This window comes from Tiliqua scincoides, chromosome 2, assembly GCF_035046505.1.
Source record: "Tiliqua scincoides isolate rTilSci1 chromosome 2, rTilSci1.hap2, whole genome shotgun sequence".
Taxonomy (NCBI): Eukaryota; Metazoa; Chordata; class Lepidosauria; order Squamata; family Scincidae; genus Tiliqua; species Tiliqua scincoides.
The window spans coordinates 213,990,347-214,134,525 of record NC_089822.1 but is presented as its reverse complement, the minus strand read 5'-3'; the positions used below and the strand labels follow the sequence as shown (position 1 = coordinate 214,134,525).

Sequence of the window (144,179 nt, the reverse complement as noted above, 5' to 3'; positions counted from 1 at the left end):
GTGGAGCTCTGCTGCGCAGGATCCAAGGCACTCGCGTAGGGCTGCGCGCTCTACACGAGTGCCTTTACCTAAAGTGAGCAAAGTGAGTAGCCCCATTGCGGGGCGGCTTAACTTACTCGGGGGAAGGGGATGAAAGCCCCCTTCTCCCAAGACACCTCTCGCGGTAGCTCAGGAGGTGCAGGATCCAGTGGCAGCCCTTCTCGGTGCCACCGAGCCTGGGTGCCCCGGGCAGCTCAGGATTGGGCTGCCCTGTTATGTTAGGTTGAGACCGATTTAGTTTCCACAAGTTGTAGTGTATTGAATATGTGTCTGGACTCAGTAATGGAACGAATGTCAATAAGCTGAACTTAGTTCTGACAACATGGAGGTGCTACAGGTGACTGATTCATCTACTCAAGGAAATGGTGTTGTACTGGCCCTGAGGAGGCAGCGGTGTGATCCCCAGGATCCCCAGTAGTTCACAGGGATGTTGTGATCCCCAGGATTGTGCCGCTCAGGGGGGCTGCAGGGGCTTGGGTACACTTGCCCAAGCCTCCTGCAGCCTCCTGGGGGGTCAGGGACCTTCTGCAGGGCTCCCCAGGTCAGGGAAAGCGAGAGTGGGGTGATCGCGCCTTGCCTCCGCTAAACTGGAAGCAGAGCACAATTGTTCCACTTTCCCTTCTGACGGGGCTGCAGGGACTGGGGAGTACTCACCAGTCCCTGCAGCATTTGTCCTGGGTGCAGGGAGCCGTGCGCGAGCACCTGCAGGGCTCCCCAGGTCAGGGAGAGTGAGAGTGGAGAGACTGCGCTCCGCTTTTGGTTTTGCCGAGGCAGAGCAGCATCTCTCCACCCTCACTTTCCCTGACCTGGGGAGCCCTGCAGCGGCTTGCGCATGGTTCCCCGCACCCAGGGACAGCTGCTGCAGGGACTGGAGGGTGCAGCCCCCTGAGTGATGCTATCCTGGGGACTGCATCGAAGCCTTCCCCCTGCCGCCTCCCCCCTCCCCCGCAAAGACTTACTGTGGGTTTCAAACTCCCTGAGAGTTTGAAAACCGCAGCTCTGGGGGAAGAGAAGGGGGTGTGGTGGCTGGGTCAAAAAGCCACAGCTGCCTCCTCCTTCATGGTGCTCAGCGAGAACCCGAAAGTGATCTTGTGATGTTACGGCATCACCATCCCTGGAACTGCAGGATTTGGCAATGCCGCTGCTCCAGTCTCCCTTGCTCTACCTGGTTCACTGTTATTGAGAATATTTATATACCACTTTTCAACAAAAAGTAGTTCAACAATAAAGCAGTTCACATAGCAAAATAAATAATGGTCTCCCAGTCTTATTTCTTGGCCTTCTCTGCCTCTCCCCCCCCCCCCGCTAATTTATCTCTCACCCCATCATTATTTTTCCCCTTTCCCCCATGGAGTATGGCTTAGCTCAGCTACCAAAGCCTGTTCTTCTTCTTAAACTCAGCAATAATGTAATCACTGGTTTTGCCACAGCCAGAAGACATGCAGCCTCACAGTATTTCAATCCATATTGGACTGCCATGACAACAGAGGGCTCGATGCACTTTCAGTTTTGTCCTCTGTTGACAAAGATGGCATGGCCACAGTCAACCATGCTCTGGTGACCTTAAGGACCAAATACTGTCATGCACTGTATGTGGCTCTGCTGTGAAGTCCGTTTCGAACAACATTATGTTCAGAATATACAATTGTTATCATATTCTACCAGTAGTTTAAGTGCTGCCCTTGCTACTGGTCCATTTTTCAGCTCAGTGCAAAGTGCTGGTGCTTACCTTTAAAACCTAATATAGTTGAAACTTGCATACTTAATTGCCATACGTCCCTGCTTTTGTACTAAGATCTCCTTTAGCGACACTTCTTCGGGTGCCCCTGCCATCCAAGATGAGGGACCGCGGGGAAGACCTTCTTGGTGGTGACACCCAGATTGCAGAATTTTTTTTACAGAGGTGCTCACCTGGCATCTGCATTATTGTTTTTTAGGTTTCAGACAAAGACATTCTACTCTATGAAAAGACATTTCTATATAAACTGCTCAAAACAATAAAGGGAACACTTAAACAACACATCCGAGATCTGAATGAACAAAATATTCCTATTAAATACTTTGTTCCTGACATAGTTGAATGTGCTGACAACAAAATCACACAACAATCATCAATGGAAATCACATTTATTAACCCATGGAAGTCTGGGTTTGGTGTCATACTCAAAATTGAAGTGGAAAAACACACTACAGGCTGATCCAACTTCGATGTAATATCCATAAAGCAAGTCAAAATGAGGCTCAGTAGTGTGTGTGGCCTCCACGTGCCTGTATGACCTCCCTACAACGCCTGGGCATGCTCCTGATGAGGTGACGGATAGTCTCCTGAGGAATCGCCTCCCAGACCTGGACTAAAGCATCCGCCAACTCCTGGACAGTCTGTGGTGCAACATGGCGCTGGTGGATGGAGCGAGACATGATGTCCCAGATGTGCTCAATTGGATTCAGGTCTGGGGAACGGGCGGGCCAGTCCATAGCATCAATGCCTTCATCTTGCAGGAACTGCTGACACACTCCAGCCACATGAGGTCTAGCATTGTCCTGCATTAGGAGGAACCCAGGGCCAACTGCGCCAGCATATGGTCTCACAAGGGGTCTGAGGATCTCATCTCGGTACCTAATGGCAGTCAGGCTACCTCTGGCAAGCACATGGAGGGCTGTGCAGCCCCCCAAAGAAATGCCACCCCACACCATTACTGACCCACTGCCAAACCGGTCATGCTGGAGGATGTTGCAGGCAGCAGAACGTTCTTCCTGGCGTCTCCAGACTCTGTCACATGTGCTCAGCGTGAACCTGCTTTCATCTGTGAAGAGCACAGGGCGCCAGTGGCGAGGTTGCCAATCTTGGTGTTCTCTGGCAAATGCCAAACGTCCTGCACGGTGTCGGGCTGTCAGCACAACCCCCACCTGTGGACGTCGGGCCCTCACGCCACCCTCATGGAGCCTGTTTCTGACCGTTTGAGCAGACACATGCACATTTGCGGCCTGCTGGAGGTCATTTTGCAGGGCTCTGACAGTGCTCCTCCTGTTCCTCCCGGTACGAAGGCGGAGGTAGCGGTTCTGATGCTGGGTTGTTGCCCTCCTACGGCCTCCTCCACGTCTCCTGGTGTACTGGCCTGTCTCCTGGTAGCGCCTCCATGCTCTGGACACCACACTGACAGACACAGCAAACCTTCTTGCCACAACTCGCATTGATGTGCCATCCTGGATGAGCTGCACAACCTGAGCCACTTGGGTTGCAGACTTTGCCTCATGCTACCACTAGAGTGACAGCACTGCCAGCATTCAAAGGTCACCCAAACATCAGCCAGAAAGCATAGGGACTGCGAAGTGGTCTGTGGTCACCACCTGCAGAACCACTCCTTTACTGGGGTGTCTTGTTACTTGCCTATGATTTCCACCTGTTGTCTACTCCATTTGTGCAACAGCATGTGAACTTGATTGTTAATCGGTGTGGCTTCCTTGGTGGACAGTTTGATTTCACAGAAGTGTGATTGACTTGGAGTGACATTGTGTTGTTTAAGTGTTCCCTTTATTGTTTTGAGCAGTGTATTTATGTTATGCTCCAATTTTAGCATTGTCTTAATACTTGCTCTGCTTTCAACATGATTTTTTAAAAAATGGTTACTATTGTAGTCTGCTTTGTGTATTAAAATTATTTTTCAATATTATTTTTGAATAGAAATGTAAGCAAAAAATATTCTAAGTTATACAGGTTTGGCTTCCCTTATCCAAAGTGCTTGGGACTGGAAGTATTTTGGATATCGAATTCTTCTATATTTCAGAATACCTGCATATACATAATGAGAGATCTTAAGGATGGGGCCCCAAGTCTAAACACAAAATTCATTTATGTATCATGTACCTCTTATACACATCACCTGAAGGTAATTTTATACAATATTTTAAATAATTTTGTGCCTGAAACAAGGTTTGCGCATGAAACACAGCTTGTGATTTTATTTCTTGAGATATATTGGTGCTCAAAAAAGTTCCATATTTTGGAATACTCTGTATTTTGGAATTCTGGATAAGGGATGCCCAACCTGTACAAAAATGTGGCTTCATGCTCAAGTTATCATACCTGCTGGCTTCTGTTGTACACTGGATTCTTCTGCTATTCTTTTTGTGTAACTGGCTTTGGGCTCATTGCGTTCTAAGAAGTCTCTTATGTTCATAACCATGCATTTTACCATACCTTGTGGGAAGAAACAAAAGACACATTCAAGGTGAATGGTTTTTTCTGCACATAACATGTTATGTCCTAGCTTGAGGTGATCATCATAGGGTAAGTCTTGCCTCACGAACCTTATAGAATTCTTTGAAAAGGTCAACAGGCATGTGGATGTAGGAGAACCCGTAGACATTATATAGCTGGACTTTCAGAAGGCATTCGACACGGTCCCTCACCAAAGGTTACTAAAAAAACTCCAGAGTCAGGAAATTAGAGGACAGGTCCTCTCATGGATTGAGAACTGGTTGAAGATCAGGAAACAGAGAGTGGGTGTCAATGGGCAATTTTCACAATGGAGAGAAGTGAAAAGCAGTGTGCCCCAAGGATCTGTCCTGGGACCGGTGCTTTTCAACCTCTTCATAAATGACCTGGAGACAGGGTTGAGCAGTAAGGTGGCAAAGTTTGCAGACACCAAACTTTTCCGAGTGGTAAAGACCAGAAGTGATTGTGAGGAGCTCCAGAAGGATCTCTCCAGACTGGCAGAATGGGCAGCAAAATGGCAGATGCGCTTCAATGTCAGTAAGTGTAAGGTCATGCACATTGGGGCAAAAAATCAAAACTTTACATATAGGCTGATGGGTTCTGAGATGTCTGTGACAGATCAGGAGAGAGATCTTGGGGGTGGTGGTGGACAGGTCGATGAAAGTGTTGACCCAATGTGCGGCGGCAGTGAAGAAGGCCAATTCTATGCTTGGGATCATTAGAAAAGGTATTGAGAACAAAACGGCTAATATTATAATGCCGTTGTACAAATCGATGGTAAGGACATACCTGGAGTACTGTGTCCAGTTCTGGTCGCCACATCTCAAAAAAGACATAGTGGAAATGGAAAAGGTGCAAAAGAGAGCAACTAAGATGATTACAGGGCTGGGGCACCTTCCTTATGAGGAAAGGCTACGGCGTTTGGGCCTCTTCAGCCTAGAAAAGAGGAGCTTCAGGGGGAACATGATTGAGACATACAAAATTATGCAGGGGATGGACAGAGTGGAAAGAGAGATGCTCTTTACACTCTCACATAACACCAGAACCAGGGGACCTCCACTCAAATGAGTGTTGCGAGAGTTAGGACAAAAGAAAATATTTCTTTACTCAGCGTGTGGTTGGTCTGTGGAACTCCTTGCCACAGGATGTGGTGATGGCGTCTGGCCTGGACACCTTTAAAAGGGGATTGGACAAGTTTCTGGAGGAAAAATCCATTACGGGTTACAAGCCATGATGTGTATGCGCCACCTCCTGATTTTAGAAATGGGCTACGTCAGAATGCCAGATGCAAGGGAGGGCACCAGGATGAGGTATCTTGTTATCTGGTGTGCTCCCTGGAGCATTTGGTGGGCCGCTGTGAGATACAGGAAGCTGGACTAGATGGGCCTATGGCCTGATTCAGTGGAGCTCTTCTTATGAGAGATTTGTCATTTGTCATTGGCAAAGCACTTAAAGCTTTGTCTCTATAGTATATTTTCTCCTTAACCCCAGTTCTTTGAGTTCACAACATACAATGAGACTGAGGTTGTCATAATCTACAATATGTGTCTTAAATAAGTACAGTACTCCGGAGCAGCGGAAGTAACATTTTTTGCTGCAAAAAAAATGCTTTAAGACCAGCAAAGCCTTAAGAGATCCCTGCCTGGGGCTTACATGAAAGGCAAGCATCTTAGGAGCAATTGAGTATATGAGATAGAACAACCCAACTGCAAATTAATCTTTACTGGATTCAAATGTAGATGATGAACTTTACTCACTTCTTTCCCATTGGGTTCTACATATTAATTTAATGTTAATTTTAAACAAGTCTATCACTGCTCGGGGTGGGAAGAGATTAGGCTCCCTAAAATGGTATATAAGAATGCTGTCCAGCTGAATTAAAAAAGCAAGATGTAAGAGCAAGCTGGGGAAGGGGTGATAACATGACCTTCTCCACATTTCTGGTGGCAACCTATTGGATCATCACAATTTTGACATTATCTCAGGATGCAGAAAAGTGCCACACTCCCAGAGGCAATATAGGTGGCTCAAGTCCACGTGCGCATTCTGCCAGTGCTAGTCAGGGACAAGATTGGGCCATTAGACACCCAGTGAGCCTAATAAGACATATGGTTACTTAAGTTTTAGATATTCAACTTACATTCAGTGTCTCCTGATTCCGAACGTGGTAAGGTAACCTTTGCTTTACCAAACCTGGCTTTTGAGCAGACCTTCTCCTTGGTATCCCATAATCTCAACTGTATTTTGTGATCTCTTAGTTTTATTAGGAAGTCGTTGGTAACGTTAATTTCAATACTATGATTCCATGACACCCATATTTGGTCATTTTCAAGCCATGTTTTCACAACCTATTTTTAAAAATGCAATACAGATAGATGTTTAATTAAATCAGAGAAACAGAAATAGTAAAGTCCTTAAGTAGAGGCTGCAATCATCATTGTTTCTCATAGACTTGAAGAAAACAATTAATAGCGCACAAGACGATTAGACAGAATGGAACAAGGAATCAAAAAGCTCTTTCTGCACCTCTGACCACCAGCTCTAAAGACATAAAGCAGGAGATTTCTTAAAATTATCCTTTAAAAAATGTATTTATCACATTTTTATACGGCCCTTCCTCCAAAGAGCTCAGGGTGGTGTGCATGGCTGTTCCCTTTTTTCCTCACAACAACCCTGTGAGGTAGGTGAGGCTGAGAGAAAGTGACTGGCCCAAGGTCACCCAGGGTGCTTCATGGCTGAGGGGGGATTTGAACCTGGATCTTCCAGGTCTACCTCCCAAACCACTACACCACCCTGGCTCTTGAGACAGTATGATAAAATGAGACAGTGACCAAAGTTTCACAGATTCTATTCAAAATGTTATTGATCTGATCTTACTACAGTCTTCACAGTGATTAATTCATTGTGTGAAATACATGATGGGTTGCTACAAAAAATTCCCTTGCCCAACAAGCACAGATTCAGTAAATACTGACCTTTCTAAAACAAAGACTGTGAGGCAAGCAGGGAGTCTGAGATTCAGAGTGCTGTTTCTGATTTGTATGTGCCTGTATGCACACTCCAGAGGGGCAGAGATAAGCAACAGCCAAGTCCAAATTTCAATTGTATATTGGCTACCACTGCTGCTGGCTCAAGAGAATCCCAACTGTCAGTGGATAAAGGAGGGGCTAAACCTAGATTTCAAAGATTATACATACTGTGCATCTTAAAATCATTTCTGCTTTCTTGCAATTGCTTTGTGCACTTACATTTTGTTAGCATGGTAATGAAAAAGTGGAATGAAAATAAAGTACAATTGTTGGAAATATTCAAATAAGGACTGCCCTGTCATTCATTGCTATGAATTCATAGCACCTTGCTATGTGTTCATTTTTCCCCCAAAAAATATTCCTTAATTTACAAGGCCTCCAATAATGCTTACTTCTTGATATGTGAATCACACTTGAAAGTTAACTAACAGACCAATCCTATCCCCTGCCACTCCATAGTATGCAGCCACGCCAACAGGGTGTGTATTGGGTGCTATGGTTGGATACCAGAAAGCCAATGAAAGCTAAGTAATAACTTGTTTCTTATCTTTCTGTAGGCCACACCAGCTATTTTGCTGGCATAATTCTGAAGACAGAAAAAGGGTGGCTCCAGAAAAAGACAGAAAAGGGTGGATCCAGGCCAGGTAAGAGGGATAGAATCTGGCACACGTGACTGCCGAGATCCTCCCATGTCAGGATCATGGGAACCCTGGAACCACCCATGACCTGCCCCCACCACCACTTTATATGTCCAAGTGCAGCCTGGGTGGGCCCTTGGCATATAGAGGAAGCCACTGACCATTTCAGCTGGAAGCTCCTGTCTGCTCTGCAGTGGCATACCATTTACAGCAGCACCATGCCAATTATGGAGACAGAATGTGAGTCCCACTGTTGTAAATGCAGATGGATTGGGCCATAACTTTTGTACAGCTACATCTGACTACACTTTCAACTCTTTTACTGCACAATGAATATGCAGGTCAGTCTGTTCATTTTATGTTTTATAACTGATAGCCCAATCCTAACATGCACTGGCACAGCTAGGCCAACCAGCCTATGTTGTATCCAGCGAAGGTAGGAGCAGGCTGGAGGTCTCCTCAGGGTAAGGGGATATTTTTCCCCTTATTCTGAATAAAGTTCCAGCCTGCCCAACAGGGAACCAGCTAAGGGCCCAATCCGATCCAATTTTCCAGTACTGGTGCAACTGTACTAATGGGGTATGCACTGCATCTTGTAGTGGGGCAGCAGTCACAGAGGCCTCCCTAAGGTATGGGAACATTTGTTCCCTTACCATGGGGCTGCATTGTGGTTGCACTGGGGCTGGAAAATTGGATAGGACTGGGCCCTAAATTGCTCAGGGCAATCCATGTGGTATTCAGGCCTGAGAGGCCTTCTGCCGCAGATCCTGCCCCCCTCCTGGCCTGATCAGCCCCCATTCCACCTTTCCCCTACCCAGAAATGCCCTTTCCCTGCTTCCATTCCAGCCTCCCTCTGCCCTACCCCATCCCTCGACTGCTTGGCAGAATAGTCACTTTGTCCATCAGCCAGGATGCAGTGCCGGCAGGTTGCTTTCTGCCAATGCTGCTGGCTTTCAAGTAATCGCAAACTGATTAATGGCATGTTTGCAAAACTCTAGGCCAGCAAAACTGCCACTGCGCCAGCGAAGCCTTGGAACAGATTTGTGCTGTCAGTTGAATAACCCAAATATATTGGACAGCATCAAGACTTTTGATGCAGGCAGCAAGCTGTCATCAGAAACTTGTTCTGTGAATGGAAGGAAAGTTTTGCTCACACAAGGGGTTCTTGAGAGAGCAGAATTCTTCCATTCATGAAAGGAGATTGACAACAGGGCACCACTGCACTGATCTAGAAGCCACCAAAAGGTTTTTTAGACCTCCTATCTCTCTCCAATCTACACGTAACATGCTACTTGGGGTTACTTGTGATGACTGTATAAAGCTTTCATCTGGCACGAAATGGAACCACCCATGTCCTAATATAATTGGGAGTACACTATAGTTGTGTTTCAGAATCTACATGTGCTTCCTGTTGTCTTCCAGACATAATTCAAGATATTAACTTTGACTCCCAAGGCCCTTTGGAAGATTGGACCTTATAATGTACCTAAGATATGTGTTGTCTTTAAACACCCACAGCAATAACCTAAAAACACTTTTTCACAGAGTTGGCAAAACAAGCAAATACAAAAAGAGACTTTCATTGGTTGCTCTACTGCTTTAGAACTCCTTTCCCTAGAGAGCTGACAAAAAATAAACCTGATACATTTTTAAACCTGAAATTTTATGAAAGTAGTCTGAGCCAGGGTTAAATCCATAAGGGTGGACTTTTTATTATTACTAAGAATATTTATATATTGCTTTTCAACGACAGAAGTTCAAACTGCTTTACACAAAGAAATAAATTTTTAAAAGGATCTCACAATCTACAAAAGATGTAGAACATCAGGAAATAGCCACTAGAAAAGATGCTATGCTCAGGTGAATAAGACAGTTGCTCTCCCCCTGCTAAATATAAACAGGACACCACCAAAGGTAGCTTCTCTGTCCAGTTAGTAGGGGTTGGTGTATTGAAATTTAATTGGCTATTTGCTTTAATTTGTTATCTGCCTGGAGCCACTGAAATCAGGCTCCATTCCTACTGTTGTATACGAGGTCATCAAAAATATACAATGGAAAGCAAACCATGCTAATTACCATAGTAAATTATGATGCTCTCTGATCTTCCCACCATCATATCTCCAGACAGGAATGAAAACTGTTGTCAGCATGTTTTTCCAGTCCAACTCTGGTGTTCACAGATGGCATTATGAAAACAAGGCCACTACACTACAGCATAGCTCCTCACCAACCAGAAATCCTCAGCTTGGCAGTAGACATGGGCAGTATGTATGTTACAAGCCATGAGGACAGGCTAACAAAGTCGCAGAGGCCTTCTTTGCCTAGCCCAGGTTTAGAAGGCATGCCATTGATCTCTACTACCGCCTTGACTTACAATCTTTTCTTCACTCACTGTCACAGCTCTAGTACTGCCACTCACATCTCTACTACTGTCTTACGATCTTTTCTCCACTCACTGAAGTATGCAGTGTGGACTGTCTTTTCAATTTGAGTAGCTCAATCTCCTTTGCAGTTTCTGACTGACAGGGAACAAGAAAAAAAAGCAAGAGAAGAAAAAAGAAAAGAAAAAAGAAGCAAGATTAAAACAAAAGACAAAGAAAATGGAAAGATGGAAAAAAGGTAAACAGTATCTCAGTTAGGATTGTGCCATATATGTGAAAACTAAAATAAAACTTAGCACCAGGTCAGCTGGCCTTCCAGCTCTCCCCAGGGACATGGAAAAACATTATCAAACATTATCACATTATCAAACACCTGCGCAATAACTTCTTTCCTTAGGTTTAGAGTACATTGTGCATTGCTGGTCTTAGGAGATGCAGGGCACCATTGGAAACATTTTTTCGGGGGCCCTGGTTCACAGTCAAGGTCTATGAAATCTTAAATATATAAAGTTTATTATAGATCTTACATTTCTATAGCAGGGTTGCCTCTAAAATTTTATTTTTCATTTCCCTGACCAACATTTGTCAATTTCCCTGACCACCATTCAAATATAACCACAAGTTTAAAAATGGTTGTGTTGCATTAATGCAAGGCTTAATGAAATGTTCCGCTCTACAACTACACAAGTCTCAACTGCAAAAATATTTGTCAAAGTAAGAGATTTAATATCAACTTCTTTCAACATTAACTGCAGCAACATCTGTTTTGCAATTGCACCAAAAATTACACCAAGATACAAACGTATTGCGATGAACTGTTGATTTAATTTTCAGATTCTTCTGATGTAATGGTCCTTGGGCATGAGACTCCACAGCTCTAATTCCCATATTACTTAGTTCAAAGGTTTTGTAGCACACTTTACAATAACCTTTGCATTTGTCTCCAGCCATGGAACGAAGTCAGGATGAAGTTTGAAATCCAACCACTGAATATTAAAAACTGTCCTCTTGGAAGCCATCTTCAAAATGTGGTTTCAGATACAGCTGTACACAAAACCACCTGCCTGACACCAAGATGTTAGCAGATTTGTTTTCTGGCAAGTAGGAACTTTCCAAAGCTGGGAAAGTTTCACTTTCTGATTCCAGAAAGTGTAATGAGCAGATCAGCAGCAAGAAAGGAGGTGGAGTTTCTGCAATCTAGAGAAGCAGACAACCCTCATTTGCAACCTTTATGCAGGGGAGAAGTCAGGAAAGAGGATGAGAGAGCTGGTACTCTGTAAACTCCAGCATGAACAAGCACATTTGCAAAATTTACTTTGCATGGTGCAGAGTAGAAAGTGCTAGTTGTCTGTGAAATCCAACAGCAGCAAAACTCATTTGCAACTCTGTGCTGGGTTTAGGAGGAGACAAAATGTCCATACCATACACAAGCATGACCCAAAAACATGCTTATCTTTATATGTAAGTTAAATGCCCAATTGGGAGCAATTCATCCAACTGGCTTAAATTCGGCCCTGATTTTGTATTGATTAGACTGTAGTAGATAAAAATCATGAATTCATCTCACCTTGGGTTCACTTTCCAGATACAGCTTAGCCACTGGACCAAACAACACCAAATCTAATTTTCGAGGCTCAGTATCATCTGGTAGAAGAATATACTCCATATGATAAAATCGATGCATTTTTGGAATAAATCCTTCTTTTGTTTTAGATGCTGTTCGTTGAATTTCTTGCCTAGAGGACATCCAAGGCTTTTGGGCTACAAAAGTGTTGCATGACAATATAAAAACATACCCTTCAGATATTAAAAAGAATCATTTTTCAAATTTTTTTAACTAAATATTTCCAGGGAGATCAATTTTTTATAAGGTGATGTCTTATCATCCATGGATTTTCATCCATGAATCTGACTCAATGTGGGAACAGAGCTCCAGTCATGTCCAAGGGGTGTTCTGAGGGCCTAAAATAGTCCCAGTTTTCAGTCAAAACCCAGAAGCAACAATTTCAGTCCTCAGAAGGCATTCTGACGGCTGGAGAGGCCGAGCACAGCTTCCCTGATCCTCAGAACACCCTGTAGATGTGACTGGAGAATAGCTCCACTTACATTCAGAGGGTTGGGTGCCAAGACCTGTGGATTTGATTATCCGTGGTTTTGGCATCCGTGGGGGTTCCGGGAAGATAAACCCCTGCAAATGCTGAGGCATGACTGTATTAGACACACAGACTCTACAGCAAGAAGATTTAGCATATCACACATTGTTTCAGATGGATTCTATATCAGTGTTCTTCACCCTTGGAGTTGGGGTCATGAAGCCTCAGTTGTGGGGTCACGGCAATTTGCAGGAATGACAAAAGTGGAAGACCACTGAACTAGCACATCACCAGGTAAAGCGAGAGGCATTTGGTGTACCCCTTCAGGTGCCAGGAAATTGTGTCCCAATCCTAATGATCTTAGCAACTGGGTTGAAATTGCTTTCACTAGTGCCAGGTTTCATGGTAACTTTTTCTGCTCTCTCCAATAAAAATATTTGGTTACAGCAAACAGTGCTAGCAGAGCATAATGGGCAAGGGAGTGCAGCAATGGGAACAGGAAGTGGGCGGATAGGGTCCCAGGAAGGGGGCAGGACCAGCAGTGGGTCCCCAGTCTTATAATTTATTTATTTGGGGTCATGGCATGAAAAAGGTTGAAGACCACTGCTCTATATGATATTATCTCTATATGAACTGGTGTACTCAAGAATGCCACTCATATGCAGGAAACATTCAAATGCTATTTCCCAGTTGGAATCAGTATGGATGAGGCATAATCATGCAAATTGTTACCGCAAAACAGTAATTGTGGATAATCTCATCTTAATTATTACCTCCTCCACTTGGTTGCTCCACAAACCACATTGAAATATCTCTATTCTACCAAAGGTTATAGCCAAAATTCAGCAGGGATGAGGAAATGATGCATCACCACACCTCCTGCCCAGGGTGTTGCCCCACCCCTACATGGGAGGAGGATGATCATGGGCGTGGTGCTGGCCTCCCACACTGGGTGAAGCAAACCCTTGTGACACCACTGCCTACACTGCTGACTGAAATGAGACTAATGGCCCAGTCCTATCCCAGAACATCCTGCAGGATGCAGGGCCGCTGGCACAGCGTCCATTGTATCCTGCATGCCAGTGAAGGACGAGACCAACCACGAAAGGTAAGAAATGAAAAACTTTACTGACCTCTCTGCCTGCTGCATGGTCCCTAATGGGAATCCTCAGATCTATGCCAATTTTTATGCTGGCATAGCTCTGACGAGGCTACTGCGGTTGTTAGGCCTAGGATGAGATTTTGGATACAGCAGATTCCATTATTGCCATGATCCGCCCCAACCTGATATTTGCCCCTTTCTAGGCTCTGTCAGAATTATTATTATTATTATTATTATTATTATTATTAATATCATTATTATTATTAACAGTATTTATATACTGCTTTTCAACTAAAAGTTCACAAAGCGGTTTACAGAGAAAAATCAAATAACTAAATGGCTCCCTGTCCCAAAAGGGCTCACAATCTAAAAAGATGCAAAATGAATACCAGCAGACAGCCACTAGAACAGACAGTGCTGGGGGTGAGGTGGGCCAGTTACTCTCCCCCTGCTAAAAAAAGGAGCACCCACTTGAAAAAGTGCCTCTTACCCAATTAGCAGGGGTTAACCCAATTAGAATTGGGTTGGTGGCTATCTGTGCTACACTACCAAAAGAATGCAGCTTTCCAGATGCTGCACTGGCAGTCATGTAACAACTGCCAACAGAGAAGCTACCAGGAAGGCAACAGCATGCATTGGTATACCTAGTGATATGCTGATACATCCAGGGGATAGCATTGGGCTTTTAATTTGAATTGTACCTACGAGGGTCGCCCAGAAAGTAATGCACATTTTTTTTCTTCAACAATTATTTATTGAACACAATGAAACTTAGACACAAGAAAGAATGATGTTTCTTCTACACCCTATTTTTCCACGTAATCTCCGTCCAGTTCTATGGCCTTCCTCCAGCGAGACACAAGGGCATGTATGCCCTGTCGGTACCACTCCTTGTTCTGGTCACGAAGCCATTTCTGCACTGTGCGAATCACCTCTTCGTCATCCTCAAAATGTCTTCCGCGAATGGCATCCTTTAATGGCCCAAACAAGTGGAAGTCTGAGGGAGCTAGGTTAGGGCTGTAGGGTGGATGTGGTAACACAGTCCAACCCTGTTTAGTGATGTGTTCCGAAGTCCTCAAACTTGTGTGAGGCTGAGCGTTATCATGTTGAATCAAACATTCACCTGGGTTGTTATGGCGCCGAAGTAACTGGAAGCGCTTCTTGAGTTTGGTTAATGTCTTCACATAAGCTTCAGAATTAATGGTGCTGCCTCTTGGCATCACATCAATGAGTATGACGCCCTCACAGTCCCAAAACACAGTGATCATGACCTTACCGGCGGAAGCAGTTGCTTTGAATTTTTTCTTCTGTGGAGATTGAGGATGACGCCATTCCAAACGATGACTGTCGTTTTGTTTCGGGCTCAAAATGGTGAACCCAGGTTTCATCACCTGTCACAATCCTGGACAAGAACGCTTCCCCCTCATCTTCAAAACGTTTCAGCAACTCAGAAGAAATGTTTTTTCTGAGAGATTTGTGGTCCACCGTAAGACAGTGCAGAACCCATTGTGCACACACTTTTGAGTAATCAAGAGCACGGATGATTGCATCCACACTTCCTTTGCTGATTGACAGCTTCAGCGCCAACTGCCTAGTCGTTATGCGTCAGTCCTCGCGAATGAGCACATCAGCAAGCTGCGTCTTGTCAGGTGTGACAGCCGTGGATGGCCGCCCCGAACGCTGCAAATCTTGGAGCTCTGCCGAACCGCCTTCTAATGGCCTCACCCTCTGTGCCCAGCGACTAACCGTACTTCTGTCAACTGCAGATTCTCCATAAACTGTACACAAACGTTTGTGAATGTTCCCAACAGTTTCTTTCTCCACAGTGAGAAATTCAATGATGACACTCTGCTTGTAACGTACATCACTTACAGACGCCATTTTGAAACACTGCTGCAGCTACGCTATCTGTCTGAAAAAACCAAAAATTTGTGTGCGCACTCCTGAAAATTCAAATAATGTATATCTAAAGTTTCGCATTCATACCATTACTGTAGGCTGAGAAAAAAAATGTGGTGCATTACTTTCTGGGCGACCCTCGTATGAAGTTGAACCACTCCCTGCACCGTCTGGGAGCTTTAGATTTTATCACATTTGTTTTATGACTGCTTATTGGCTACTTTTATTACGTGCTGCTCTGTTTTTTAACACCAGTCATAGGGCCCAATCCTATCCAACTTTCTAGAGCCGATACAGCTGCAATGCAGCCCCAAAGTAAGGGAACATTTGTTCCCTTGCCTTGAGAAGGCCTCCATGACTGCTTCTCTACCACAGAATACAGCACACACCCCACTGGCACAGCTGCATCAGTGCTGGAAAGATGGATAGGACTGGGCCCTTATGATGCTAGGAATTAATGATTTATTATGCTGTTTTGTCTGTGGGTTTTATAAGCTATGAGTTATTTGGACTAAGCACTGATGTTTTGTCTTTTTTAGTGTTTTTACCTGTACATTTTATTGTTGCAGCTTTCTATTTTTTTGTTGTTTTTTTAAAAATTGTTTGATTGTCTTAAGTGCCATTAGGGAAAAGTTAAGATATAAACAAACAAAATCATAGCAGAATGAGGCACATAAATATGCTAGGTCTGGGAAAGCTGCCTACCCCAGCATCAGAACATAGGTAAATACTATGACAAGCTGTACAGTCACATATAACTATTCCCAGGTCCAGTCTACACTTCCCCATTGTATTTTTAGCAAACCTGTATGAAAAGTTCCAAAACAAAGAGAAAGAATTAAGTGACTTTTACTTACTTGGAGGAATAACTGGGACAGCCAGAGCAACTGAGAACGTGCAGTGAACATGGTGAGCACCATCATCTCGACTTTTCATTGAGAAGGAGCATGTCCTGCTTTGATCTTCAGGAGTGGGGTGAGCACCACCCAAGGCCTCTGGGCTTTCAGTTCCATAAGTGCTGTCTGATGGCTGTGTGTTGAAATCCGCATCATTTGCCTCTTCTTCCTCTCCCTCCTCCTCCTCCTGTTTCTCAGCTTTATCCTCTGATGTTTTACCTGTCATCCTGAGATAGAATTTTAGTGCTTTTGGGTGCAATCCTAGCCCCTTATGTCAGTGCTTTCCAGTACTGGCATACCGTGCCAATGGGACATGTGCTGCATCCTGTAGTTGGGTGTCACTCATGGAGGCCTCCTCAAAGTAAGGGAATGTTTGTTCCCCTACCTCTGAGCTGCATTGCCCTTATGTCAGTGTTGGAAAGCACTGACATAAGGGGTTAGGATTGCGCCCTCTGAGTCCCAATTTCTTCTGCTCTACATATATGCTTCTCTTTCATCTTTTAGCAAGTCTAATAATTACTATGTTCTACCCACAATTCTTCACCACTCAGACAGTATGCAAGAACATTTCACCAGTATTCTCCTAGGATTTTTTTTATCAGTATACCACTTTCTAGCTAACGTATAACCTCAGCAAACTTGCATGGATTCTTTGACCATGCCTGGCTAGTTTCATTTTGAGACTGAACTGCACACTGCAGTCACGGTGAGCAAACAACTGAGGTGCTCTTAACAAGCATGTGAAATTCCTAAACTCTTTCTATTGCTATCAGAGGGCAAGTTCACATATGCATATGAGGTGTGTCATAATGAGAATGAAGGTCCTATGCTTGAGAAGGGCTCTGTGAAGGGAGAAGCTGGCCAAGGTCACTTGGGGTGGGGCGCCAGGTATATTAGAATAGGGGTGGCAAAACCCCAGCCCGGAGGCCACTTGCAGCCCTCAGGGACTCCCAATCCGGCCTGCGGGGAGCCCCCAGTCTCCAATAAGCCTCTGGCCCTCCAGAGACTTGCTGGAGCCTGCACTGGTAACTGTTCTCAGGGTGAGGGCGACTGTTCGACCTCTCATGTGAGCTGGGGGATGAGGGCTCCCTCCACTACTTGCTGTTTCATGTCTGTGATGCAGCATGGCAGCAAAGAAAAGGCTAGCCTTGCTTTGTGCAAGGCTTTTTAGAGGCCTTGAGCTACTGCAAGACCTTAATTCATTCATTCAGAACTTATATGAATAAGTTTATCTCTAATATATTCATTTATGTAAATTTATTCGAATTTTAAATGTAAATTAATTCCTTTTTTCCCTGCCCCGACACAGTGTGGAGAGATGATGTGGCCCTCCTGCCAAAATGTTTGGACACCCCTGCGTTAGAACACTGATCAGTTGCATTCCAGCCCTGTCAGTCAAGACATTCTTTTTTGAGACACCCTGTTCAAGTGCCTCGTATTAAGAAAAATGCAAGCGAGTTTGGAACAGCGGTACACAATAAAATTTTGTGTGAAATTGGGTAAAAGTGCATCGGAAACTTTGGAAATGGTGAGGGAAGCTTATAGAGAAGCTGAGCTATCATCTGCACAAGTTCTTGGTTGCTTGAGACAAAGATTTTTGTGTGCGTCCTGAGATCGGCTCAACTTGGATCCTTCATCATGACGACACACGAGTTAAAGTGCTTTGGCTGTCAGAGAGTTTTTGGCTGAAAAACACATCACAGTGCTTCCCCATCCACCCTACAGCCCCGACTTGGCTCCTTGCGACCTTTTCATATTCCCATAGTTGAAGAATGGTTTGAAAGAACACAATTTTGGTAGCGTGGATAACGTCCAAAGAGCCACTACACAGGCTCTGAGCGCCACCCCACTTGAAGACTTCCAGGGATGCTATAAAGAATGGAAAAATCACTGGGAGTGTTGTGTACACTCACAAGGTGCATACTTTGAAGGACACAATGTTCAATTGTAAAATTTTTCAATAAAGCATTTTTTAAAATATCATTCTTATTACTATCTGGACACACCTTTTATTCCTTTCTTAATGACCACATCAAGTGATGACTTGCACATGTGAAATAGCCATCACAAATCAAGCACATACCACTGACGAAGCTTTCCATTCCGTCTCAGTCATAATGCTTCTCAGCTGAGGAAGTTTACGCATCAGCTGAAACTCAACCAGTTATAACTGGCTGAGCAATGAGAAAATCAAATAATGTGTGGATCAAGTCTCAGTAAACTTTAAAACAATGTTAACAGGCTGATGAACAGCCATGTACAGCCCAATCCTATCCACACTTTCCTGGGAGTAAGCCCCATTGACTGCCTACATGGTAACTTCTGTCTACTGGCAAGCAAGAACTGCCAACTGGCCATAAAAAAAGGGAATCATTTGTAAATTGGGAGAGTCTTTCCTCCAGAAAGGAAGTCAATGCACCACGAATGGTTAGTTTAAGAATGTGTGAGTGGACAGGTGACTAGCAAAAGTTTTTGTGGGCTAGTAATTCTTGTGCACTTACTTACAAACTGAGGTAATTTAAGTTAGTACTAGCTCCATAGGGTCCAGAACATGCTCATGATGCACAACTGAAGTGAAGTAGGTCACTACCTGGAGGAGAGACTGCTTAGAAACCACAGGCATACAGCTTTGAGTTCCAAAGAAGAAAAATGGGGTATAGGTACAATGATAAATACATACAATATTATAGGTATTTATAGGTCTGATAGAGAGTAGCTTACTCTCATATGTGCTATCTCCTTTAAAAAGTTCTAAAAATTCAGCTAGAACAGTGTTTCTCAATGTTTGTCCCCCACTATATCACTTCACATAGTCCACCTATTGTAACCAGTGATTATGTCATTTGTTTCTGATCATTCTGGCACGGAGGCCTCCTCAAGGTAAGGGTATGCTTGTTCCCTTACCTCGGTGCTGGAAAGTGGGTTAGGATTGTGGCTTACAGTCCAAGTCAATGCATGTCTACTCAGAAGTAAGGTCAATGGACCTATAGCCCAATCCTATGCATGTCTACTCAAAAGGAAAGCCCATCAGAGTCAGTGGGGCTTACTGCCAGCTAACAGCCCAATCCTATGCATGTAGGAAGTAAGTCCCATTAGAGTCAATGGGGCTTACTCCCAGGAAAGTATGGATAGGATTGGGTTATAAGACTGGATAGGATTGCAGCACAAGCCTCACTGAAGTGCACCACGAATAAAGATGGGGGGGGGGAGAACTTCGCCTCCCAGCAAAGCCAAAGCAAGTAGTTCACTGGATCCCTCCAGGATGAGGGGTTCAGCCCCCTGGCAGAGAGCGCCCCAAGGTTTACCTGCCCCTGAGCAGCAAGGAGAAGCGCAGCGGCAGCCACAACCCACCAGCAGCGCCTTCTCTGCCTGGCAGGCGCGTGGCAACACCCACACAGCAGGCTCGTCCTCGCGTTCCATCTCCATCCGCCTTCCTAAGGAGTCCAGCGCCTTCGCCTTTCTTTCAGTGCCGCGGAAAAGTCCTGCGGCCAACCTGCTGACCGCACAACACTGCGATTGTCTTCGGCGGAAGGTTCCGCAGAAACAGAAGTTGCCAAGGGAGGGCTTGGCTCTCAGCAGGGGACGCTTTTGCAAGAGCCCGCTGGACGGCACCCTGGGCGGGGTTGCGCCGTCGCCTGCCAAGGGTCGCAGCCGAAGTGGGTCCGGAGGAGCGCCAAGCAAGAGAGGACGCTCCAGGGCGGCCACTAGTAAAACTCTCTACCCTCACCATCAGTGTGCAGTGCTCTTCCTCCTCGCTCCACTCTCAGGCTGCAATCCTATGCACACTTTCCTGGGAGTAAGCCCCACTGAACTCAGTGGGGCTTACTTCTGAGTAGACACGCACAGGACCGGGCTGTTAGTGCCCAAGCCTATACAGGTCTCCTCAGAAGTAAGCCCCATAATAGTCAGGGGGCACAAGGTCTACTCAGAAGTAAGTCCTATTTTGTTCAGTGGGCTTACTCTCAGGAAAGTGTGGTTAGGATTGCGCCCAAAGGAGCTTACCCTCACAGGAAAGTGAGGGTAGGATTGCAGCCTTACTTCTGAATAGACATGCCTAGGATTGCACTGTCAGAGTGGAGTACAGAGTTCCAATCCCATGTGCAGCAGGTAGGTACCGAGGTAGGTAGAGGACCTACCTGTTCAATTCTGGACTGTTCTGCTATAGACTGCAGGTGGGGAGTCATATTTTGGAAATCTCTCTCATGCAATAAAAGCACTTTTTGTACATAGTAACCAGCAAACCAGGGAGAGGTCTGTCCAGTTTTTTTTCCTATAGCGTGGTCATTTGCTAGCATGCCCTGAGCTTTTTGCATGGGGAAGCATTCTCAAAGATGATCCCATTCCACACCTGCAGTCTGAGGTGGAACACTCCAGAATTCAACCCCTCACTCTGGATAGTGTGTGTGGATAGTGTGGTCCTGTTCAGATGTTGCTTTTGTGCCTTTAGCTGAGCTCAGGGCCTGCCAGAGAGTTCTGCCTGTACCTCCACATATGCACCAAAACAGCAAGCACCGCCACCCATTTAAGTGGTGGCAGAAGCAGCACCCTAAATTCCCCCCTTTTTCCCCTCACACACACCCCCTACCACCACTTTTGCCCCCACCTTTAAGGAAGCAGCCAGGCTTGCAAGTAGAGGGAATAGTGGTTATTCTCATGTTCACTTCTGCCTCCTCCTGTCGTTACTCAGCTGCATTCAAACAAACAGGCTGGGCTAAGGTGGCTCATCCATTAGGGGAGGTGATGCAGGCTGCATCAGTGAGGGTGGCAGATTTGGGGTGCACTTCACCCTGAACCTGCCACCACCACTGCCTCCCTCCAGCCTGTTGTGGATGCAACCCATGATCCGCTCTTCTCCCACTAAAAGCAAGCAGAAAGTGGATCACTCGCTTCCTTACCTTGCCCTACACACAGTTTCTTCAGATGCTGAAGTGCAGAGCTTCCAGTTTGATTTACAGGCTCTGCATGAACAAAGGAGTTCCTTCAACAAATCAGAAGTCCTGCACTGCACAGAAGTTCTGCAGCTGAAGAAATTATGTGAGGAGTGTGGCAAGTGACTGCTGGAGGGAACTACAGAGATGGTGGCACTGGTAGTGTTCCAGCTTATACTGCATTGGTTTGAGCAGAGCATGATGGGAGTGGAGTTCCCTTCCACTCTCAGCCATCTCTGCCCAGCTTGTTTGTTTGAATGCAGCCAGGTGGAAGCAAGGAGGAGGCAGCAGAAGTAAAAGTCAGAAGAAGGCAAGAACGGCTTCTGGCTGCTCCATTCTGCTCAGATCTGCATCTCTTTGTCAGGTGGCGCAGATCCGAGTAGACCTATTGGGGCCGCTGCAGCTCTCTGTGGGGTAAGAGGAAAAGTTTCCCCTTGCCTCTGTCTGAGCCACAGTTGGCCCGAAACTTGTGCTAGATACAGCACAGGCCCATTCGCTTGCCTGTTCCAGCGCAAGTTAGGATTGCGCTGTAAATGTCTGAAGAAGGATTAGGTTATGCTGTACCCAAACACAAAATATCTGTTCCTAAGTACAACTATCTGCCTCCCTCCAGCCTGCAATTTCCCATGTCTGTTCTGGTGTTCATTATAACAGATCAACCATCTATTTGCAGTGTGTACAGTTTTGCCTTTATTGCATGGAGTGTGTGATTAACTGTACCCAGGTGCACATGAAGAGCCCAATCCTATCCAACTTTCCAGCGCTGATGTAGCCATGCCAACAAGGGTGTGCACTGCATCCTGAGATGGAAAGCAGAGTAATGGGGGCCCCCTCAAGGTAAGGAACATTTGTTTCCTTACCTCATGATTGCATTATGACTGTATCAGCACTGGAAAGTTGGGTAGAATTAGGCCCTAACAGTGGTTGTACCTGACTACAGAGATGTATGCAGGTACAGTTTAACTTATGAATATAAGAACTTCGGTTCTTATATTCAGGTAAAAAACAACTGGAATGTGTACAGAACCTTTCAAACATGCAACCTTATATCATATATCTGTGCAAAAGTATTTATTTCTGGGGTTGTGGAGAAATCCCCTGGGGGCTGGGGATAAGAATAGGCCCTCAGTTTGGCTGTACTTGTCATAAGAGGCGACTAAACAGCCACCAGGTAGATGGGACTCGTCAGCCTGGGAAGGCAGCTCATCTGAGAGAAGGAAAACTCTGATCCCAAACCTCCACTGCCTTGTGGCTACATCCGGTTATGGAAAAGGCTTCAGGAGTCAACCTCAAGGCAAAGTCCCTGAGGCAGTTCATGGCTGAACACAGTCACGTTCTGGCAACTCGTGCGACGCCGCTGGAACCAACCATACTGGCTTCTGCCTTTCCATTGGACCATTTCAGCGATGTGGAGAGGGGGGATTTGCTGCATGGGAAACAGTCTATCCTCCATATCTGCTTTACCCAGGCTTCGCACACTCGAGAGTCCACTCTGTTCCAGAACCACCATTCAGAGCGCGATACCATAGTCTTCCAAGATTGAAGGATGCCAACAATTTTGTGGAGAAATGTGGATGTTTTATTTTTATTCCATCAATCATCCTCTTCCCCAATTCACTGTGATCATATTCTCATACCATTCCCCCCCATTCTTCAATTATACCCATTCCTGCCTATTAAACAGAGAAAGAACAATAACTGAAAATTAAGAAAGGGAAAACGAAGAGGGGGGGAGAGGGAGTGAGAGAAAGAGAGAGACAGAGAGGCTAAAATTGCCAATGTGGTTAGGCTTCTATTCCACCCACCCCATGCAGCCCATTCTTTGGCCAGCATAACACATTAAAATGTTATATTTAAAACAAAAACCAAAAAAATCCTTGTCTATGTGCCCAAAATAATACTTGTAGTCTCTGCAATACTACGTAATATGTGTGCAATGTGTTGGTAGAGATAGGAGTCGGTGGTGTTGAAGAGGTGTATGAAAGAGAGAGGTGCTCACTTGTTGGAAATGCATATTTAAGAGCCAGTACTCTTTCTCTGCTTTTGAGCTGAGATACCCATCCAGGTTTGGAGAAGGGGACACTCCTCTAGTTGAGAGGAGGGGCTAGAGAGACAGAAAGAAGCAGTTTGCAGTGAAAGCAGGAGAGAAGCTGTTCCTGGCTGCAATAAGCTGGAGCCAAGATCAGTCCAAGATCTCCAGGGATCTGAGGCAGCACCCCAAATTCTGCCACCATTCTGGTGACATGCTAGCCTGGAAAAGCAAGGAGCAGAATAGGAAATGTGGAGGAGGGTGGAGGATGAGAATATCAGGGGTGCTCTAACTCACTGCTCTTCACTTTTTCTTTTCTGCTGCTTTCTCTTCTGCTACGGCCCCTCTTCTTTTTCCAATTCAGGGAAGGGGAGGAAGAGCAGTGGAGGCTAATGGGTGGGCAAAGATGGGCATCCCCTACCAAACAACTGCCTCAGGTGACTGCCTCAAGGTACAATCCTAACCCCTTATGTCAGCGCTTTCCAGCACTGGCATAGCGGTGCCACTGGGACATGTGCTGCATCCTGCAGCTGAATGGCACTCACGGAGGCCTCTTCAAAGTAAGGGAATATTTGTTCCCTTACCTCAGAGCTGCATTTCCCTTATGCTGGAAAGCACTGACATAAGGAGTTAGGATTGCGCACTCAGTCATTCAACTGGATGAGCTGGCTCTAGCCAGAATGGGAGTCACAGCCTTTAGGGAGCAGCATGGGTTGCTCTCTTGTGAGGCATGATGAAAATGTGCCTATTTGGTTCCAATATGCTCTGTTTGTATATTTGTACTGCATACCCTGTTTCTAAGGCTCTTGCATCCAAAGGAATCTGTAGCACTCCTGCCTCACCCCCAGCCGTTTCTCACTGCACAGAACTGGGAGGATATCACCTCTTAATAAACAACAAGTTAGCATTCCTATATATCATGTCTCAACCGTTTCTTAGCCTGATACTTTCTTTTCCTTCCAGTTCTTCATCAGAACGAGGCTTGCTGCCATAATTAAGCTCTGTTGTAGCTCACTGAATTGAGCATTTATTTTCAACCACTTTCTCATCTTGCAGTGTGGTCCTGGCTAGAAGTTAGAAATGAGTCTCTGCATTGAGTTAGAGAGAACATTCAGCTCCCATCATCTGCACCTCTTTTGATTCTCCAAGTATTTCCTATCCAGTTACAAAATTTGGCCAACTCTACATAAGGGCTTATTAAGAGGCAGGAGAAAAATCATGGCTGTTAGTGATATGGAAACTAGATCTACGTTCTGGTAACTAATGAACAGAAAGGAAATACCCAACAAGAATGCTTGAGTTTATACCACCCCAAGCAAGGGATGCTGATTAAGGCTGCAATCCTAACCACACTTTCCAGAGAGTAAGCCCCATTGAACAAAATAGGACTTACTTCTGAGTAGATCTGGTTAGGATTGTGCCCTTAGACTAAAAGCCAAATCCTACCTAAACATTTTCCAGTACTTAAGGCAGTGATTTTCAACCTTTTTCATCTCACAGCACACTAGCACAGCAATAAAATGTTCAAAGCACATCAGCAGTTTTTTGACAATGCACACTATGCTGTCATCCTCCAAAGGTCCTACTAATAAAGGACACTCTCCCAAATTCCCACGGCACATCTGGGGACCACTTGTGGCATACCAGTGTGCCACGGCACAGTGGTTGAAAATGACTGACTTAAGGCATATAGGCAACTTGCAAGTGTTAAGCAAACATCCCTCCATCCACTTTATTCATCCCATACATAACTATGCATCTGAATTATGTCCCCCCTCAGGCTCCTTCTTTCTAATCTGAAGAGCCCAAAATGTTGTAGCCTTTCCTCATAAGGGAGGTGCCACAGCCTACTAATCATTTCGGTTGCTTTCCTCTGCACCTTTTCTAATTCCACTATGTCTTTTTTGAGATGTATGTCTTTTTTGAGAATTGAACACAATATTCCAGATGTAGGCTTATCACTGAGATATATAATGGCATAATATTGACAGTTTTATTCTCAATCACTTTTTAATTATCCCAAGCAGGGCCTAGCAGAGGGGGGTAAAGGGGGTAGTTTGTACCCAGGTCCAGGGTCAGAAAGGGGGCCCAGGAGCCAAAGGAGGGGGCCCAGAAATTTCCTGGGATCTTACATTTTCCACATAGATTGGTAGACCTGGGTTCCAAAGACTTTTCCAGCTGTCTTCACCCTCCCCCATCCTGTTTCCCCACCACCACCATTCTGCTTGCCCATCACCACCCTCCCCCACTCTGTTTCACATCCCTCCCCCTTTCAAAGGGACCCAAAAGAAGCTTTGTACCCCCTTATAAAATTCCTCTCAGAGTTCCTGATCCCAAGCATAGAATTGCCCTCCTTGCCACACACTGCTTTGACATTCTCATTAAACTATCCAATTCCACCCCCAAGATCTCTCTCCTTATTCATCACTCACAACTCAGAATCTGTCTTTTTTCAATTTCAATTATCCCACCTTGAATATAAAAGCTTCTCATTCTCAGGGTCACAAAAATAAGATCAAATATGTGACATAGTTTATCAGTGCCTGATAAAATTATCATTGTTTGTAAAATTATAATTATGTAAATAGAGAAGGGATTCAGATGTTTTTGATATCTAACAAACATTTGTGTCTGAAAAATTAAGAATCTTATTAACCTCCTTTTCTGCAGCATTTTGGTTGGATTAAAGGAAAATTAGAGGGAGTTGTAAAAGTAGTAAATTGGACTGGCCCTTCTTATGTGGCTCCGACATAATCCAAGCACTGGCAAGCAAGTAATTTTATAAATTGTGTTGTTCAAAGGACTTGAAAGAAATGAGGTTGGCCAAGCAGACCTCTAATAGAGACAACATGGTGGCAGGTTCTGAGAGACTGATTGACACTATTGGATAATGAGAGGCAGCTCTGGCTTATGGCTACTCATGTAAACAAGGTTCTGATCCTTGATGCTGACAGTCAGATCTATGACTTGACTCCAGACAGGAGACAGATGTCATTGAGTTACACAGTGTCTCATGGAATTGGCAAGAGGATAAATAAACTTCATAGGCAAATCAAGATGTTCAAAGTCTCCTTATTTGCCCTTTGTGAATTGTGGGGGGGGGGGGGTCTCAGATGAGGTTGATCACTGTGGACCAAGGATATTGCAGAGAATCAGAAGCAACACTGCCTATTAAATGAATAAAGTTATACAGAACGTTTTTCTCTGACCCTGGGTCCAGCACAAACAATGTGGAGAATATTACTGGTGAAGTAGAATTCTGAAATCCATACTTTTTTTGATATGCTTCTCACTTTAATTTTTTCACTTAAATATGAAAGCCTAATCTGTACAATTAAAACACTGTGTCAAGTAGTATGTTCAGAAAACAACTGTTGTACAAAGGAAAAAGCATTTCCTGCTTAGAGGAGCAATCCAATCAAAATTATTCTTGTTAAATGTATCTCATTAAAAAATTGCATTTGACCCATGGTTTAGTTAAAGGAGACTCTTTAAAAGGAGAGCAGCAGAGGCAGTGACAGTAGCCTGAACATCTAAGGGCAGGGAGGATTTTGGATATCTAGACCCCCTGCTTCCCATTACTGCCAGAGGGGAATCAATGAGCCAGCAGAAGGAGTTGAATGGAACCTAAAGATATATTTGGCCTGGAAGAGGAGAGCCCTCTCTTTAGACTGTAACATCCAGCTGTGGGGGTTCTGACCCCTTGCAACCATACCTGGAGGGACAGGATTCCCCCTGGTCCAATGTGAGTAGAAGGGCAAGATCAAAGTGGATTGTCCCTTTAGTGTTGCCACTGTGATAAAGAGGGAGTCACATAATTTTCACACTGTTGGAGGAGACACATGGAGAAGTTAGTTGTGAGAGTTTTTGTTGTTTGCCCCAGGGGAATGTTGGAAGGCCAATTGCCCTGGAGCTAAATTTTACTGATTTTACTTTTCACATTTATACATCACCCTTCCTCCCAGAAGCAGAAGGTGGTGTACATGGCTCCTCCGAGTCCTCCCTCTTTCCCTATCCTCACAACAACCCTGTGATGTAGGTCACAGGGTTTCATGGCTCAGAGATGTGAACTTGGGTCTCCATGTCCAAGTCCAACATTCTAATCACTACAACATACATGTCTCAGAAAGGGCCACCAACCAGAATGTTCCAATACAAGAAAATTCCCCCTTAAGGAATCTGAATAGTTATGCAGATTTTGTCTCTTTCAGTCAACAGTTCAGTTATTTGTTCTATGACTATTTCCTACTTGTTTTACTATGTTCTGCTTTGCTATTTTAGTATATTTGGTTTGTGCCTTCTCCATTTTGTAATTATCTTGCTGCTAAATCAATCTATTTTTACATGGTTTTTGGCACAGTGCACTTTATATACAGTATTTTGTTGCTGCTGTTACAAGTGCTGCTATAATTATTTAATTGGTTTATTGTGATTTATAGCAGTGAGTTATTTTGGATATGTTTGGATTAGTATTTATTTTTGGGACTGTGCAGTTATTATGAGCATGTTAATGTCTAACTGCTGATATTTTGTTAACTGAGATAACAGTCATTTATATTCATAAATGTCAGTTGTATTCATATTAGATATGTCATATTTAGTCATATAAATATAACAATATTACAAGCTAAAACAGTTATTGGCTTGTTTGATATTATTGATTTTAATAGTGTTCATTGATATATTTTTTCATCTACTGCTTGTTATTTCAATATCATTTTTGCTTTGATTATTGTCTTGATACCTTGAGTGATAAATGCTCTGTCCTCCCACCCCAGGTTTCTTAAGATCAAGGATACTTTGGGTGTGTTTTTCCCAGTGTGTTGTGGGAGCCAGCTGCTGGGCCACGGGAGGCACACCCACTTACTCTTCGGTAAGTGCAGAAGGTAAAGATTCCTGGGACAACATAAGTAGCTAGGAATAGGGCCTGTTTCTAGCTAGAGACTGCCTGTAAATGTCATGCAATGCAAAAACGGTTTTGTGGGCCTTTCTCTTAAAAGGTTCTCCAACTCCCTCTGCTGAGCCTTAATAGCGACTGCATCCAGTGTTGTCAAGCTATCCCTTTATGAGCATCTAGCCAAGTCCAGGCATTTTCCACCAGACTGTTTGTTGTACTTCCCCCCCCATCCCATTTGAATTTAATTCCTTTATCCTTTGGGTTTTTCATAAACTTGATATTTTGGCTCCTTGCTTACCTACCTACCGCTAATTCAGTGGGTTGTTACATCTGATTGGTTTTCGATGCTACTGCAATTTGATTTTTAAAACCCTGGGTTATCTGCCTTCCTGGGTTTTTCTCAGATGATCCCCTCTGCCTGACTTTCTCAGCCTGGGATGGTGGCAGTAGATAGATCTACCAGTTCCTCCCACCTTCAGCCACCGACCCAATAAATTGAAGGATTAGACAGCATTAAGAAGTGTGATGAGTGCTAACCACCAAGCACTATTCCTCTTGGTCAGCCTCCAAGCTTTCCTATGTATTAATTGCTTGTTGTTATCTGCTTTGGGTTTCCTTTTCAAAAGAATAGCAGAATACAATCAATAAATCAGATTAAATCAAGACACATTGTTTTTAGAGAAATATGCCAGGAATGGCTGGTGGCATTTGTGCTAAATCCCACATGGTGTCCATATTTAGTAGTTTTCTATTTTGGGGTTGGTTGTGGAAACACAGAGTTTCTTGTTTAAAAGATATTTGCTTTCCCCCATGCTATTCTTCAAGATGCTTGAATACAGGCAGGGAGGATGGAGGTTTGGAGGGAAAGAGGCAGCCTTTCTTCTCTGCCTATCTCTGCCCATGATGAAAAACAGCAGCCTGTGACTTGCTAGTGGAGAATGCAGAGCAACTTGGTCTATGGAGACAGAGGAAACTTGTCTTCTTGCTTGTCTTCAAGCTTGTCTTCTCAGGCATCTCTGCTTGCAAAAAGGGGCTGAAGACCCTCCCCAGCTTCTTCCTACCTAGCCAGCAGATCCACTTGTGGGCAAGCATTAGTATCTGCTCTGCAAAGCAACATGAGTTCCACCTTGTTCACTAGTGGAACTGCTTGTCAGAATGTGCATTACTCTGAAAGTCCATGGTACAATTAAACAAATTTCTTCCTGGCAGATTCAGTTGTGTGTCCCCCAAGTGCCTTACGTGGGCAACTGAAGGGCAGAATATGTATTACCAGGTGGTGTGTTACCAACTAGAACAGTATTGTTCCTGCTGCTGACCCACCATGACTGAAAATGCCCACCTCTGTAGCAAGAAACTTCTATGTCCATCGTGCCCAGATAGGAAGGGATCCACCAGAAGTCACCTTGCTGACAGTCCTCTGGATCCAGCCTGCTTATTGGTATCATTGTAGTTTGGCTAATGTCATCTGGGAAGTTTATAGATATTATAAGTTCTGGATTTTGCACTTCCACTCATACTACTGATGCTCAGAATTAAGAATAAACATATTGGGCCAGTGCAGAGGATGCAGAGGACAGGGCTGTATTCTAGTGATGGAACGAATGGCCCAATCCTATTGTTTCGGTGGCATAAGGCACTTTCTGGCTGTTGCAAAAGGTGACATGCCAAAGCTTGTGGCCAGGTCACAACTGCAAGCAGCAAGCAGCTGGCTCCACATGCCAGCTGACAATGGACACCCACCAGCACTGGTGAGTATGCATAGGGGGTGAGGAAGAGGCGAGAGTAGGCTAAATGGGGTGGCAACAAAGGCAGGGAGGACAGTGTACTGGGACTGTGAAAGGGGCTGTTTTGGTGGCAAAGGCACATGCTGAAATTTAACCCCCCTTCCCAGACTCAATCTGCCTTCCTGAGTCCACACGGATTTGCACCAGCACTGGCTCGGATCCGTATTGACCTGGCAGGCCTGCACAGGCTTACCCTGGAACAAGGGAACAAATGTTCCCTTACCCTGAGGAGGTCTCCAGAAGCCGACCTCTCCCCCCCCCAGTGGGATGCAGTGAGCACCACGTTGGCATTGCTGCATTGCCCTGCAGAGACTTACAGTGGATTGGGCTGTCCAAGTGGATTATGTCCTGCGCTGTGAATTACAGTGGATTGCATCCTGCACTGGTGTGGGAGCCTAGGGCCCTTTACATCAACCCGTTACAATGCTTTTCTGAATGTGGGGCAGAAACTCTGAAAAACTAACCTAGCTACTAAGAGTTCTGATCCCTGCAACCAGCCTATTCAATAATGCCAAGATACAGAACGACAGCTTTCTGTCTCACAACACTTCATTTTCATCTATTTCCATAACAACGTTCAAAGTTTGTTTTGTTCACTTTGCAGCTGCTCTTACAACATTCTAATATCCTCACATTATTTGGCACCAGCTGTCATGCTGTAATAATTCTTGCAAAACATTTGCATGCCAGGGAAACCACACTCTCATTAGCAATAATGGTGGTTATCATACCAGCAAAACAGTGTTGGCAAATGGATGGCATTTTACCATTGTGTTGTTCAGTCCTGCTGTCCAGCAGACTTGTATTGGGCATCAACAGAATGCCATCTATCCAAGCCACCTCTCCACAAGATGGATAATTTATAGCTCAATGAAGGCTCAAATATTCTCTGAGGTTATTAGCTATTTAGCCTTGTGTAAATTTATGTAGTGAATTTGTCCTCACTTACCTCAGAAAAGGGAGTGGATAATGTGTGTATCATAGCAATGCAGAAATCACTGTTTTCTGAAAGTGTCAATATTGGACCAGGATACTTATATATAAACTTTTTTTTATCAGGTCTTAGATGGTATAGTACACAATCAGAATGTAAACTTCAAAGAGGAACTCAGTGCGCACCATTACATGCAGAGAACTGTTTGTATGAAGTGGTTTCCCCATGGGCTAGCTAGCACATTAGCCCTCTTTTTTCAGATGATTATGTTGGCCTAATTAAAATCAACTAAACTGCATGGGGTCTGGAGACCAGCTCTGCACCAATGGCTCCTCACAGGGAGGAACAGAACCCTTACAGTTTCCTCTTCACGTGTCTACCATTGCACTACTGTAACACATTGTGACATGATACTTAAATAAAAACATCAAGTGGTGGTTTGCCATCTGTTATGTTAATGTAGCAGGCATCCAAAAACCACCATTAATTATGAAGCCATAACTTGTAATTATTAAGCCAAATTACAAAATTTGAAGTGTGATATTCAGGTTTGATTTGAAACAACAAAAGCTTATGCTATACACATCCATTTATGTGGAATAAGGTGGATGCCATAAATGGAAGTAGCCTTTGGTTGTAATCAGTTTAAATAACTGCAGACCAATTATACCACTAGCTTGCCTCTCATCTTTCAGCAATTGCCTGTATCTTGTTGGTTGATAACAGAAGTATCCTCCGTTCAAGTCACAGTTCCCAATATCAAAAAGGAAACAGTTTTGTCCAGTACAAATAGGGATCTGAAGAAAACATAGTGTGATGTGGGCTCCATTATATTAAATTCTTTTAGTTACATAAGAATCTGACAATAGAAAATGATTCAATGTTCCAGTTATAGGGCAAAGAAGTATCAGGTATATTTATACCTCAAATGCCACATCAATTTATTTCATTATTTCAGCTGATTTGAACATTAATTCAATATGTTTACTAGCACATTGTTGAATGAAAAGTCAGAGATTTACCTTACCAATTATTCATCCTCCATTCTTTTAAGTCAAAAGAGCAGATGGGCAGTTAGCAGTCCAACAAAGGCCCAGTGTCCTTCAGCACCATTTTAGGGCCTTTATTCCAGTGGGAGAAATGATGAGGAAACTCAGTAATCATTCATCTGGAAACTGCAGGTGTGGTAAAATTTATGCTGACACATTTATAGTCTGGTAAAGATTTTGTTAGTCTTTAAATCAATTATCTCCACTTGGGGACATTTAACTATTGGAAATAGCTGGGAAAAATCAAATGTAATTGTTTCAACATCTGCCCTCTCAGATCCTTCTGCCTTTATTCTTGCCCGAGATCTATTCTGTTAAATGTGCAGCTAACAGATGTGGCCTTATGCAATATTTGGTGGAAAAATAAGAATATAGCCTTTCTACTTATTTTCCCTTCATACTTGATATAGAATACGTTACTTTAAACCTAGAAATTGTTGTTTGCATTAAGAAAATCTTACATGGAGTGATCCGAATTTGATTGCTACTGTGGCATGGGCTACCCAAGGCTACTGCTTCAGTTGACCTAGCTCTGATCTGTCTATCCTGTGAGAAGAGCTGGGTGTGTGTGTGGTGATTGTATTCCACCACTGTAATCACAGGGGTTATGTGAGCTTTCACAATTTATTCTGTTGCCTGCTTAGTGACATTCAGGTGGACTTCTCCAGTTGTCATGTCTGTCTGACACCTTAGCAAGACCTGAGCCACAGCATTCACATTTTCCTTGTCTACCTGAATATTTAACAAGGCTTGAGAATCACAGTAAGCTTTGCATCTAGTAAGCACACCTGGTAGATAAGGCAAGACCCAGAAGGAGTGGGGAACCAGTCAGCATGAGAAAAAAGATGCTTCAAGACATTTTGTATTAGAGGCAGAACTTTAGCAGCTTCTAATCACTTGAAGCAACTTCTCTGAGAGTGGGTATATAATTCCAGAAATGCCAACACCTTTTTAATTTCACCAGTTGATAGGGAACTGTGCAAAATTTGCCCCATTGTGAATAGATGCTCTCTCTTGTTTCTGCATATCAACATGTTTTACTCTTTCTAACATTTACTGTGCTCTGACTCTATTGGCTACCCCTTTGAACTTGAGAAAAACGGATTCTGACATGGATTTCTCCTTCCTTACTTCTGGTGTCCTGAAGCAGAGGACCTACATGGTTCTGAGAAGAACACAAGTGTCAATATGCTCTATTAGTTGTAGATTTCCATGGCTGTTTTGCTCTCTTTCATCAAAGTTCACATTATCAGTTTCTTCCCTGTTTCTCCTAGTTCTCAGTCATGGGAGCAGAGTGATGTCCCATTTTGCACATCTCAAGAAGATATGATCAAATCATCCTGGGCATGATTCAAAATTGGATCAAATAAATTGCACCTAGAATATTAAAGGGAAGCCTTCCAAACCTTCAGATCTCCCTCTCCTTTGCCACCATTGCTACGACCCTTGTCACTGTAGTATCCAGTGGCTAGATAAGCAGGAGAAAGGCAACAGCCAGAGAGAAAGAGAGAGAGAGAGAGAGAGAGAGAGAGAGAGAGAGTGTGTGTTCTTCTCTGTCCTTTGTAGGTCAACATTGTGTAATGCCTGCACTATGATAAAATGATGCTGCCACAAAGCCACTATACTGGCATAATGTTTTGTTCCACTGTTGTAAGAGGAGCAATCTTTATCCCCTGCAACAGAGTGTAACTTGAGGATGAGATCTCACAGCAAGTGATAAACTAGAACAATGTTGTTACAGTTGCCTTCAGATGCATGATTATGGCCTTGAGGCCATTGAAACAAAGGCCATAACTGTACCATACTCAGTGTGCATGGGAACACAAGACATTCATCTTGTCATTTTGAATTGTAGGGGAGCTAAACAGCAAAAACACAAGAGGGGCGCTTTATGTTAATAACATGCTCATTTCATCATATGAATGCTCAGAAATCTGAGTTTTATTAAAAGAGACAGGTCAATGGGGTCTTTTGTTCCTCACAAATAGTTTGCCTTGTTCAGTCACAGTTAGATGAAATTAAGTAACTATTCTCAATTTGCTGTGAAAGATGAACTGTAATACTAGTCATCAAATATTACACCATAAGCTGCCTGTCCTAATTGGGTCAGGAATTCCACTCAATGTTTTGCAACTACTCATGTGAAAAAGAAGGTGCTTTGGAAATATGCATAAGTATGGCAACAATTTGAACTGCTTTATGCCTTGCCAAACATGTTTAAGGTTAAGGGGCAGATGATTACTTCATCAGTGAAATATCTCGGCCTTCCCAGCTTTTTAAAATATCACTGATTTGAAGCAAGATTCTGTAAATTATATGTTGTGAAGCAAATGAACATACTTTAAGTGAACATACTTCAGCAAATCAAGAAAGATGAGCATTTTTGCCCCACATCCATAGATTTGCAGAGTAGTACAACAGAACTATAGCAACATGGAGCAGTAGTTTTGAATCGATCAAGTTACCATTAAGCACACAGCTGTCTTAAGAGTTGCATTGCCTTCTGTGCATCTAGTCATCTCATTGAGGTTCAACATGTACTTAACTGACTGGAAAAAATGAGGCCTTCAACATTTCTGAATGAAGTTAGAAATGAACACCACACCAAGAACAAGTCCTCAAAAATATCACGTATTTGTTGACAAAGCCCAGCAAAGCTTAACTCTGATAGGTGCGTTAGCGTCGTATACTTTGATCCTTCAGCAAAAACACTGTCCCAGTATTACTGGGACTTTGGAGAGATGCTGTTATAATAAAAAGTCTGTAAGCATTCAAATTCTGAATTCCTTTTTCTGCAGATTAATTTCTCTGAACAAAATTGCTTCATAATGATGACAAGTAGGAATTTCTCAAATGAAAAGGATATTTTTCAAGTTCAAGAAGACTGGGACTTGTCAGTTTCAAGTGCATTTAAAACATTAAGCTAATTAGTATGTTATTACTGTGTAAGGTATTTCTGATGTTGTAGAAGTAACACACACACACACACACACACACACACACACAGAACTAAGATACTGGAATACTAATTAAAACTTTTGAACTTTACAGTGGTTTTTCAGTTGTGTTCTGTAATGGTGGACAAGGTTCTCTGAAAGAAAGTTTATCTTCCACCACTTCCCTGTCCTTGCAATGTACAGCTTAGAGTAGCAGTACGTGAGTTTTGGTCACACTGTCAATTCATGCAGGAAGGTGGTGAAGTCCAGCAGGACTGGTGATGCACCTCATGGATAAGAGTTTGGGCATCTTCAGTGCCATCTGTAACAGACAGGGTTTCAGTGGCATATGTACCTATGTGTCAGGGTTCCTCTGCAGGCAAGTCAGTGGGGAAAGAGTTCCATGAAGGTGTGTGTTTGACCAACAGTAGCACTGGTCTTCTCACACAATCTTTCCCTATGCATTAGTTGTTCCTCATGGATGGACATAGGAGCCAGATGCCTGCCTTGAAGGCAGTGTTTCTGTGGTGCAATGTTAAGTCTTCTGGGTATTCAAAATGCTGTAGCTAAGAAAGTGCCAGTCTTTCCTCTGGCAGTACAGCAGTTCTCTTATGATGGCTGGGTAGAAGTGATCATGTGCCAATGGCACCTATTAGAAATTGTTCCTGATGTCAGCTGGGATATGTGACCCAACTATTTATTGTGCTGTATTATTTTTAAATACTTTAGAGACAGGCAGCCCAATTCTACACTGCCCTAGCATTGGTGCTGCAGCACTGGTGCTAGGTGTAACAAAGGTTCTCCTCTGCCTGCTTCTCCTGTCTTCTGGTTCAGAATCTGGAAGCAATTGGCAGAGATCATGTCGCCACTAATTCTTCCCATTTGCATCCTCAGGTGAGGCTAGCATACTGTGGCCCCTTAGTAGTAAAAGTTGGACCCACATTAGGCTAAAGCATACCTAACCGCATTGGATTGGACAGTGAAGAAAAACTGTCCTGTTGGAAGAAAAAATACTCAAAACATTGCACTTGAACTTATTCAAGAATATACAGCCTAGTCAATGTAGGTATTCCACTGCAAGCACAGATCAAATGGTACTATTCAGGCGGGGTATGCACTGGTCAAAAACCCAACACCTGTCTGTCCTCTGAACCGGACAGAGGGCCAACCTCTGAACCGTCAGCACAGGTGGTAGCACCCTATGTACCTTCAGGGGAATGCCATGGAAGATGCCACTGCAGGACTTTGTCCCAGAGCCCCCAACAAACTGGCGACAACACCAGATGTTGAAATACCCATGACTGATTTAAGCATCCAGGGCCAATACTGCCTCCATTGTCCTTAGCCTGAATGGAATGCCAATGCTTGGATATTTTGAGTTTTACTGTGAAATCCTGGTTGCTTTGAATAATCACAGGCACATTTGGTGGGAAAGAAGCTGATAGTCCAATCCTATGCCTATCTATTCAGAAGGTAGTCCCATTATAAGTCAATAGGACTTACTCCCGGGTAAGTGTGGATAGGATTGCAGCCTGAGTCAAAGTTGAAAGGATTTGCTTTCCTGTAGTGGGCTAACAGCCCAATCCTATGCATGTCTATTCAGAAGTAAGTCCCATTATGTACAATGGGGCTTGCTCCCAGGAAAGTGTGCATAGGATTGCAGCCTAAGAGCCCAATCCTACACCTGTCTACTCAGAAGTAAGTCCCATTATAAGTCAATAGGATTTACTCCCTAGTAAGTGTGGATCGAATTGCCGCCTGGGACAAATTTGGAAGGACTCGCTTTCCTGTAGTAGGGTTGCAGCCCAAACCTAAGCGGGTCTACTCAGAAGTAAGTCCCATTATGTTCAATGGGGTTTGCTCCCAGCCCAGGAAAGTGTGCATAGCCTATCCACACGTTCCTGGGAGTAAGCCCCATTGACTAGAATGGGACTTACTTCTGAGTAGACATGCCTAGGCTTGGGCTGTGAAGCGGGAGAGGAGGGAGCGTGGCGCGTGCGCGGGGCCCCGGCCGCGGAGCAGGGGCGTGTCCGGGCGGCCTGCCCGCCTATCCGCAGCCGGAGTGGGACTGGGTTGGGACGGGGAGGAAGCATGGTCGGAGAGCGCCGCGGGCAGAGCTGCGAGGAGGCGGCAGGATGGCTGCGCTCGACGCCCGGGACCCCTACAGCCGCCCGGCGCGCAGGACGCAGTGGCTGGTGAGCGCCCTGGCGTTCCACTACGGGCTGGACGGCGGCGTGGAGAACGAGATCGTGGTGCTGGCCACGGGCCTGGACCAGTACCTGCAGGAGGTCTTCCACCACCTGGACTGCCGGGGCGAGGGCAGGATCCCCGGCGAGGACTTCCGCACGCTCTGCCGGGTGCTGGGGCTGCAGGAGCAGGAGCAGGAGGCGGCCGCCGACCCGGAGGAGTGCGCCGGCCTCTGCGAGGACCTCCCGGCGGAGCTGCCCTTCCGCCAGTTCCATGCCAGGCTGTGCGGCTACTTCAGCACCAGGGCCGGCTGCCAGGGCCGGCAGGGCTGCGCGGGGGTGGCCAGGCTGCCGGTGGGCCAGGAGAGCGAGCACATCGAGACCCAGATCCGGCTGCGCAGCCCGCTCCGCCGCCGCAAGGGGAAGGCGCAGGCGGCCGGGAAGGGGGGCGGCGGCGCCGGGGGCCCTTCCTCCGCCTCGCCCCCGCCTCCCGCTTCTTCCGGAGGGTCCTCGGGGCGCAGGCCGCCTCCGCTACCCCCGCCGGGCTCCTCGTGCTCTAGGGAGTGCTACGAGGAGATCGTGGCGCTGGAGCAGGCGGAGGACCGCATCGTCAAGCTGGAGGACGAGAACGCCAGTCTGCGCGAGCTGGTGGAGGACATGAGGGCGGCCCTGCAGAGCAGCGACGCCCGGTGCCTGGCGCTGCAGGTGAGCGGGCTGGGGGGGCGGGCGCCGCTTCCGTGGGCGAGCGGGGGAAGAGAGTGCCCCGGAGCACGTGCAGACGGTCTGTTCCTCTTCGTTCCGCATCTGGGATGCAGAAGAAGGGTTTGCAGGCTTTCTTGAGTCCTGGCAGACCCTCACTGAGCACTGCTTACACATAGGGCGGTGATGGTGTCGATGTAACAGCCCAATCCTATGCATGTCTACTACGAAGTAAGTCCCATTGTGGTCCACGAGGCTTACTCCTAGGTAAGCATAGATAGGATTGCAGCCTGAGAGCCCAAACCTGTGCATGCCTACTCAGAAGTAAGTCCCATTGTAGTCAGTGGGGCTTACTCCCAGGTAAGTGTGAATAGGATTGCAGCTATCCACACTTTCCTGGGAGTAAGCCCCATTGACTCTAATGGGACTTACTTCTGAGTAGGCATGCATAGGATGGGCTGTGAGGCTACAATTCTGTGCACAATTTCTTGAGAGTAAGCCCTACTGAAGACAGGGTGACCAGATGTCATAACCACAAAACAGGACCAGGCACACCAGAATGTAGGACATCCAAGAAAAATGTAGGACATGACAAAATAAAAGGTAGAAACACTTGTATATGGATTTCATGTGGTTGATTTAAACACTATATTATTATTAAACTTAACTATATTATGTATTTTTTTTACATGTAACTTTAAAAAACCACCTTGGGTGCCTTTGGGGAGAAAGGTGGAAAACAAATTAAATAAATAAATAAAATTTTTTCATTCCAAGAAGGGTATGCGCTGCCTGCTTACAGGGAAAAGGAGGGCATTTAAGTTATTTTCCAGGACAGGCTTAAAAAAGAAGACATGTCCTGGAAGAAGAGGACATCTGGTCACCCTGACTGAAGGTAATGGAACTGACTTCTGAGTAGACAAGCATAGAATTGTGCTCTGAGTATGTCTGATCATGTGCAGGGGGTCTTTGCACTGCTCTGCACTTCTGGGGCTAACTGCCAAGAATTCCGTATCAGGAAGCCTGCAGGCCTCCTGAAGTGTCTTGGGCCCCTTTATTCTTGCTCACCCCTGCCCCACCTTGAAAAAACAAGCAAACTTCACCTTCTCTGTTCAGAACTGTGAGGTTTCCCTGTAATTTTGAAAAATTGCTGCTTTTGCTGCTGCTTCTAGTAGCAGGTGGAAAAGACTGTGGCTGAAAGTGTCTCCAAACTTTGAAATGCAAGTAGCATGGAACCTAAGCATGAAGAACTGTTGCACGGGCTGGAGAGGTTGCTTGGTTTATTTAGCTTGTAAGCAGTAACAAAGTGAAGAACAAATGGAGAAAGCACTTCTTTGCTCATAAGTGAGTGCACAAATATATGCACAAACGTGATGCAATGACTCCTAAACAACTCTAATCTGAAAGCAGACTGTCTATGATGGTGCATTGTTTTGAGACATGAATTCTGATATATCAAGATAGCATTGTCAATATATCTGGGAAAAGAAAGCAAGTGACTTGGGTTTTCCTTCCTAGAAAAGCAGATCTAGTTTCTATAGTGAGCATCTGCTTTCAAGTTTGACTTAGTACTTCTGTTCATTCCCTGAAACTTCTTATGGTGTATGAGACTGAAAAGTCACTGGAGTTAGTATTGCTTAAGACAAGTACTTGAAAAGGTTCCTCCTCCCCAGAATCAAGACAAGCATGTTACTATTTAATTTGAGCTCTGCCTGAAGTCTTTTGGTCTGATGTCTGTCTATTATATTTTAGTTCTTTCAGAGTTTGTTTTAGCAAAAATCTGCACAAATGTGATGAACAACCAATCCTGTCCATATTGCTTCCAAGTAAATATATTTAAGGGCGCAATCCTAACCCCTTATGTCAGTGCTTTCCAGCACTGGCATAGTGGTGCCAGTGGGACACGTGCTGCTTCCTGCAGTTCGGTGTCACGCACCGAGATCTCCTCAAAGTAAGGGAATGTTTGTTCCCTTACCTCAGAGCAGCATTGCCCTTATGTGAGTGCTGGAAAGCACTGACATAAGGGGTTAGGACTGCGCCCTCAGTCAGTCCGCCAGTTAGCTAGTCTATCAGCCAGTCCTTTCTCCTTCCTCCAGCCTTTCCTCCTCCTGCTACCCACCAAACCCTTCCTCCTTCAGGTATTGCTTTTATTCCTGAGGGCCTTGTTGCCTCCAAGTGGCTGCAGCTGTGCAGCACACTCACAGCAATCTAAGCCCCTGGTGTTAACCCCATGCTCTCCAGACCTGCCAGAGCAGGAGGTCACTGTTGACACCATGCCCTGCTTCCTCGAGGGATTTTGCACGTTTCCATTACCGTGTGTACATTGAGTGGTTTATCTATAGAACTTACTTCCAAATAAAGTCAGGTAGGATCCAGATGGAAAAGTTGCAAAGAGAACCAGGGCCCAATCCTATGACGCCACTGCATGATACAGTGGTGTCTAAACAGCTGCCACTGTATCCTGTGGAGCCAGAGAAGCAGCCAGAGCTCTCCTTGTGATAAGGGAGGATGGGTCCTGGTGGCCCCGATGGGCCTGCTTGGAGATGCACCAGCTAATTAGCTGGTGCAGAACCGAGAAGACCCATATCAGGCTCCAAGGCTGAGGGGGATAGGTTTGGCAGCAGCCTCTGCCATCATCCCTGCCCCCTTCATGGACCTAAGCCTCCTCCGGTCTGTGCCCAGTTTTGCCCCCTCCCCTCTTTCCCCTGCCCTGAAATGCTTTCCCACCGCTTGGCAGGTGATTTACCATGGCACGCTCCTCCTGCTTCTACCACCAGCACGGAAACCCAACACCAACTGGCACTGGCCTCCCCATCAGCGCCTCTTCTTGCCTGACCACCTCAGTGTATCTTGTGGCACGTTTGTGACGGCCGATTCTAGGGCACTGTGAAGTTAACTCTCTCTTTCTGGCCAGTCTTGTCTTATTCCTGTCTTGTGTTCCTTCTCCTCTTAGTCTCCCTGTGTCCCTCCTGATTCAGTTCCCCTGTAGGCCTCTTGGCCCAGGCTCTTCTGTATCTGTACTCCTCTCTCTCATGTCCTTTCTTACCTTGCCCCTGATCCTCTCACTTCCTTTGCCTCTACCTCCTGTTTCCCCTCATCCCTTACCCTGAATCTGATTGCCCCATTTCTTCTTCCTCTGCTCTCTCTTCTACTCTCCTGCTCCTTGTCCATTCATTCCCTGCGTTTCTGCTGCTCTTAAACCTCCCGCTTCATTGCTCTTTTCCCTCATCTCTTGCCCCGCTGCCCTTCCCTCTGCTCCTTCACTTCCACCCTGTCCTTCTCTTGTCCCTAGCTTAAATCCTCCTGGTTCACCTTGGTTCCACCTCCCCAGTGAATCCCAATCTCAGTCTTGTAGCCTCTTGCACAGTTTGGTGCACCACCCCAAAAGGCAATGTCCCACTGCAAATCTTGGGAGACTTATAGCTTTATTCTTTCTGGATGCCCTTGATCCACCAGAGAAGTCAGAAGCAGTGGGAGCTATGCCATGGACTGATGGCTTGTGGACAGGCATTGGTCTGCAGACCATACTTTGAGAAGTACTAGTCTATGTTATGGAACTCTCATTTCAAGATCATCACCCTTCTTCCTATCTGTTAGAACTAGGGTCTCCAAACCCTGGCTGTGGGCCAAATCTGTCCCATAGCAAACTTCTGTCTGCCCCCCCCCCCAGAGAGCCTCCAGTCCTCCTCCTTGCCACAGGATGTGGTGATGGCATTTGGCCTGGATGCCTTTAAAAGGGGATTGAACAAGTTTCTGGAGGAAAAAATCCATTATGGGTTACAAGCCATGATGCGTATGCGCAACCTCCTGATTTTAGAAATGGGCTATGTCAGAATGCCAGATGCAAGGGAGGGCACCAGGAGGCAGGTCTCTTGTTATCTGGTATGTTCCCTGGTGCATTTGGTGGGCCGCTGTGAGATACAGGAAGTTGGACTAGATGGGCCTATGGCCTGATCCAGTGGGGCTGCTGTTCTTATGTTCTTAGATGCTTCTAGCCTTCCTGTCAGGGCCCTATAATCCTCCAGAGGCAATGGGGGGATGGGGAAGCCCTTCAGAAACATCCAAAGGCCTTTTAATGCCTTAAAACAGTGGTTCTCGCGCCTCTCCTGATCTTTGTAGCCATTGGCCACGGCTCCCCATTACAACACCTCACCTCAGTTACCCCCAAAATGGGGACGAAGGTGTTATAATTATACACTAGAAACAAGGCTGCCAGCACTCTAAGGCTGCAATCCTAACCACACTTACCTGAGAGTAAGCCCCATTGAACAAAATAGGACTTACTTCTGAGTAGACCTGGTTAGGATTGTGACCTGAGTTTGTTAGCAGCACACCTGGAGGGTTTTGGAAAGGGGGGGAAGTGATGAATTTGCAGGAGGGGAAGACTTTGTTTTGTATCTGCTAATTGCAAACTGATGCAAATTGAGACCTAGAGACTGTTTGGCTGGAATCCTAACCCCACTTTCCTGGGAGTAAGTTCCATTGAACACAATAGGACGTAGACCTAACTAGGACTGTGTCTTTTGTCTTACAATAGCAGCCCCCCCCAAAGTACCCCCCCAAAGGAGGCAGGAGAAAAAAGGGGAATGGCTAAAAAGGAATGGGGATTTTTCTTTTTAATCAATTTTTGGAGACAAAGCCATCAAGAGTGGCTTTTTTTCTGTTTTGAAGGGGGGAAGAAAAAGGTGAAGATCCTGGGTTAAGCTGACACAGAGCCCAAGCCTATGTAGGTCTACTCAGAAGTAAGCCCCATTTGAGTCAATGGGGCTTACTCCCAGGAAAGTGTGGAAAGGATTGCAGTCACATATAGCAAGATTACAACTCACCCCAAAGTAGATAGGGGGCTGCTCACACACATACACCCAGCATGCAGATGCCACCCCGTTCCCCCAGGCAAGACAGAGGGATGCAGGCTGGGGCATTTGGCCCCCCCCCACTAGGAGCAGAGGAAAGTGCTGCACTGCCTGTACTTACTCTTCCCTCCCAGTTTGAAACCTGTCAGGAGCGCCCCTGTGCTGATGAGATGCAGCACCTCCGCACTCTTCTCTCCACCAGCCTTGACCATTCCCAGGATGCCCAGGGCGAGGGGCACACTGGGAAATGTAGTCCTTGGGGCAAGGTTGCACATGGAGAGAGCTCCATGATGAGATGCGGCACCTCTGCCTGCCCAGCCAGCCTTCTCTCCCATTTCCCCCCACCATGTTTCACACTGCTTCACCCACTTCGTTCTCAGCTTTGGAAAAGAAGCAAGTCAGGAGGCAGCCAGTGCAGCTGAGCTTGGCAGCAGAGCAGCTGCTGGCCATCTCTCTCCCCCTGAGATGCCTGGTGATGCCCCTGGAGGCTAACCACGCCTCACTAGTGAGGCAGGGTACACAGATTGAATACCTCAGCGTTAAAATGTCACTTCCAGGTTCTGGCATCCCAGAGGCCTTAGAAGGCATTCTGAAGGCCCGGGAGGCTGGGAGCAGCCTCCCCATCCATCAGAACACCCTCCAGGGGCTTGGGGAGCAGAGTTCCTCTCACCTCTAGGCTCTCCAGATGTCAGAGGCTCAGATAAATCCTGGAACCTTGAACCGTAAGGCATGTCTGTGACCATTATTACAGGCCCAGTGCTGGAGCTAGTCCAGCACAAGCCATCGTTGGGCCAGCTCTGGCACTGGGCCCGTGGTCCGCTGCCCAGCAGCTCACCTGTACTGCTGGGCAGTGGAGAGGTGAATAGGGGCATGGCAGGATGTGTTCTGGGTGGACAGAGGGCAGGGAGAAGGCATGGCGGGGAAGGGAGGGGGCGGGACCTGAACCTTGCCGAATCTGGAGCCCCGCTGAATCTGCGTGGCCTGACATGGGACACCTTGATTCTGCGGCAGCTTAAGAGCTGCCGCAGAATTGAGTTGCCCCGTTATGGGGCTACTTCCTTTACCCAAGGGAAGGAGACAAAAGTTCCCTTCCCCTGGGGAGCTGCTGTGGGCTGCCCGGTTACGCGTTGGATGCCATGGCAGTGTCATGTGCTGGGCAGCTCAGGATTGGGCTGTCATTCATTTATTCATTCATCTAAGTTCCATCTCTAATGTATTTTTGTATATAAATTTATTTCAATTTATTTTCCCAGCTCTCAACACCATGCCAGTCATATGATGCGGCCCTCCAGCCAAAAAGTTTGGAGACCCCTGTATTAGAAGATGGAGGGCACCAGGATGCAGGTCTCTTGTTATCTGGTGTGCTCCCTGGGAATTTGGTGGGCCACTGTGAGATACAGGAAGCTGGACTAGATGGGCCTATGGCCTGATCCAGTGAGGCTGTTCCTAATGTTCTTATCAAAATGGTTCAGTTTCAGACAGAGGATGAGCCCTGCATACTTTTACAAAGTAGCTGTTGTGCTATGGTTTTGATGTTGGTTTGTTAGGTTCATGTGTGTTTTACTGGTGTTGGATGAATATGACTTGGGAAGTCTCTGTGTATATTTGATGTGTCATCCATTGTATTGTATTGGCAACCTTCAGTCTCGAAAGACTATGGTATCGCGCTCTGAAAGGTGGTTCTGGTCATCCATATCCTTTTGCCATTGGACCATATATTTTGAATATTTTTTAGAATTATAATTTAGAAATCAGATTTAGACATGCCAGTCTGAAAGAGGGTTAGAAAAACAAATGCATGTGGTTGTAGTGTTTATTTCTTCCTCTGCCCTTGTTGATTGTAGGTGGGATTGTGGAAGAGCCATGCTAATCATAAGAAAAATGGGACCTGCTTTATAGGTAACCGTAGACTATCGACTTCCAATCAGACATCCAAGTGCCTTCAAAGTGTTCTAAAGGAGGTTGAACTAATCCGGAGTTCTAGGGATGGACAAATTGAAGAAGCAATTAGATTTAATCAAGAACTGGAAAAAGAACTGAGGAATTCTCAAGGCGCCCTGTTTACCCTGGAAGAGTGCAATCGCAGTCTAAAGAGGGAGCAAGCCGAAATGAGGAAGAAAGTTGAAGAAGCGAGGCATGCTGTCCTTAACAGCCTTGGAAAAGTAAAAGAACTAGAAGCTAAAGCCAGCGAACTGCCACACTTGCAGATATATATCCAGCAGCTAGAATCAGAACTGCAATATTATAGGTAAGCCTGAAACCACAAAAGTAAATGTATATCAGACATCAAATTTAAATGTGGTTTGCAAGCCCAGTTGTAAATGTATCCTGAAATGTGGTGGATAAAGAATTGGGCACTACCTAGTTATTTTCCTAGTAGGAACTCAAAGCAAAGCTTTACTTATCTCCCTTCTAGTTAATGCCACAGCAAACATGATTTACTGGTAACAGCAGAGACCATCAAAGACAAGCCCAACCTGCTGCTGACAAAAGTCAGCAGATGTTAACAATCTTATTTAGGAGACGTTATTAATGGTGTTGTGGGAGTTGATGTTTGGAAAGGAAAACGTAATCTAATGGGAGAGACCATTTGAAAAAGCACAGCTGGTTGTCATTAAGGGCAAACTATAATGCATACAATAATGTTGCTTTATAGTTTTAAATGAGTACTTGTGCAACACTAGCTATTGTGGATTTTTCTTGCTTTGGGCTCTCTAACTTATCTGTATACTGTTGTCCAGAATACTGGGGACATGCTTAGAGAACCTTTCCCCCAGGAACACAAGAGTCTTTCTTTGTCTTATATGCTGCCTTTCTACACTACTGTTCAGCTACAAAAATGCTTCTTCACATGTTACCAAGTTTGTACATAAAAGGCACTTTCCTGAAGGAATTAATAATGTTGTCCTATAATGTGTGATGCACTGTTCCCCCCCCCATTGGCATGTAGCAAGAAACTCCATGTTTAAGTTGCACATGTTACTTGTATGTTAACCCCCACTTAGAAATACCTTCCTTGTAGGCTTGTATAGAACAGTCACTAGCTCATGGTTAAGTTGGAATTGAACAGTAGTTCTCTTTGTCCAGGTACAAAACTTGGGATCCTTGAGTACATTTTTACTCCATTCAGTTTTTCTGGTTATGTGAATTTCCAGGCATAACCATGGACTGGTGCTGGACACATTTACTGAAAACAAAGAGAAGAAACTTACTTGCCTAGTCTCCATGCTACTGGTCTCAAAGAGGGTCATATCTGATAGCAGCGGAAAAAGGGCAGATGAAGACAAGTATGGGATCATTTCCACCAAAAGAAAAATGGGTTTTGATAAATCCACCGCAGCAGTCATATTTAGGCCCTAAGTACTGTTAAATGATACTGTTCAGTTATACAGTATAGACCTAAAGTTTTTGGAAAAAGAGTGACTGGAAAAAGAGACTTTGAATAATTTGTAATTCTCACACTAGGGTTTATATTACATCATTAGGGGTAGCATACATACATACTGAGATTAGGCCTATAACAGCCAAGGCTGGGGGCTTTTGTGAGGGGCTGGGAAGGTCAGTCCTATGCTTCTTGGCTCTGGCTGGAGCAGCCATGCCAAAGCAGCTACCGCTGTATCCAGTGGGCACCCAGAAGCTGCCAGGAGTCTCCTGGGGGGGACACGACTTGCATCCCCTTCTCCTGAGGAAAGCCCCAACCCTGGCAATGAGTCATCTTGCATTTGTGCTTGCTGTTTTGCTGACCAGATGGAAAAGCCTCTATGTTGGGCCTTTTGGCCCGACCCGGCATTCAAGATTCAACAGAGCAGAGCTCTGCTGGTCCCATCCCCTCCTTCCTGGCCTCGGTTTGCACTCTCTCACTTACCCTGGCAGCAGCATGTCCTCCTCCTGCCAACGCTGGTCTTGGTACCTGACTGATGCAGGCCCAGCACCAGTGGTCGCTACTTTCTTGGTGCGGTAAATGTGTTTTACAGCACATTTATGGCACCCAGCACCAGCACTATGTAGGTATAGGATTGGGCCCTGATTCTCTATCATTGCTGAAAAGGAAGAGTGGGGTCTGGCTTTCTCCTGGGTATGAGTGGCTGTTGTAGACCCAGTTATTTCAGATTAGAGATGAAGTGACATCTCTTCAGGAGTGTGTGGAAAAACTGGACCAGAATGGCACACATTATGTTTAGAAGTGTAAGAATTAGCCAGGAAAGAAGGTGACTTGATATGTGTGTAAGGTGGGTGATCAGGGATGAAGTCCTTCAGACAGTGCAGCATCTGGGTGGATATATCCAGGACTGGTGCCAGGCTATTTTGAACCCTAGTCAAGGTTAACTATTTGCACCCCCTCCCCATTTTTTTCATAAGACTTGGGGTGCAATCCAAAGGTTTAGTTGGGCCAGCGCAAGTCCCTTGCATCAGCCTAGACTAGAGGTATCGTGAAAGCAAAAGTAAGGCATCTTTATGCCACCATGGGAAGAGGCAGACCAGCACACAGATGTGCGCTGGCCTTTGGAGGCTGAATTTGGTCTCCAGTATGCCAGGGTCAGGTAAGTTTGTGCCGGACTGCCTCAGCTGGTAGAGGGGTCTTGGGAGGACAGAGGAAAAGCAATCTGGGGGTGTTCCAGGGCAAGGGGAGAGCAGGGGGCAGATGGACCTTGGGCGGTCTGGGCCCAAGAGGAGAGTGGAGCCAGGATCTGGCACTTAGGCTGGATCCTAACCCCTCTCCTGGGCAATCCGGCACTGGGCTGGGCTGCTCAGATCTGTGTCACCTCTTTAGGTGACACAGTAGTCCCATTTGGGCCACTACTGTGTTATGCTGGGTAAGGGGCACTAACCCTGGATGTACAGTTATTTTTCTAGGTTCTGGGGAGGGAAGGGTAGGCTCTCAATAACTTTTGAAGGGAAGCATAATTCTGTAATTTATAGGAAAAGATGTAAATAAAAGTATGTGACAATGGAATTCCAATTTGGCACTAGTGCATCAGCTTGTAACAGTTTTTCAGAGGTACTGCAATCTAATTATAGTTCAACTTCATGGATTTTTGCATGTTAGTACAAAATGCCATTCTCATCTTCAGTGTTTGTTAGCAAGTGCAATGAGTTTTAGGAGTAGTCAAAGAGATACTAGGCAGAATCCTTACACTTCTGCCTTCTGTTTAAAAAGAAGTGTTTTCATGTATGCTTCATTGTTTCCTCAAGTTCAGTGTTTCTCAACCAGGGGAATGGGTACCATCAGTGGTACTTGAGGACGTGTCTGCTGGTACTTGCAGGACCCCTAGACCTGTACCGCCCTGCAGTGAGACCAGGAACATGATAAAACAAACAGCGGTAGGAGGCTCAGCTTGGTGGGCAGAGCTCCAAAGCATAAGAACATAAGAAGAGCTCCGCTGAATTAGGTCATAGGCCCATCTAGTCCAGCTTCCTGTATCTCACAGTGGCCTACCAAATGCCTCAGGGAGCACACAAGGCAACAAGAGACATGTATCCTGGTGCCTTCCCTTGCATCTGGCATTCTGATATAATCCAGAGGTATCTTTCTGGCATTCTGAGGTAGCATGTTTTTCCATTCTCAAAAAAGTCTCGCCTACCCTGAGTCTCTTACTGGTGTTGTCATGTCACATCTGATCTGTCACAATAATGTCATCGCTAGTTACTGCTTGTGGTATTTCAAATAGGTGAACCATGTGTAGTGGTGTGTAGGAGGACAAACCTTGAGAAATACTGCTCTAGTCTGAATATGATGCAGAGGTAAGCATATCTGTGTTTCTCAGATTTTGGTGGGACTGATACACTGTCTAAAAATTATGGGCAACCCTCCACAGATCAAACCAGTTGCTGGCCATACAAGGTTAAATGTGGTGAAGATTATATCCCTCATTACTGCTGACACAAGATCTCAATCTAATTTAAAAGCAACAACAGGTAGGGGATAATGTTTCCATGCCTGGTCGCCACTAAATTGTGTTTCACTGAAAATGGAGGAAACCAGAAACCAAAGCCAGAAGTTTGATTGAATAGCTGGCTTTGCAGTTTTTAATATATCTGGGAGTTCACGTTCCTGTTGTTTTTTTTGTATATAATGAGAACAATTACAGTATTAGGCTGTACAAAGCCATGTGTGTAAAAATACTCTGACCAAGAACACGTATTGAACCTTCCTCATACAGCCCTGTTGTAGAAGGGACAGGGAGTGTAATGGGCTGAAGGTCTTTTTGTGGTCTGTGTCTACTGGTTTCTTTGTTCACATTCAGGGTGACCAGATACAAAGGGGGGCAGAGTGTCTATACCTTTAACTATTGTATAGAAGAGGGAATTTTGGCAGGTGCAGCTTTTTAAACCCTTCCATGTTAAGCTGAACCTACCAAAATTCCCTCTTCTATACAATAGTTAAAGGTATAGACACTCTGCCCCCCTTTGTATCTGGTCACCCTGTTCACATTGTCAAAATGAATCTGCAGGACCAAACACAGGCACCAAGATAGACAAAATGAAACCTGAGTCTAGCACTGGAACCAGTCCATCCAGTTTATGAAGAGAGACCTGCACCTTCATCATCAGTGATACATCTTGTCTTGGTGCTGAGCTAACATATCTTTGATTGCCTGTCTCTGAACAGGGCTCTGGTCCTGGAATTGTAGCATCTTGCATGTTCAGTCTGTTGAATTGTTTTGGGATATTTGGCTGCAGTTTCCAGTTTCTGTCTTTCTCAGTGATTTTCAACCACAGCACATTGGTGTGCCACGAATGGTCTACTGGTGTGCCATGGGAGGGTCGTATGTTAGTAGGGCCACTGGGGGATATGAGCCCCTGGCCGAAAGTGCAGTGTGCCTTGCCAATTTCAAAAAATTGATGGTTTGGATAGACCATTTTCGTGCCTTCTCAATGTGCCATGAAATAAAAAGAATGAAAATCACAGTCTTTGATTATGTGCAATTTTCTAGAGAAGAATTGCAGAATAGCACCTGACTTTGGCTTCTCTGTTGGGTCTCCTTCATTCTGATGTGTACTGTGCCTGAATTTGTGATGTGACACAAAGGGGCAGTCAAGACAAGGGAATTTGTTTTATTTATTTGAAAACATTTCTGTCCCACCTTTCTTGAATTGTTCTACAGGTAGGATAAAACAAACTAAAACAATCAATAAGAAGTCCAGCTCAAAATATGGATAAAGCTATTAGTGGCTAAGAATTAGGAAGTCCCTATTACAACTTTCTCTCTGCCATTAATACATTGACACAATCCTAACTTACGCTGGAACAGGCAGGCCTGCACTGAATCCAGTGCGAGATAGATGCGGGCTGAGGCACAACTTGGAGTAAAGGGATTTTATTTTCCTTACACCATGTCGCATGCCAACGAACCCTATGGGGTGTCTCAGATCTCCACCTGCAATTTCACAATCACAAATCCAAGCAGCCTGTGTAATGCTGTTCGGGCCAGGGCCAGGTGTTAGGATCTAGCCTGCTCGCCAGTCCCACCCAGCTCCCGGGCCCAGTCTGCCTCCCAGGCAGCCCTCCCCCCACCCAAAATGCCCACTTTACACCTTCATTACACCCTCCCACCACCCTCTTCCAACCCCTGTACTGGCCTGCCCAGGCCAGCACAATGTGCCCCATTTGGATGCAGGTCTGTTGTTGCTAGACCAGCTCACACCCTCGTGCTGGTCTAACCTGCTCCTGAGTAGCCACAAATGTTCATGACACTCAGAAGCCAGCAGAAGGAACTGGCTCAAAGAAAAGTCTGGATTGTGGTATAAGGTGGCCTCAGGAACCTGTCTGCAAAACAGAGACAATAATACTGACCTGGTACCAGGGATGGGCAAGTCCAGCATGGCTTGAGTCGAATCTCCACCGATGTGACTCAACTCAAAAATGAGTCCTAATGGGAGCACTTTCAGAGTCGCCCAGAGCATTTTTGTGACTCGAAAAGTCTTAAGTCATTCCCTTAAAAAAAAACCCAGCCATGGGAAAAAAACAAGGCTGTTACCAGGGTGTGTGTGTGTGTGTGTGTGTGTGTGTTTGTGTTGGAGTTTTCTTTAACCACTCCCCTGATGTCCCCATTCCATCTGTAACAAGGCAGGAGGAGGTGGGACAGACTGCGTGAGAGCAAGGACAGAAGTGGTAAGAGGGAGGAGGGTCACACACAGCAGCTGTGAGGCTTACCCAAACGACCCAATCCTTTGCAGGTTTGCTCAGAATTAGTCCCATTTGTGCCAGTTGTTCAATGAGGCTTCCTCTTCCCAAGTAACAACAGAGCCTACCAGTAGCATAGTCAGAGGGGATGCAGAGCACTAAGTTGTGCAGGCTTGCAAAGCACCATGTGATGGAGCATCAGCTCAGGCATGCAAGTGGCCCCTTCCCCTTCAGAGCAGGGACATGCAGTGCAGGGACGGCAGGTGAGGCAGAACTGCCCTGTCGTTGTCCATGGAAAAACATTGCAGCTGCCCTGCCTGCTTACACCCGAGGAGGCCCAAGTGCCTGTGTGACTCAAGTTTCCTTGAGTCAACAAAAAATACTGATTTTCACAACTTGAACTCGAATAACCTGACTCGAGTTCACATCCCTGCCTGGTACCATATATGCTTGTTGTAATGATTCTAGCAAGATAATGAAACACTTAAAGGACAAAGTGCTATATAAATGCTATTTCTTCCCTTCAATGTTTTTCAAAGATAGCATTGTGGAGATTTGCAATCACTAAAATAGTCATGTTCTTCCTTAACCTGCTACTTCCTCTCACTTGGCATGTAAGAATTCAGATGGAGCTATTTGTGGCATTAGAGCTATCTTGTCTTCTGTTTATGAGGCAAAAATCTAAAAACAGCCATGTTATCCAGAATAATTTCTCTCAGCATTGGATACAGTATTTTCTTGTCTGTAGGTCTGCAGACACTCAACATTTCATTAAGTAGTTTGCTTTTCTAAAGGATTCCTAGAGGTGCTTGTCGTTCATGTAGGGTTTATTGTGACACTCTTCTAAGCTCTTTACTGTGGAGATTTATCCCTTTAATTTTAGTGGCACTCATTCCAAGCAGTGTGGTTAGAACTGAGGCTGTAGATAACGGTTGGTAGAGGTGCTACTGAGGAACAACTTCTTCTTTCACTGGTCGGAGAGAAGGACCAGACCTAGATTCTCAGTGCTCAAGGTCAGTCCTAGAAACTTGCCTCCCAAGATGTTTTCTGACAGTTTAATTGTGCATGAAGCTCACTTTTAAGAAAAGGGAGGCTAACTAGTTAAAGGTCAATGGGGGAATGCCTGCCTAGGCTTGCCCTATCCAGGTTTCTTAAGGCTGCAGCACATGAAAGTCCATGATAAGAGTGTTTTATCTGTACTGCTTGTGACCAAAGACCTGCTCCTTGTAAGGAGTATTTTTCAGGGTTCTTTTGGTTAAGGAGAGGATTTAGAAGCATGGGAAATTCAGAATATGCTCTGCAAAATAAAATCAGATAGTTTCCATGGAAGCATGAGAATCATTTTTTAAAAAGGAACAAGTTTCTAACCTTCATTAGTTATTGAGTTGTGGTGGAGGGGAAGGAGTTGTAGGAATTGGTAGGTGCTTCTATCTCTGTAATAGATTACTGTAAATCAAGGGGGATTCTCAGCTTTATTGACACTTATATTAAATTAAAAAAAATTGTTGCCTCTTTTTTTCCTTTGCTTAAAGGGGCTTCAGACTTTATGTAATGGTTGGGGAAACAGGATACCAAAGTGAGTCATGCTTCCTGTTCTGTGTATCTCTTTGTAACATCCAAAGTGAAGAAGTCTGCAACTTCTCTCCACATTAATAGTTTGGCAGTGATGGAGAAGCAAAATTTATATTCCAGATATCACGAAAAGAGGCAGAGAACAAGAGCTTCAACTGACACATGTTCACTTCTGAAAGCCCTGGCTAGCTTTGCATGTCTTCCAAAGCTCAGACCTGTGCTTCCAATCTAGCAGATATGCTGAGTGTAGTTGACTTTATAGTTGACAATATTTTTGTGATGTTTTTTGCTTAAGAGGTCACATATCACTGCATGCAGTTATTGCAAAACATGCCGCTTACCTTCTTAATGGATTCCTTGTGCCTGACAGAACTTCAGTTGGAGGGTGAGGCTGCAATCCTGTGTACACTTACAAGAGTGTAAGTCCCATTGAAATAAGTAAGACTTACTTCTGAGTAAGCATGCGTAGGGTTGTACTGCCAGTTGCCCTGTATTGTATAGATACAATAAATTATGCTGCACACCTATGCACATTTACCTGGGAGTAAGTCTCATTGAACTCAGTGGCGCTTAGTTCCAAGTAGATTTTTTATAGGCTTGTGCTTTTTTGACCAGAGCTGAATAGAGATCAGAGAGAACAAGATAAAAGGGAATGCTGCCACTTATATTACACATTGGTCCACATTTTGTGACATTTTTTTGTGATTCATTATAGAGCTTGTGATTGATGGTGAAATGGCTTTTTGTGTGTTTGTGATGCTGATCAATGGGATGACATTTTTTACATATTGTATACCTTGGGCCAGGGCTTCTCAAACTGGGGCTTAGTGCCATACCAGCCTGTGGGCCCTGGACTCAGCCCCCTTAAGGGGCAGGGACAGGGGGAAGGCAGCAACTTGATCCCCAGGATCACGATGCTAAGAGGGCTGCAGGGACTGGCATGCACTTACCAGTCCCTGCTGCAGTCTCTCAGGGGTACGGGGAGCCCTGCGCGACCCTCCACAGGGCTCCCCATGTCCCATGTGAAAGCTGAGCGATTGCGCTCCACTTCTGGTTTACGATTGCAAATCGGAGGCGGAGTGCGATTGCTCCGCTTTCACTTTCTGAAGGTTGGGGAGCCCTGCGGAGGGTTGCGCAGGGTTCCCTGCATCCCTGGGAGGCTGCAGCAGGGACTGGTAAGTGCATGCCAATTCCTGCACCCCACTTAGTGATGCGATCCTGGGGATTGTGTTGCTGCCTTCCCCGCTCCTCCGCAATGACTTACTGCGGTCCTCAAACTCCCTGTGAGTTTGAAATATGAAAATCCATTTTGCCCAAAGCAGCAGTTCTCCCCGCAAGTTTGAGAACTGCTGCCTTGGGCAATATGGAGTTTCATGGATTGCACTAATTAAAAGAAAACAAAATGCTTCTATTGTTGTAAAGTGCAATAGCAGGACAGGGACAAATGGAACAATTCACAGGGTGTCATCTTGCATTTTTACTTGTTGCATCTTTTGCTAGATTCATGTGGTGTTGGGAGCCTGGATAATTAATATCAGAAGAACAGATGCTTTTTGCAGCATGTTCTCATGGCTATCATCTGGAAACTATAAAACCAAAATAATTCGTAAGTTATTGCTTCTTTGAGCTGTTAAGTCTTTCTCTAAGTATTTACTATTCCAAGCAGGAGGGAACCAGGTGCAGTAGATTTGAATGCAACAGGTCATGTGTAGTGCAGTAGATTTTTTCTGTCTTTGGATCACACTGTTTTGAGTTTTGTCTTGCTATTTGGTACCTTAGTATATCTTTCCTGGTGTTTGGAGATGTGGAACTCCCCTTCTCATTTAGTACAAAGATAGCAACCTGTAACTATGCAGACTCATCCTATCCATACATACTTTGAAGTAAGTCTTGCTGAATTCATTTGGGCTTCCAAAATAAATGTGAATTGGACTGGGCTATTAATTTTAATTTTGGGGCCCAGTCAGCTAAGCATGCTATAATTTCAGTGAATGAGACTCTAGTACTTTCAGCTGGGACTGCATGGCAATCCTGTTTAAGCTATGAACCTCTATGAAATGAGTAAAGGCTGCATAGCCTAATGTAGCGGTGCTCAAAGTTGCATCTGCTGCGGTCCCAGTCTGGATCACATCTGAGTGTTCTGCCCAGGTGCCATGTGAAGTCCTCCTCATTTGGAGCTCAGGGCAGTCATGTTGTCTACCTGGCGTCCCAAAAGGCAACACAACAGGACATCTGGGCAGATGTGACTATCCAGAGCATCCCTGTCCCCCCATCTAGGGGGATGTTGCATGGTTCCTGAGTGGAATCAAAAGGTCTGCTCACTGGGCAGACAGATCCACGCGAATGCTGGATCCGGCCCCTGGGCCACAGTTTGCACAGTTCTGGTCTAATGGATTGCACTCTCCCTCCCCCCATATGTAGTGCCCTTTACCATTATGTACCGAGTGAGCTTTTGTTGTCTCTAAGGTTCTTCTTACCTCTTCATCCTACTGTCTGTAAGTATTCTGCTGATCCTTTCGTTTGTGGCATAACATTTCCTAGAAACAAGTTTGTACTTGCAAAACCAAATCACTGCTCTACTAAAGCTAGTTCAGATTTTAATTTCACCTCATAACTTTATATGGATGAAAAAAGCTTTCGTTATTACAATAATGTAGCAATAAACATGCACATACTTATACTGTATTATCTTCCTTTTATATGTGCTGATAATTTCCAAATATGTTGCAGGACTAAGAATATAATTTCAGAGCAATGTTTATTTGGAATTGTCCTGTCATTGTATGCATTGGATTACAGTTTAAAGCATTCAAAGCTGAAAGAGAAATATGGAAATGGGAACTGAACCTATGAGTTAAGCAAAGAGCTGTTGAAACAGCTAGGATAAATAGGGTCACTTGCAGAGTTAATAGGAAAACTCACTGAATGTGCTTCAGTCTTGATTGCTCACTTTTTCCCCCCAACAAATCTGCTGTAAGCAAAATAATGCTCCAGTTTTTTTCTGGATGTTTTCACGTCCTCTCTTTCTTTTGCCACCCTGCTGTCAGCCATTGTTACCATGGACTGAGTATAGTTAATCATTAATTACATGCAAGCAAATAAAAGAATTGTGGACATTCTTTGCTTCACAGTATGAGTGTGCATCTAGTAATGTCAGTTATAATGGATACTCTTCAGCTGTAGTGTCTAGTATTAAAAAAACAAAACATGACCCATTATATTAAATTCTCCGGAGTGATGCTGCAATTCCTTAAACTAAACAGCACTTTCTTTTAAAGTGTATTTTGTGAGGACTGCTATAAATTATAGCAGGCTAATCACATTTCACTTGCCAGCCTGATCAATCCTCGTCTGTTGAATGTGATGGCTGAACAAAGCAAAATCTCCCCATCTCAGGCCTTTTTAGTTTTGAATATCTTGTGAAAGTTGCATTTTATTACAGCATACTTAGTTTTTTAATGAAGTATTGGTGGGCTACTCATTAAATTGCCCTTTTTCTAATTTGATTCTTGACAAAAAATATTCAGTAACTTATCAGAGCTGAAGCAATTCCGTAAAAACATAATGGTCTCATCACCAAGAATTCTCCCTGTTCACTCAAGCAGCCCTTCATTTACACAGTTCCTGAGATCCCATAAGCCTGTATGGGAGCTGTTTGTTGCACATATTGTGGCTGTCACTTAGCAACCCACATTGTGATGCACACCTTCCGTATGCTGAAATACTAACGCCTATGAGCAGTGGAATGGAAAGGAGGGACAAACAACAGTGGAGGCCAAAGGACCAAGGGAATTTGATCACAGCATGTGTGGCAAGTTCTTAACATAACAAAGAACGTTGCAAGGTTGGTTTTTTAAAAATGTGTTAAAATGTTTGTGTAACTTCTGTAATTAAATTACACACCATGTATAGGTCCTCTTTCTTTTATGAAAGCAATTTTCAGTTTATTTGCCCTTAATTAAAATATTTTATTCAATTTAGTGTTTAGGGTATTCAAAGTCAATTTTGAGTTTAATCACCAGTACACTCTGAGTATAAGAAATAATACATGTTAAGGTCTACTCACATTTTCTTTTGATGGTGTGGCTTGTAGTATTTTTTTCTGCAGGAAAATACTCTTGCAGGTGAAATAGTCTGGTCATGCACTGCTGTGTGAGGCCCGTTTTTGAATTGGCATCTACAGATACTGATTTCTGGAACTAAGAATAATATAGCATCATGAGTCTAAAGTGCCATGTTCACAGCATGGAAACAAAGGCATGCTTCACTGCTGTAAGGATTACAGTAGTTGCCAGGACTGTCACATGGAAATGATGAGGTTCTGCATGCCGGTGGTTTAGCAACAGAGTGCAACCTCGATATCTGCTATCTGAAGAGTCAGATAGGAAAAACTGCTGTTGCCTTTTGAATCTTGGGATCTTTTCATGAGACTGGCCATGTTTTATGTATCTAATTATCAGCCAGTAGAGAGGTAGCAAAGATGACTACCAGAATGTAAATGAGTGGAGCAATGCAAAATGGTGATGCAAGCAATTCTGCCAAACTGCACAGAATCATCTGCGCCCTTCCCTGTAGTGAGTACCATCTTCCTGTACATTGACTTACTCATTACATTTTAGTCCTGTTATTTCTCTAGGAAGTATACATACTGTTCTTTACTACTCACAGTATTCCCACAACTCTGTGAGTTGGATGAGGCTAAGACAGTGGTTCCCAAATTGGTGGGTCGCAACCCACCACCCTGGGAAACACTAGCCAGTGCCTCTTTAAGGGACAGGAGGACTGCTGCTGGGGGGAGAGGTTTTTTTTTTTACAGTTCCAGTTTTCATGATGAAAAAGTGTAAAAAAAAAAAAACAAACTTGTTTTTTTTAAGCCCTTCCCTTCCTTTTAAAAACCTTTTTTCAGGAATAGGGAGCCCTGAGGAGGACTCCCCGGATCCTCCAGGACTGCAGCGCTGGCTGCAGGTAGATAGAAAAAAACCCCTCTCATCTCTGGCAACAGCATGATCCCGGGGATTGCATTGCTGCCTTCCCCCCTCCCCTGCAACAACTTACAGTGCTCCCAGCTCCCTTGTAGGAGTTTGGGAAGCATTGGGCAAAGAGATTATAATGACTTGCCCAAGCCCATCTAATGAGTTTAATGGCTGAATAGAGATTTGAACCAAACAACAAACCACCTTACTGTGCTCCTTGTGCACTGTCATCAAACCCGGAAGTATTGGATTAATGGTTTTATTTACCTTAGCGTTGTAGGAAAGTTGTTTGCCCGAGTTGCACTAAAGAGGCTCCAGGTACTTGCAGAGAGCGTTTATCCAGAATCACAGTGCGGATTCCGAGCCAACAGGTCCACCACTGATATGGTATTCTCCCTTAGACAACTGCAGGAGAAATGCAGGGAACAACAACAGCCACTCTTTATAGCCTTCATAGATCTCACGAAGGCTTTCGACCTGGTCAGCAGGGATGGCCTCTTCAAGATTCTCCCCAAGATTGGATGTCCACCCAGGCTCCTCAGCATCATCAGATCCTTCCACAAGGACATGAAGGGCACTGTTGTCTTTGATGGCTCCACATCAGACCCCTTTGACATCCGAAGCGGCATGAAGCAGGGCTGTGTTCTTGCACCAACCTTGTTTGGGATCTTCTTTGCTGTCCTGCTGAAGCAGGCCTTTGGAACTACAACAGAAGGCATCTATCTCTGGACCAGATCAGACAGAAAGCTCTTCAACCTCTCCAGACTGACAGCAAAGTCGAAAGTCCAGCAGAAATGTCTGCGTGACTTCCTCTTTGCCGACGATGCAGCTATCACTACCCACTCTGCCAAAGATCTCCAGCAGCTCATGGATCGTTTTAGCAAGGCCTGCCAAGATTTTGGACTGACAATCAGCCTGAAGAAAACACAGGTCATGGTTCAGGATGTGGACTCACCTCCCTGCATTACAATCTCTGAGCATGAACTGGAGGTTGTCCATGACTTTGTGTACCTTGGCTCAACGATCTCCGACACTCTTTCTCTCGATACCGAGCTAAACAAACGCATTGGTAAAGCAGCTACCACGTTTTCCAGACTCACAAAGAGAGTCTGGTCCAACAAGAAGCTGACGGAACATATCAAGATCCAGGTCTACAGAGCTTGCGTCCTGAGTACACTTCTGTACTGCAGCGAGTCATGGACTCTTTACTCACAACAGGAGAGGAAACTGAATGCTTTCCACATGCGCTGCCTCCGACGTATTCTCGGCATCGCCTGGCAGGACAAAGTTCCAAACAACACAGTCCTGGAACATGCTGGAATCCCTAGCATGTATGCACTACTGAAACAGAGACGCCTGCGTTGGCTTGGTCATGTCGTGAGAATGGATGATGGCCGGATCCCAAAGGATCTCCTCTATGGAGAACTCGTGCAAGGAAAGCGCCCTACAGGTAGACCACAGCTGCGATACAAGGACATCTGCAAGAGGGATCTGAAGGCCTTAGGAGTGGACCTCAACAAGTGGGAAACCCTGGCCTCTGAGCGGCCCAGTTGGAGGCAGGCTGTGCAACATGGCCTTTCCCGGTTTGAAGAGACACTTTGCCAACAGTCTGAGGCTAAGAGGCAAAGAAGGAAGGCCCATAGCCAGGGAGACAGACCAGGGACAGACTGCACTTGCTCCCAGTGTGGAAGGGATTGTCACTCCCGAATCGGCCTTTTCAGCCACACTAGACGCTGTTCCAGAACCACCTTTCAGAGCGCAATACCATAGTCTTTCGAGACTGAAGGTTGCCAACTACTTACAGGCGTTCTGTGAATGAAGACACTCCTTCATTTGTGCTGCCCCCAACTATACAACCAAAAGTCCTGCACTTCCATTGTTGACTGCAGTGCATGAGGAACTTGGTAAGAAGGGGAATAATCTGCCTCTCACTTGAGTGAATGAAAGCAGATCATTGTAGGTTGCAGGGAGGTGGTTGAAGCAATGGCAGACCTGGGATGAAAGGCACTCCAAATCCACCACCCCCTTGGGCCCCTCTTATCTACTTGGGCCCCTTGGGCACCTACAGCTGATGCAACCTGCTTCAGGTGGCCTCACAGATAGGCCTGGGTAGCCATTTGCAAGAATAAAAACTTGAAGCATTTTCAGGTCTTTGAAAAAAGTAATATACAATGCACTAACTTTTATTTACACTAATTCACATTGATAAAAACATAATGGTATGTATAATTGAGCTCTCTTATTAAAAAATAAAAGAACTTGGTAGATAAAGATCCATGGTAGTTAATTCAACTCTTTACAACAACCCATGCTATTTATCATTTATATTTAAACATTAGCCATTCCTTGGGAAGGGAGTGCACGGATTGGGTGTGAATGACCTATGCAGTTGGCTCTATCCACAGTGTACATGTTTGTGATACACACACTTCTCACCAGTATGCGATCATGTCAAAGCTTCCAGTAACCAGTAATTCACTGAAAGTCAGTGTTGTACTGGAACACTTTAGGGAGCAACTCCCTCTTTCTCCTGCAAGTTTGTATTGCATGTTTTGGTTTGTATTTGCAACTGTTTCCTAGCATACATAATACTAATGTAACAGCACTGATGTCACCATTCAAAAGTGGTGCAGCAATGTTGTGTTCTAGATGAAGACTATATTTGTATAGGACAAATGTCATTGCTGCAGTACCCCTAACTGCAAATTACATTGAATATTCCATGTTGGTTTCACTTCTAAAATTTGTGGTATGATAAATTGCCTACTTAAGTACAGATTAGGTTCCAGTGGTCTATACATAAGTTGAAACATGTTTAAGTTGAAACATTTGGTTCTTGCTGGCTCAGCACTATCACACCTGTGTGAAACCACCAATGAAGGATGTACTGTGTCTGTGTGAAAGCACCAATGCAGCTATCTAGATGCCTGTAAGGGTGCCTGTGTACTTTTCCCTATTGTCTTTACAGAATGCTACTTGGTTAATTCTTGCATTTTTCTCATGAATGTCTGAAAACACAGACATACACCAACCAGTGAATACTGAACAATTAGCATTCTTCTGTAGGCCCCAGTTGTGTGTCTGGTGTTTGAATATTCTCAAAATTCATCTGGGATTGTCATCAACTGATGTACAATCATTGTAACATCTAACCGTCTCATCCATATCTGTGGTCCTGACGAAGATCTTTCAGTAATTTTTAGTCCTTTTAGCTAAAAATTGAACTTTTATGTTCAGATGCCTCTGATGTATGGGATGCTGGGAACAAACACAAGGGATGCCTTGCTCAGTTCGGACTGCACTGGGTGATGCACATGGGGGGGGTGACATCACTGCTGGCCAAATTTTTTAAAATTTTTGAATTTTAAAATTTGAATTTCATCATGTGAAATATCAATCATAATTGCATGCAGAATGCAATGAAACAAACCACGTTGAAAAATCTCTACTTTATCAAATGTTATAGCCAAAAATTCAGCAGGGGCTGGGGAATGGTACATCACCACTCCCATCACCTGGGGCATTGCCCCGCCCATGCATGGGAGGAGGTCCATCTTAGAGGTGATGTGCTGGCCTCCCACAATGGGTGAAACTATTGGCCTTGCTTCTAGGTTTCACAAGGACAGTTTCAGTTTAAGTTGCATTCTGTTGTGAACTAGAGACCTTTGGTCGAATCCAGCAAAGCTTTTGATATATTTTATGTATTTTTATTTATTTTATTTGTTGGATTTGTAATCCGCCTTTCTCCCCGGAGGGCACCCAAGGCGTCTAACAATATTTAAAAGTCATAAAATACAACAATATAGAGTCTTGTGATTTATGGCTCTCCCAAAATATGTGAGGCTATATAAAATAACATTTGTTCACTAAGCATGGTCTCTTCAGAGCCCTTTTGAGAAGTGAGGTATCACTGAGCAGCACTCTGTGATTCTGTGGAAAGCTATAGAGAGTACCCACCTTTCAAGTACTAACTGACACCACACATAATCTAAGTGAAGCATGGAGATGCAAAGTGTTAGGAAGCAGATGGCATTGGAAATCACCCAAAGATTCAGTTTCACCCCAGAATAAGATGAAGGGTGAGTGCTTTGTTTTGATGACTCTGTTTTCATAGTGCAATTGGCTCATGATGATACATTAGTCATGACACCGAGAAATTGGCATATGAGACACATCTGCTCTGTGTTCATTCTCTGTACTTGACTTATTCCCAATCGCAGTACACTTGGCAGTAATTTGCATAGCACATTAGAGGTATTTAGCAAAGCATGTTGAGAAGTTAACCAACTTTAAGACAGAATCTTGGAAGATTCAGTTTTAACTCCTGGTTCCTGTTGGTAAAATACCTGAATATTCTTGATAACAACCAGTAGGTCGAAGGACCAAGCTATGTGTTATGTAAACTGTGTTATTAGAGATGGCATTCTGTTTTGTTTCTAATGTGGAGTTTCATATGAGTAGAATTCACTGGACTTTGGCATGAGGAAAGGGAGCTTTGCCCTTCCCATGGTCCCAATCTGAATCAGCCCCAACCTCCAGCTGCTGTTTTGTCCTGGAGAAAAGTTTCCTTTGTCTGATTCATTGGATTGAGGGCCTCTGTATCTCCCACTTGGAAAACAAACAACATGCTCTATGACACATTTAACATAAAGTAGTTTTGCCTTAAGTAGAATTGGATGATACTTTGGAATTGCAGCCCACCACCTATGGAGAAGTAAAAGTAAAAGTGGTCAGGAAGTATGAACTTATGGTTGAGCTGCCGGTACTGCCTGAAGAGTTACGCAGGAGAACTGTGGTTGTGTTTCTGGATAGGGAACAGAATGCTAGGCTGTGACAAGCTGCAGTATCCATTGTAGCAGGATGGAGTCGCTGTTGAACTGATTAGCCACACAGTGAGAAACATGGAAGTGTGTGAGAAGGCAGCCGGCAAAGAATGGAGAACAACCTTGAGGACCTGTCTAGACTTGATTTACGCTTGCCTACTGAAGCTTGATGGCTTGAAGCCAGAGGAGATAACTGCTCTGTGAATCCTGGTGACTGAGGATTCTGTGACTCACAGAATACATTTGTAAAAACCCCATTGAAAAATGGTAGTTTAGACTAGCCTGCCTATGAATGCTGTCTAAACCAGCAGTTCTCAAACTTCCTGCTGTAAGTTCTTTCAGGGGAGGAGGGAATGAAGCGAAGCGATTACCTGGATCGTGCCACTTTCGATAAGCGCAGGGGCTTTCCTGCACTCACCAGAAGCTGTAGCAGGTTCCCAGGGGCGCGGGGTGTAGCAGGCTGGGCTGTTGTGTTGTCCTAGTTTGAAAACTAGTGGTCTAAACAGAGAAAGATGGTGTATAAATAAAGCAGTTTGCTCTGGCTCTGCATATTCATATGTGGCCAGCTCAGCAGTTTCCAAATCACCAGTGGGTCAGGACCCTATTTTTGGTAGATCTGACAACACATAGGCTATGTGTATCAAGCATTACACAACCTGTTACTTTGAAGGAGCACTGCTTCCCAATCGCCATTATAGCAACAGAGGCTTGAGCAGCTGGTAAAGTGAAACTTTTTTTACGTGGGTTCCAGTGCTAAAAAGTTTGGGAACCACTGGACTAGAACATCTGAATTGGTCCCTAGTTGTGTGGTTTAAGTACTAAAAGTAGTCCTTTTAAACGTGTTATTAGGGCTGGTTCAAATATTCTGACTAGCCCTATGTGATTATGGCAATGGTTGGGCTGTGCAATGCTTGCATGTGGTAATTGAAGATGGGCAGGAGGTCTGGTCTAGAGGGTAGAGCCTCTATTTGCCTGAAGATAACATCGGAAGGTTGCCAGTTCAAGGCCACCGGCACCTTGAATGACGAGATCTTGAAGCAGCTAACAAGCCAAGTCGAGTTATTCCACCTGCTCTTTGGTGTGTGCGAAGGAGCTCTCCATGTGAGAGATGAAGGAGCTGCTTGTCAGCTTGCGTGGGAGGAAACTGGAGGCCAGAATCCATCTGAAATGTTGTGGCTCTTGAAAGATAGATTGGCTTTCTTCAATTGTAAAAATCCCTACAGGGATTTAGAACAGCCTGCCTATGTAAACCGACTTGAATTAAAGTCTGAGGAGAAATCTGATGACCAAGAAAGGCAGTATATAAATACAGGTATATAAATACCTGTATTATTTATAATACCTGTATTATTATTATTATTATTATTATTATTAATACAGTCTATCTGCATGTAAAACAGACATCAGCAGTTTTAGTTGCTGAGCAGAAAGCACTGCAATAGCTGTATTCCTCTTGCCTTTCAATAACCCTGAATCCTTCCATGTTATACTTTTTAACTGCCAGATGTGTGCTGTAGAATGAAGTGAACAAGGCTTTCTCTTAGGCCCTTTGGATAAAATGCAAGGAGCCATGGGTTGACGTATTCTCCCTGTTCGCCATCAGTACTTGGATCATTCTTCTGTCCCATGTTGGTGTTACTTCAGCAAAACCACATCAAATCCTGTGATTCTTGCTGCAGGGCCAACTTCAGTGCTGGAGCAGACAATGAGGTGTTGATGATGCCAACCATATCAACAGGGCCTGGGTCTGCACATTTCCCCTGAGGGCTGGGGATAAGAATAGGCCCTCCGTTTGGCTGTACTTGTCGTAAGAGGTGACTAAACAGCCACCGGGTAGATGGGACTCGTCAGCCTGGGAAGGCAGCTCATCTGAGAGAAGGAAAACTCTGACCCCAAACCTCCACTGCCTTGTGGCTACATCCAGTTATGGAAAAGGCTTCAGGAGTAAACCTTGAGGCAAAATCCGGAGCCGGAGTCCCTGAGGCAGTTCATGGCTGAACACCGTCACATTCTGGCAACTCCTGCAACGTCGCTGGAACCAACCGTATTGGCTTCTGCCTTTCCATTGGACCATTTCAGCGACGTGGAGAGGGAGGATTTGCTGCATGGGTAACAGTCTATCCTCCATATCTACCTTACCTAGGCTTCGCGCACTGGAGAGGACACTCTGTTCCAGAACACTGTTCAGAGTGCGATACCATAGTCTTCCGAGACTGAAGGATGCCAACAAGAAGGGTCTGCACATAGCAGAATAGGGATATGCAAGTTCCACTGTTTTTGATTGGAAGTATAAAAAAAATTCCAGTGAAAGGAGTGGGAAGAGAAACGGCCTGGCCTCTGACTTCTCCAAGCTCGACCTAAACCCCCAAACAATTGTGCTGGAAGAGGTCAGTTTGTTTGCCTCTTTTATACGCAGGCACACTTACAGAGCAAGTACTTCTGGCTCTCGCTGCACTGGTACTACTGGTCTACTGTTCCTTTAGGAGGTTTCTCTGGGATTTGGAAATGACTTGAAAAGACTGAATCAGTGTGGGAATAACAGGGATTGATGTCAGTGTTGTCTCTCCCCAACCCAGTCCAGAATCTGAGTTTTCAAAACTAAAATTAAAAGGCTGGTAGAAGATTGGTGCTTTAGCCTTACAAGTCATCTGGGCGAAGATAAGCTCTCCATTCGAATTGTAGAGGGTGTGTATATTCCTTTTATCCTTCCCTTTTTAAAATTCTCAATTTCATTTCAAAGTAGGCAAGTAGAGTAGACCAGATGGTTATTCTTCAGGCAAGTTTCTCTCGATGTTGTTTTATTCTCCCACAAGTTAAATCAATTTATTTTATTTTCTGCTAATGAAGCTCATAGCTGGCTGGTAGTAGCCTGATCTGGCTTTATTTCAGCCCTTTAAGGGAGCCAGACTCCACCAGAACAATCATGTGCCTTTGCTTTTTCCCCATTTTCTTTTTATGAATACAGTGATCTGGTTTTGTTTTGTTTTCCTTTGCACTCTCAGGCCTTTCATCATAAAAAGAATATTGGAAAATCAGAAAATAACAGGGCCATATCTACTAAAAGATGGCATGGCATATAAATAGAACTAAACTTTTGTTAGAAGATTGAGCAGGACTTCAAATCTCCTAGGATGTGGGCTATTATTAATCACTGGAAAAATGTTATTGAGTGGCCAAACCACATGTGAACAGATCACCACAGTGAATCCATATGGAATGATGCTTATCAGAAAAGCTATGATTAATGTGCACAGATAAAGATTATACCTTGGGGAATGGTGCTGGTAACAGAGGCAGTCCATTTGCCATTTTCCCATTCTTATTGCTGTAAATTGTGTATATTTTGATAGTGGTGGCTAAAGTCAGATGTCAGAAAGACAAAAAAAAAAAAAACTTCAAAGGACAGTTACTTGAAAAATGGAGAACTCTGTCCTGACCTCACCTAATATGATGTTAATTGTGTCATTGTGTTCATTGTGGAACACTGCAAACATTCAGTAGGTATCAAGGTAATCTATGCATTGGATTGATTTCCAGTGCTCACTCTCATTGAAATAATTTCATGGTACCCTAGCATTGTACAATGATCCTACACATTGGGGTATTTGAATGTGCTGCAAGTGGGGTAGCATAAGCTATCATGTTGGCTGCATCTATTATGCTATGTTCCTTGGAGTAAATGCATGTAAAGGGGACTGGGCTTATGCCCCCAGTGTCTGTTTGATTGGCACTAGAGAGAAAGGTTCCTTATTAATGTAGCGCTGTATATATGTAGTACTCCTCCATGCAGCTTGAAGTCTGGTCAGTTGGGTTTCCAGCTAGTGCAGAGGAACCCTATGTAGGTAATACTGTAAGTGTGTATAGCCCTTTTCCAAGTGACATATCAAATGTCACTTGATGAGGAGGCATGGCTGGCAGGCACAAATCTATTCTCCTTTCATATGACTGAATGCGTGGGCAGGGTGTGTGTGCCTGTCCCTATTGAATCTTCTCCCTACACTTTTACCTTTATGCAGTCATTTACATAATTCTGAGGAAGGGAGTAAGAATGAACTGAGTTTCCTGAAGGACTCAGGAAAACACCCCTAATAAAACATTAGGGGTGTTTTATTCTGGAAGCTTCATCATTGCCTGTTAAGCCCTGACCAGCTGGACAAAGGGGAGGATGGGACTCGGGAGCAATACTATTAAAATCTAAGGCCTTGTGGGCTAATAATACTTTCAATCTCATGTGTAGTTTGGCCTGTAGAGATTCATTAGGTGAAGTCTGAGTAGGGTTACCAGATACAAAGTGGGACAGAATGCCTATACCTTTAACCATTGTGTAGAAGAGGGAATTGGGCAGGTGCAGCTCAGTGTGGAAGGGTTTTAAAAGCTGCACCTGCCAAACCCTCTTCTATACAATAGTTAAAGGTATAGGTACTCTGTCCCCCTTTGTATTTGGTCACCCCGAGAAGCCTTGTTCCAGCCAAGTCATGAGAAAATCAATCAGAATTGATTCTGGAGTAATTCTGGACCTAACTTGTAGAGTACATCTTTCCCCACAACTGTAAGTAAATACTTTATCTCCAAAAACTGTCAGAGTTCCTTCAGGAAAAAAACAACATTGTCATTCAGGACTTTGGTTTTGCGGAGATTCTTTTTTCCGTAACACAGTATATGGCATATAACTTTAATAATTTTTGAAAATTTTTGCAAATAAAGAATTCTTGCTTTAAATATGTCTGATTCAGGATTGCTCAGATGGTTCAGGATTACTCACTGCGCCTCTCTCTCATCAGTAACCTTAGATATATTTTCAAGGCTTAAAATGTTATTGATACTGGAGATGTAGTAGTCACTTTGCAGATCTGATTCTTTAAAAAGCTTTCTGCAAACAGCATGTGCTGTGTCTGTAATGTGTGTAACGAAACCTGGTTGATGACAGCCAAAAGTCTCTAGAACACAATCAGACATGAATTATTGAGTTTCTGCTGCAAGTTGCAGTGGAGATACTTTAATATCATTCATCAAAAGAGATCATTTACTACAGACAGGAAACAAACAAGAGCAAAATAAGCTAAAAATAACCCTTGACCACGGCAGGAACTCCATATGAGCAGCCCACATGGGAAGGCATAAAACATTCTATGGAAGTGACTGCTGAGCTGCAACCCCTTCCTGTCACCCCCCACCTCTTGGTGCTGCTTTGTAGAGGAAGAAAAGACTATAGTTAAGGCAGGCAAGCAAAAGAAAGTGTCGTTTGGTTCATTACAGTGAAAAAGAAGCTGTCAAAGTGTCACCTTCTTCCATCCTCCCTCCTTTGCCAGTCTTGTCTTGATCCAGGCAACGGAGACTTAAATCAAACAGTCAGAATGAATTATGAAACAGCACAGTGTGTAAAACAAAAAAGAGGGCAACTGAGAGAGGCACTGGGGCTGGGTGTGGGGCACCATCTGGAGGCAGTAGAGAACACTCAGCTGTTTGTTTCCCTTTATGTCATGAAGGGCAGAGCCTGTTACTTGAAAGGCCTGGGTTGGGAGGGATTCTTCTGGCTGTGTATAGCAAACAACAGCCAAGGCTTGTAAAAATCCTGCATCTTTGAAGGGTAGACTTTAATTTTATGGCAAGATAAAGGAACAGTTAGACCAAAAAATTGATATTGTCTCTCACACAGAAGAAATATTTAACTCTAGTGACTTCTTTAAATGCCCTCTATTTTTAAATGGGTTCTTATGTGTACTCTTGCTCACTTAAAAAAATTATTGGTTTTAAAGAATTAAAACAGAATTGACATGAACCTATAGTATCAGTAACTTTGCAAAGATAAGTTTCTTGGAGCAAATGCCCTGTATGTTAACAGATTGCAAAATAAAGGCCCAGGGAGAATTGTTTGCAAGTTGTGAGCTCACTAGATGTACGTATTAATTCTTAATTTTTAGTCATCCTAATGGGCTGGATCCTAACTTATTGCTTAATGGCGGGGGGGGGGGGGGGGACTCCTTCCATTTGTGGAAAGAGTCCAATATAACTCTCATTCTGTGACTAGAAGAATCTCCAGCCATAGAATGGTCAGTTAGGATCTAACCTATTTTAGAGGGTGTTTATATTGCAGAAATAGAGGCGGGAGGTGTGCGGGGGGTGGAGGGAGGGAGGAGGGTGCATGGAGCTCTGGTCACCAGATCCAGGTCGTTTGTGCGGGGCTTGGTGCCCTACACGAATGCTTTTACTTTACTTTTGGTTGGCGGTAAAGTGAGTAGCCCCATTGCATCTCCTTCTCCTGAGGCGCCGCCTGCAGTAGGCCGAGGTGCGCAGGATCCGGCAGCAGCCGTTCTTGGTGCCGCCGAGGCTGGGCGCCCCAGGCAGCTCTGGGTTGGGCCGTGACTTGGCCACCTAAATGCGAACTACAAATACGTGAAATGAATGAAGGTAGCAGGATATTCTTTTTCTGATGGAACTGCTGATACTCAGCATACTGAACTAGGTAGATTAAATAAGCATCAATGGAAGTTCCTTAGGCTGTAATCCTGTAGACCAGGGGTCTCCAAACTTTCCAGCCCCTAGGTCACATCATATATCTTAACATGGTGTTGAGGGCTGAATGTGGCCCACAGGCTGGGGTTTGGAGACCTCTGCTGTAGAAACTTACCTGGGCGTAAGTCCCATTGAATTCAGTGGGACTTATTTCTGAGTAGACGTGTATCTTTTCTACTTTTCTCATTTCCTAGCCTACAAATGGTCCAAAGTTACCTTGTTACTCATACCTAACCCACGTTGATTACAGGTTTGAGTGAGTGTTGGTTTCAGTAATTTTTTTTTGTTTACAAATTTCAAATGAGTACTTAAAAAAAATAGAAGATGCCATTTCTCCTGTCTTTCTTTGTTGAAGAAATCAAGGTTTCAGGAAATTGTCATTAAATCTTTCTTGCCTGCATTACAGGCTCCAGAGCTGGTAGTAATGAAAGGATGAAAGAACATACATTTGTGATGTATTCTCTTGCTCATGTCAGGAAATTCATTTGCACTAAAACTTAACTGTGTTCAACTCCAGACTTCTGTCTCAAAATAAACATTGGGAATTTCTGTCCCAATTTATGGTAATTTCTTCAGAAATGTAATACTTGTTCACTTTGTCATTTTAACGTACCCATCAATCATTTTATTTGTGGTCAGATTGCAATGCAGTCTGTGTTCATGGTAGCATATATTTTAGAAGCACACATTTCACTTGTGTTATCCATACAATGAACGGATGGGTTCATTCATTGGAAACTTTCTTGTATGCAGTTTTGTCCTTCTTCCCCTCCACAATACTTTTTTTAACCCCTGCTAGAAAAAAGTCTGAAATCCCATATGTTGAAAAATGGTATATAAATATTTGAAATAATAATAATATGGAGCCATACAACTGCTTATGATTCAAAGATCAGATGTTCTATTCTCTTTAAGGAGGTGGATTGATAGTTACTAACTGTAAAACAGGAATTCTGTGTCTTAAATGGAGGTTCTCAGTGGGACAGAGACACCACACCAAAAGTAATATATTTTTATTTATATACAAATGTTGTAGATCTGGAAAGAATCCAAAGGTAGCCAACCAAGCACCTTGCAGGGTGTCTGAGACACTTGTACCCACTTGTTTTTAATTTATATTACAGTGGCTTATCTTAGACCACTGTAAGACAGGTGGATAAACTTAAGACAGAGGTGCAATATGATAGAAGTGTTTGTAGGGGGCAGGTTTAGTGGCAGTGGTGTCCGCCAAATCCTAACCCCTTCCTGGGCCTGATCAGTCTTCACAGATCCATGTGGACTTGTGCTAGCAGTAAATGTTCCCTTACTTCAAGGAGGCCTCTGGAGGTCCAAACTCCTCTGTGGGATGCGGTGGTAGCTATGTTGGTGCTGCTGCATCACTGCTCAGGGAATTGGTAGAATTGAGGAAGAATTTTCCAGCCGTAAGGACAGTCTTGAACTGGAACGGTCTGCCTTGTGCAGTAGTGGATTCTCCCTTACTGGAAACTTTTAAGCATAGACTGGGATGCTGTAATCATTGCCTGCACTGAGTAGGAAGATGGACTATATCACTATCAAGGCCCTTCCAACTCTAACATTCTATGATTATAACATTCTATGAAATTTCCCATTCCACAGGACTATCCCTTAGCATACAATGACAATTTGTGATCTGTTGAACCCGTAGAACATGGGGTAGGTAAAATGTTATCACTCATTTCTTGGACTCATTGTTTAAAAGTGCTACAGTCTTTTGAAGTTTAGAGCAAGAGTGAAAGCAAAATAAACAATAGTGGCATAAGTCCTTGCCTGTCCTAGTTAGGTTGTTGGTCACCTGGAGTGACCTAAGAACAAAAGGCTGCAAAGGCTGTTTATATAATTAAAAGTTCATTTGGTCCTGTCCAGAGGGGATGGATAGTTGTCAGATTACACGGCTTTTAAAATTGGATTGCTAGAAGAGAAAGCAACCCCATACTGGTTTTAGTCCAAAGCTCAGCAGGGTGCGTGCATTCTCCTCTGTGTTCACCGGAGGCACTAGGCTGGAGCAGTTATGGCTGTTTATTTAACTTCTAGTCTTTGAATTCTCATGCCTCAAGAGTGGGATTAAATTCTTCTGAATCCATGATTTTCATATAGATGGATTGTAGATTACCCAATATGGGTGACTTACACACTGCAGCTTTCATGTGGAGACTGCTTTAAATTACTCTACTAAGCAAGCGCAACCATGTTGTGAGTTGTTCATGTACAGTAGTTGTCGACATGAATTGATCATTCTTCACGCCACTTCAGGCACATGGAAGGAAAAGTGGTAGGATAAGGATTTGTCCCATCTGCATGGCAAGCCACTGTATGGGCCTGATGTAAAGTGAAGCCATGCAATAGCCATTATACATCATAAACCAAATCTTGAAGTAGGATTCCAAATCGTGTAGTAGCATAAATGGGACCTTTCAATTTTACACAGGTGGCAATCGTGGCAGAGCTCTGCAGATGTTGACTTGAAACATCTTTTACTGAGAAGAGAGGATGCAGAAGAGTTATCTTTTGATTGTGAGCAAGAAAGTGAAATGTATTGATTAAGGCTGTATGTTGGCAGTTCTTACTGCACAGGTCAACGGTGCAAGCCTAGGCATGTCTACACAAAAGTAAGCCTTACTGATTTCAGTGGGACTTAGTCCAATCCTATGCTTCCCAGCACCCAGGGCTGCAGTGGCACCAAAATGGCTACCACTACATCCTATGGGACTGGGAAGCAGTGCCAGGGCAACCTGGGGTAAGGGAGCTTATACTCCCATACCATGTGTTATAGCCAGGTGGCCCTGATGAATCTCCTCGGATCTGTGCTCACTATTGGCACAGATTCAAGAAGACCCATGTGGAATCTCCTGGGCTGGGAGGAGGGTTAGGATATGGCAGCAGGGCCATATTGTTGCTAAGCGAACATTCAGCCCAATCTAGTGCCTTCGATGTGTAAACAAACTTTCCCTGCCAGACACTTGCTGGCTGTACAGGCTACTGGAGATAAACTGCCTCTTCTTTGCATTAAAAGCCTCCTTGTTGTCTAAATAGACGCTCTGCTGCAGGCTATGGGAGACTTGATTGCCTCACTACGAACCTCTTTGTTGTGCTTTGACCACCATCATATATGCGGTCTGTTGTTATGCGGTCCGTTGTTAAGTGGCACATGTGCCTATATAGCATTGCAGCCTAAATCAAGTAAAACTGCTTCATTACAGTTGCATTCCTTATTCATTCTCTATTGTTCAAGAGGCATATGGAGAAAGAATCTCTGGGGAAAAGACTTCCATTTACTATGGATGCCTGTCCCAAACTCTTCCTGAACGTAATGTAGTAAAATAGATGTGCTAGAAAGCATTACTATTTGTGGTGGAGGCTGGGTCTGGGAGAAGGCTGGGAAAAGTGGATATAGGACTCAGCTGTGCTTGTTACAGGCTGGGGTGGTGACTGCCCAGGGATTGATTGCTGTCTCCTCCTCCTCACCTCCACAGGTAGCTGTTAACAGCAGGCTCTTGCCTAGAGGCACGGCCTCTGGCGTGTGCTGAAGTGCAAGAGCCGAAGGGCTCTTGGCCTGTGGCTCTTAGTCCGTTGATCTTGCCTCGATCCGTTGGGCCTTAACCAATCCATCCACAACAAGGAGAAAGAGAGAGATATATATACTTCCTTGTTTATTTTTAACTCATCTTAATCAGTTAATTTTATCAATAATTTTACATTCGTTATTACCAATTTTATTAATACTTTTATTTAATGAATCATTGATAACTACTAATAACCCATAGTTAGCTATTGGTCGAAGCATTAACTAAACTCCCACTCTCTGACTACCTCCAGTTTGAGTTCTAGTTCTTTTGGGATTCAGCTGGTGTCCAAGGCCAGGTGTCTCTTCCCCTCCAGCTTCACAATACGAAAGGTAAACATGATAAACAAAGACTTAACACCTAACAGGGGACAGAAAAGATTGCGGATGAGCCCCTATACAAAATGCCTGGAGAGTTCTGACAAGAAATCCCTGAGAAAAGAGAAGAAACAGAAGCAGTTGGAAACTGAAAGTTTCTTCTCTCCCTCTCTGGAATCTGCATATGCTGTGAGTAGCAGCAACAATTCTAAGGCTCTGGTGTCAGAACTTGCACAATCTAAACATGTTTTAGTAACTCAAATGACAGAAGGCAGTAAATCCACAGCTGAGTGGAAAGGGAAGGCTAACAAGCATAACACTTCTTGGAGAAATAGTGCAACTAGCGGTAGAACCTTATCCCAAACAACTACTGACTTCACTCTTCAACAACTGGGAGAAGCATGTTTTATATCTGCAGAAACCTTAATATTGATATTGGGGTGCTTAAATAAAATGGAAGGGCAAATGGAAATCCTGACCCTGAGGTTGAGTCAACCTGATCAGAGTGTGGACAGGCTTTAACCTTTGGCAAACAACAACAAGGACATCAAAAAATTCTCCCTTCCTGGATGAAACAGTAAAACCAAGAAGTGCTAATTGTACAAAGCATATAGAGCAGAGGAGTGTACACAGAATATTGCAAAGTCACTAGATTTTAATTTGTCTTCCTAGAAGGGATGCCCACCTTTGGAGAAGTAAGGACAAAATTCTTATCTCTCTTGCAGAGCTTTTAAATTGCAGAATAGCTTCAACAGAACTTAATTACTTCTACTTCTTACCTGCTCAGGAGGACTATAAAAGGCTGTTTCTAGACTTTAGGTCCAGAACTGTGCCATCTCAGATTTTTCGATTTATATGGCGATTCAGAAGAATGAATATCTTTCCATGGCGTGTATTTAAAGAGTTGGAAATTTATGAATGCTTGAAAATTAATGAATGCTAAATGACCATATAGTAGTCACTTCTGGAACCCAGATTTGACAAACACATGTAATTCAGTAAGCCATAAGAAAATAGGAACCCAGAATACTGAGAAGGTAGATGAACCAATTCCTGGGAAAGGAGCTGATGGATCTGAACCAAATTGGGGAAACTTTTTGAGCAGAACAGACAGAATTGCTGTAGTTTGGAAAATGCTTTACTGGAGCCTGAAATGACATGATAGACTTGGACATTTCTATAGGATGGTGCTCATCCTTAATAAAAGCAACTTAATTCCAATTTGGAAAACATGCTTACAATCTCAAAATCAGGTACAGAAAATGCAAACAAGCAGGAAATGTTGGGAAAGGCCACTTTGTCCTCCCCATTTAAAAGTGGGGCTATAGATCCACAGTTAAATCGGCCAGGGATGCTGCTGGCCACGGACCCACACTTTGAGAGTGTATCAGTTGTTCTTGTTCCAGATGTGCTGTCTTCAGTATGCAGTTCACAGAGCAGCACTGTGGATGGAGGGGGCAGACGGCCTGAGATGGTGGAAAATTTTGAGCAGCTTGAGGATCCTCTAGTAGAAACTCTCTTGACTGCAGAATTCTCAAATCCAAATTTGGTAGAGTTAAAGGGAAGGACACATGTAGAGCCAGAGGATACAATAGAATTAACGTCCACACAGACTCCCCAGCCTTGTATATTGAATCTTGCAGAAGGCCCTTGTGATTTTCAAAGCAGCCAGTCCTGTGTCAGGCTGGGTCAGAATCTGGGAGTAAGTGACAATGTGGATAACGTGAACAAAGGCACTGGTGACATTGCTGAGCCTGTAGAGAGTAACATAGTGTTAAATAACAATGCCTTTTCCTCAGACCCTTGCCCAGGAGAAGTTCACAGAGCTGGGCTTTTTCCATCTTTTGACTTGGATACAAATCAGGATATACAAGAATCGAAGTCAGTTATTCCTACTTCTATTCATAAGGAAACTACTTTAAATGTTCCCAACCAGTTAACTAATAAGGTTGATTTTTTAGTTTAAAGGAGTCTAGGAAGTGTAGGACTGCTTCTCCGAGAGCATTAAAAATTCTTAGTTGGAACATAAATGGTTGAAATAGAGCTATGACAGATCCTGAGACTATCCCCTTTTTAGCTGATTTTGACTGTATTATGATACAAGAATCCTGGCTTTGTACTCCTTGGGATCTAGATGGATATAATTCCTTTTGTTTGTCAACTGAAAAATGCAAAGGACGTCCCGGGGGGGGGGGGGGATTGTTGAGTTTTGTGTCTAACAGATTAGGGAAGTCATCTCTCCTCCCACCTTGCCCATTTAAACTAGCTATGGCAGTCAAGTTAGTTATCAACTCAATAGAAAGCTTGATGGTGAATGTATATCTCCCTCCTACAACTTGTAGTCTGGACCTGGAAAGACAATGGACAGTTTTGGAAGAATATTTATTGAGTTTGCAAGGCAACTATCCCCAAGCTATCTTGCTAATTGGGGGAGATTTTAATACTAGAATTGGTGCAAGTAATGATCAATTATCGACTAATTTCTGAAAAAAAGATTTTTTCTATTATAATGCCTCAGAAGGATCACGCATTTCTAAGGATAAAATTATTAACAAGGCAGGAGCTAGATAGGTAAATTTGACTTCTAAACTTTCACTAACCATTATAAATGGGAATACTTTAGTTGATCCATGCGGTGAATATATCTTCATCTCACCACAAGGAGCTAGCATCATTGATTATATGTTGATCGATGATGTAAATTATCCTTAAGTACTGAACTTCACAGTGAATGATCAGGCAATAAGTGATCATCTTCCTATTTCCATTAAGGTGCAAGTTGAAGATGTGTTACACTCCAATATTGGTCAAACAGAAACTCAGATGCTGCCTTTAAGGCAGAAATGGACAACCAAAACCGCTGAAGCTGCCAAAGAAATTCTTTGTGCAGCAAAGGTATAAGAGCTTAAAAAAGGAATTTTATTTGAATCAGACATAATAACTATGATATCCAAAAATATGTTATCACTCTTTAGAATGTTCAATCCTATTTTATTATCTAAAGAGAGAAATAGAAAAATCTTAAAAACTCGTTGGCAGACAAAGAGATGGTTTGATAATGATTGTAGGACAGCAAAAAATCAATGGAAATGACTACAAATTTTTTAAGGAAAACGTTACACCAGATTTACGTACCTCCTTGCTTTCAGCTTCCAGCTAATGCTTGTTTCAAAAGCATTATTGAAAACAAAGAAGCAGCAATTTATGAGATCCACATGGGATAGGATAATCGTGGCAGCCAATGAGAAGTCTGGTATATCTCTTTGGTGACTAATTACTCCAATGCTGAAGCCAAAAAGTGTTGTTGGATCGTCTGTATCTGTGGTAAATTGGGAAAAACATTTTAAAAATCTTTACAAGAAGCATGAACATGAACCAGATCTGAACTTTGAGATCCATCTTGCACAGTTTACTGAATGGGAACCTGTTACTTGCAAGGAAGTCATAACGCTGATCAACAGGCTTAAATTGAGGAAATCTCCTGGGATAGATGCAATTCCTGCAGAGCTTTTTAAGATAGACCCAATCTGGTGGGCACAGGTACTCGCACCCTTCTTTACACTGATTAATAAGGACAGAATTATCCCAAGTGCTTGGAAAGTATCCTTAGTAGCGCCCATATATAAGAAAGGGGAAAGGACAGACCCAAGTAATTCGACCAGTCAGCCTTTTAACAGTGATTGGCAAGATGTATGCACCTCTATTGCTAGAGAAACTGCTTGATTGGATAGAACAGGAGAAGATACGAGGAGATGAGCAAGCGGGATTCAGGAAAGGCTACTCTTGTATCGATCATTGCTTTACTTTGGCATCATTGATAAGTAAATATGCATTAAATGTTCCTGGCACCTTATATGCAGCATTTATAGATCTAAGAGCTGCCTTTGACTCAGTGTCTCACGCAAGACTCTGGAATAAATTGAATTCTACATCTATGCCTAAATGATTGTTAAAATTAATAATGAATTTATATACTGGAAACTCCTTATATGTTAAACTAAACAAAGATGAAGCTATTTCTCACCCCATACCTGTTGATAGAGGGGTTGGGCAGGGATGTGTTCTTGTGCCACATTTATTTAATCTCTATCTCAATGACTTTGTTACTAAATTAATTGATTTGGATATACACCGTGCCTAGATATCAAACCAGTTCCTGCCTTATTGTACGCTGATGATCTCGTTCTATTGTCTAGAACTCAGATTGGTCTTAAACATGCCATTAAAGAATTTATTGCTTACTGTAGTGAAGAACTATTAGAAATAAATGAGGATAAATCTAAAATAATGGTGAATACTAAATCAATAAGAAGGACCAATAAAAGATGGAAATTTGGCCCATATAAGTTGCAGCTGGTTAATGAATTTTGCTATCTTGGAGTAGTATTCCAATCTAACCTTGCATGGTCCAAGCATATACAGTATCTTAAGAGGAAAATTGAATTGACGCTACTAGCATTGAGAAAATTTTTTTACATCAATGGAGGACAGTAAGTGCCAGCACTCCTAAAAGCATATAAAGCAATGGTATTGCCACGTATGTTATATGGCTCACCAATCTGGTTTTTGGGACCAATAGAGCAGCTTGAGTGACTCCAGTAAGTCTTTTTGCAGAAGCTTTTAGCGCTACCCCCATGCATAGCCTCTGAAGTTATACGGTTGGAATTGGAACTTTCAAAGATTTCAGCCTCGATTTGAAAAGCTATTATCGGATTTAAATACAGGCTTACAATTGGTGAAAATCTTCCTATTTTCACAAAACTAGCAGCACAAGAACGCTGCTGGGTAAAATGGAATAACAGCATTAATATGAAAACATGTGAGCTGGGCCTACAGTCACTAGAAAAATTCAGTGGAAGAAGCCATTCACTGCTTGTTGAAAAGCTATTAATTCAAGATTGGGATTGCCTTCTAAGGGAGGCTGAGTGTAAATGCTCCCCTTCTTATTTCGGAATTAAATTTCCCACTAAATTTTCTTTACCCATTTATTTTTATGTACTGACTGTTCCCAAGTTGAGGCGTGCTTATATAGTTGCACGATGCAGTGCTTTACCAACGGCACAAATGAAGGGTTGTTTTCAAAGGATTCCTCCTGAGCAGCATTATTGTGATTATCCCTTAACTGAATTAGACATCCCGGTGCATATCTTTTTCCGATGCCCAAAGTATACAGCAGGGAGAGATCAATTCTTAAAGAAATGGATACATAAATTTTCTATGTTTTCGGACTCTTTAAGACTGAAATTACTGTTAAGTAGTCTTTGCAAAGAGTGTGTTGTGGATATAGCTAAATTTTGTTTCTATGTGGTTTTAAACTCTGGTTTTAAGATTTTAGATAAATAGATGTATGGCTTATGTGCTGATCAACCTAATAAACTTGAACTATTGGTGGTATACAATCACGGTCTTTCAAAATCTGCTTTGACTGATGACAAACTCACTACTCAATGCATCCAGAATGTAGCAAGAAAAAACAACCATGCTTATCAAAAATCTCCTATATAAATTCAACTGTTATTATTCAGGAGGGTCATAAAAACAGACAGACAGCCCGGAAGCTTTCTATAAAGTTTCTTACCTAAAAGTGCCCTTGGGTCCCTCCAGCCACATATATAAGATCACAGTCTGGGTTTATTATGAAACTGTAAACAGAGGAAGTGGTCTGTCTTTTCAGCTAATAACTACAAACAGCTGGCTGTCTAGTGTCTTAAAGGTCCCTGATGCAACTAAAGCAGTTCCATTTCCATGCTGCATGAGCCTGCTATTTGGTAAGTTGGTAAGCGCTACCATTAAACTTTAAAACTATATGTTCCCTTGCGGTGTTGTATTGTCCTGGCAAAAACCGTTTTAGTGGCCGAATTCTATAAACTTGTGAAATTGCTTACAGAGCAGCCTTTCAACCCAAACTGATGTCCAAACTCTCAGCCTAATAATATACTGGCAGCTCCTTTCCATTCTGTATTCTCAGCCCTTTACCATCTTTATGTGTGGTGCGTGGCTTGTGTTGGATTAGCTCTTCAGATACCCAGCAGTCGAAATTCATGCCTACTGTTCCATTTCTCTGCCATACCTATTATGCTGCCTCCCTCTGGTATTTCCTTATGAATGTATTCACAACATAATTCTAGAACTTTCTTGTTAAGTTCCTCTGTAGGTGAAGAAAAATGCTGTTGATTTTTTTTTTTTATTGTCAAGGCAGTTTCACAAGCAACTAGCATGAGACAATAGGTTTTTTGTCTTTTGCTTGTTTTCCCTCACCACTAGCAGCAGATGAGTGGAAGGAAAATTTTGAATTCTGTGCAGTTCACCCCAGACTGCTGACCAAACCATTGACTTCCGACCTAAAAAGAAACAAAACTGTAAAATTGATAAGCTTCTGCCCTCACCCCCATCTGGAATATTAGGGCTTAGTATGGAAAGGTGCTGCTGTTTGTGTCTTTCTACAAGACCTCAGGTAGAAAATTGATTCAGCAACTCTGCAAGATATTTTGATGTGATACAGTACATTCAGCTCTTGGAAAGCCTATCTGAAGGCTCATTTGTACTTGCTTTAGAAGGTACCTTGGAATCTTATGTGATACATTATAAAGATCTGCAGGGATCTACCAACCCACAGTAGATGGGTTGGTGTAGATGTAGAACAAGTTCTCCAGTGCTTGTGTGTTCCAGTATGTGTGCATGTTGAGCCAGGATGGTGTAGTGGTTGTGGTATTAGACTTAGGGCGCAATCCTAACCCCTTATGTCAGTGCTTTCCAGCACTGGCATAGTGGTGCCAATGGGACATGTGCTGCATCCTGCAGTTGGGTGTCACTCAAGGAGGCCTCCTCAAAGTAAGGGAATGTTTGTTCCCTTACCTCAGAGCTGCATTGCCCTTATGTCAGTGCTGGAAAGCACTGACATAAGGGGTTAGGATTGTGCCCTTAGACCCTGAAGATCCAGGTTCAAATCTCCACTCAGCCATGAAGCTTACTGGGTGACCTTGGCTCAGTCACTACTGTATCTCTCAGGTTCACCCTCATACGGCTGTTGTGAGGACAAAAGGAGGGAAGGAGCTATGTACATGACCCTGAGCTTCTTGGAGGAAGGGCAGTATTAAAATGTGAAAAATAAAATAAGTGTGCATGGCCGCCTGAGGGGAGCAGCCCTCTTCTAGCACCCATTTAATGGTATGGCTTGATTAGGTCAAGAATCATTATCTGCTATCATTCAGCAGATTTTTGAGCCTCTTACTTTGTGCCATACCTCTTATGTCAATTGCCAGTGCTGAGATCATCTGAGCTAACTTGCCCAAGTTTTATTTTCTCTAGCATACCGTGAAGCTGTCAGTGCATATATGCCTGGCTTCTGCCATTTTTCTTTCCCATTCTTCTTTCCTTCTGAGGATGTGTTTCTAGTTGGACTAACCCTTTGAACTACAACATGCAAAGAGGTCTCCAAAGAGTTCTTTCTGTGACTCATAGGTACTTGGATTACCAGTTGCGTGGACGCTGTGCAACCTCTTTGAGGCTCCCAACAGGGGCGGAAACCTCACAGAGGTTTCTCCGGCATGGGCTGTGGTTGCACAAAGCTCCGTGAGCCTCTGGTGAGTAGGGGAGGCGGATATCTGCGCGGGAGGGTGGTGATAGCCTGTAGGGGGCACCATTGCCAAGCTTTGCCCCAGGCGCAGGGCTGCGGAGGACCACAGCTGCGGGTTACCAAAATCTAAACACCCGTGAGCTAGATACTATTACTGCCCTATCCCTCTTCAGGCTGTAAGTCTAGTGTAGTTTCTTGCTCTGAAATCTCACCAAATAATTGATATTTAAAACGGGCACAAATGTGTGTTGGATTGTGACCTTAAGGCAGTTTCACACATAACTGTTTGCATGTAGCTGCTGGGGAGGGGAAGGAATCTGATTTTAATCAGAGCATTAGTGCTGTGAGAGTTTTAACCCTTTTCTCTCAAGGCCATTTTCCTGTTCTAACCCATTTTCCAGAAGCTGCTGATAGTTGTGCATCAGAATACAGGTACCTGTATTTCCTCAGACTTTACTTGAGAAAATGGCAATATGAAAATGGTAACTTCCACTAACACCTGAGTGCCAATTCAAATCTGAGTTGCCATTGACTATATTGAAGTAAAAAAATTAAAATGCATTAGGGATCTGATAACAGATTTCCCATGTTATGTCTTTCAGTCTTAAATTTTGTATCATTTGTTGGATTTCCTCACAAATTAATTCAACTTAAACATAGGGTAAAAATTAGTGGAATGTATAGTGAAAAAAACCAATATTGTGGTCAGCATCTACTACAGTATATAGACAACAAAGTCACGAGGAGGATATAGAAGATGCTTTCTTGAAACAACTTACAGCGCAATCCTATACATGTCTCCTCAGAAGTAAGTCCCATTTTGATTAATGGGGACTACAAAGGATTGCAGTAGTAATGGAGGACTTCAACTATCCTGATATCTGTTGTGGGACAGGATTCAGCCAAATTGAGCATGTTCAGAGAAGGGCAACAAAGATGGTCAGGGAGCTGGAATACAGGTCCTATGAGGAAAAGTTAAGGGAACTTGCTATTTTTAGCCTGGAATAGACAAGACTACATGGGGACATGGTAGCACTCCTCAAATACCTAAAGGGCTGTCACATGGAAGAAGGCAAAGATTTGTTCTGTGTTCTTTCAGAGGATCTTGTCAGAGAGATCTAATGGGCTTAAGCTGCAGATGGGGAGGTTTTGGTTGAATATCAAGAAAAATTTCTTGATGGTGAGAGCAGTTACGATCACTTCCTTGGAACTGTTTACCAAGGAAGTGATGGGTTCTCCCACTCTGGAGATCTTTGAGCAGAGACTTGATAGGCACTTTGTGGAGGTGCTCTAGGCAGAATTTCCTGCTTCAAGAAGGGGGCTGGACTAGATGACCCTGAAGACCCTTTCATAGAATCCAACTCTATGATTCTATAACATTTAAATTTATCACATTACTTTACAGATTGAGGGCAATGCAATAGTAATGAAATAGCAGTGCATGAAGTTTCATAGCCCTTTCTCCCTCTGTGGATTTATGAAATGGGCTCCCGTTAAATGTAGTGGTTCTGTTTTTATATTTGTAAAAGGAATTGGTTTAGACAAGTGCTGAAGTTCTGCACATAATATGCCCTTTAGAAAATGGAAGCTGATAAATGACTTCAGATTGATATATGGTATCTGGGAAAGCTATTTGAACAGGGAAAGGTGGCAATGAATCACATTTTCAGCAGAGTGGTTGAAAACATTGAATGAGAAACAGCATACTTTCCCTCATTTGGAATTTACTTCCTTTGTGGGCTTTTCGTTCTCTGTTTGTTTCATTATGACTTAACTTTTATTTCTGCAGAACGGCAGCCTGTTTCTCTGTAATAGAGAACTAATTGCAGTCAAAAATCCATAGTTAAAACAAGTCGTCTACAAATTGTACTCTGCTCTGAGAACTATAACAGAGGCATTTTAACACGTTAGCTTGGAGGAGTGCGCCTCATGAGTTCATATGTGAGTACCATGCAGTATGAAACTGGGTGCATAATTATGAATCCAGAGAATGCTGGCTTTATGGTTTTTTAAAAAGAGGTTTCTAGCCATCCCTGAACACATGCAGAATTTGTCTCTTTCAGGCTGTTAGATACAAGAAGGTCTGGACAAAGATCCAAGTGGTTGGCGAATAGGCCTGTTTTTCCATAAAAAGAAGCCTCTTTGTCTAGAACAGTGTTTCTCAAACTGTGGGTCGGGACCCACTAGGTGGATCACGAGCCAATTTCAGGTGGGTCCCCATTCATTTCACTATTTTATTTTTAATATATAAGACTTGATGCTACCATGGGATGTGACTGCATTTGGGGAGATCTGTACTTTTAAGAAGCCACTATGTATATGTTTTTAACGTGATAGTTAATGGGGCTTACTCCTCGGTATGTGTACATAGGATTGCAGCCTAGGATTGTTTGGATTGCTAGCCTAGAAAAATTTTCCTGCTGGATAATGTCACTTCTGGTCATGATATCCCTTCTGGTGGGTTCTGACATGATTCTCATTCTAAAAAGTGGGTCTCAGTGCTACATGTGTGAGAACCACTGGTTTAGAAGCTTCAGTATCTGTACTGAACGAAGACCCCATGTCCTCTGAGATTTCTAGTTGGGCATTCACCTATTTGCCTATGAAGAAGAGCATAGGAGGAGCATGGAGTAAGTCCATGGCCTTGGGTCTCACGTGTCCACACATGGCTGAGTGTGGCATTGAACCTCCTCAGTCCAAGAGAAGGACCCTCTGTTCATTACAAATATTGCCTTTTAAAGCAATTATTGTCATGTTAAATAACATAAGCTTATTAAGTAAATAAGCTGATAGTTAATAATTGTAACTCTGTGTGTGTGTGTGTGTGTGTGTGTGTTAATAGAGGCTGTGATATGGTTGCTATAATCAATTATGTCATAAATAGTAGCAAATCCAATGAAAAGACTCAGGGTCAGGTCAGACTCTAGGATCAAGTAGTCCCTACAGGTGGGTTAGAAACAGTAATAATCCTGCTAAGGCAGTGTTTCTCAAACTGTGGGTCGGAACTCACTAGGTGGGTCCCCAGTCATTTCAATATTTTATTTTTAATATACTAGATTTGATGCTACCATGGTATGTGACTGCATTTGGGGAAATGTTACAGCTCTGTACTTTTAACAGGCTACTATGTATATGCTTTTAACAATGATAGTCAATGGGACTTACTCCTGGGTAAGTGTGGGTAGGATTGCAGCCTAGGTTTGTTAAAACTTTTCCTGCTTGATGATGTCACTTCTGGTCATGACATCACTTCCAGTGGGTCCCAACAGATTCTTATTCTAAAAAGTGGGTCCCGATGCTAAATGTGTGAGAACCACTGCTCTAAGGGGTCTGCAATACTGTGTGGGCCCCTTCAGCTGCCACGCCAGAGCCCTGTAGTGTTTCCAGATGCATGGCAAAGACATCACACTCTTGCCTGAATACTGGGGAGGCCGGGCTCCTTGCTGCACATGGCCAACCTTTTCTCAGTATGGACCAAAGAATCAATACTGCTACATATGTTGTTCTGTGAGCACTTGACTAGCAGTCAGTTTCTTGCATTCCATGTTTTCATGGACCGCTTGTATAAATCACATTGTTGGGACTGCAGATAACTCAGATTCTGAATACTTGTGAGTGACTGCTCCTCTGAGAGTGATTATGGTGACATTCCTGTGATATTGTGGTAAATTTAACTAGAAAAGGGAATAATACTAATTCATCCCAGCATTTAATATTTTTGTCTGTGTCAATCACAGTTTGTTTTCTTCAGGGAGTCATATTACAATATTGAAATCATGTTTCCAACAACCAAAGACAAGAAACCCAGCTAGCATTATAAATTGCAGGCTACAAAATAGAAACATTTGAGAAGCAATTTATTTTTGTAGCAGTCACTTGAATAACTAAGGGCATAAGTCTAAGGCTTGCATATCCAGAAAGCATGTGCCAGTTTGCTCTGCCATGGCATCACAAGCCATGACTAATCATTGGGATAATTGGGATCATTAGAAAAGGTATTGAGAACAGAACAGCTAATATTATAATGCCGTGTACAAATGGATGGTAAGGCCACACCTGGAGTATTGCATCCAGTTCTGGTCACCACATCTCAAAAAGGACATAGTGGAAATGGAAAAGGTGCAAAAGAGAGCGACTAAGATGATTACTGGGCTGGGGCACCTTCCTTATGAGGAAAGGTGAAGGCGTTTGGGCCTCTTCAGCCTAGAAAAGAGACGCCTGAGGGGGGACATGATCGAGACATACAAAATTATGCACGGGAAGGATAGAGTGGATAGAGAGATGCTCTTTACACTCTCACATAACACCAGAACCAGGGGACATCCACTCAAATTGAGTGTTGGGAGAGTTAGAACAGACAAAAGAAAATATTTCTTTACTCAGCATGTGGTCGGTCTGTGGAACTCTTTGCCACAGGATGTAGTGACGGCATCTGGCCTGGATGCCTTTGAAAGGGGATTGGACAAGTTTCTGGAGGAAAAATCCATTACGGGTTACAAACCATGATGTGTATGTGCAACCTCCTGATTTTAGAAATGGGCTATGTCAGAATGCCAGTACAAGGGAGGGCACCAGATTGAGGTCTCTTACATAAGAACATAAGAACATAAGAACAGCCCCACTGGATCAGGCCATAGGCCCATCTAGTCCAGCTTCCTGTATCTCACAGCGGCCCGCCAAATGCCCCAGGGAGCACACCAGATAACAAGAGACCTCGTCCTGGTGCTCTCCCCTACATCTGGCATTCTGACTTAACCCATTCCTAAAATCAGGAGGTTGCGCATACACATCATGGCTTGTACCCCATAATGGATTTTTCCTCCAGAAACTCGTCCAATCCCCTTTTAAAGGCGTCTAGGCTAGACGCCAGCACCACATCCTGTGGCAAGGAGTTCCACAGACTGACCACGCGCTGAGTAAAGAAATATTTTCTTTTGTCTGTCCTAACCCGCCCAACACTCAATTTTAGTGGATGTCCCCTGGTTCTGGTATTATGTGAGAGTGTAAAGAGCATCTCCCTATCCACTCTGTCCATCCCCTGCATAATTTTGTATGTCTCAATCATGTCCCCCCTCAAGCGTCTCTTTTCTAGGCTGAAGAGGCCCAAACGCCGTAGCCTTTCCTCATAAGGAAAGTGCCCCAGCCCCGTAATCAGCTTAGTCGCTCTCTTTTGCACCTTTTCCATTTCCACTATGTCTTTTTTGAGATGCGGCGACCAGAACTGGACACAATACTCCAGGTGTGGCCTTACCATCGATTTGTACAACGGCATTATAATATTAGCCGTTTTGTTCTCAATACCCTTCCTAATGATCCCAAGCATAGAATTGGCCTTCTTCACTGCCGCCGCACATTGGGTCGACACTTTCATCGACCTGTCCACCACCACCCCAAGATCTCTCTCCTGATCTGTCACAGACAGCTCAGAACCCATCAGCCTATATCTAAAGTTTTGATTTTTTGCCCCAATGTGCATGACTTTACACTTACTGACATTGAAGCGCATCTGCCATTTTGCTGCCCATTCTGCCAGTCTGGAGAGATCCTTCTGGAGCTCCTCACAATCACTTCTGGTCTTTACCACTCGGAAAAGTTTGGTGTCGTCTGCAAACTTAGCCACTTCACTGCTCAACCCTGTCTCCAGGTCATTTATGAAGAGGTTGAAAAGCACCGGTCCCAGGACAGATCCTTGGGGCACACCGCTTTTCACCTCTCTCCATTGTGAAAATTGCCCATTGACACCCACTCTCTGCTTCCTGGCCTCCAACCAGTTCTCAATCCAGTTCTCTTGTTATCTGGTGTGCTCCCTGGGGCGTTTGGTGGGCCACTGTGAGATACAGGAAGCTGGACTAGATACAGGAAGCCTATGGCCTGATCCAGTGGGGCTGTTCTTATGTTCATGACATCGGTATAACATGCTGCATTGCCTCATATGTACTTTGCTTGTCCAAAATCTTGTGCAAGTGGTTAAGATAAAATTGCCAGAATGGTGTCAAATGTACAGCTGCTCATTTGCTGGTTGGCCATGGTGACCACATTTCTCTTGTGTGGTTCTTCCCTCATAGCTTGTTACCATAACCTCCAATTATGCCCCCATTAATCCATGCTGCTGTTCATGATACACGTCTTTCTGAAAGGAATACAAATTCTACTTCCCAAACTGGAACAAAAATATAGAAGTAGAGCACAGTTATGCAGAACCCTCTCAACTGAATTTGCATACATTTTGTTGGGTTGCACCATTCAAATTTGATGAACTGCCTTCTAACCCTTTTAGAATGAGAGAGACCATGGAAGTTCCATAATCTGTGGCCCAAACCTATCGAGGATTGGGCCTGTGTGCAGGGCTTTATGACAGTGGAACATAGATCAGCTGTCGTAAAATGGCTGCTGACAGAGTGTGGAGAGTCATTTTTGGAGCACTGTTGCGTGAGGCAGCAATACTTCCAGTCTGTCAACAGAGCTGCCTATACCTGCCCGAGCAGGTAAAGTAGCAATGGAGGTGGGAAAGGGATCCCACTTTTCTGCAACCTTCCTGCCCACTTTCTCTTCTCAGTTTTGCACTAGCAATTTCACTAGCATAGGTTCAGGGATCTCTTTGTGAGCCAAGATGAGCTCTTGTTTTCTTCTGTGTCTCTTTTGAATGTCAATGAGTAGACTCTGAAACCTAATCACGTGTCTTCCTATTTCACCTTGATAATTGCTTTGAAAAATGTAGGGGGAATTCAACAAATGATTCACCACAATCTGCACTCTGCTCACAATATGTTTTCTTGTCGTCACTGGTGTGAAAATAAACAGCTGTGTTTGAAGTTCAGTCAACGTTTTATAGGAGTTTAGGACAGGTGTGCTCATGGGTGAAATCTTTACTTCTGCTGCTAATGGGATGCTTAGTTTTTAATTAGAGGTTTCAAAACACAGGCCTAGATATTTCACATCTAAACAAAAATTCTTGCAGGGAAACAGTTTGCATTTAAGATATTTAGGAGTGTTGCTGATTTGTAACCAATGGTTTCTGCCAAACAGTTCTCAATGGGAGTTAATCGTAGCAGTGTCAGCGATTTTTCTGGAGGAAAAATCCATTACGGGGTACAAGCCATGATGTGTATGCGCAACCTCCTGATTTTAGAAATGGGTTATGCCAGATGCAAGGGAGGGCACGAGGTTGAGGTTTCTTGTTATCTGGTGTGCTCCCTGGGGCATTTGGTGGGCCGCTGTGAGATATAGGAAGCTGGACTAGATGGGCCTATGGCCTGATCCAGTGGGGCTGTTCTTATGTTCTTATGAGTGGTTTGCCTCTCAGCTCTGAACGAGGATCAGTGCTAGGCAGGATGCATTCATCCTGACATTTCATAATTCTGGCCAGGACAAACATAAAATGCCCTCCCTCAGACCCTCCTGATAGAAAACAGATTTCTGCATGCTTATGGAATGGCTTTATTTAAGGCAGCGGTTGACTTTATTTAAGGCAGTGAGTGCGGGGGCGGGGGTGGGGAACAGCTGCAGTGCATCCTGCTGGATTGCACCACTTTAGAGAAGTGCTGGGACTTGGTGCCACTTACCAGAGCTTGCAGTAGCCTCCCAGGGGTGCGGGGAGCGCCTGCACTAGCCTCTGCAGGGCTCCCCATGCTGCAGAGACCCTCAAAATCACGATCACAACCACTTCCTTTTTTACGTTAGCAGAAGCTATTTGGAAGGTCTCTGCATGTTGGGGAGCCCTGCAGAGGCTGGTGCAGGCGCTCCCCGCACCCCTGGGAGGCTACTGCAAGCTCTGGTAAGTGGCAACAAGTCCTTGTGCCCCTCCAAAGTGGCGTGATCCAGCAGGTTGCATCCCTGCCTTCCCCTCTCCCTGCCTCATAAGGGGGCAGAGACCAGATCTCTCTGGCTGGGACATCGCAACACCCAGTTTAAGAACTGCTTTAAGGAGATACGTTTATACCTGCTTTAGATTACAAGTGGCATAGGGGTTTTTTTTTTGTTGCTGAAAAATGAATGTATTGCGACATATATATGTGTACACAATATCCTATTCAAGTTGCTAACTTGTCAGTCATGTCTGATTGGAAGCTGTTGGTGTATTTACGGGCAGTTATAAGTGTCGGTCCATGGTGCGCAGGGAAGAACAGAAATAAAATATAACTGTTCTTCTGTGTCTTATTTAGAATGTGTTCATCTGTCTCACCTATATAAATATTACATAGACGTAGTAAACAGATGCAGAATAATAACCTTTGGCTCAGTGTCACATTAGAGTCACCTGCTGAAATGTCTCACTTGAAGAGTACACCTAAGCAAATGAACTGTTCCTGTGTTATTAAAACTCTTTTATCTACTTGCCAAGAAACTACCCCCACTCCTCCAAACTTCATCTGCCTTTGTAAAAAGTGGACAAAAGCCAACCAACTCCTTCCAAATAGAAAAGATAACTAGTAAGTGTAGTATGAAAGCATACGTTGTTCTCTAATGGACACCTGAGGAAGGAGGTCTAGCTTTCAGAGTTGATAAAACCTGCTTCAACTTAGTTGGAATCACACTTTCAACCCTGTCCACAGATTTGCTATTTGGAAATTTTATATGCACATTTATCCATCATAAATACCAAATAATGTATATTGTGTAACAAGTATGGGCTTTAAACTTCCTTATTAAAAGGAGAAGTATTACAGGGATTGGGAACATATGTGTGTACATTCTACATTGCATTATATACTGCATTATATACATTCCACTGTTTAAGTGCATGTGGATATGCTATGGCTTTCAAGATGGTAGTTGTAAGAATTGGCTCTTATTTTAATATATTGGATTGCAGCACTGCCAGATTTTATTTTTTGCATTATTCAGCCATTGGTGTCAAGTAAATATTTTCCCTCATAACTTTCTTTTTCCTGCAAAACAAAATTGTTCTGTTTCTTGTTTTTACCCATAACCAGTCATAACTGGAAATATTTTAAAATATTATAATTTGGAAATTATAAACTTAAATCCTTCAAAGACAGTTTGAATTAGTAGAGTGTGCTTGAAAATATTTTTTACCTATATTCATTTCTCTGCAGTTGAAAACAAAACAAAAAAAACCTTTAAGATGAAAAATGAGTTCTCCTCCCACCAAGTCTTGTGGGATGTATAGGTTTATTGGGCTGCTTTTTTATCAAGCACTACCTGTGATCTGTAGTTTGGATGGCTATATTTATTTCAGGTTCTCTTCCTATCTCTGTGGTTTCTGTCTTCCGAGTGTTGTTCTCCTGTTTTCATCCAAGTTTCCTACTTTTCCGGTGGGTGTCCATTGAGGAAGCTACCTAAAAACAGGAAAAAGCTGTGTCTGGAAACTTGCAAGTCTGTTAAAAAGCTCTCTTTCATAATTTCCTCGATTTAGGAAGATCTTGCAGTTTTCTCTGTACAGGAATGAAATTGGAATCGGGGTAAGTTCTGATTTCTGTTCACTAACCAGTGATTCAGGACTCAAGAGGAGAAGCACTGCTTTTAAATTTAAGTGGCAGGGGGCAGCAAAAAGCATTCTGGAAAGAGATAATTTATAGTCAAGGTATATGAGCTCACCCTTGGATATATTGCAAAAAGCAGTATATTTTAAGAGTACCTGTTACTAAATATCATATTTAGAGCAACATTATCAACGCAGGGATTTGTGGTTTTTGCATGCGTATCTAGCACACAGGCCTATTTGTTTATATTAGAGCGAAATCCTAGCCCATTTTCCAGCACTGGCATAAGAGCAATGTAGCTCTGAGGTAAGGGAACAAACATTCCCTTACTTTGAGGAGGCCTCCATGAGTGATACCCAACTGCAGCATGCAGCACATGCCCCATTGGCACCGCTATGCCAGTGCTGGAAAGCACTGACATAAGGGGTTAGGTTTGCACCCTCAGTGTGTAGATTCAGTGAGCAAGCTAGAAGTATAAGTGCTGCTGATGAATAATCACAATGGGTCTGAAATCTAGGGAGTAGACTTCTCTCCATTCCTTTTGTCAATGGATATAGAGAGATACCCCAAAGCTACTACCATTGTCACAAATACTGGAGAAAATGGGACATGCACACACAGAAAGAGAAGATAGAATGTCCAGGCCAGAAATAAGACTGTTGCTATAAGCAGGGTGGCCAGATACAATGGAGGACAGAGTACCTATACCTTTAACCATTGTGTAGAAGAGGGAATATTGGCAGGTGCAGCTTCTTAAACCCTCCCATGTTGAGCTGCTTCTGCCAAAATTCCTGCTTCTATACAATGGTTAAAGGTATAGGTACTCTGTCCTCCGTTGTATGTTTACACGCTCACGTAACACCAGAATCAGGGGACATCCACTAAAATTGAATGTTGGGAGGGTTAGGACAGACAAAAGAAAATATTTCTTTACTCAGTGTGTGATCAGTCTGTGGAACTCCTTGCTGCAGGATGTGGTGACAGCATCTGGCCTGGATGCCTTTAAAAGGGATTTGGACAAGTTTCTGGAAGAAAAATCCATTATGGGTTACAAGCCATGATGTGTATGTGCAACCTCTTGATTTTAGAAATGGGCTGTGTCAGAATGCCAGATGCAAGGGAGGGCATCAGGATGCAGGTCTCTTGTTATCTGGTGTGCTCCCTGGGGCATTTGGTGGGCCACTGTGAGATACAGGAAGCTGGACTAGATGGGCCTATGGCCTGATCCAGTGGGGCTGTTCTTATGTATCTGGTCGCCCTGGCTATAAACCTCTTTAATGCCAGATGTATCTTATGTACAGATACATAAGAAAGTATGTACAATATTATTCTTTAGAGCAGTTGTTTTTCTGTGTGCGCTAATTTAGGGCCCAATCCTACCCAATTTTCCAGTGCCAGTGCAGCCATGCCAGTGGGGCATGCACTGCATCCTGGGGGGGGGCAGTCACAGAGGCCTCCTCAAGATATAGGAACACTTGTTTCCTTACCTCGGAGCTGTGTTAGGGTTGCACCAGTGCTGGAAGTTGGATAGGATTGGGCCCTCAGTTGATTAACTAATAAGCTAAAATATGTCTTTAATCAGATACTAGCCCTAGCAGTAAGGCTCTTAGTTTTGCAGTTGGGCTGCCCTGTATAGTTCATGTAATGTGCTGAAGGGTCTAAACACCATAATTACATCTAAATTCTTGAAGAAATGAAGGACAAGCAAGATACATCCTAGATTAGTTACTGTTTACCTTTTTGTTGGAAGACATGTAATTGACAGCAGGTGTGTTTGTTTCTAGGTGTGTCTGTTCAGTACGTGACTTCAGTGAATGTAGAAATTAACACATAATTCAGAAAGCACCTCTTGAATGGATTTAACTGGAAATTGTCTGAAAGTTCTTGACCATATGTCAATACACAATGAATAAATGCTAACTTATTCTTTGCACCTTCTTTTTTTCTGTATTTTTTTTAATTCTTTAACACATAAGACCATGTGTTTTACACATAAGACCATGTCCCCCAAGCTGTTTTTCATCAAGTGAAAAAGATATGGAATCCCCCAAAGATCTGTTTCTTTCCTTCTGTGACTGGAGGGAAAAAAAATAAACAGCTTGGAGGAGGATTATTTTGAGCTGGAAAATGACTGGAAGAGAACAAGTTTAAACAGCTTTTCTGCACCTGCCCTTCTTGTGCTTAGATGCAACCAGCCCAAGGCTGCTTTGGACTTTAAAAATTTGCAGAGTAAAGAATCATGGAATGCTACCCAATATATAATCTTAGCTTTAAATTCTTAATAGGTAAGGCAACAGCTTTACTGGACAACTAGAGCTATACAAGTCAGTGCTGACATGAACAAACTACCCAGTCCTATTTCCCACTATGTAATAGTATGCAGCTGCACTAATAGAGACTGCACTACATTTTATGGTGGGGACGGGGGCAATCAAACAGACTGCAGGAAATATCCCCCAGTAGATTGTCCAGTCACCAATGGATTTCCTTGGACCTATACAACCCATTTTGCTGTCATATCCAAGAAAATCGAGGGGGAGTGGTTTCATGAATTCAGGGCACAAGCCTCTGCTGCTGGATCCACCCCCTCCTTCCCCTGACACAACCTTCAGTTCCTCCCACTTCATTATTCCCCTCCTTACCTGCCCCGTTAACAACTCACTGGCAGTAGCAGAGCTGCTGCAGCGCACACCTTGCCTTATTGTTTGCAACAGTGGCTCAGTAGTGTGCAGCAGTGGCCCAGGTTTCACTTTGCTGTAAAGCTGCTTTGAATGCCCAAGAGGGAGATAGTGCCTTGTGGTGCCAGAATGCTAGTTCTGGCAGTGCAAGACCTGGATAGGATTGGGGTCAAAATTAAATGGCATTAGGTACTTCTGTAGAGGCTTTTGAGATGGGGGCTTTTGTGTGTCTGCACACTTCTCATAAGGATAATCAGTTTCAGGAAAGTTAGGGCCATCCCAACACCTCCTGACACCTGAGGCAGTATACCAAATACTTCCCCCCCTTTCCCAATGATTTGCCAGCCTATGTCAGCCTCTGCTCCTGCAACTATCCAGTGTTCTAGTTCAGCACACTTCTCCACTTCATGTCTCCTCTTCTACTCTGCCCCCTCTTTCTTTTCCAATCTAAGGAGTGGGAGGAGGAAGAGGAGCAGTGGAGGCAAATAGTTGAACAGAGATGCATCCTCCCCACCAAACTACTGCCTGATGTGACAGCTTAAGAACATAAGAAGAGCCCCGCTGGATCAGGCCAAAGGCCCATCTAGTCCAGCTTCCTGTATCTCACAGTGGCCCACCAAATGCCCCAGGGAGCACACAAGACAACAGGCACAACCTGCGTCCTGGTGCCCTCCCCTGCATCTGGCAATCAGAGGCAGCTTGCCTCTAAAACCAAGAGCTTGCACATACCTGCTATGACTTGTAACCCGTAATGAACTTCTCCTCCAGAAATTTGTCCAATCCTCTCTTAAAGGCATCCAGGCAAGGTGCTATAACTACTTCTTGTGGCAAAGAGTTCTACAAACTAACTACACACTGGGTAAAGAAATATTTACCCACACTCAACTTTTGTGGATATCCCAACACTCAACTTTTGTGGATGTCCCCTGATTCTGGTGTTTTGCGACAGGGAAAAGAGCGTTTCTCTATCCACTCTGTCCATCCCTGCACGATTTTGTATGTCTCAATCATGTCCCCCCTCAGCACCTCTTTTCTAGACTGAAGAGGCCTGAACGCTGTAGCCTTTCCTCATAGGGAAGGTGCCCCAGTCCAGTAATCATTTTGGTGCTCTCTTTTGCACCTTTTCCATCTCCACTATATCCTTTTTGAGATGTGGCGACCAGAACTGGATGCAAAACTCCAGGTGTGGCCTAACCATCGTTTTGTACAATGGCGTTACAATATTAGCTGTCTTATTCTCAATGCCTTTCCTAATGATCCCAAGTATGGAATTAGCCTTCTTTACTGCTGCCATGCATTGGGTCGACACTTTCATCGAGCTGTCCACCACCGCCCCAAGATCTCTATCCTGATCTGTCACAAACAGCTCAGAACCTATTAGCCTATATGTGAAGTTTTGATTTTTTTGCCCCAACTTGCATGACTTTACATTTACGTACATTGAAATGCATCTGCCATTTTGCTGCCCAGTGTCCCAGCTTGGAGCGATCCTTCTGGAGCTCCTCACAATCACTTCTGGTCTTCACCACTCGGAAAAGTTTAGTGTCATCTGCAAACTTGGCCACCTTGCTGCTTAGCCCTGCCTCCAGGTCATTTATGAAGAGGTTGAAAAGTACCGGTCCCAGGACAGATCCTTGGGGCACACTGCTTTTCACCTCTCTCCATTGTGACTACTAGCCATTGACACCCACTCTCTACTTCCTGGACCTCAACCAGTTCCTAATCCAGGAGAGGACCTGCCCTCTAATTCTCTGTACAGCTTCCTCAGCAGCTTTTGGTGAAGGACTGTGTCAAACGCCTTCTGAAAGTCCAGATATATAATGTACATGGGTTCTCCTGCATCCAAATGCCTGTTGACATTTTCAAAGAATTCTAAAAGGTTCAAAGAATTCTAAAAGAAACCATGCTGATTGTCCCTCAGCAAGGCTTGTTCATGTATGTGTTTTAAGATTTTATCTTTGATGAGGCATTCCACCATCTTACCTGGAACAGACATGAGGCTGACTGGTCTGTAGTTTCCCAGATCCCCTCTGCTTCCCTTTTTAAAGATAGGCATGACATTTGCTGTCCTCCAGTCTTCTGGCACCTTGGCCGTTTTAAGGGACAAGTTGCAGATTAAGAGAGCAACTAAGATGATTTCGGGGCTGGGGCACCTTCCTTATGAGGAAAGGCTACGGCGTTTGGGCCTCTTCAGCCTAGAAAAGAGACGCCTGAGAGGGGACATGATTGAGACATACAAAATTATGCAGGGGATGGACAGAGTGGATAGGGAGATGCTCTTTACACTCTCACATAACAACAGAACCAGGGGACATCCACTAAAATTGAGTGTTGGGCGGGTTAGGACAGACGAAAGAAAATATTTCTTTACTCAGCGTGTGGTCGGTCTGTGGAACTCCTTGCCACAGGATGTGGTGCTGGCGTCTAGCCTGGACGCATTTAAAAGGGGATTAGACAAGTTTCTGGAGGAAAAATCCATTATGGGGTACAAGCCATGATGCGTATGCACAACCTCCTGATTTTAGAAATGGGTTATGTCAGAATGCCAGATGCAAGGGAGGGCACCAGGATGAGGTCTCTTGTTATCTGGTGTGCTCCCTGGGGCATTTGGTGGGCCGCTGTGAGATACAGGAAGCTGGACTAGATGGGCCTATAGCCTGAACCAGTGGGGCTGTTCTTATGTTCTTATGTTCTAACCAAGAGATCAGCAACTTCATACTTCAGTTCCTTTATAACTCTTGGGTGGATGCCATCTGGGCCCGGTGACTTATTGATCTTTAATTTTGTGGATCTTTAATTTTGTGGATTTCGTGGATTGAGAACTGGTTGGAGGCCAGGAAGCAGAGAGTGGGTGTCAATGGGCAATTTTCACAATGGAGAGAGGTGAAAAGCGGTGTGCCCCAAGGATCTGTCCTGGGACCGGTGCTTTTCAACCTCTTCATAAATGACCTGGAAACAGGGTTGAGCAGTGAAGTGGCTAAGTTTGCAGATGACACCAAACTTTTCCGAGTGGTGAAGACCAGAAGTGATTGTGAGGAGCTCCAGAAGGATCTCTCCAGACTGGCAGAATGGGCAGCAAAATGGAAAATGCACTTCAATGTCAGTAAGTGTAAAGTCATGCACATTGGGGCAAAAAATCAAAACTTTAGATATAGGCTGATGGGTTCTGAGCTGTCTGTAACAGATCAGGAGAGAGATCTTGGGGTGGTGGTGGACAGGTTGATGAAAGTATCGACCCAATGTGCGGCGGCAGTGAAGAAGGCCAATTCTATGCTTGGGATCATTAGGAAGGGTATTGAGAACAAAACGGCTAGTATTATAATGCCACACCTGGAGATTGTGTCCAGTTCTGGTCGCCGCATCTCAAAAAAGATATAGTGGAAATGGAAAAGGTGCAAAAGAGAGCGACTAAGATGATTACGGGGCTGGGGCACCTTCCTTATGAGGAAAGGCTACGGCGTTTGGGCCTCTTCAGCCTAGAAAAGAGACGCCTGAGGGGGGACATGATTGAGACATACAAAATTATGCAGGGGATGGACAGAGTGGATAGGAAGACGCTCTTTACACTCTCACATAATACCAGAACCAGGAGACATCCCCTAAAATTGAGTGTTGGGCGGGTTAGGACAGACAAAAGAAAATATTTCTTTACGCAGCGTGTGGTCGGTCTATGGAACTCCTTGCCACAGGATGTGGTGCTGGCATCTAGCCTAGACGCCTTTAAAAGGGGATTGGACAAGTTTCTGGAGGAAAAATCCATTATGGGGTACAAGCCATGATGTGTATGTGCAACCTCCTGATTTTAGAAATGGGCTATGTCAGAATGCCAGATGCAAGGGAGGGCACCAGGATGCAGGTCTCTTGTTATGTGGTGTGGTCCCTGGGGCATTTGGTGGGCCGCTGTGAGATATAGGAATCTGGACTTGATGGGCCTATGGCCCGATCCAGTGGGGCTGTTCTTATGTTCTTGAGTGTTTGCTGAATTCCCTCCCTTCAGACTGAGATGGTGCAGACTGTCCTGCTCCAGCCTACGCAAACAAAACTGCCCAGCAAGCAAGTCTTCCCAGCAAGCCAAAGCATGAGATTTAGGCTACAATCTGATCCACACTTTCCTGAGAGTAAGCCCCATTGTTTAGAATGGGACTTACTTCTGAGTAGGCAGGCATAGGACTGGGCTCTCAGGCTACAATCCGATCCACACTTTCCTGGAAGTAAGTTCCATTGACTACAATGGTGCTTACTTCTGAGTAGAAATGCATAGGACTGGACTCTTAAAAGCTCAGTATTCCACCTGTGAAAGAAGCAGGGACAGCTGGTAATGGGGAGGACTGAGTATGGAGTGAGGAGGTAGGAGGGGGAGGCGATTGAGAACAACTGCCTTAGTTTCCTTCCAGCCCCAAGTGCCAGGCTGCAGCATATTTGCATAACTCTATGGAATTTAGCACATGTTCTTTCTTAAACGCGGGTCACGGAAGGGAACTCACGCGCATAAATAGGCTCTACCTGTATTGATGCACTCCTTTCAATGCAGGTGCAATCTGTATAGAGTGTACATAGCTATATTGACAGCTGACATATACTGATAGTTGTACCCAAGTACAAACATTCTGTATTAGGGTACCACAAGATGGTGGGAACTGTTTTCCATTTCGCATCATGCTGGCAAGATTTCGCCAACAGTAGCTTATGTCACCCATCAAACTAAATGCAAGGCTATGAAGTGATCAAATCCTGTATCCAGATATTTCAGTTGAATTGCACTCCCTGAGCATGTCCAACTGCTGATTAGATTTTTGAATGCCAAATCAAAACAGAACTATGTTGAGAAGAGTTTATTTTCATTATTATTTAATTTTTTCTCTTTTCTCAAATTTTTTTCCCTTTACATTAACTTGGCCTCCAGTTCTGCTGTTCGTTTTCCCCTGTTTCCAAACTCTAAAACAAAACAAAAATCTAAACAATCAATCAAAATCGTGGGACAAGATATTGCTACATAATTTACCATCTGTTTCTGGTTTCAGACAGTCTGCTAGGCTCCACAGTATCTGGATGAAATTTATTCCTGAAAGTATTTGCATTTTAGCTGGATACAGGGACATTTTAAAATTAGGCTAGAAACAGACCATATTCAAGGATTCAGGCCTTTTTTTCTTGTTTCACTTTCTTTTTTGCCCCTTCCATGCACACTTTCTCCAAAATTTACAGAGTACTGCCTAATTTCCAAATCAAATTTCTTTAATTCATTCTGAAGAATCAAAAAACCTCTCAGCCAAGTCAGACTAATGATCCAGTCCCATCCAGGTCTGCCTGTGAATATAGGAACACTAGTGCAACCTCTGCAGCTTCCCACAGGCTGGCTGCAAACCATGCCAGCTGGGAGAGGTACCGCAGATACTCGCCCATATGTCGATTCCACAGATAAATCGAGGGCAGGTTTTGAGCCAACAATCATGGAATTTTCTATGACCCTCAGATAAGTCAGGGGTTAAACTTAGGGTGGTGTCTGACTATAGTTTTGTCTGATTTTACTCGAGGCCAAATCCTGAAAAATAACCTACCACTAATCGTTACCTAAGAAATGTAGTCTCTAATATATTAAAAACATAGTAAAAGACCATAAGATAAATTTTTATTCTTTTTAAATTCTGGTCTTCATCACCTTTTTGTAAGCACTATCAGAGTAAGTGCACTGTAAACAACATACCACTAAAACAGTGGTTTCCAACCTGGTATTCATGTACTCCCAGGGACACTCAATAGGACCTTTAGGGGTACTTGAAAAAGAATGGAATAATGGTAGAAAAAGGCAGGTCATGCTCCAGAATGCCTTGCAAGACAGGAATGCCCTGCAAGGACCAGCAAGGCAGGAAGGGAGGTAGCTAGTTGGCTGTGAAAGCCCCACCAATAGCTAGTTTTGGGTCATCAATTCATGTATGAACCAGTGATTGAAAACCAGCACAGTAAAAAAGCTGAAACATAATATGGAAAGTGATCAATCACCCAGAATTTCTCAGCACACTTCTGGTGCAAAACAGTGCAAAGGCAGAGTCTTCTGTTCCTCAAACAGATAAAAAGAGAAAACACTGTGATAAATACATGAAGTCTAGGCTTTCATATAGAGGAGATGAGGGCTTGTATTGTTAATTACAAACATTTTGCTAATATGAAGGGTACAATTTATGGAAATGGACTGCCAAGGGATATGCAAGTGAAAAAGGTTGGGAACCCTTGCAGGAGAACCAGGAATCAAATCCACCTTTAAGGTGTCTGGTGTGTTAAGCCAGAAGCTCTACGTACAACATGCAACCCATAACACATAACTGAGAGTGTGCAATTCAATTCACAGCAGAGAGATGCAGCTGCATATATTTGCAACCTTTTTTGCTCAGAAGTAGACCCACTGCTTTCCATGGGTGCTATTCTTAAGTAAGGGTGCATTGAATTGTAGCCTGCTTCAGATGGAAAGGAGGATTCCCATCCTGGTGTTTCAAAAAGCAGACCTGCTTTGCAAGCATTTGCGAAGCAGAACCAGGCTGCAGCAGAAGGAAGGAGAATAAAAGGTTAACAAATTGCTTCTAAGGAGCTGTGCCTGCCCGCTGCTTGAGAAACTTGGTGCCTGTCTTTCTGCGCCTGTCTGTCTGCGGCTTGAGAAAGGAAACTTTCATAGTTGAAAGGCTTTGCCCTCTGATTGACCTGGAGATAAGGCAAAGTGATAATTGGAACTTGATTACTTGGCAAAAATTTCACCTACTATAGGCAGTATCTATGGTAAGGAAACGAAAAATATACTTTCTTCCTCCACCACTGCCTGGCCCCTATGGGCTCATACAGACCTACATAGCTATTTTGCTTGGTTAGATCTGAACTGGGCTGGGGGCTATAGATCTCATGGACTTTGCTCCTGATATCTGTCCCAACTTGATCCCTATCTTGATCTGCCTGTTCCAAAGGCTGTTCTGCACTCCACCGTTGCCATTGTGGGGCATATCAGCTGCCATGCCACTGGCAGCAAGTTGCAGACCATCAGTGCAGTGAGTATGGTGTATTTTAACTCCTCCTTGTCCCTCCCACGTCATGGCCCAGTCTCCTACCTGTTTTGGCCTCTGCCAGCGGAGTTGTGCTGGCATCTGAATGATGACCTTTCTATGTCCACATGACTTTTTTCTAGGGATGTAGCATCCGTAGTGTGCCCATTGGTGGCAGGCTTCTCTGCCAGTGGGGCTGTCATTGTCCTGGCATATGTGGAGATATGCTATCTCAAGGGTAGAACTGGGCTTTAAAAGTATTAGAGAAATGATGAACAATAGGGCTAGAATGTTTCTGATAATAGTGGGTTGGCATTGAACTGATCTTGTGCCTTATAAGGCAGCAGGGCAAAGGACTGTCAGATCCAGAGAACAGATTCCAGTGATATATAGGGCATATTTGGGCAAAAAGGAATATGCTTTCTTTTTTGGGAGGGCACTGAAGAATACTTTCTTAAGATTCATTTCATAACATAGTGAGGTTGCCTCCCAGCATAGATGTTTAATGGGTTGAAATTTTCCACCCTGGAGTATAGTGACTAGAGAAGATCAGAAATAGCCCTAGATCTTTTTATCTCCAGTGTACTGTCTTAAAGATATGTTTCTAATTCAGTTCCATCCCTGACAAAAGAAGAACTGCAAGAGGACAAAACAAAGCCAGATGAGTTGGAGAAAAATGAAGAGTAAGCTGTGGTTATGAAGGTTTTATACTGGGAAAGCAATTCAATATAGATATTGCAATAGGTATATGTCCGCATTTGGGATTTACAGTAGGTGCAGATAAAAGCAATGGCTGTCTGGAATGGGGAAGCCAGTGGTTCTCAAACTCTGATCTGGAGAACGCTGAGGTTTCTCTGCAATGAAGAAGTGAGGAATGGGGGACCAGCTTCCCTGAAGCAGGGCCTCTGAGAGGAATTTTATCAGGGGGCACGAACTTTCTTTTGGGCCCCTTTGCCAAGGGGGAGGGTGAAACAGAGTGGGGGAGGGTGGTGACAGATGAGCAGAATGGGGGCAGAGAGAGGCAAAATGGTGTGGGGGGGAGGGAAACAGCTGGAAAAGTCTTTGGAGTCCAGATCTACCCACCCACATGGCATCAGCAGCTAGATACAGTAATACAAAAAACCAAACACACTCCTAAGTCTCTCTAAAATCTTTTAAACAGAAAAAATCATTGCAGAAAATTACCATCATCATATTTAGGCTCACACTAGAATGGAAAGTGTCCTCTGTGTACCAAAACTTGCTTCTGCAACAGCTGTAGTCTTGCAGCTGTGTCCCTGAACTCCTATACACTCCTTCATGCTAAGCAGATCCATAAGCCAAAGAGGTACTGCAGGAGGTAAGTTTTCTCCCAGATTTGACACTGTGTTAAGGAATGTCATGTATTCATTCCACAGCCCAGCATATATGACTTGCCAGTAGCTGCAGCCACACGCTCGTGGTGTTTTGTCCCCAACATCCCATGTGGGCAAAAAGTCTGAGTAAATAGGAAAAAGTAAGATCCCAGGAAATTTCTGGGCCCCCTCCTTTGGCTCCTGGACCCCCTTTTGACCCTGGGCCGGGATACAACTTACCCCCTTTACCTGCCTCTCCTAGGCCCTGCCCTGAAGAATAACTTGCCACCTCTGCTGATCTGGGGGGAATATTGAGTGCATTCTAACAATGTGATGCACATCTGGTCCAGGCTGACCAAGTGCATGGACTGAGATGGACTTCTAATGCATCTTCAGCAGTCTAGGGTTCCTTGTCAGAAAAAAGTCTGTGCAGAAAAACTTTTTAGGAAGCAGAAAGTTTGAAAACCAATGGCTTACATCATTGCAGAAGGATCAACAGTTACTAAAAAAGCATGAAAAACAAATACAGGTCTGCCTATTTATACACGGATTTGACTCAACACGAATGGCCACTGTAAATGAATGTGCTGATCCCTGGAGAAGGAGAAAAATGCACCCCTTCAAAATCAGTTTAAAAAACTGAACAGTCCTTTAATAACCTCCTTAATGAGAGAGAGAGAGAGAGGGCAGCAGGTTGACAATCCATCAATCCTTCTCTCTCCAGGCAACCAGTCCCTTCCCCCTGAGCACTGAAAGAAAGGTGATCACTTTGCATTGGTGAAGGGAGGGGCTGAGTGAAGCGCTTGGAGGATGACTGGTTGATGGATTGTCTTCTTAATGACTCTTATTATTTATTCACATTTATATACCGCCCTTCCTCCAAAGAGCTCAGAGCGGTTTACACAGCTGCTCCTCCCTTCCTTCTTGTCCTCACAACAACCCTGTGAGGTAGGTGAGGCTGAGAGAAAGTAACTGGCCCAAGGTCACCCAGGAAGCTTTGTGGCTGGGGGAGATTTGAACCTGGATCATCCAGGTCTAAGTCCACTTCCCAAACCACTACACCATCTCTTATCTTACATCACAAGGTCAGCAAGGCTATTTTTAAATCACCCAAGCAAAGAAACTTTGTTTTTTAAATTGATTTGCTATATAGTGCTTGGAACCCACGCGAATAATTAGTCTCAACCTGTATAGAGAAGTCTGTGTCCCACAATGAAAACCTGGCTGCGGCAGAACTCAGAATGGATTGTCATAAATATGTTTTGTGTTTTAAGAATCCTGCGTCTACTTGAACTATTTTGTGCTGCATTTGTATATCTGATGTTGTACCCTCTTAGTCTTTGACACTCAGGGCCAGGACAGTGTTGTCTGGGCAGCAGACAGGACAAGCCAAAAAGTTCATATTGCATCAGTCAGCTTAAAATAAATATCAGAATATGTAAAATATTCAACTACTTGGGCAGTAAATGATGCTCCCTGGAGAAAGTGTAATCACTCCATCTCTGAAGGTTTCTAAAAGACAGCAGAGGAACAGGTAGTGTCTGTTTGGGGAATACTTTCTCCCTAGACTTCGAGTGGATGATCACTGATCCTATCTTCATTCCATAATAAGTTGCATCATTGTGAAATAGTTCTTTCAGGGAAGCACCTATATGATTTTATAGAAGCCTGTTGTGTATGTTTAATCTTTTCAGCCTAACATAAGAACAGCCCCACTGGATCAGGCCATAGGCCCATCTAGTCCAGCTTCCTGAATCTCACAGCAGCCCCTCACCAAATGCCCCAGGGAGCACACCTGATAACAAGAGACCTGCATCCTGGTGCCCTCCCTTGCATCTGACATAGCCCATTTCTAAAATCAGGAAGTTGCACATACACATCATGCCTTGTAACCTGTAATGGATTTTTCCTCCAGAAACTTGTCCAATCTCCTTTTAAAGGCATCCAGGCCAGATGCCATCACCACATCCTGTGGCAAGGCGTTCCACAGACCAACCACATGCTGAGTAAAGAAATATTTTCTTTTGTCTGTTCTAACTCTCCCAACACTCAATTTGAGTGGATGTCCCCTGGTTCTGGTGTTATGTGAGAGTGTAAAGAGTATCTCTCTATCCACTTTATCCTTCCCATGCATAATTTTGTATGTCTCAATCATGTCCCCGCTCAGGTGCCTCTTTTCTAGGCTGAAGAGGCCCAAACGCCGTAGCCTTTCCTCATAAGGAAGGTGCCCCAGCCCAGCAATCATCTTAGTTGCTCTCTTTTACACCTTTTACATTTCCCCTATATCCTTTTTGAGATGTGGCGACCAGAACTGAACGCAATACTCCAGGTGTGACATTACCATAGATTTGTACAACGGCATTATAATATTAGCTGTTTCATTCTCAATACCTTTTCTGATGATCCCCAGCATAGAATTGGCCTTCTTTACTGCCGCTGCACACTGGGTCGACACTTTCATGAAGCTGTCCACCAGTATCCCAAGATCCATCTCCTGATCCGTTGCAGACAGCTCAGAACCCAGTAGCCTACATGTGAAGTTTTGATTTTTTACCCCACTGTGCTTACTTACATTGAAATGCACCTGCCATTTTGCTGCTCTTTCTCTCAGTTTGGAGAGATCCTTCTGGAGCTCTTCACAATCTCTTCTGGTCTTCACCACTCGGAAAAGTTTGGTATTGTCTGCAAACTTGCCCCTTCACTGCTTAACCCTGTCTCTAGGTCATTTATGAAGAGGTTGAAGAGCACCGGTCCCAGGACAGATATTTGGGGCACACTGCTTTTCACCTCCCTCCACTGTAAGAATTGCCCATTAATACCCACTCTCTGTTTCCTGGTCCTCAACCGTTCCTAATCCATAGGAGAACTTGCCCTCTAATTCCCTGGCTGTGGAGCTTTCTCAGTAGCTTTTGGTGGGTTGTTGAACACCTTCTGAAAATCTAGATATATAATATCCACAGAGTCTCCCACATCCACATGCCTGCTGACCTTTTCAAAGAATTCTAAAAGGTTCATGAGGCAAGACGTACCCTTACAGAAGCCATGCTGATTCTGCCTCTGCAAGTCTTGTTCATCTATGTGTTTTAAGATTCTGTCTTTGATGAGGCATTCCACCATCTTACCTGGAACAGACATTAGGCTGATCAGCCTATATTTTCCCAGGTTCCCTCCCCTTTTTAAGGATCAGTGTGACATTTGCTATCTTCCAATCTTCTGGCAGCATGGCTGTTTTAAAGAACAAGTTGCATATTTTAGTCAAGAGATTGTTCTTCAGTTTATTAATAACTCTTGGGTGGATGCCATCTTGGCCTGCTGACTTATTGATCTTTAATTTGTCAATTTGGTCTGAAACATCTTCTCTTTTAACCTCTATCCTACTTAATTCCTTGGTCCCCCATTCCTTGGGGGGGAACGTTCGGGCCATGGTATCTGCCCGAGGTCTTCTGCCATGAAGAGAGATACAAAGAACTCATTCAATTTCTCTGCCATCTCCAAGTCTCCTTTTATCTCCCCTTTCTCCACCTCAACAACCGCCTTGTCTGTATTCGGCAAGAAGACCAACAATGCAGCAGACTGGTTTGAAGCCCACTCTGAGGAGTTGACACCAGTCATTGAGGAAAAGAGGAGAGCTCAAGCAGCATGCAAGGCCTGTCCCAGTGAGCGCAACCTGCAGGTCCTCCGAGCTGCTCGCAGCAAAGTCCAGCAGACTGCCAGGAGATGTGCTAATGACTACTGGCTCCAGCTCTTTTCCCAGATACAGATAGCAGCTGACATGGGCAACATCAAGGGGATGTATGATGGTATCAAGCAGGCCCTAGGTCCAACACAGAAGAAAATTGCCCCTCTGAAGTCTGCGACAGGCGAGGCCATCCAGGACCAGGTGCAGCAGATGGAACGCTGGGTGTAGCACTACTCTGAGCTATATTCCAGAGAAAATGTAGTCACCAAAGAAGCGCTGAACAACATTGAGTGCCTGCCTGTGCTGGAGGAGCTTGACAGTGAACCAACCCTAGAAGAACTTCACGTGGCCCTGGACTCCCTTGCCTCTGGCAAGGCACCTGGAAAAGACAGCATCCCTGCTGAAGACCTAAAGTGCTGCAAAGAGATCATCATCACTGAGCTGCATGAAATCCTCTGTCCCTGCTGGAGAGAAGGTGGAGTACCTCAAGACATGAGGGATGCAAACATCATCACACTGTACAAGAACAAAGGCGACAGGGGTGACTGCAACAACTACCGCGGCATCTCTCTCCTTAGAGTTGTAGTAAAGCTGTTTGCCCGAGTTGCACTAAAGAGGCTCCAGGTACTTGCAGAGAGCTTCTATCCAGAATTGCAGTGCGGATTCCGAGCCAACAGGTCCATCACTGATATGGTATTCTCCCTTAGACAACTGCAGGAGAAATGCAGGGAACAACAACAGCCACTCTTTATAGCCTTCATAGATCTCACGAAGGCTTTTGACCTGGTCAGCAGGGACAGCCTCTTCAAGATTCTCCCAAAGATCGGATGTCCACCCAGGCTCCTCAGCATCATCAAATCTTTCCACAAGGACATGAAGGGCACTGTTGTCTTCGATGGCTCCACATCAGACCCTTTTGACATCCGAAGCGGAGTGAAGCAGGGCTGTGTTCTTGCACCAACCTTGTTTGGGATTTTCTTCGCTGTCCTGCTGAAGCAGGCCTTTGGAACTGCAACAGAAGGCATCTATCTCCGGACCAGATCAGACGGAAAACTCTTCAACCTCTCCAGACTGAGAACAAAATCCAAAGTCCAGCTGAAATGTCTGCGTGACTTCCTCTTTGCCAACGATGCAGTTGTCACTACCCACTCTGCCAAAGAACTCCAGCAGCTCATGGATCGTTTTAGCAATGCCTGCCAAGATTTTGGACTGACGATCAGCCTTAAGAAAACACAGGTCATGGTTCAGGATGTGGACTCACCTCCCTGCATTACAATTTCTGCGCATGAACTGAAAGTTGTCCATGACTTTGTGTACCTTGGCTCAACGATCTCTGACACTCTTTCTCTCAATACCGAGCTAAACAAACGCATCGGTAAAGCAGCTACCATGTTTTCCAGACTCACAAAGAGAGTCTGGTTCAACTAGAAGCTGACGGAACATGCCAAGATCCAGGTCTACAGAGCTTGCGTCCTGAGTACACCTGTACTGCAGCGAGTCATGGACTCTTCGCTCACAACAGGAGAGGAAACTGAATGCTTTCCACATGCACTGCCTCCGACACATCCTCAGCATCACCTGGCAGGATAAAGTTCCAATCAACACAGTCCTGGAACGAGCTGGAATCCCTAGCATGTATGTACTGCTGAAACAGAGACACCTGCATTGGCTCAGTCATATCGTGAGAATGGATGATGGCCTGATCCCAAAGGATCTCCTCTATGGAGAACTCGTGCAAGGAGAGCGCCCTACAGGTAGACCACAGCTGCGATACAAGGACATCTGCAAGAGGGATCTGAAAGCCTTAGGAGTGGACTTCAACAAGTGGGAAACCCTGGCCTCTGAGCGGCCTGTTTGGAGGCAGGCTGTGCAGCATGGCCTTTCCCAGTTTGAAGAGACACTTGGCCAACAGACTGAGGCAAAGAGGCAAAGAAGGAAGGCCCATAGCCAGGGAGACAGACCAGGGACAGACTGCACTTGCTCCCATTGTGGAAGGGATTGTCACTCCCGAATCAGCCTTTTCAGCCATACTAGACGCTGTTCCAGAACCACCATTCAGAGCACGATACCATAGTCTTTCGAGACTGAAGGTTGCCAACTACTCCACCTCACCATCCAGAGGGCCAGCTGTTTCTCTGGTGGGTTTCCTGCTTCTAACATACTTGAAGAAGCTGTTATTATTTCCCTTAATGTTGCTGGCCATGTGTTCATCATAGTCTTTCTTCGCCTCCCATATCACCTTCTTACATTTTTTTTGCCACAGTTAATGTTCCTTTTTATTTTCCTCATTAGGGCAAGACTTCCATTTATGAAAGGAAGCTTCCCTGCTCTTTATAGCCTCTCTAACTTTGCTTAGCCATGCGGCACCCTCTTGGACTTAATCGAGCCCTTCTTCCTTTGCAGTATACACTTACGCTGGGCCTCTATTACCATTGTTGTGAACAGCCTCCATGCACTCTGGGGAGATATGACTCTTTTTACCTTCCCTTTCAACTTCCTTCTGACTAGCCTCCTCATTTTGAGGAAAGTCTACCCTATGAAAGTCAAGGGTTTTTGTTTCAGATTTGCTTTGTACTCTTCACCTGACACGCATGTCGAAAGGGATAGCAGCATGGTCACTGTTCCCTAATGGTTCAGTAACATTTATCTCTCTAACCAAGTCCTGAGTACCACACAATATTTAGAGTCACCTGTCCTCTGGTGGGCTTGACTAGCTGCTCTAAGGCATAGGCATTTAGCATGTTAAGGAATCTGGTCTCTCTTTCATGACCAGAGCATGAATTGGAGAATGCTGCTGCTCTTGTCATTCCCTATGCTAGAGTACAACAGCCATTTTTATGGCAGAGCGAAGTCATAATCACTTAAGTATTTAAGCCCTATGTAAGCATTTAAGACTCCTAAAGTAGTTATGTGGAGGAATACAGACTGAGCCCCCAGTTTGAGACAAAAGTATATGCTTATCTGTTAGGTACCAAAAATCTTCTCCAGTTTTTTCTTATCCACTGCTTTGTAGATTAGGACACTAGAAATAACAGGAGACTTCATTAAACCCTAGCACAAGCCTTATTCTAAATACAGGCGTTTACAGTAAACTAACGTTAAGAAAACTGAAACTGAAGGAAATTATCTAGATGGTTCAGGACAACCCCTAATCTCCTTGTTTTATTTATTATTTTATCTGAACAATGTACTTGACATCAGACATCCTGGCTGCAGTCAGGCAAGCATTGTTTGGACGAGGGATGCTGCATTTTAAAGATTAGCTTTAGATGGTGGTTTCTAAGAAGAACGCACTGTTGCTGAATGGCTAGGAAGAGATTACAGGGAGCTAATTTGTATGTGACTGCATTATCTGATGGAGGATTTCCTAGGTCTCTCAAAACAAGAAGATTTTTTTGCAGTTTCCAATGATAATTATCTTCAGTTACATTTATTGGGATATTAAAAATCCACTATAGCACCAATGTATTAGAATTTAATCCAGAAGTAGTAGCAGAGTGACGCCTAGAGGAGACGAAAGTAATGTCATGATCTTGCAGTGTCAGAATGTTTAAATCAGTATATTGGAAATGCCACATGTCCTATTGCAATATTGCCAGTAAATGGTAGATCATTAACTTCAGAATACATATAACTAAGAAGTCATATTCTAGTAGCTTAAGACCTTGATCCAATGTGCAGTTATCAAAAGTAAGTCCCATTGAACTCATTGGGGCTTACTTCTGAGGAAACATGCATCAGCTCAGGCTGAATATGTTCAAATGGTAAATGAGTCAGCCACCTCCTTCCTTAGCCTGTCAATTTTGAAGAATGCTGATTGGCTGGCTCCTATGACAGCTTCCATCTCCCCTACCTGATGTTTCATGTGGGTTAACAAAAAGAAATTACTTAAAAAAAAAAAAGCAGCTGAGTAAATGTTTAAGTGGGTAAGCATATCAAATGCATGAAAATAAAACATTAAACCCAAAACCTGCCTGTTTGAGGACTGGATTCAGAATCAGTTATGTGTATAATTAACATAAGAAGAGCCCCACTGGATCATACCAAAGGACCATCTAGTTCAGGTTCCTGTAATTCACAGTGGTCCACCAGATGCCTCAGGGAGCACACAACAAGAGACCTGCATCCTGTTGTCACTCCCTTGCATCTGTCGTTCTGAAATAGCCTACTTCTAAAACCAGGAGGTAGCACATACCCATCGCAGTTTGTAACCCATGAATAACTTTTCTTCTAGAAATCTGTCCAGTCCCCTTTTAAAGCCATGTAGGCCAGATGATTTACAAGGGGGAAATGGCTTGCTCTGTAGCAAGAAAGCTGTACCAAGTGGTACCACTGTAAGCAACATTAAAACTGAACAATTCCTTCTGTTGTTTGTAGTGGTCAGAGAGAAGCTGGATACATGCAGGAGTGCTTGTCCTTCCTTTTGATTCATTCAGCAAATTAGGCATATGCTTGACAGGTGAGGTGATAGTCCTTTTTGAAGGTTCTACCTTTTCAGAAGCTTTTGTGCTGGGCCGCAGAAATACAGATCCTAGTTACAGCAGAGGCCATGAAGAAGAATGCGGGGAAAGCTACAAAATTCTGGGATAGTCTCCTGTGAGGCTGATTTGGTATGTGTGTCTGTGGAGAAAAGGTGGACAAGTCATGCACATTGGGGCAAAAAATCAAAACTTTAGATATAGGCTGATGGGTTCTGAGCTGTCTGTGACAGATCAGGAGAGAGATCTTGGGGTGGTGGTGGACAGGTCGATGAAAGTGTCGACCCAATGTGCGGTGGCAGTGAAGAAGGCCAATTCTATGCTTGGGATCATTAGGAAGGGTATTGAGAACAAAACGGTTAGTATTATAATGCCGTTGTACAAATCGATGGTAAGGCCACACCTGGAGTATTGTGTCCAGTTCTGGTCGCCGCATCTCAAAAAAGACATAGTGGAAATGGAAAAGGTGCAAAAGAGAGCGACTAAGATGATTACGGGGCTGGGGCACCTTCCTTATGAGGAAAGGCTATGGCATTTGGGCCTCTTCAGCCTAGAAAAGAGACGCTTGAGGGGGGACATGATTGAGACATACAAAATTATGCAGGGGATGGACAGAGTGGATAGGGAGATGCTCTTTACACTCTCACATAATACCAGAACCAGGGGACATCCACTAAAATTGAGTGTTGGGCGGGTTAGGACAGACAAAAGAAAATATTTCTTTACTCAGCGCGTGGTCGGTCTGTGGAACTCCTTGCCACAGGATGTGGTGCTGGCGTCTAGCCTAGACGCCTTTAAAAGGGGATTGGACGAGTTTCTGGAGGAAAAATCCATTATGGGGTACAAGCCATGATGTGTATGCGCAACCTCCTGATTTTAGGAATGGGTTAAGTCAGAATGCCAGATGTAGGGGAGAGCACCAGGATGAGGTCTCTTGTTATCTGGTGTGCTCCCTGGGGCATTTGGTGGGCCGCTGTGAGATACAGGAAGCTGGACTAGATGGGCCTATGGCCTGATCCAGTGGGGCTGTTCTTATGTTCTTATGTTCTTATGACAACATATAACACGTATAAACTCAGAAGATCTAGTTTGATTCTGAGTCCTGCAAAACCCCTGGCACTATTGATTTTTGCTAATGGGGGCACAGTCAGCCTTTGTGTAGCATCTGGTTAAATTTGCCTCCCTTCCTTACTTAGCATCTTAGTAGAAAGGTGAGCAATTATTTTCTCCATTTCATAGAGTTTCATTTTCTCCATATAGTCTTTACAAAAGAGGAAAGTTTTAAGATATTACAGTAATTTTACATTTGACCCTAAACAGTATGTGTATCTGGGTTATACTTTGCTATGCCTGTGCATTCTAGAGGCCTGTGGAGATTACCTATATAATGAATTATTCAACTATTGGAGAGGGAGAGAAGCAGCAATCAGTCACACTATTATAAAAGATAAATAATTTTGAAAAGCGGTATATAAATACTGTTAATAATAATAATAATAATTTTAAAAGCAGGAAGTATGCTTTGGATTAGTTATATTATAGGAGTCAATATAATTCCAACAGGACTAGGTTCTATGTTAGTCCAATAGGACTAGGCCAGTGATTTTCAACCTTTTTCATCTCACAGCACACTGAGAAGGCACTAAAATTGTTGAGGCACACCATCAGGTTTTTGACAATTGATAAGGCACACCAGGCTGCCAGTGGGGAGCTCACATCCCCCATTGGCCCTACTAATAAATGACCTTCCCCCAAATTCCTGTGGCACACCTGTGGACCACTCACGGCATACCAATGTGCCACGGCACAGTGGTTGAAAATGGCTGGACTAGGCTATAGGACTTGGCTTTCATACATTAGGCTCAAGTGCTCTACATGACATAAGGTGCTAAATAACCCTGTTGACATTTATTTTGAGAGGTATTTTTAAAAGATTAAAATGTAATAATATTGGTTTATTTTAAGGAAAATGCTGGTGTTTCTTTCCATTTTAAAAAGGGGGTTTCTATAATTGAAAAAGAGCAAGAAATTACTCAAGCAAATCTCAGAGAAGATACAATTGCAAGATGATAGTGCAATTATTGCTGAGAGGATAGTGTAGTGAGTCATCCCATAATCCCCTTAAACAGTGTTTTCAACAGTTGTAGTTGGTCTGCAGTAGGTGTATTCATTCCCCCTCTGTTGGAGGGGAGGGTCTTTGGGAAAGGAGGGGAAGAGGGGAATGTATAGACCACACACACTCATGCCATAAGTTTCATTACGAAACCAATTTACAATTGTTTTGAACCTGGTTGGTATTAAACACAGAGGATGAGTTAATAAGTAATTGCTTTGTTACATCAGTTTTCCATTAGAGAAGAGCTGCACAGAGACATCTGGAGGTTTGAAGAAAACCATTTCTGGTTTGACCATTATTGAAATTAAATTCATATTCTGTTCTGCATAGAGCCTACTAGATTAGGTCCATGTAGTTCAGCTCTCTGTCCCCAACAGTAGACTGCCAGATACCTCTAGAAGGCCCAGAAGTAAGGCCTGTTGGAGATAGTGCAGGCAAACATCAGAGGATGGCTTTCTGATAATCAGATCAGTATATTACCTCTGAGTAGGGAAGTTTTAATCTTGGCCTATTGAAAGCCATTGAAACCCGTCCCCCATAAGTACCTAGCTATATACTGAAATTTACTTTTTTATCCAGTCAGATTTACAATCTGAATTATAGTCATTTCAGCTTTCCACAGTAGTGGCCTCTGCCTTCTGCTTCTCTGAAAAGTTTCCGTGTCAATGAGAATAGCATTAATTAAAAGCCAATTATTCACAGACTTTACTTTGAGGTCCAACATTCTGCAGACTCCCTGCTTCTGGATTTTACCCCTTTCAAGCGTCTCATTATCCTCAGTACAAAAGCCTTAAAATGAATGTGGTCTGTTTGACTGTCTCTATGGAAACCTTGCTACACCGCATGGCACACATTCACTTCCCAGGCTTCTTCAGAGCTGTTCGCCCTTGTGATCTTTACTCCACACAAATGTGCTGCTTATTCATTCGTCTTCAACGTTCATGAGATGTTTTATGAATAGTAATGAAAAGCAGCCGAGCTCAAATTTTGAAAGGCAAGAAGGTTCTGGGAGATTTTTAGAGCTGGCCTTAGATACCTGAAGCATAAAGCCAAAATGAAGCCTTTTCTCAGTGTCATTCACACACATGCACCTACACACAGTGGTCATTTTTTAATATATATATAACTATACATGAAAGTGGAGTCTGGGTACAGAAAAAGGCTCTCGATGTAAGAACTCTACTACCCAAAGTTACTTACTTGGTAGCAAACTAGTCTCTGGAGACTTACTGTAGCCTGGTTCAGACAATCAGACCAGTGGCAATGTCCGTTGTTCTGTGGCGGACAAAAGCTGGGCCGTGGATGCACACACATTTGATACTCTAGAACAGGGGTGTTTCATACAGAGGACTAAAGTTAGCATTCATGGTGCCTACTGAGTGCCAGAAGCAGGGGCAGATCTAGTGTTTGTGGTGGGGGGCATGAGCACTACTTTAACTCCAAAGCCCAGGTCAACCATGCAGGTATACCTGGCCTCCCGGTTGAACCTTGGCCTTCGTGGCCAAGCTTTGCTGGGTGAGTAGACTTGGGCTCCCATCGGGACTTGGAGCCCAGGACTTGCTGGGTGGACCTGAGCTCCCATTCTACCTCTTCCAGGCTGGTAGACCTGGGCTCCCAGCCCTGCAGGGGCTGTTTCCCATCCAGGTAGACAACCTAATCCTCTGGCATCAGTATGGGGGAGCACGCACCCATGCCCCCCCTTGGATCCGCCCCTTGCCAGAAGTGATGTCATTAAGCAGATGATGGCCAGAAGTAAACACTTTGTTGTCACATAGAGACTTGTTAGCTGCAAATAACAGAAGTGAAAATGCATAAATCTTGTTCACATTTTCAAGGTATGAGAGAGCCCAATTATAAAGGGAGGATAAATTACTTTCAGGGACCACATTTGACCCACAAACCTTATGTTTGACACCCCTGCTCTAAAGATTGTGCCTTGCTTAGACTAGACAATTGTATGCATGAGACAAGTTGCCTGTCCATCATAGTGCCGTTCATCCAGTTTGCATATCATTTACTTGGTGCCAAGTATGTATTTCCTAAACCAGGCAAATGCCATCATTTCTCATGGGTCCAAATAGCTAAACTAAGCCATACTTAAAACAATAAGCATCATGAATATTCCAGTGATCTACATAGGGTAAAAATGAATTACTTTTACAAGATTTTGAATTTAATGTAGATTAAGAAAAAAATGTATAGAGGAAGGGTTTCTTAACACTCTAAATTTATGTTAAAGGAATGAACAAGGAAAAGTGGTAAGAAAAAAGCAAACCTAAGGAAATGCATTGAAGGCACAGCTATAGTCACGGCAGTGTGAGGTGGCCTGGAATAGTTGGGTTTATTTTGAAAAAAATAAAATTCTGACCCTTTTTTAGTTATGGCTATATAAGAAAATGCACATAGGCAATATTCTGTCTGCATCGGACTTGAAATCTGGACTCTGTTTTCAGCTCATAAAACATTCTTTCCTTTGTAGCAAGCCTAAATAACTTTAACAACTCCCCTCTCCCAGCAAACATAGTTCACCAGCCATGGCTTGATGGGTCCCAAGCTATGTGATTCTGTGTTACAGAGTCTCTGACAGTGTGGAACACACTAAAGCCCCCTCATGTATACTGCTCCCAGATCCCAGACATGTTTGGAGGTACTGACTGCAACCTATGTTTGTCTGAGCTAAGCAATCACAAAACTAAGAAGTGGCTCTTACTTGCCCTTTAGCTCTCATATGAAATTGGCTTGGCATTGTCATATAGAGCCCTTTAAAACTCTTCCGGTATTATTTATATTGTTTTACCTGGATCTGTTTCACCCACAGCAGGGTCGGTCTTGCTAAATTCTAACAAAGTTAACAAAGTTTTGTGGACTGTTTATTTTTCATTACGACTTTGATCACATGAAGGGCCTTAAATGAGGTTGTCGCCAGAATCCCTAGTGTGAAAAACCAGAATCATCAGCAGGACTCATTGAAACTGTGAAATGTTCATGCATCTCTAGCAGAAAGATTTCCACACTGGTAAATGACGCTCAGTGGTGAATGTCAGTTTGTGTTATGTGCAGAGCCAGCTTTTAGAATGTTTTCTAAAACTTTAATGTACTAAATGAGATAATACTAATACATATACGGTACTTTTTCTTCCCATGAGAGTAGTTGTGGTTTGTTTGGCATTGCTAGGGCAAGGCTTGTGTTCCTTTTTTCCTTGTGCAAAATTCTCATATAGCTAGACATAGACACACACACACACAGACACACACCCTCTCCTTCAAGTGTAGTATTGCTAATTTGGCTGAGGAAAAAGGCGCTTAGAAGGATACACCTTTTCCAAGCAGGATTGTAAAAAAAGTAAATAAGCGCAAACTCATGGGGATAAAAAGATGGATGGTAAGGAGTTTCAAGAATGTTTGGTAGAATAGCTATGTACCGTATTTTTCGCTCTATAAGACGCACCTGATCATAAGATGCACCTAGTTTTTAGAGGAGGAAAACAGGGAAAAAAATATTCTGAACCAAATAGTGTAATAAAATATGTCTCTCTGCTGCTCTGTTTCCATGCTCCTTAGCATATTTTACTACCTCTAGTTTAAAAGGAATTTTATATGCTAGCCTTTTCTGCTTTATCATCCTTGCACTGGTAGAATGAGGTACTGTAGTATTTTTCTGCAAGTGCATTGTCACTAAGTGCTGAACATTTGCATTACCGCTGAGCGCCTGCATTTGCATTTCAATTTGCATTTGCATTACCATTGCATTTGCATTTGCATTACCATTGAGCACAGGCAGGACCCTGGTCAGGGGCAGAAGCACCTGCCAGGAAGCTCTGCTGCCCTGAGAACGCCTGCAGCTTTGCAGTATTTGCTCCATATAGCAAATGGGGGGGGGGAGTGCATCTTATGGAGCGAAAAATACGGTATACATCCAATCTGATTAAGATAAATCTTAACAAAGAAAGATAAAGATGTATACCTGGGGTGGAAAGAAATGTGTGAATTACCATTGCTAATGCTACATATTTTTTGATGCATTAAGCATTGAGACTCCCATAAGTAGTAAACAAATCAGGATGGGACACAGTATGAAGTGTGGACTACACAAGCTACTAGCAACGCAGGCTTGAGCAAGCTGCAAAAACTGGAAAGTACTATCAGTGGAGCTGCTTGAGGGCTGTGGAACATCCTGTGATACAAAATACTGCAAATGTGTGTGTTGATATAGCATCATTTTCTCCATTGGGTGTTCTGTATTTTTTTCAGATCGGAGGTTTTGAAGCTCCAACTTCCTTCACAAGGTGGCTTAGAGCAGAAGGCAAGGGCAGCAGTGGATGTACAGTACACATCAGTTGTACAACAGGACAGAAGTTCACCCACTGGGGGTGCAGGGATATCAGAGAACGGTATGGAAACTCAAAGTAATTATGGCACAGTCCTCCAACTCTCATCATGTTGCTAAGAAAAGAAATTCTAAATGTGATTTTTAAGATTTAAAAACACATCATTGTTACTATACAGAATAGGCCCACCAAACCTCTCCATTGTCTTGAAAACATTTTGATTGTGTTTGACAGCTTTAGTGTATCAGTTATCTTACGAATAGTATGGAAGAAACAACTTCCATCTGAAGGCCCTTTTAGTAGGTGCCTGTAATAGCTATGTCCACACTGCAAACATTTGTATACAGCAGCTTGTCACACTGTTGAATGCATTTTGTTAGGAGAAAAACACCAATTTTGTGTGGTGAACTGCTGCAGTTGCTCATCTGAAAGATGAGATGCAGGCAGCCATCTCAAGGAGCAACTTAAAGTGGCTTGTGCAGGATAATTAATTGGGACAGTTTACTGCCCAGTTCTGTCTCCTGCCACGGCATAGCATACAGCCCCACCAACGGAGGATGTGCTGCATGATATGGTGGGGGGGGAGAATTGGACAGCTTGCAGAAGGAAAGTAAAAATACTTTACAGTACAGTAAAGTACAGTACTTTAAAATACAGTAGGTGCCCAGTTGCCTATGGGTTTCCTTGGAACTACGCCATCTGTATGGTTGCCACAAGTCCAAGGAGAACCAGGGGGTAGGGTGGGCAGAAAAACGGGATAAGGTCTGGCATGTGTGACATAAGAACATAAGAACAGCCCCACTGGATCAAGCCATAGGCCCATCTAGTCCGGCTTCCTGTATCTCACAGCGGCCCCCCACCAAATGCCCCAGGGAGCACACCTGATAACAAGAGACCTGCATCCTGGTGCCCTCCCTTGCATCTGGCATTCTGACATAGCCCATTTCTAAAATCAGGAGGCTACACATACACATCATGGCTTGTAACCCATAATGGATTTTTCCTCCAGAAACTTGTCCAATCCCCTTTTAAAGGCGTCCAGGCCAGATGCCGTCACCACATCCTGTGGCAAGGAGTTCCACAGACCAACCACACTCTGAGTAAAGAAATATTTTCTTTTGTCTGTCCTAACCCTCCCTACACTCAATTTGAGTGGATGTCCCCTGGTTCTGGTGTTATGTGAGAGTGTATAGAGCATCTTTCTATCCACTTTATCCTTCCCATGCATAATTTTGAATGTCTCAATCATGTCCCCGATCAGGCATCTCTTTTCTAGGCTAAAGAGGCCCAAAAGCTGTAGCCTTTCCTCATAAGGAAGGTGCCCCAGCCCAGCAATCATCTTAGTTGCCCTCTTTTGCACCTTTTCCATTTCCACTATATCCTTTTGGAGATGCGGCAACCAGAACTGGACACAATACTTCTGGTGTGGCCTTACCATCAATTTGTACAATGGCATATTAGCCGTTTTGTTCTCAATACCTTTTCTAATGATCCCAAGCATAGAATTGTCCTTCTTTACTGCCGCCGCAAATTAGGTTGACACTTTCATCGACTTGTCCACCACCACCCCAAGATCTCTCTCCTGATCTGTCACAGACAGCTCAGAACCCATCAGCCTATATCTAAAGTTTTGATTTTTTGCCCCAATGTGCATGACTTTACACTTACTGACATTGAAACACATCTGCCATTTTGCTGCCCATTCTGCCAGTTTGGAGAGATCCATCTGGAGCTCCTCACAATCACTTCTGGTCCTCACCACTCAGAAAAGTTTGGTGTCGTCTGCAAACTTAGCCATCTCACTGCTCAACCCTGTCTCCAAGTCATTTATGAAGAGGTTGAAGAGCACCAGTTCCAGGACAGATCCTTGGGGCACACCGCTTTTCACCTCTTTCCATTGTGACAACTAGCCATTAACACCCATTCTCTGTTTCCTGGTCTTCAACTAGGTCTCAATCCAGGAGAGGACCTGCCCTCTAATTCCCTCACTGTGCAGTTTTTTCAGTAGCCTTTGGTGAAGGACCAAAGCTTCCGGCTACACTTGCCCACATCGTTGGTGCTGACATGCACCACAACAGCTACCTCCTCCCCAGCACTATCTACCAGCCTGTCTAGACAAGAAGTGATGTCCGCAACCTTCGCACCAGGCAGGCAAGTCGCCTTGCGGTCCTTACATCCGTCGCAAACCCCTCTATGTTTCGAATCCCCCACTACAAGAAGCCCCCGACCCCCCTCCCGCCGATGAGTATCCTGAGTGCGTTCAGATACGGGCCTGTCCCCTGGAGAAGGGCCCCCCCAGGGGATTGTTTTCCTCCTCTCTAGGATGTCTTCCTCCAGCGCCGAGACTTCCCACCCGGGCAGCTGAGGAGCTGCATGCCTGGGGTTGGGACGAAGCCTGATCGTCCCCGGAAGTCTCCCCACGGTCCTTCTCTGCCTGCCTCTGCTTCTCCAGGTTGGCCACCAAGGCTTCAAGGGAGCCGATGCGTTCCCTGAGTCCCTGGAGCTCCTTGCACCAAGGACACACCCATTACTTATGCCCCAGAGGCATATAGTCATACATGTTGCACTCGATGCAAAACATTGGATAGCCCCCACCCTGCTGCTGGCTGTCTGACTGCATAGCTTTTTTTATTTTGTTTGTTTTTGTTTAGGGGTACTTAAAAACCCTACCCTGGTTAGCAGCCCTCTTCTCAAGGGAAGAGAAAGGGCAGTGTCTGGGGCCCTGGCTTCCTCGCCCTGCTGCTGAACTCGCACAGATGCTAAACTTGTGGTGCCTTACCTGGCACTTTGTTCCTGAGGCACTGGGTTTCCCAGAGGCCACGCGTGCTTCTGCAGAGAGCGCTGCAGTGACCACTGCTGGATCCATCCCATTACTCTCCCTCCTCACCCACAAACTGCCCCCTGCACAAGCTTGCTCCAGTTCAGGTCTCTGGCCACAGTGGCAGTACTGCTACTGCTTTGCAGTAGTTGCTTAGAAATGGCCATTGAAGGTGCACTGTGTGTGCCACTGAAAAGCATTTCAACAATAGGGCTGTGGCCTGCTAGAGTTTCTTCTGGCTTGTTAGTATGTCAGATTACTTATGTTTGAATGTCGACTGTGAAGCCCAGACATTGTCTGCTTTTAAAGTCATTTTCCAAATGGAAAATAGTCTCTCAAAACCACTTTGCCCTCCCATACCTCCTCATTTTTCATCTCTGAAATGATTTTAAAACATTTAGCACATGGTGCATCAACACTGCCTTAAACCCAGGGATCCGTGTGTATGGTCTGTTACAATTGCGTGTGTGGCTGTGAGAAATTCTATTCATGCCTGCAGGCTTGCCAGACCTGCTTCTAGCTGTAGTTTTTCCAGAACTCATGTAGAGTCTGTGAACGAATACCTTTATCGCAAACCACAAAGGAACAACCATGACAACCCTCTTTCTGTCTCTTTCTGCATATGAGCCCTGTAGATATTGATCTACCAGAGAAAGGATGGAAGATCACTGGCACAGAGACTTTCATCTTTCATATTCATTTAAAGCTAAAGATTGCACATTTGAGACGGCCCTAGGGCAGCCTTTACCAAAATCTAAATTGCAAGCTTTTACATGGGAGATATGTGACCTTTTCAACTTGGGGTGAGGCAAGAGTTGCGCTTATGTTTCCTTCATGATATTCCAGTTGGTCCCCATGCCTTTTAAAAATGCATAGGAGTGATTTAGGGGGAGAAATAGCAAATAGTGCTCCTAGATTAAAGAAAAAGAGGGGCCCTGTGTAATTCATGCTATAATTCCTATGTCTTTTGCCCTTCTGGTTCCTATGCCACGCAAGTGGGAGCATCTTTCCAAATCTGGGGGAGAAATGATACAGCTATTCCATCTGTGTGTAGAGAGTCCACACAGTATAGCTCAGTGATATATATATATATATATATAGCACATGTTTTCCATACAAAAGTTCCCAGGTTCTATACCTAGAAACTCCAGGTAAGGTTGGAAAAGACCCCTGTTGAAACCCTGGGGAGTGGGTAAGCTGCTTTGCAACCTAAGAACTGACCCACAATCTGCCTTCTGTTGATCTGATCATCCTACTTCAGAAGTCTTCAGCAGGTGAGTTGAGACCCAGAAGTGGGTCACAATTTGACCTCAGGAGTGTTGCAGCAGTATTGTCTCCACCATATTGTTTTGCATCTCAGACCAGTAGAGTTTGAACAGAAGTTAGGGTTAGGTAAATCTCACTGGATGCTTTGGACACCAAGCACCCAGACTTGAGTGGATCCCCTCAGTCTTTCACCCATTCACCTTCTCTCCCCTGCCATAACACTCCCTCTGCTTTTTTTTCCTCATCTCCTCTTTCTCAGCCTCCACCTTTCAAAATTGAACACATGATGTTGTCTTGCCACTGTCTGCCACTCTTCTCCTTCCAAATGATGTGGAAAGAAAGAAGCAGAATGTCACATAGCAGCAGTCCCTGAACTGGGAAACATAGCAGCACTGAATGGGAAAAGAAGAGCAACTGTGCCTGTTCATTCAATCCCCCTTCTTTGTCCACTGGGCTTTTGAAGGTAGATCTCCTGCTGCAGGTTGAGTTCTGAGGTGGGGCCCAGCACTTGACAAGTTAAAGACTATTGCTCTAGATCATGTTAGGAACAGACCTGCTAGGAGTCTGAGGTATGAATTACATGTCTGTAAGTTAGGTGCTGTGAGGCAAGGGTGTGTTTCAGTGTCACTGTATGCAAAACTTGGCAGGAGGTTTAGATGTAAACAGCTGTTTAGTACCAGGCAGTACATCAAAAATGCTAATACTGGAGTATGTGCTTAGCACAAACCTAGGCTAAAATATTCTGCATTTTTCAGGATAACGCCCTTGGACAAAAGGCATTTCCTCATCTGGAGAAAAATGATAAGGATTGTTTAGCTGTGTTGGCATTAAGAGCAACATAAGTTCATGTCTCCTTTGTGTTTGCAGAGAGCTAAGCTGGGTGTCTGTTGTGCATTATTGACTTATTGAACAAATATGATGTTTTGGAGGTCAAGCATCATCACTGGCTTGCCTTCTCTGGTTGATTTTCCTCTGGTCACTGTCCTTTGAACTCTCTTCCTAAGAAGTGTAGACTTCTGTCTGAAGCAACTGTCCTATATTCCTAATTCATATATATCAGTGCTGGACAGTAATGCAGGATTGGAGTAGTTTAGGAGACAGGGATTATGAGGGAAAGAAAGCTCAATTTTGGAAATTCACACCCATCTCATAAAGAATGCCAGTATGTAGCATTGCACTTTAGGGAGCCAAGCATTTGATCCCAGAGCTTTAGTGAATTATTGAGCTTTATGATACATAGAATTAGTTGATGTTTATCTGAAGACAAAGAAAGTAGGAATTCCTTCCCTATCTGTTTAGTTTTTCTTTCTTTCATTGTAGAAGTAAAGGTAAATTTTACCAAAATAACTGTATCTGCTAAGCTTGTAGTCATATTGTACTGGTTTTCTTGCTTTGTAACAGCACTTACTGTAGGGCCGGATGAAATGTGCCGGGCCTGTCTCCCACCATTAGCAGCAAAAGGAGTGTAGAAAAGCATTAGTAGCTGCCTTGCTTGTAAGTCTGGCCAGTGGCAGCTGGTGGTCACCCCTCTCTCTTACAAAGCATCTAGCCCAGTGGTTCTCACATATTTAGCACTGGGACCCACTTTTTAGAATGCGAATCTGTCAGGACCCACCAGAAGTGATGTCATGACCGGAACTGACATCATCAAGCAGGAAAATTTTTAATCCTATGCTGCAATCCTACACACACTTACCCAGGAATAAGTCCCATTTACTGTCATTGTTACAAGAATATACATAGTAGCTTGTTAAAAGTACAGGTCTGTAACATTTCCCCAATGACATACCATGGTAGTATCAAGTCTAATATATTAAAAATAAAACCACTTTATGAACTATTAGTTGAAAAGCGGTGTTTAAATACTGTTGTTAACAACAACAACAATAATCAGTTGTGAGCCACTTTGGTGGCCCCAAAGGGATAAACGTTCTTTAAATAAGTAAACAAATGTTCACTCACACATGCACATGCAGACACAGCCTATGGTGAGCGAATTGAGCTTGCTTTTGAACCTGAATGTAGAATAACGATCTGACTGTGCGTATCCATTGTCATGGCTCTGTGGTCAAACCAGTGGTGTAACTAATGATCGTGTAGCCCGGTGCCAAGCTCAAAATGTTTTCCCAGAAGTGATGTCATAACCAGAAGCGACGTCACATCTGGGCTTTTTCAAAAGTGAAAAGGCGTCTATCTGCTATCTGGGGTCAAAGAAGATTTGTAACCCCCCCCCCGACAATATCAAATTAATTAAGTAAATAAATAAGAAGTGTGCCCCTAATAGGTTTGAGACACTGTATTGGGATGAAGAGGGATGGTTATTCTTCTCTTGATAAATATAAGAGTGGAACCTCTTGAACATCAGTCAGTCTCATAGGTCAGTTTTGAGTTAAGAAAATCCACTTTTTGTTCTATAAGGCAATTGTGTTTTCATTTTCTGGTTAATTAGCCGTAACTTTTGATACAATACAGATATTCCAAAGGGGTTTGTTTCATTGCATTCTGCATTAAATTACCTTTCCAATGATATATAGCATGATGGTAGTAATCATATATACCAAGATTTTCACAATTTTGGTCACTAGTGTCAAGCTTAGCTTGTTGCCCCCCTAAAGCTTAATGCCCGGTGCAACTGCTACCCCATGCACCCCCTTAGCTACGCCACTGGGTCAAACTGCAAGGCAGAGATCAAATTGCAAGTGGATCAAATGATAAAAAATACCAAGCATGCAAACTTTATTTTGCTCCACCAAAAATTATATAAGGAGTAGTACAGTTCTTTTAGCATATGTGACAGAGATAAACACAACCATGTGAACTAGTGGCTTGGGTAATGACCAACAGTACTTTGCCAATTCATTTCTGTATCGTAGGCAATTATCAAAATCTCTCATCCTGTCTGTTTCTCCCTCAGGAATATACCCATTCAGCTAGAATTCAAATGCTGTTATCTAATGCTTTAAGACCAGCCATTTTCAACCACTGTGCCATGGCATACTGGTGTGTCACGAATGGGCTGCAGGTGTGCCATGGGAGTTTGGAGAAGGGTCATTTATTAGTAGGGGCATTGAGGGATGTGAGCCCCCATTGGCAGTACAGTGTGCCTTGTCAATTGTCAAAAGCCTGATGGTGTGCTTTGACAATTTTAGTACTCAGTGTGCCATGAGATGAAAAAGGTGAAAATCACTGCCATAGGGACGTAGTTCTGTGTGTGTGTGTGTGTGTGTGTGTGTGTGTGTGTGTGTGTGTGTAGGGGGGACTGCTTGTGCACTTCCCCCCCCACCCCTCTGGTTCCACCTATGCCTTAAGTGTTAATGAAGTGGTTAGAAGTTTTTTACACTGTTCATCTGAGATTCCTACTTGATTTTGTTTATACTGACTTAAGCTTGCTTAAGATTTAAACCACTGTGACTAGAAGGTGTTACAGGGAGTGCCACTGAATTTTAGACAATGGCTATTCTTTGTTTCCAGTGGAAGATCAGATGTTTCGTTCCGTGGAAGGCCAGGCTGCATCTGATGAGGAGGAGGAGAAATGGACAGGAGACCAGCAATTCCAGGAAGTGAAGAAACTCCTAACCAAACTTCCCTGTTGTAGTAGTGGGTATGTTTCAGCAAGGGACTTGTACATCCATGTATTTTTTTACAATTCTGACTTACCACTTCTGAAAATGAGACACTTCACCAAATTTACAATCTCCAATACTATTTATTATACCAATTCACAATAGCAAAAAATGTTCACTGCTAGAACAAATGTGGTCCAGAGCAACTAACTGTAGTTGTCCCAACAACCATCCTACAACAACTTGGGAAACTGTGAGCCCAGGTCTTTCCACCACCACTTTTGCTGATGCAGCCATGCCAAAAACAGGTGAGCTGTATCCAGTGGGGAGGGAGGAAGGCTTCAGAGGCAAAAGGAGATTTAAATCACCTTACACCTCTGTAAGCCTCCTGGCTCTCAGTGGGTCTCCTCAAACCTGCAGTTTCACTAACACAAGTCTGAAGAGAGAAAGGGGATGGGGAGGCTGCAGGAAAGGGGGATAGGTTCTGGTGCATGCCATTGCCAGTGGGTCCACCCCTTCCCACAGGTTCCCTGCTCCCTTTACGCACCTCCCTGTCCAGCTTTCCACTCTCCCCCCACCCTCTTCTGCCTCTCCTGCTGACTTACCTGCTCTGTCAGAGAAGCGATGAACGAGTGGGAAGGTGCCAGCCTTCCTGACAGCATCCCTGGCAGCATGCTGAGTAGCGCACTGCTGGAACACCTTTTATGACTGGCTCAGACTGATTTACAGCAGTCAGCACCAGTGGAAGAGGTGCAACAATGACTACCAGTAAGTATAGGATTGGGCCATACTTCTTCCTAAGCTTGGAAGAGGATCAGAGTACCCAGTGAAGCATCAGGCTGGAGACAGCGATAAACAGACAAGCTGGGGGCACTTCCATTTGCCTCCCCTCCCACTTTGCCACTTCATGGGAGCATTTCAGACTACTTCATAAGCAACCCTGCTAGAGAAAATGTCAGTGTAACATCATTGAAGTTTCCACACAACTGAATGTGTAGGCTTGATTTTTTAAACTTGCTGGTTTAACCATGTGAGTGGCTACTATGATTCCTCTAGCTACACACATAGATGAACAGGCCTTGCTGAGGGAGAGTCAGCATGGCTTCTGTAAGTCTTGCCTCACGAACCTTATAGAATTCTTTGAAAAGGTCAATAGGCATGTGGATTTGGGAGAACCCGTGGACATTATATATCTGGACTTTCAGAAGGCGTTTGACACGGTCCCTCACCAAAGGCTACTGAAAGAACTCCACAGTCGGGGAATTAGAGGGCAGGTCCTCTCATGGATTGAGAACTGGTTGGAGGCCAGGAAGCAGAGAGTGGGTGTCAATGGGCAATTTTCACAATGGAGAGAGGTGAAAAGCGGTGTGCCCCAAGGATCTGTCCTGAGACCGGTGCTTTTCAACCTCTTCATAAATGACCTGGAGACAGGGTTGAGCAGTGAAGTGGCTAAGTTTGCAGATAACACCAAACTTTTCCGAGTGGTAAAGACCAGAAGTGATTGTGAGGAGCTCCAGAAGGATCTCTCCAGACTGGCAGAATGGGCAGCAAAATGGCAGATGCGCTTCAATGTCAGTAAGTGTAAAGTCATGCACATTGGGGCAAAAAATCAAAACTTTAGATATAGGCTGATGGGTTCTGAGCTGTCTGTGACAGATCAGGAGAGAGATCTTGGGGTGGTGGAGGACAGGTCGATGAAAGTGTCGACCCAATGTGCAGCGGCAGTGAAGAAGGCCAATTTCATGCTTGGGATCATTAGGAAGGGTATTGAGAACAAAACGGCTAGTATTATAATGCCGTTGTACAAATCGATGGTAAGGCCACACCTGGAGTATTGTGTCCAGTTCTGGTCGCCACATCTCAAAAAAGACATAGTGGAAATGGAAAAGGTGCAAAAGAGAGCGACTAAGATGATTACGGGGCTGGGGCACCTTCCTTATGAGGAAAGGCTACGGCGTTTGGGCCTCTTCAGCCTAGAAAAGAGACGCCTGAGGGGGGACATGATTGAGACATACAAAATTATGCAGGGGATGGACAGAGTGGATAGGGATATGCTCTTTACACTCTCACATAATACCAGAACCAGGGGACATCCACTAAAATTGAGTGTTGGGCGTGTTAGGACAGACAAAAGAAAGTATTTCTTTATTCAGCGTGTGGTCGGTCTGTGGAACTCCTTGCCACAGAATGTGGTGCTGGTGTCTAGCCTAGACGCCTTTAAAAGGGGATTGGACAAGTTTCTGGAGGAAAAATCCATTACGGGGTACAAGCCATGATGTGTATGCGCAACCTCCTGATTTTAGAAATGGGTTATGTCAGAATGCCAGATGCAAGGGAGGGCACCAGGATGAGGTCTCTTGTCATCTGGTGTGCTCCCTGGGGCATTTGGTGGACTGCTGTGAGATACAGGAAGCTGGACTAGATGGGCCTATGGCCTGATCCAGTGGGGCTGTTCTTATGTTCTTATGTACACATAGTGCTCCATCATGTATGTGCATATCTTTCTGTCACCAAAATCAGAAGTTGATTACCTTATCACATGTGATGAAATCCTTTTGGAAATCACAATTTATTATTACTTCTAAAGCCATGTTATTAATATGAAATAAATGGCTTCTTTCTTATGATTCCATATCCAAGACACTCCACAAATTAACAGTATAAACTAAAAAGACAAGGATATGCTTTCCTTTCTTCCCTGCATAGAGGACTTGTGTGTTCTGTTGTCTTGATGTAACAGTGTTAAGATGTTTTGTGTCTCAGACTGCTCAGTTCAAATATTTTTCACTGTTCAATGAAGGTAATTAATCTCTAGCTTTGTAAGACTAAGATGAAGAGAACCAGTCATGGGAATCTTTCTACCCATAGATGTGATGACACAATGATAGAAAAGCTGATGTCCTACTTTGGGAATACCAGCAGGGATGACCATGAGAAGGCCATTGCGGAACTAGTCAAACAGCTCTCAAAGTTGACGGAACAGCTTGAGATGAAAGAGCAGGAAGTGAAACAACTGGAAACTAATATGGAAGAGGTAAATGCATTTGTGCTTTAATTCTTTTAGGTAGAATCTAATGGGTCCACTACATAGTGGTTGGAATCCAAAGAGCTCTTTGTGCTGCTTGCCTCATTGTTCCTTTTCTGATTGCAGCTCCTTAAATTGAGATGGAAGCCACCCAGTACAGGTCACTGGCTTCAACTATGGGATGGTAATATGCTCAGGGTGTTTTTGGATCACAGCCAATGTTTGTGCATAATGAGTAGGTCTGATTTATAATAAGTTCGTAATCGTTCAAGACAGCAGTCTTTTTCTGACTATCTCTAAAACATACATTCTTTTCTATCTGAGAGTTCTACCAAATGAGATTGTATGCATGTTTTTGTTTTGGCTGTGTATTGAGCATAGATACGCTTCTTGCACTATGCAGGTATAAATAAGCTCCATGCTGCCACTGCAAACCCTTCCCCAATCCAAAGATTCTTAGAGGATCTGAAGAGCAGAGGTGGCCTATCTATTAGGACCAGTGATACTGTTTTATCAGTGGCATATTGCGGGAGGGGGGGTGAGTAAGAAGAGGGCAGCGGTTTCGGGGTGCTCATTACCCCTAGTCTGCTGTCACCACTGCTTCCCTCCAGCCTGACACTGGTGCAACCTGCACTGATCTACTTTCTACTTGCTAAAAATAAGCAGGAAGTGGATTAACTAGCTCCTTACCTTGCTCCAGGCACGGTTTCTTCAAAAACGACAGTGCAGAATTTGCAGTTAAACTTAGAGGGACTGCACACATGAAGGAGATCCTTCATTTGCACAGTCCCTTTAAACCAAAGCACAAATCCTGCACTTCTGCAATTGAAGAAATCACAGGAGGTGCAGAGTAAGCAGCTAATTGTGCAGAGGCAGCATCGGGTGGTGTTCCAGGTCATGCCACCCCTGCTGAAGAGGAAAGTTGCCGTTGTATTGTGGCATGTCCCTGTGGCATGCCCCTCCACTCCCATGTGGAATGTCTTCCTGACTGCCATTGTACATTCAACTTTCCTTCCTGAAGGTTGAAACTGATCAGTGTCAAATGTGTGAAGGGGGAATTCCCACACTCTAGGACTTCATTATATCAGTGTAGTTATGAAGCACATTTCCTGTCTCAAGTAAGATGATCCCCACTGTTCTCATTACCTGTGTGGCATGGACAATGCGCATACTGAATTTCAGTCTTCTATTTGTGTCAATATGTATTGTGTCATATTGGGTGTAGCAATATGACCACCACCACCACCACCACCTGTAAATTCCAAGTATCTTTGAACCTCTGAAATATCCAAGACCAGGGTAGTAATAACCTTTTGCTCCACTTTACATAAGCCATTTTAGTTAATACAAGAATTACTGACAGGTGATTTTGTAAAAAATAGCATCTAAGCTGTGTGATATATGCTTAGAGTCAGATCTTACACAACAGTGCAAACAGAACAAAAGGTGCTTCAGCTGCAGGCAAGCCAGGAGTAATAGCCACACATATGGATCAATAATTGATCCAATCTAAAACTACAAAGGCTAGAAGATGAAAAAAAGTTGTTAACTTTGATCCTTTTAAAGTGTGTTCCAGTACACAGCAACGGTAAATTCAAAGTTCTTTCAACCAAGGAGCTTAATGAAGGTGTCAGGTCTTAACTAATAGATAGAAGAAAATATTAGGAAGTTCAAAAGATAAGTTCATATTTTAGGAAGTCTGCTGCTTAAAAAAATGGCAGTGACATAGCTACTAACATATGACTTTTGCTGGGCAAATTAAAAAGTAGAGTTGCTTTCATAAGATGCCTTATTCATTTATAAATATTTAGCCACAAATATTTACTTGCAAGTGTATTAAATTGGTAATTCACATACCTCTGCATGAACACCGCAATGCTACTTTTTGCAAGGAGCAACTCAGATGTACATAGGGGGTGGTTTAACCTTGATGCAGACCCATGATTTGGTACTATGTGAGTGAGCCCTGTGTTCACATACGCCCCCTTCTCCTTCTGTCACATGCTCAGATTCTCTCTCTCACTTCCAAGTTTGATATTTCATCAAAGTGGGCAAACTATGATTTGTACAAACCATACTTTGGCCAGTTCAGATGGAAGACCAAACTATGGTTTGTTGCCAGGGCCAACCCATCCATGAGGTCAGCTGAAGTCATCAACAAAGCGTGTCCTTCTCAGCCTACTTGCCTTTGCTGCTCCTTCTTCTCCTTCCACTCCCTGGATTGGAAAACAAAGAGAGGGACAGAGAGGAAGAGGAAATGTGACAGGGAGGAGATTGCTGAGCTCGAACATTGGAGAGTGGGAGGACCAGAGGCTGGCACATAATTGAATAAGGCAGTGGTTCCCAAACTTTCTGGGGCTGTGACACCGCTGGAACCAGAAGTGAATAATGATGTGAAACATGTCACACGGTGACATCACCATCATTCACTCCTGGGCTTGGAGGCCTAGAGTGAGCCTCTAAGAGTGAGTGAGGGTGGGTGAGAGGAATTTTTGCAGCATGTGGTTTTCATGTGCTGCAGCTCTGCCAGCCACACTGAAACTCCCACCACTGCTTGAAGGCTCCTACCACAGTCTCTGTGCTGGGGCAGCAGGGAGCCCGCAATGCCCCAGCAAGTGCCTTGCAATGTCCCAAGTTGTCACAAGCACAGATTGGAATAATCTCTAAACCTGACTGCTGATTTGATGGTAACAGTCATGCTGGCATCAAGCCCAAGAAACCACTTGTTTACATGTTTCATTGCTATGAAAGTGAGGGTGGAAATGAGAGTTTAGGATTCTCTATTTGGCAGATAAGATGGCACAAGTCCTCACACATTGGGCTGGGAGAACTAAGTTAATTTTCTGCTGATGCCCAAGTGGCAGTTAAAATCTATTGCAGCTTCATCAGCAACTAAGATGACCTTGTTAGAAGAACTCTGGCTGAATCAAAGGTTATTTCACTCTTTAGTCAGATAACACTTTGTTCTCCAGGGAGTTGGAAGCTGCTGCTCAGTTACAAAATATTGATCAGAATAATATTTTCAAAAAAAAAAATCTTTAAAAAAAATAACCCAAAATATTCAATTATACCTGTTCAGTTCCTTTTCCAGAGGGCCCTGTTATAGCTGGAACTGCAATAAGGATGACAGATAGTAACAAAAAAGAATGAATGAGAACTGGCAAACAGGAAATTTGTCCCAGAGGATATTGTTCCAAGGTGCCATAAAAATAAATGAATCGGGCTTCCATTTGCAATCAGCAGTTACAGAGGTGATCATATTTAAGAATGATGAACAGAGTCTTCTTCCATCCAGTGAAATGAATTAGAGCAGGGCTTTAGTCGGAATTGGTAAAAGTATTGGAAGCAAGTATTCCAACAAACATAATACAGTTAAACTGAGCAGTCTTTTTCCATCACAGGCTCTTTCTAATACCTTGATAAAGCATCACAAAATGCTGATCCACTGTATCCTTCCTCCTGCTGTAAGCAAAGACATTCACTGAACAAAATAACCTTATTGTCCAAATGGTACAGTACTTCTGTAATACAAGCAAACAAGGACTAAATGAGCACACGCACTGGATGACTGGGCCAGCTTGACCCAAGGATCAGCCTGCTAGGACCCATTTACACTTATGCCAGTATCTTAATTCCTATGGCCATGCCCACATTTGAAATTATTCTTAGATAGGTCCAGTTTCTTAATACTGTTACTATTATAAACTTATGAACTAAAATCTTGATCAGAAAGAAAATCTTTCAGACACGAACATCGCCTTAGATAATTGTATACTGTGCAGCATGCAATGTGCGGTAATTCTGCCACAACATAGCAATTGGCTTGTGGATAAATCTGAGTGCTGGTTTAAAGTTTTCATATTGCAGTACTTTATATCGGTCAGCTTCCTGAACACCTTTTCAACCATGGTTTTTAACTAGCTGCCATATATCCTCCATTTACAGGATGTGAAATCCATGCAAAAGTGGGTCTCTTTGTGGGTTTGGGGCTGATTTTAGCTATGGGAAATTAATCTAACTTAAAGTTTTGCCTCATCTTTCTTTTATTGTGAGATGGAAAAACCAGTATTTTATTCTATCTCTTCCACTAATCCAGTATATCCACAAAGTAATGACAGGCCTAGTTATTTAATTCAGCCTGTTTGAGATTCAGACTAATGTTGCTAAATCCCAGGGATATTCCTCTGGTATGAATTGCATTTACATTCTGAGATTTTCCCAATTAAAAAAAAAAATCCAGAACATTTTTCAGCAGTGAATTGCTACATTTAGTTGTCTTTTGCTTCCCACTTGAGGTATTAAACTTACTATACGTAATGAAGTTAATATAGTCATGACAAAGAGAGCTTCTTGAAGCCACCTGGGTAAGTGCGGGCATTAGTGGGACTCTGAAATCAACAAAGAATTTGACCATATTCTTAAAATTAAAAGGTGACCAGTTCTTAAGCACATGCTTAACATGATCACACAGGAAGTCCCACTGAAGTTTAGGTATATGCCAATATTTCTTCATCTGCTTAATGATCCACTTAAAGCAATCAGAGCTGTTTCACAGGAGTGCAGCTAAGCGTGCTTTGCAAGATGCGAATAGCTGCAGAAAAATGGAAAATGCCAATAGGCAGCTCGATCTCTTTACTGCTGCAGCAATCACACCAGGCATACAGGTGCTATAGGAGCCATGGAACAAAATTGTGGCAGAACAGGGCAGCAGTCCATCTGTTCTGCTGTCTTTGAAATGATATAAGTGAATACACAAAGCACATTTGCAACGGCAACATCTACAATTTCCAGATGACCTTGGCAACTTCAAATAGTCCATAAACAGTAAATATTTGCATGCGCCTCTTAGTGACTGCATGCATCACTGATGTTTTCCACCTAGAAAAATTTATTTCATTTGCAAAATAGGATTTTGAGGCATTTGCCTTGGTAGATGAAGAGTGTTGAGGCTTTTGTGTTGTGCTTCAGTGCTTTTCATGTCATCTGTTGTTGTCTAGATGAAAAGCCCATTGCTAGGGGAACTGCAGCAGAAGGTGGAGGAGACGGAATTGCTGAAGATGGAGTTGCAGATGTTGGAGACAGAGAGAGTAAGGCTGTCATTGGTGGAAGAAAAGCTCTTGGATGTATTACAACTGCTTCAGCAACTTCGGGACCTGGTATGGCAAGAAAATAGTGGGAGGAAGCATCAGGTGTTGATGCTGCCCCTCCGTAAAGGTGGACACCTCATATATTGTTTGATATTGTCTTGTTTAGGTGTATCCAGTGTCAAATTGGGAAAAGCTCATTTGTGGTGACTGTATTGGAAAAGGAAACCAAAACATCCAGATGAAAGAAAATCTTCCAGTCAGAGATATTCAGGCTCTCTCCAAACGAAAGGTTTAGAACATTTCAGTTAGTTGTTAATCTGTTCCCTCACTCAGTGGTTGATACCCGTGGCTAAGTGCAAAACTGGAACACAGTTGGAACCAAAATAAACTTTTGGTGAAGACCTGGTTGAGAACAGGAGTCTGGGAATCTGGATCTCCACTGAAACTCTATAAAGCAGGGAAAAGTGCCATTTCAAGGGGAGAAGTGGGAAATGGGGCTCTTCGTCCTTTGTCTGCCACTTCTCCCCTCCTTCAGTTGCTTTTCTTACAGATGTAGCATGCCCTTATTTGGGAAACTGAATTAGTAACGGGGAGGGAATTCGAAAAACAAGTAGCAGCTGTAGGAGAATTATCATTGCTTTGCTGTTTGGCATGGAAATCCACATCGTGAAGGAGAGAGTGGTGGTGGTGGAAGGTCAACTAGGGTGGTGAACCCTAGTTGACCTTCACTCTATAGCTCTAGGAAATAGTTCTTAGTTCCTTAGGGTCATGTTCTTGCCTATGTTGGGGGAAGGTCACAAGGTGCAGGAAACTTATTTTGGAAGTATCTTTGGAAACTGCTAATCCTACTACTGTAATGGGTTGGTTCCTGGGTCTGCTACACTGCAGAATTCGTCAGGCATGGAATAGCCATGCCCACAGTCTAGTGATACAAACCGTACATAGAAATTCTTCTATTTCTACAGGAATTTCCTCATTCTAGAACTATGGCATCCACAATGTGAACTCACTGAGTTAAAAGATGCCAGATGTGATTTTGGCAAAAGCTAGAGCAGCCTATCTGGAGATGCAACACACAGTACACTGGTTTACATTCTGACACCACCATAAATGTGAGATAAATTAGATAAAGGGTTTAAGGTGCAAAATCATATAGATTATATTGTACTAAAGACACAAGACCAAGTCCGGAGAAAGTTGTCATACTGAAATTTCTTTAAAAACAATGGCATTTATAGCCCAATCCTATCCAGGACTGGGCTGTACTGTGGAAGTGTTTGTGACAGCAGGTCAGAGTTCCACCCTCACAATGACCAGCGACAGTGATCAGAATGCTCCATTGGAGGCCATTTTGGGAGAGCTGCTGCAAGAGGTAGCAGCACTCTCTAAATATTGCCAGACCCTACCACAGTCATCAGAGCAGGTAAGACAGCAGCAGGGGTGAAACTGGGTGGGGAGGGGGAGGAATGGGGCGGGGAGGCTGAAGGAGGATGTGGATTCAAGGACAAAGACACGCACCTGATCCTATCCTTTCCGTAAGCTGCCTGACTATCCCCTTCCTCTCCTCAGGCTTGTGCCAGTGAAAGACACCCATGGCAGAGTGGAAGGCTTTCAGAAGGGTAAGGGGATTTAAATCTCCTTTACCCTCCAAAGCCTCTCAATCCACACACACACCCCTGCTGATACAGTGCTCTTTGGTGCAGTTGCACTAGCAGTGGGTGGGTGGGGGGGAGCCACAAGTTGTTCTATTGCTTTTAATGGGATTTAAGTGCAGCTAACATTCTCTGGAATAGGGCCATAGCCAAATAACGTAAGAAAACCACTAGAAGCCAAATAATAAATTGAATTAAAATATTTCTCTCTTATTGCTCTCTTATTGAGTCTAACTTGTTTAGAAGAGCTGAATTCTATTATTATTTTGTAATAAACATGACATTGGTGTATAAAATATTAAAGTAAGATAGCAAAGCAAATTTCCAAAGAACACAATATATTGTTCCAAGATGGAATTTTATCTGTTCCATGGGATCCAGCACTTTACTTAATAGGTTCCTTATATGTTAGTGATAATCAGATGTTCTGAATATATCAAAAAATATAATGAAACACTTAGACATGTTGTGTAAAACAAGATGTAATGGGTGCATAATTTTGAGAAGTTATTCTCATCGCTTTGGGGAAATGAATAGATTAACAGTGCCTGAGAAATGAAGTATCAAGTGTCAGAGCCAACTGAATGCAGCCTATAAAGAACAGATTTACTTGTATTGGATCTAGGATTGTATTCCTTAAAAACAAAGAAAAGAAAAAATATGCAAGGGTGTTGTTTATTGGAAACATGACTAGGGACCAAACTACATATCATGTTAGCTTGTCATTCGTGCTGATGCGCTTAATTTGTCTTTTAAAAATAGCATCAATCACAATGGTGGCAGAAAAGTAGGGGGCTTGCCCTCACCATAATTCCCATCTGAATTGCAACACTTTGGGGAGAGAAAAAAAGCTCCCACCAATACTTGCTTATTTTCCTTGGTAAATAGCAGCCATGGGGCAGGCAATTAGGATCATGGCAGGAGTCAAGCTTAAAGCCCCTAACTGTAGTTCAGATTCACAGGAAGCCATCTAGCTGTGATTTTTTACAAGAAAATTACACTTGCCAGTGTCGTTCTGCTTAACATAAGATGTAAAATTGGCCCTAGATCTGATGATTGCTTAATCATGCCTAAAATATGCCTGAGTTCTGCAGATGGCTCTTGGGAATAAATGTGGCATTCTTCTGTTACATTAACTCAACTTGCCCACTTGGCAGGGCTTTCATGTCCTCCGTTCGATAGCGCTTGCTGTTTAGATCAATAACAATCCCGTGAAGGATATGCTATTAAAGTGCCATGACTAGTTATGATTGGCAGAAGGCATAACTGCATTCTGAGGCAGGATTCTGACATGTCCCTCATTGACCAGCAGCGTTGCTGACAATCACTCCAGCTTAGCAGATGATCCATCAAGCAGTGTGCCACTCCATTGCTAGGAGTCTTGGCGTGCTGTCATATATCATAGTGCACAATGATGATAAAGGTTGGTAATGAACAGGGTGATTTACAGCACCCACAAAGAATATTAAGAATGCTTCATATATCCAGAATCTAGGAATCAGGAGGTTTTTGGTAGGCTTCTGTTCTTTCCTGTGGATCTGGCAAATAATGTCATAACCCTCAGAGAGAGTGACTACATTTCTAACCCTCATTGTTGCATAGGATTAGTTGAAAACATTCAGGGATGGGGATTCTTTTGATCCAGAAATTAAAGGTGCCTTTGATGGGACTTCTGCATCCCACACACTGTCTGATCTCTGCTTCCTTGCCTCTGGATAACTATTACTCGCTATGCCTCCTCTTTCTTCCTTTCCTTTGTCTTGGTCTCAGTCAAAATTGTACATTTTTATCACATCTGGATATCAAATGAAGACTGTCAAGTCTTAGCCATGTAGGTTTCCAATATGGAAACATCACAATGATGGTTGCGTATCCCTGTTGCCCCAAGGCTTTGTCAAATGGATGTTCTCATGACACAGGCATAGCTCAATATACAAACATAAAGAGAAACAAATATATACATACTACAGTTCACAACATAAATAGTTAAAGGTTTTTTTCTAGTTGCAGAATTGCTCATGCAAAAATAGTCAGCAGCCTACCATGGTTGTGATCTTGCCCACATGTGGCCCCCCTGTATAGGATGTACACACGGAGAAGCATAGGAAAACACCAGGCTCACCCACCCTATAGATGTGCATATAAATGTCAGCGTTGATCCCGCCTAGTTGCTTAGACCCTCTTCCTGTATTCATCCACCCTAAAATGGGTTAAACAGATCACATGAGGGGTCTACTCCTTGTGGGTGTTCACATGTTTGAGTCTTGATTTGCATTTCAGGTTTTATGCATGGTGGGGGAAGGTATGCTCTGCCATGTATAAGCACACCTAAGAGACAACTCACCTGTGCATCTCCTTACATTACCCACTTGGCAGTATTGCACAGTTATCCACAATCCTCCCGAATGCCTTCTGTACACTCATCTCCTGTTTGTATTCTGCAAATGTATATATGCACCCAGATGTTTGTTTGCATCACTGCATAGATAACTGAAACGAAAGCGTAGTATTTTTTTCTGTTGGATCAGTTAAAACATGTATAAGAAGAAAGGTTGCCAACATCGAAGCTCATTGGTGCAGTTTATTGGACCCAAGATAATAGCACAAGTTGCCTCTACTATCAGACGTTATGGGTTTTTGTTTTAATTTAGAAAGCAATTGTGTAGTTAAATGTGCTTTTATTTAGATGTGAACAACCATCTCCATTGAAGCTAAGTGTTCCCTAATATTATTTTGTGTTTTAAAGAATGTATCTAAGCGAGCCTTGGGGAAAATCTTACTGAGCACTTTGGAATCCTCCTGTGATCCACAACATGGTAAGAAAACAAAACCCTGCATGGTAAGAAAGTCAGACTGTGCATGGAAAGTCTTACCACCCTGCCTGCTTAGGAGACTGTCTAGCGCACTTTATAGGGAAGTGTAATTTTTTTGCTGAACCAAGATGGAAACAGGAAAGTCTTCCTAGTTGTTGCAAGTAAGAACAAGCAAGGTTTTCAGGGACCACTGTCTGGCGGGGGTCGTAGGATAAAGATCAGCAAAGTAGGCTCTGTTGATGTAAGGGATGTGCCTTGCCAAACGTTTTGGCAGTGCCAAAATATCTAATGATGGTTCTGCATAAACACAGGATGTAAGGAAATGTTTTGGTCATTCCAGAGCCACACAAATGAGAGATAAATACTGAGCCACTCAGAAGAAAACAGTTAAGACTATGGAGCATGAGAAGGGGAAAGGGGACTCCTGTTAGCTCTCATATATTCCAGTTTTTGAAATTACATGAACATGGAAAAATGTCTTAGGAGTCTTATCAAATTCTGCCCTTACCATGAAAGTCAGTAGTGTTCAAAACGCACATAGACACACACAGAGAGCCCACTCCTGCTCAATGTAAAGAATATAGAGGGAAATAGCATCGTTTACAGCCCAATCCTTCCTAAAACCCCATGTGGTGATGCAGTGGTGCTGGTGAGGCTTCTGCTGCATCCTGCAGGTGACTTTCAACTGCTGCTATGGGGCAGCTTGGACTTGCACCAGCAAAATCACAGGCACAAGTCCTTGTTGCTTTGTGCAGTAGGATCAGGCCCAAGAAGGGACTCAGGATTTGGCCTGTGCCACCACCACCAATCCTGCCCTCTCCTGGGCCTGATCTGTCTACCCCCGCTATCTCCTCCTCATTCTGCCTCACCCCATTCCACCCCGTGCTGGGCTTATGTTCTCCACTGGACCTCCCGAGATCCACTAGCATACTGGCAGCTTGCACTGACACAAAGCACTTAATAGCAGCCTGCAGTGACAGAACGCAGAGCATTATGCAACACTACAAAGTGTTAGGATTGTGTCATTAGAGAAGGAAGTGGGTCAGACATTTTCTACTTTAACAACCTTTCACGTTCTTGCAAAACCTGAGTTTACCTGAGTTATCTCTCCAAGGCAATAGCCCACTGTGCAAAAGCTGTTGTCAAAAGAACCCCACAGGCGTCAGAGCCAGAAGGTTTTGATTTGATTACTTTGTTCTTTGTATTTGCTTATTTTAGGGGCCCATATAACTGGCCAATTACATAGGGAGGCAGGCAAAGGTGGAATGAAGAAGAGATGATAAAACATAAATTTTGATTGAAGATTTTGTCTGGAGGATCTAACTGTAATTCATTTAGGGGCATTACAGCACACAGAGCATGTTTAGTTTCCATGATCCCTTCTTCCTTTATAAGAAGACTTGTGCGGCTTTTGGGCATCTGAACAGCCACAACCCAAGGCCAAAATTATGACTGCTTTGATAGAAGACAGATAAGTATAGAGATGGAATACGAGCCCAAATATCTAATCATTCCCTTGATTAATCATGGTTTAATCATTCCCTTGATTAAACCATGAATGAACTAACAGGTTTTAAAGTATTTTACATTGTCAAAAATGCTATAGTCATTGGGAACATTAATTATACTGTAATTATTAATAATATACCAAGGGAAGGTAGCATTTTCTTGCTCGAGTAATTCTGTTCAGGCCTACTAAAAGATGATGCACATGTACAAATATTTTGTCACCGTGCGGCTTCTGTTGGAGGCATGGTGTGCTAGAACAGGGCCTCAGCATCATTCCTTCTGTTTCTTTCAAGCTGGTTTGGATGTTCCAGTTCTTGGAATGTTCTCCATGGCTGTTTTCAGAAAACTTTCCATTTTCTACAACCAGAATACTTTTGTTTCCATGCTTCTGCATGCATATCACCCTTGTTGGATTAGGAAATCGTGGCCCAATTCCAACTCAGCAAGTTAGAGCATGATATGTCAACCATTTTCTGGAGTCAGTATGCAATTTGCAGTATGCAGTTTTTTCTGGTGTCCTGATGATGATAACATCATCTCAGTGCAAAACCCTTAGGATATGTACAGTAAATAACATTAGACTGAATAGGAGGTTATATTAAGCAGGTGAATATTTAACAGGAGGTTATATTTATTTTCAACAAATAAGCATGGCTCCTAAGGAAGGAAAATTGATACAGTTGCCTTACAGCCCAATCCTGTGCATGTCTACTCAGAAATAAATCCCATTAGAGTCAGTGGGGCTTACTCCCAGGAAAGTGTGGATAGGATTGGGCTGTTAGTCTGAAAGGGAATGTCTCTGTGGAATAAATGAGGAAGCACAGGTAAATCATTATTTGTGGTCTTCCATTACTAGTTAGAGTACTGGTAGACTCCAGTTGCATGCAATCACATGGGAAACATTTGGAAAAATTAAGATGGTCTCTAACATTTCCAAAGTTCTTGTATAACCTTCTTTTACTTTGCTTAGTACAGTTTCTTTATAAATATTAAGGAACAATATCAAAGAAGGGATTAGTTGTGTTTTTATTTATATGAAAATAGGAGTTTTGCTTTGTAATGAGACAATATGTATAAGTTTTAGTATGTTAATTTGTATTTATAATTGGAATATTCTAATATGGTGTATTATTCTGTAGTTTTGTACGTATTCCAATTGTCAAGACCCATATAAGAATTTTTAAAGATTAAAAAACACCACCATGGATAGAAAAAAAGCCTCTGAGTGGTCATGGGAACATGGCTTTGAATAATCCAAGATGTGTCAAAGTTGAAATGCATGATACTTTGTGCACTGCATGGCTGCCAGCCCATCAAGTTTTCCCTCTTGAGAATTTTCCTCGAGTTTTCTGTGTCCCTCTATGGAAGTGTTAAAGCACATTTATTCATGTTGTTTCCACATCCCCATTCCACATAGTTGGCTGGTCACATTCTGATATCACAAGGCGGAGTAGTTGTGCTTGAGCCACCAAGTGGAGAAAACATGACATGGAGCTGCTTTTTTCAACACTAGTAGATATTGAAGTTCTTTCCCTCATTCAAATGATGAACTACGACTTCCTTTTCATTTTCCAGATTTTGAACAGAATTCCTTGAACTCAAAAATGTCCAAAAGCTGAATCCACAAGCAGTTTGTCTCATTAGCATTACTCATTGTTTGGTTTTTATGCCTTGCATTTTCTGCACAGATGATGTCACAAACTTGTCGAAATTACATGTTGCCACTTTGACAGGTCAGAGGAAATGGCAGCAGTGGATAGGATTCCCACTGTTCTGTCACTATAGTGTGAACCTCACCTTGATTAGAAAGCACGTGATTATTTTTATGCCTACATTAGAAGGGATTTGCAGCAGGACTGGCCCACCCATGAAGTAGATGATGCATCTCAGGTCAAATGGTGAGCAACTGTAGAGCCAGCAAACTCTCGGCGACTTTCACCCGGAAGCTGCCATTGCCTCCCTCCCTCCAGCCAGGCATGGATGGAGCCATATTGATCAATTTCCTTCTGTTTCTCCTTCCTTGTGTGGTTCTTTTCCAAAAGCAGGAAGTAAAGGACTTGCTGTTTTTATTTAAAGGGACTGCACATGGAAGGAGCAAGATTGGTGGCAGGAAAGTGGGTTGCCATTGTCTGGGTTGTCATGTGTGGGTTGCCGCATGAAAAAAGCACATTTCACTCCTTCCTTACACAGTCCCTTAAAAATGTCCCACACTTTCTGGAAATTCTTTAAAAAAGGGCCACAAGAGGGAGTAGCGCTGTGAGTGGGTAAGGGGCCTTTTTGGAGGGAGTTGCATATGTGCTGCAGCAAAGGCAGTGCAGCAGGTCAGGACAACCCTGGGCACCTGATGTGGTTCAGCCTGATTTCCAGCCTGTGGCTACAGTTTGAGGAAGTTTAGCTTTCCAGCACAGTGTCAACATACTGAGACAGATACATTTCGAAACTCATCCTTTGTTCATTCAGGGGTGAGGATTTAATGGCCAGAGTGTGTAGAGCACACAGAACAGCAGAATTGTTGGAGGCTACTCCACTCTGCATCTCCTGAGTGTGAACAAGGACACATTTTCACCTCTTAACATTCAGAAAGCCTACATTACAGTGTAATATTTGGCAATTGCACCAAAAAAAAGAGCATTTTAAAGAGTGAGAATTTTATTGTTGTTGAAAGTGTATAAGAGATTTATTTCATTTACATGCTAATATACCATTTCTCTCTTTTCCTTCATTTTAAAGGGAAACCACATATTTTTGAAGTCTTAGATACCCTCTACCATGAACTGACTGCCTGTGAACTCAGTCGAAGCAAGCCTCTTGAGAAAGCCCCAGGACATCAATCTTTGACTAATCCCTTGGTTATCTCCTGTTGAGCAACAGTGCCATCTACTGTGCATTAAAAACGATAACATGATGCTGAATGCCCTGCCACCCATGAAATGTGTCAGAAGCAAAAGCTGGAATAGAAAAAGACAAGTGTAGAAGTATAAAGAGCCATCTTATACAGGGTCAGACAAATAGTGCACCAAGCCCAGTCACATCAACTATGACAGCCCTTCTCTGTAGGATCCCAAGCATGGGTCTTTTTCAGTCCTGCTTCAGGAGTCCTGTTCTTAACTGGAGATGCCTGGATTTCAAACTTTAGTTCTTACATGGACACTACCTATGTCCAGTCTGCCAAGCTTTACTCACTGAATCCTAAAATTACAAATGATACTTCTGAGAAGTTCTGCAATTTCTTGTGTGATCTCTAAGCAAGCTGTATCCATGAGAGTGCTTACTTGAGGATGATTTAATAAGTGGTACCTTAAACTTCCATGTTATTAGTAGAAGTATGCCAATTCATTTTATTTTATTTTTAATCTGCTACTAGCTCAGTATATCCTGGTTATACTAGCAGAGATTAATTTGATTTTTCTGATTAACTGCTTCAGTACAATAGTTTGGCTTCCTTGAACATCTACCTGGTGGGGAAAATCCATCTTCTTAATGTACAGAGGGAAAATATGAGTGTATATTAAAAATATGCCAAGCAATATAAGGTTGCTGATACTATACAGCAATCTATAGAGTAGCTATAAGTTGCAGACACCAGTTATATTAGCGAGGGACTCAATGTGCTGTGAAGTACATGTGTGTGTATGTAAGTCTACTTGTAAACATACATCATATGTAACTAGAGTTGTATTTGCATTACTGCCCAACTGGATACAGTATATTATTTGCATACATTACGCTGCACCATAATGATGTTTTGATAGTAGCTTTTAATTACTTTCTTTTATTATAAATTTTAGATTGCTATATTAAAATCCTACATTTTAACCTTATGAATTAATGCCAGTGGTTCTGTTGTGCTCTCAGTATCTGCGGCAGTGAGAAGCCCAAGTATGTATGGAAGGAACAGAGACATAGTAAGAAGTGTCCATATCAGTAGCGTTGGAAGCATGAGACCTTCCATTTCACCCCTCTTCATGAACACAAAAGAAATACAAGGTTCTAGGTTAATGATTGTGTGAGTGGCCTCTTGTGGGAACCCCCAAACATTCTTTTTTTCCCCAGAGTCCCCTAAAACATGGCAAACACAGTAGACTAAAGAGGAGCTTGTATAATCTGTGTGAAAGAGTATGCTGGCTTGACCTATAGCCTATAACCTTAGCAACTAAATAAGAACATAAGAACAGCCCCACTGTATCAGGCCATAGGCCCATCTAGTCTGGCTTCCTGTATCTCACAGCGGCCCACCAAATGCCCCAGGGAGCACACCAGATAACAAGAGACCTGCATCCTAGTGCCCTCCCTTGCACTGGCATTCTGACATAGCCCATTTCTAAAATCAGGAGGTTGCACATACCCATCATGGCGTGTGCCCCATAATGGATTTATTCTCCAGAAACTTGTCCAATCCCCTATTAAAGGCATCCAGGACAGATGCCATCACCACATCCTATGGCAAGGAGTTCCACAGACCAACCACACGCTGAGTAAAAAAATATTTTCTTTTGTCTGTCCTAACCCTCCCAACACTCAATTTGAGTGGATGTCCCCTGGTTCCGGTGTTATGTGAGAGTGTAAAGAGCATCTTTCTATCCACTTTATGCTTCCCCTGCATAATTTTGTATGTCTCAATCATGTCCCCCCTCAGGCGTCTCTTTTCTAGGCTAAAGAGGCCCAAACACTGTAGCCTTTCCTCATAAGGAAGGTGCCCCAGCCCAGTAATCATCTTAGTAGCTCTCTTTTGCACCTTTTCCATTTCCACTATGTCCTTTTTGAGATGTGGCAACCAGAACTGGACACAGTACTCCAGGTGTGGCCTTACCATCGATTTGTACAATGGCATTATAATATTAGCTGTTTTGTTCTCAATACCTTTTCTAATGATCCCAAGCATAGAATTGGCCTTCTTCACTGCTGCCGCACATTGAAATGTTGAAAATGTTTTAGTAGGTGACCTTTTAATCACATCAAATACTTCTCCCCATTGGGGAACAGTTTTCCACGCTGCTGGCTGCTATATCACATTGAGTGGTGATTCACACATACACGGTCATTACACATCACTCAGTAAAAGATCACTTCATGACTCACAGCTGTGTGCTTTAACTACCTCTGTAGAAATGTGTTGAGTCTGAGGTGGGGTGACGTGATACAAAAGCTCTGTATTTTATCTGGGGTGACTGTTTCATGAGTGCTGAACATCACTGGAGTGAGGAACTCATAAACAGGCTTATGGCAGGCTGGCCCATTTTCCATCCACTTTTTCACCAAACCAAAACTTAAGCTACACTTATTTGGAAGTATATTTACATTAAGTCATTTGGGTGTTATTCTTGATGAATTAAGGCTGCAATCCTATATGAACTTTCCTGGAAGTAAGCTCCCTTGACACAACGTGATATATCTCTAACTATAGTCTTGCACAGTAAAGTATTGACTCATGGTGCATTCACAGGGCATCTCAAATCCTGTCACACTGATTCTGCCTAAGGGTCAAGCTACATGTGAAGCTCAGTCTTCATATGTGACTCAAAGTGACTGAAAAACACCTTGGGTTCTGTGGAAATGCTGAAGGCATTATTTAATGTTGGTGTCAACCACAAAGTGACCGATGTTGTGGACTTATCACAATATGAATACAGGCATTGTTTTAAGTCTACAGCTAACCAAGAACCTTCATAAAGAAGCATCAAGATGTTTGGTATTGATATCAGAAAAAAAATCCCTTGAACTGGATGAAAGCATTGATATGTTTAGAATAGAATACAGCCCAGCATCTCTCTTTTGTGCCATGAAAAAACTTCAAGTAAGAATTTTAATGATGTTGACTGACACTGACTTGGTGGCACCTTTCTGGAGAAGAATGTTCCATCTAGTTCAGCAAGTTTCAACCAGTGTGCTGTGGCCCATTGGTGTGCAGTGAACAGTCCACAGGTGTGCTGCAGGAGTTTGGGGGAAGGTCATTTATTAGTAGGACCATTGGGCAAGCATACCACTGGCTGTGTGGTGTGCCTTGTCAATTGTCAAAAAACAGGTGTACCTTGACCATTTTTGCATCTTGTCAGTGTGCCATGAGATGAAAAAGGTTGAAAATAGCTGATCTAGTAGAAAATGAGACGGTTGAGTGATACAGAACATCCCCAATGGTGGAAGGTGCATTAACTGTATGGCATCACCAATCTTGACTACACTGATATCCACTGGTCTGACAAGATGAAATTCTAAATGTTCACCAAAGTCTTTAGGTGCTTGCCAAATCAAGGCAAGTATGCCAATGTTAGTGGTGTTTGGAGAAGCTATAAGTATAGCAATATCAGTGATCTCAACATCAACAGATTTCCATGTGGACACTGAAAAATAGTGACAATTTCTTGATGTTATGGACATCTAAAGTTGGTGATGGAGTATCATTGTTGCAAATTTGATTCCTTTGCATGCATCCACCTAACTCCCTGGCAGAATGGGGTGGGCAAGTGAGCAGGGAAGAGTGAGTGTGTGCCCCCACCCAGGGATAGACACTGTACACTCAGAATAGGAAACAATCTTATTTCTGCTTGCAATCCCAGCCCATGAGCTTGAGCCCCAGGTGATGTAATCGAGTCAAGGGCAGGCCATCATATGAAGCCAAATAACTCCCAGCTACCTTTTGGGGGTCTCCACACCTAGTGAGGAGGAAGTTGCAGCTGGAAGATGCAAGAGGGGCTTTGACTCAGCAGTGCATGACTTCATAGGAGTAAGGCCCAGAGCAATACTACCAATGCCCAGGTCAGCTGAGAAGCACAAGTGTATAATGAGACAGTACTGGAAAAAAGCATTTGCAGTTGAGACTGCTTAACAGTGAGGGCAGTGCCTCCTTTGCAAAATGGCCCCAGGTATTTGCAAAAAAAATATGCAGATGGACAAGCACATACAGCTGGTTCTGAATTCAAGCAAGGTAGCAACCTCCAGTACCACAATTGTCCCCTCTCCTCCACCAGGGAGGCGGATGAGCAGGGAGGAAGGGTCACCAGATACAAAGGGGCACAGTGCTATACCTTTAACCATTGTGGAGAAGCAGGGTAATTTTGGCAGGTGCAGCTTTTTAAACCCTTCTATGTTGAGCTGCACTTGTCAAAATTCCCTCTGACAGAATGGTTGAAGGGGGAGGCACTCTGTCCCCCTCTGTATGTGGTGATTCTACCTCAAACAGATAGCATCGTCAGTGGATAGCAAGAGGAAGAAGCCTCTTGCTCTTTCACGTCACTTACCCAGCCTCCCTCCTCACAGCTCCTATTTCAAATGAAGAGCAGCAGAGCATGTTGAGAATCTA

At 43.7% G+C, this 144,179-nt stretch overlaps 1 protein-coding gene across 1 annotated transcript; it reads left to right on the top strand.

Moving 5' to 3' along the window:
* The first annotated feature begins 36,985 nt into the window (after nt 1–36,985).
* EFCC1 (EF-hand and coiled-coil domain containing 1) lies at nt 36,986–139,746 on the top strand. Its single transcript, XM_066612966.1, has 8 exons — nt 36,986–37,741; nt 44,433–44,836; nt 115,073–115,212; nt 122,705–122,834; nt 125,665–125,830; nt 130,819–130,977; nt 135,307–135,376; nt 139,613–139,746. The coding sequence occupies exons 1-8, from the start codon at nt 36,986–36,988 to the stop codon at nt 139,744–139,746; spliced, it is 1,959 nt and encodes a 652-aa protein (XP_066469063.1).
* Nucleotides 139,747–144,179: the final 4,433 nt, after the last annotated feature.

Coding starts and splice junctions, on each gene's coding strand:
- EFCC1 (XM_066612966.1), top strand. CDS start 36,986: ATGGCTGCGCTCGACGCCCGGGACCCCTACAGCCGCCCGGCGCGCAGG. Junction 44,837..115,072: donor TCAGAACTGCAATATTATAG/GTAAGCCTGAAA, acceptor TATTTTTTTCAG/ATCGGAGGTTTTGAAGCTCC. Junction 122,835..125,664: donor CTTCCCTGTTGTAGTAGTGG/GTATGTTTCAGC, acceptor TTCTACCCATAG/ATGTGATGACACAATGATAG.